Here is a 116,756-nt window from a genome sequence, read left to right on the forward strand (position 1 = left end):
TAAAAAGTGATCCTCTTGCCGTTTGGAGTTTGGAGTTTGGGGACAAACTGGTCTGGACATTTCATTGAGAAGGGGGTAAGAAGAGAAAAAAAGAAGGAAAAAAAAAGAAACTTCATGGGTGGGGCTTGGGGAGAGGAAAGAGAGGGAATGGAGAGGGAAACAGAGTGATGTGTGTGCTGCGGATTCAAAGCTGGGTGGGTCTAGACGCTGTTTTCACATTCCCAAATCAGTCCCGGGCCCGCGCGTCAGAGCTCCTTCAGGTAACTCTCAACCCAGCGCCGCTTACGCTTTGTGAACTTGTGTTTTATGGGCGCGCGCGCCGTTAAAAACGCTCTCGCGCATCATTTGTGAAAGTTTGTTGTTGTTTTTGTTGTTGTGTCGAGGGCAGAGAAGTTGAAGTACACATTTTACAACCAGCGCTTTGAAGAATGGTACGGATATGACCGAGCGCAGAAAAAAACCCTGAAAGAAAAGTAGTTTTTTAAAGAATAGGCAGCGCTAAAGTGTGCGCGCCCACGCGCGCGTTGAGCAGACAACCGTGTGTATGTGTGCGCAGATACGTTAGAGGTGTGTTTATTATTGATTTATGTCGTCGTTGTTCTCGCGCTCTTTTCAAAGTTGTTCACCATAGTACAGGCCCTGTGTGTGTGTGTGTGTGCGCGCGCGCGTGTGACGGAGCGCAGCCCGTTTGAGGAATGCCCAAAAACAAATGCGCCTTTCTTGTCGACGGAAACAGACTCAAAGCCGTTAAAGTCGTCCAGCAAACAGATGCAGTGTTTCTGGGGCCTGCACATGTGCGGCAATGCATGTGTTCACGTGTAATAGCGGAGGAAATACGCGTTTAAAAAACAAAAAGTAAACATTTAAAATGTGAAACCGGTTGTGTGTGCGCGCGCGTGTGTGTGTGTGATAGCAGATGTGCGTGATTAAAAAATGTGTCCGTCCGTCCCAGACTTCTGGGACGAGTTTGGGCTCGCATGCAACGACTCTGTCCTCTGTCTGGAATTTTTTTGTTCTTTCTGTAGTGTCTCGTATTAATTTGGGACAGCTGTGAGAGTGGACGCGCCCTCGCGCCTCGACGCCTCCGTTGCTAAACTGGAAAATGCAAATCAATAACGGTGTGCACCCTCCTCCACCCCCTCCATTGTTATCAGTTTTCAGAAGGCAACGATGTTGATGCTGGCTGGAATCGTTGTTGTGCACATCACCACCATCATCCTGCTCCTGGTGGCCGCCATTGATAATGTAGGTGGATTAGTGTTTCCTCATTAACATTTAAAGGTCCCATATTGTTAAAAAAAATATGGGACTTTTTGAGATTTATTGAGATATTTTTGTCTTTTTAAAATGATAAAGCAGGTTTAAGTTCTTTATTATTACTTATAAAGTATTGAATCGCTCATTCCAGTGATAAATACTCTCGTATTCAGACACTGTGCCTTTAAAACAAACCGGTTGTGATGTCACAACTAGACACAACTAGAGACCAACTGTAGAGAAAAGAGCGAGGAAAATATAGTTTTTTGTGAAAATTAAAGCATGTAAATATGTTCTGGTAGAAACCCCAAATCCAAGTATGAAACTGAACATGTCCCCTTTAAAACAATTAAAAAAACCCTCACAGTGTAGTTTAAACATTTGATGAGTAAAACTATACGAAATATCTCTTCACATTCTGGATAACTGTGTTTGTTCTCATCTTCCCGTTTGTCTTCAGGCCTGGTGGATTACCAACACCATGTCAACCGACTTGTGGGGCCGGTGGGAGTTGACCGGCTCAGCCTGGCATTACACCAACCTGAAAGACTACCCTGAGGGTAAAGTTAACACCACTGCGATGAGATGTAGAAACAGGAGGGATGCTGATTAGGGGATGGTCGCACAATATGCTCAGAGGTTATCAATAATTATTGCATGAATGTTAATTAAAATGCATAACATTTGACCAGTGCTATTGCTTTGTTTCTTTTGATGTGGATCGTTCGCCGACTGCGTGTCTGTCTTGTCTCCCTGCCGCTGCAGAATACCTCCAGACGGTGCAGGCCACCTCCGTGCTGGCCTGCATCTTCTCCATTCTGGCCTTGCTGGTGTTCGTGGCTCAGCTGTTCACCCTGCCCAAGGGCCAGAGGTTCACCTTCACCGGCATCCTGCAGCTAATCGCCTGTAAGTAACGCAGAGTCAAGCGTCTTGACCTGCAGCTGCAAGCAGTATCGATTTGTTTTTCTTGCTTCCTGCAGCGGAGATTTGTACCTCTCCACGGAGGATGTGGGCTAAACGCTCGACTTGAGAGTGGTTCCAGACATCCGTGTGACTGTAAATTATTTCATTTGATAGGACGGCTTTAAAATGCTTTAACTTTACCTCAGAGGAAGAGCGGAGGTAAATGTCTCATTAAGTTGAGATGTTTTGTTTTGTTTTATTGATGCAGTTTTGTGTTCCACGTAAAAGTCCTGCATTCAGAATGTCACATACGAGTCCGCAGTAAAACTATCGGCACGTTTGGATTACTCTTCTTCAAACTTCCTCCTCTCTGTCCTAAACGAGGAGGCTTTTTCAGAACAGTCCAATGAGGCCCAAACCAATATGAGGCGAGGGCCACAACTAACAATTGCATTATAGAAATATCTGATGCATTTAATGCTCCTCGTTAAAGAAAAGACACCAGCAAGTATTCAGATTTCAGGGAATGGGAGAGGGACGTCTCTTGGCATCATCTTTCAGGTGATTTACCAATTAGTCAACAACGCGTTTGATCTCTGTTGCTCTTTAAACGGTGAACCAGGGCAGTGTGCGAGTTATCAACGCCTTGAATCTGTCTTCAAGTCACCGTATCCAAAACCTAATGAAGTTGAGTCACATTCATTAGGTGTAGTATATTATTATTATTATGGATTACATGTTGTGACAGATTTTGTGACCTGTGGACCACAATAATCTGTCACAACCCAAGTGAGTAAGATGGTTAATTATGAATCATCTTTGGCGCTGCTACTAGAAAAGTTATCAAAATAATAGGATTTTTTACTTTTTTCAAACATGACTAGATATAATTGGGGAAATTATTATTATCATTAATGAAATTGGGGCTTCAGTAGAACCGTCTACTACACCGTCCGTGTTCACGAGCCTCGTCTCATAATATATGCATAAAAAATAATGACTTCTTAAGTGCTGGGTGACAATATTCTCCTCTCTCTCCGGCAGGCCTGTGCATAATGATCGCAGCCTCGGTCTACACGGCCGAGCTCCACGCCAACGACACGGCGGGAGGGTACGGACACTGCTACGTGCTGGCCTGGATCTCCTTCGTGCTCACCTTCATCTTAGCCATCACCTACCTCATCCTGCGGAAGAAGAGCGAGTGAGACGACACCGGCAACAAGGTCAGGCCTGGGATCTCCATCCCAATTTGAAGTTCGAGGAATTTAAAAAGAATTTATAAATTGGTGGGGGAGAAAGAAAAGAAGAAAAAAAAATGATGATCTACATCTGCAGCTAGGAAAAAGGGGGAGAGATAATGTTCGATTGCTTACAAGAGCCATTTGTTTATATTTTGAATATTATAAATTGAAATGGAGCTCATGCCCAGTTACGTGAAGGGCTGAACTTGACAATTTTACGTCGTAGATTTCTATTCGATTAAAAGGGAGCGGAGGGCAGTGTGGGCTTGATGGTTGAAGAGGAGGGTGCAACCTCTTAAAAAGTGCTTATTTCATAGCAGTGTAACCATAAATCAATGAATAAATCAATGGTCTTTTGAAATGCAGTTACAGATACAATTGGAGAATAGTCCATAACTATTAGTACTGTATTGGACTAGTTTCACATTTTGAGAAATATATAGGATTTCTTGCAGAGAGGGCTGATGCCAGTCTTGTATCTGTGCATTTTAGTTTAAAGCTGCTGGCGGCAGAGGGAGAGCTTAGCAAAAGACTGTTTGAAGATTTCTGTTTCGGGGTCATGAGCCACGCGTCGACTTAAACCAGACCAGAGGAAAAGTGAGCTCCAGAAGTGCTGGATCGTGGACTTACTTTTTGACAGCCACGCTAGCCGCTTGCCAGTCATTGTGCTAAGCTAAGCTAACCCACTGCTGCGGATAGCTTCACGTTTACCAAACAGAAAGGAGAGCGGTATCATTCCTCTCATCTAACTCTGCAAGAAAGACAAGAGAAGTTCTACCACCAAAATATCCAACTGCTCCTTTAAAATAAAAAACCGTGTGGGAGGAGAAAAGCCCTTTCGAGGTTAAGTAGTTGAAAACACTCTGAGATGAAAGTGTAATATCGTGGGGAGGCTGACAGTTACTGCTGCAGCTTCCCAGAGTGTAAAAAAAATAAATACTGTATCTGTGAACGTACCAGGAAAGACCAGCCTCACTATACAGCATAAAGTAGTTTTAATCATGTATCCTCATTTTACAACTGAAGTATAGTGTTTCCTTTTTTTAATCTATGTACATTGTAACCATTATATTTTTGTAACATTTTGTATTTTCTTTTTGTTTCATTTGTGTGTCTGTAGTTGGCTGCTATTGTAAGAAAAGTACATGCAAAGTGTACAGGTGAACATTCAGTGAACCAGCATGGAGGTCAATGTTTAATTTTACTATAATTCTGAACTATGCAATAGAAGGTTTTGTTTGTAATTACATTGGAATTCAAGCCATATCATTTATTAATAAAACAAATTATACCAAAGGCTTTCGTGTTTCATCTATTAAACTGCTGTAAATGCAACAAAAGTCACTGTTGCATAATAAATATGTATTCATTGGTCCAGTTCTGTGGCCTTCACTCAAGATTTCATTCAAATTCATTTGAATTACAATTTTAAAAAAAACTACAACAACAAAAAACGACAATGAGGCTTTGAAAACAAGACGTCCTCGGGCCTTACAACAGACCCAGTCAGAAACAGGAATGTTCCATTATATAAAGTGTCGCTCCCAGAGGAAGTGAGTAAAACCTTCAGTGACTAAATGCCTTGTCCAGACGGCGTGATGCGCTCCTGCACCACCAGGTGGAGAAGATGATTCTGCTCTGCAGTCAGAAACGGCCTGAATGGAGAGGAGAAACCACACATAATTAATGTGGAAAATGAAGATTAAGACTTGGTAAATACAAAATATGAAAAAACGCAGTGCGATCCCCCGCATCACTCGATGGGAATTCACATTTTTTAGTGCTCACCAAAGCTCGGTCTGAAGAGACTTGAGGGACTCCGTGTCTTTCTCCTGACACGCCATCTGCAAAACAGATTCACTGTTAAACGCCGCACCAAAGGGAAACCAGAACTGCAGAGTCGGGCGACCTTGACGAGTTCTCAGCATCTTGTCGATGAGTATGCTCATTTATAACTTCCAATAATGCGGATAGAGCCTGTTCGTCCAGAGCAAGTTGCTTTAATCTTTTCTATTCAAGTCACGAATGAACATCAATCAAGAACTTTTGAATACTGACGGCCTCGTATTGAAGAACTACACACACACACACACACACACACACACACAACTGCAAATGGAACAAAAAAAAAAAAAAGAATAATTCCATTGGCGAGGGAAGACAGGACTCCATTCTTTTTCCTGTATGAAGGACCAGGAAATCCTGTGAACTGTATGTACAAGTATGTGGACGATGAAACTCACCACTACAGACTGCAGGAGCAGGAAAACATTCTCAGGCAGGAAGGTCACTGAAGGAGAGGACAAGACCCACGATTACACCACTTGAAAAATATGTCACTCATGGGATGCACGGTGTGCATTCAGTGGAAAGACAAACGTGTATCATTTTACAAGTTCTTGCTGAAATTATAGATCAATATTTTAGGTGCTTTTTTTTTTATTACCTTGGCTGTGAGGGTCAAAAGACTCCCATGCGTATCTCTCCAGGGTCTGGGCATGTTCTGGTAACAACTTCTGAGGAGGGGGCTGTGAGGGCAAACAGTTGGACCATTAAAGTGTAAGTCACGTACAGGTGTGGGATGCGTTGGCATAGCGATACGGGATCAATACTTAACGCAATATTTTCTGTTGCGTCGCTCGTTGATGTGGCCGTTTGACACTGAATGTTGGCAAGTGTTTGTGTTGCTGTGTACCAGTGGAGAAACAGTGTTTTATCACAAACTACCTATTAAATATAGCTTTCCCCAAGTGACGCGAAAATAACTGGTTTATACGTAAAAAAAAAACTAAAAAAAAACATATTGTCCCTTATTGAGGCCATGTTTTCCACTTCACTGTGATGAGCATGTTTTTGTGTGCACTTTCTTGTTTTTCTATATTAAAATCAACACGCTTACCTCAAGCAACATCAGCAGTAGAACTCTGGATATTTCACATTTTGCGACAATGTCCAAAAATGCCCCTTTTTCAGAAAAAGAGAAATAAAGACAGTTCAATATTTATTGTTGTTTTCCCCGTCAGTGTGATCAAATAAAATGCAACAACAATATCAAGCAGAAAGTGAAACATTGATCCTGTTTTTCTTTTTTCTTGAGTTTGTTTAAACCTCCAATTTTTGATCTCAGCATTTTGGCATATTGTGCTCAACCCAACTATTTTAAAAGAGGCGGAGCTTGTAGAAGAAAGCAAAGCCTCACCAACAGGGGTGTTGATGCCTGGGAGCTGCAGGCCTCTCTCCTGGCACGTCAGCTGCATCTCTGTGAACACCGACAGAGCGCCGTCATAGTCACCTGCAGAAAAGAAAACAACAGCGACAAGCGACGCGCAAGTGTAAACACTAGATAGTCAAGTCACGTGTGCACAGAAGACCCACATCAGCGACGCACGAGACACAAACAGACGGACTGAACTCACGGGTGAAAATTTTACACGTGGCCATTTCTCCCATTGACAGCAGCGCTTCAACGGGCGTCTGCGTTTGCAGCTCGGCAGCCCTCTGGAAGTGAACGATGGCCTCTCCTGGTCGGTTCATCTCCTGTTGAAACCAGAAGAGGAGTTGAGGTTAAGTTGTCGTTTGAAGAAACTGTTTATCAAAGATCAAGTTAATTTATCTTTCAGGACAGTCAGGAGCCGAGTTCTACCTTGAGAGCGTTGCCAAGTTCGAGACACAGGCTGGCCGCCATCACGGGCTGGTTCATCTCAATGTGCACCTGTAAGCCATTTGCACATCAGCATTATCTTACTGCTTCTTTAAAACTGGGGGAACGATACATGAACGTACTCCCAAACCCCCTTAATCTCATGTATAAGACCCAAACTACTACTTTATTTTTTCCAGATATTTTCAGAGAACAACTGTCGCTTCAAGCCCCTTGAAACAAAACGAGGAATCGTCACGCACCTTGACGGCAAAACTGTAGCAGTTGAGAGCCGCTTGAAGATGCTCGTCAAAGCCCGGGGCTTCCAGCGCCCGGTTCTCCTTCTCAGACAAGAGAAAGAGGCGGGCGGCATCGGTTAACGCCAGAGCCTCTCCAGGCGCGTTGAAGAGAGTCTGCTCACAACTGCAGACAAGATGTTTGGTGATGAGACACACACACACACACACACACACACACACACACACACACACACACACACACACACACACACACACAATTAGAAAAAGCAGCCGAAGACATAGTAGCAAGCATGGAGAGCCGACAAATTACTAAATGTACGGTAGTAAACATTTTACGGTTCCGTTCAAGGCTTTGAGTGTGATCGACGTGTCACATATAACATTGAAGGTAGGACTTTAAAAAGGCATCCGATGTATGGCTGAAACTACGTGCACACCTGTATATTACGACCATATGGGGGTCTTGAACACCTCATCTCAAGTTGCCACAACAGCTTCCGAACTTGTGGGAAAGCCTTCTGCAGAATTGGTGAGCTTGGCCTCGAGGGATTTCACTACATTTAGCGAGGTTGGATCGTGGGTGATAATGTCTGCCGTTGACGTCGGATGGCTTTGAGGTCGGTGCTCCGTGCGAGACAGACTCTTCCACACCAAACTGGCAGAAACAATAACTAATGGAGCTCGATTTGTGCATGAGGGGCAAACACAGAAAAGGGCATTTCCAAAAAGTGTTTAACCACAAGGTTGGAAGCAGCCTACTTTCCCTGTATGTTTTTAAACATAAATATTTCCCTGTATTGCGGCAAAATGCAAGTACACCAACGCATGTGGACAAAGGTGATTGCATGCTTTTGGCCATAGAGAGTCTCCTGTGTTGTGTTGGACTCTGAGATCAATCCTGGTCAATCTGGCGCATCAGGTACGAGGACACACAGGTGTCCACTCACCGAGCCATGGCCAGGTTACAGAAGGCGGCATATTGCAGGCAGTCCTGCTGCTTCAGCTCCTTAGCTAACTGACCTGGAACACAAAAGGGACAACAGGAAAACACACGTGAGGCAAACTGTGAAGAAACTGTCTGTTTCTCACTGACATGAAGGATAGCGAGGAGAGAGGCTGCGTTTGGTCTCATGTGGTGCGTACAGAACATGTATTCTCATCGGCCCAATCCCAGCCTCCACACTCACGGACACGCAAAGGCCTGTGAGGTTTAGTTCAGTCCCACTGTCAAAGCATCAAGTTGTTTGAGGACTCTCTCGCAGACATTTTGAGCCCTTCCCGTAAATTTTCTGCAGCTTTTGCCAAAGGGAATTACCCACAATTCATAGCAATGTGACTTTAGAGACGTAAAAAAAGGTAAACAAAGAGGACGGAACATGGTTGTAAATTACATGTCCTCAGAAACATTAAGGATTAAAGATGGAACATAAAAAAAACACATGAAATCGGAGGAATGGAGGAAGAGAAGTGAAGTGCTGTCCCATTCGTATTTACACCTTTCAAGACTTTACAGCTTCTCACACTCAACCATTTGGCAGGTGACGTCAGGAGGTCCCTGAGGATGCAGGGTTTAAGGCCTTAGGGACACTGGGACTGAAGTGTAGAGGCAGCGTTAGAGACACTTACCAAACTGCTCACTCGCCTCCGCTACATTGGGCTTCCGGAGAAAACGTCTGCACAAGGAAACACAAGCCGTTAACATTTCTGTAAGATCACAATTAGACATGTATTAACCCAGCTGGGGTAAAGACGTTGTCAGGTAACTGTGCATGCGCTAAACAGGAGAATGAAAGGGAGATTAGCTCACTAAAGCTAGCCAAACCGTTAACGATAGCTCAGCTGTCGAGTAACGCAAATACTCACCAGTTACTACTTTTAATGAACCTGAAGTAAAGAATTAAAACATATGAACAGTATATTTTACAACAAACTAAATCACAGGCATTCACAGGTAACGGTAAACGGCGTCATGTGACGCCAGCAGCAATGACCGAGACAAGCTAGCATTGAGCTTAACCTAGCTTATAGCTGGATACGTTTCATTATTGTCGGGACACGTCCCGCTAGCACTCATATTCAGTCCGCTTTCTCTTTAAAGTAATGTAACTCAACTCCTTACTTTTTCAGTTTATTTGACACGGCACGATATCTCGCCAGAAAATCCCCCTCTGCAGCCATGATCAACGCAGAAAAGCACAACAAACCAAACCCGGAAGTCCAACTGAGCAGCGCGTTGGTATTGGCTCGTAGAATCGACGCCTCGCAACTTCATTGGTCAGGAGGGCGCTTACCGCAGAAGGAAATGCCCAAATAAGGAGACCAACCAAAACAACGAATTCAGGGTTCTATGCTCTGATCTCAGGCGTTCTATGTCTGACCTCAGGATTATATCCTCTGACCTCACGGTTCTCTGACCTCAGGGTTCTATCCTCTGACCTCACGGTTCTCTGATCTCAAGGTTCTATGCTCTGATCTCAGGGTTCTATGCTCTGACCTCACGGTTCTCTGATGCCAGGGTTCTCTGCTCTGACTCTGAGACTGGTGGCAGATTTATTTATTTAAATTTCTGCAGTAAAACTCAGTGATATGTTGCTTATACTGCTTCACCTCTTACTATAGTTCAAAGAGTGTACCTTTTCATTTTATTGTTTGTTTTCCTCCACTACATTTATTTGACAGCTTGTTATTAATAACAATGTAGCAGTTATACAATACATTTTTACAGTAAATACTTTACTTCTAAATAAAATAGTTATCATTAGTCTAGCTCCACCGCAAACAAACATTAACAATGTTAATATATCCGTATTATTAAAATAATAAAATGATACAATACAGATTTTGCCTGCATAATGGGTACTTTAGCTTTTGTTCTTTGAGTATTATTTGCTGATAATACCTTTGCATTTTTACTTGACTAATTTACATGTAACAGTGTATTTTTACATTGTGTTTTTGTTACTTTCACGTTTAAATAATCTAAATACTGTCTGGTAACAGGTGACAAAGACTCAGAAAAGCTCCTCTCAGACACTAATATAAATATCACAATCTTTCAGGAACAAGTTTATCTCTGATTCAAAAATTCTCATAGACACTCTCAAATACGCCTTCATGCTGGTCTGGTGGGGTCTGCGCCACCTGTGGAGGAAGCAGACGACCGGTCACTGCACATTGCATTGCTTTCTGCTGATAACGGAGAAACATGACCAAGCACCTGAAGGCCACACCGACCGTTTCTCTGGGTTCCTTTTTCTTGGGTTCCTTTTTCTTGGGTTTAACTTGGCATCGGTCTGGCTGTCTGTTGGCAGCTGAGTGGTCCAGCACATCATAAATGGACTTGGGCCGAGTCTCCAGACTCTGAGAGAATTTCACATATCGGTTAGACGTATTAAAATGAACATGTGTGAAAGCTGGTGGAAAAAAGGACGTAGTGCCGTTGAACTCCAGTGAAATCCGTGTTTGTATTTTACACTGATGAGTAGAAAGGTGCTCACGGCATAGAAAGACGTAGTAGTCTGAAACGTAGTAGTCGGAGACGTTATCACATCCGCGCCGTTGTCCTCCGTCTCTCCTTCTTTCCTTTCTTCTCTTTTCTGCTTTCGTTTTCTGCCATAGTCGACACATTTAGTGTGGCAGCCTTTCTAAACAACGACAATTGAAGGCATCAAAAGAATAATTAATAACAAAAACTAGACTATATTTTATGCGGGTTTTACGCAGGACTATGTTTTTAATTATTTATGAATGAATGAATTTATCCTTTGAGGTTAAGAGGTGACTTGGTTGCCGGTACACCACCGTTTCAATGAGGTTTGCTTTGGGTTTGTGGTGGTGAATCACAGAAGAGGCCTCACGACGACCACCACATAGTGCATTTTGTGTCGATTGACTAAATATAAATTGAGCATTAAAACCGCTCAACTCATCTGTCATAACGAAGCAACATTCTGACGTTGCAACATGCTGTTTCTTAACGCCTGTGGTCCTGAGCAGGACACATCTTACCCCATGTCCTCTGAAGACATACACTGAGCTGACCACACTGAACACCAGCAGCAGGCCAGTGAGGCTGGCGACGACGGTGATTTCTGTGAAATACGAGTGCATGTTGGGGTCCTTGTAGCCGCCACCTGGAAAGACACCAACAATGCAATGTCAGTCAGTGCAGCAATGTTTCCTGACTGTATATATATTTGCATATTTTGATATAAACTGAATACACCGTCGGCATCAGTATTAGTTCACTAGTGGCTTTTGTCGTAGGGGGTTCCCAATCAGGGAGTCGGGCCCAAGATAAATCTGAAGGGTCACAAAACTGTTTAAGGGACAATAAAGACCAAAACATTTTTTGTATTAGATTTCTTTCCTTGGTGGGATCTTACTATTCTTCAAATTTAACCATCAGTTGGTTGAACAATTCAAAACTCATGTCCACTCAAAAGTTAAAGACTCATTGGAAACAAACATGTAAATTCCAACAATTTATTTTATTATTTGGAGTCTCGAGTTCGGCATTTTGGTCGTCGACATTTTGTTTATTTGCAACCAGAAGCAACACGACAGGGAGGAGCTAAGTACAAGCTAACGCTGAATCAGACATTTTCCGGCGACCAAAAGGTTGTTAATTGGCACCTGCATGAATACATCTGCTGAAGACTGAACTTCCTGTCCCACCACTACCTCACTTTGTCTTTGCTGGTTTCCCAACAAATCACCACACATTCTGCATCGAAACTCAAACGACTGTTCACTTCGGTCTCCCTTTCATACTCACGTCTCACTCGAAGATACCAGTACACTGTGGCTGTTTTATATCGGCAACTGTATTCTCCTGAAGTGGTCATTTTTTTCAGCTCCACACTAAGATGGACCGTTTTCGGCAGGTCGTCGCTCTTCGGGACGGGACAGCTGTAGATGGGTTGGTGGAGCGGGTCGGAGCACATCAGGTTGTCGCTGCTCTGATTGGCTGGCATCTTCAGCTCACAGTCCAGGTTGAGATCCTCGCCTGCCAAGGCCACAAAGACGGTGCTTTCCAGACTGAGTTCTGTGAGGGGACATTGAGGGTCCCATTAGAGCTGAAATGATGACTCCATTACTCGAGAAGTCGACCAGTTGTTAAGCAAAAACATTAGAGCTTCTTAAATCTTCAAATCTGCTGTTTTTCTCCCTTTCATATCAGCTTACTTTGCACAAAAGAAGCAAGTTGAACTTGATCTTTAAAAAACCCAGTTGTCGTTGATATGATGCTAAAGAAACACGTATCTAACCTTCTTTGACCGCAAACAATTGAAGAGTTACATTAATTGTCCACAACGTTGTTTTTACCACGTTTCAACCTTTACTCCATAAAATAAAGTTGAGACGGCTTACTTGCTGAGTCCATTCCTGAGCACACAGCGAGGAAGAAAAAGACAAATATCCAGGTGGACGTGAAGGAAAGAGGCCGAACTTGTTGAGCCCCCATGTTGTGATCCTGGGGTTCTTGCGGGGACGTTGAAGTTGAATCTATTCAGTGTTTCAGTTTGTCTTGGTACATACATTGCAACGCTGGGCTTCCTGTTTCTGGCAGAACCACTTCCTCAAAATGTTCTATTTGTTCAACTGAGAACACGAAGGAAAAGAACATTCTCAAGTGACATTTACCATTAAAGCCAGAAAGCGCCACCAGGAGACATCCACATAGAAATACAAATGTACAAACGTTGGCCCCTAACTTGCTTCGTATTGTGTTCAGAGGGATTTATCTTCCTGGCTGCATGGTCTCTGTTACGTCAGCCTCTGGTGCAATGTTGGCTTTCCTCCACAGCGGGACAGTGTTGGAGAAATAAAAGTGTGAGCCATGAACGCACGCAGCCTCGCCATGTGGTTTGTTAAAGACAGTGGAAGCAACCGACTCAGGCAGCGAGAGAGAAAGTATGGTGTGTGTGTGTGTGTGTGTGTGTGTGTGTGTGTGAGAGAGAGAGAGGCTGGAATCCAGCTGAAAGGTGGCAAACTGCCTGTTGTTAATGTGAACCAGCTGTGGCTGATGGTTGTGACTTCTTCACAGCAGTAACACAGCCTGCAGATGTTGAGGTGCAGCGGTTATTATTATCATTTTAACCCTCGTTTGTTGGTCTGTTTTTCTTTCCCCCTCCTTCACGCTTCCTCTCTCCTTTCCTCTCGTCTTTCTTCTCTCCTCTATCCTTTCCTCCCTCCTTTCCTCTCTCCTTTCCTCTCTCCACTTGCCTGTCTCCTGTTACCTGTCTCCTCTCTCCTTTCCTCTCTCCTCTCTCCTGTGTCCTCTCTCCTCACTCCTCTCTCCTCTCGCTTCTCTCCTTTCTTCTCACTCCTGTCTCCTGTCTCCTCTCTTCTCACTCCTGTCTCCTCTTTCCTGCCTCCTCTCTCCTTTCCTCTCTCCTCTCTCCTCTCTCCTTTACTCTCTCCTCTCTCCTCTCTCTTCTCTCCTCTCTTCTCACTCCTCTCTCCTGTCTCCTCTCTCCTGTCTCCTTCTCTCTCCGCTCCACACTTCCCTCTTTCACCATTTTCTCTCTTGGCTGCATTAGAGGCCAACTCTGACCTCAGCCAGAGCATGAAAACAGACGCAGAGAGCTGGAATAACATCTGGATGGCAGTCAATGAAGTATAATTCATTCCATTTCGTATCCCGTCTCCTTATCTCCCGTCTATCCTGTGGACTAAACTGGACAAATCCTTTACTTTATAATAAAGCACTGATCCAATAGCACCTCGGGCTGAAAGAAGCACAACATAGAGGCACGATTGGATGTTCAAATCAATCTTTTAGATTTAATCTGGGATAGAACAAACGTTTTGTGCTTGAAAAAACAATGGATTAAATGTTTAATATCTCCTGTTGTTTTAAGTGTCCAGCTGTGGAAAATAATGATGAGAAACCTTTCTCTACTTACATTTTTCTCGCAACTTTATACTTCACATTTGAGAAGGAAATGTTGTGCCTTTTACTCCACTACATTTCTTTTACAGCTATGGAAAATGAATATTTCATATACATGCATTGATATAGATGAAACTACCTCAAAGCAAATAAACTATTTAAAAGTAGCGTCACCTGGATCAATGTCTCGATTAATCAAATCGAATTTAGCTAATTTCCGATGTTATAAGAAGAGATAAACGTTCATCAAAATAGTTGATAAATGTCCGTCGCTCAACTGCATTTAAGTTCTTGTTATGCATCGATAAAAAATGATCCAACAACGTAATAATACAATGCGACACTGCTAATTACTTTTACTTCTGACTCTGTTTTATTAACATTTTCAATTCAGGACTTATACTTGAGTATTTTATTATATATATATATATATATATATATATATATATATATATATATATATATATATATATATATATATATATATATATATATATATATATATATATATATATATATATATATATATATATAACGCGTTACAGTAAGTAGTCAGAGTGTAAACTGTATATTCCATAATAGTTTCCATAATAGTTTCTGAAACAGTATTTATTGCAAGTGGAACTGGAGCTGACTACTTTTTGTTCAAGCTATAAAGATTTATCATATGCTAGTAATATTCTCGGCTGCTCATCATCACTTGTCCTTTAAATGTGAATCATTATCTTTATGCATTCTTCAACGTCTTTCTTTTTTTCCTTTTTTTTCAGGGCAGTCGGTGGGATGCATAGAAAGATGAAAAGGGTCTATAACTCAAGTTTGGAGTTCTTGGAGAGTGCGATTAGAGCCGCAGGACACCTACACCTGTCTGTTCCACACAGAAGAGGAAGCTAAATTATGAGACTGATCTGAGAGAAGATCCAGTGCCACACATCTGGCAGCAGGTGGGTGTCAGAGAGAGAGAGAGAGAGAGAGAGAGAGAGAGAGGGGGGGGGGGGGGGGGCGTGTAAAGATATAGCTCTCCACTAATAAGGAGATGTTAAACTCAACATGGTTCTGCCACAATCTCCTCCTAATTATATTACAGCTGTGAGGCGAGAGAGAGAGATAGATAGAGACATAGAGAGAGAGGGGAAGAAATAAGGAGAAAAGACCGGGGCAGTGGAGAGGAGCATCTGGCGTTCAATAAGATCGGAGAGGGACTTCCTGCTGAGAGTTATCATCATTTCAAAGTGGTGAGTTTTGGCTCATTTGCTCTTTTATTCCAGCGTCTTACTGTGAACTTGTAGTCTGCAAAGTTAAGACATGCAGTTATTACAACACAGACCACAATGGTTGTTGCTGCTGCTGCTGTTGTTGTCCAGATGTGAAACGAGCTGCATCAGGGTACAGTCGGGCTAATTCAGTGCGCCTTTTGATCGGCCACCAAATTCATATCCTCTGATATCATTTTAAAATTCCCCAACAGTGAGTCAGCGGCTTATTATTGACTTTGTCATATGGACGTAATTCAGTTCAGTTCTTTCTTTCTTTTTTTCTACGCCTCTGGCTCGTTGTCTTTCTCCCTCTCTCTTGTTTTTCCACACATACATGGAGTCATGGGATTAAAGTAGATTGGACTGTGGTCATTCTCTTTTGATCACAGACACACAGGGAGGACTGTCGCCGGACAAAACAATATTTCAGTTAAAGTAAGTGATTTTTTAAGGATTTAAAAAAAAAGATAATTTGTAATTAGGGGATATCTTGTATTTGTGGTTGGTTTTAAAGTTCAAAGGATTAAAGGCACCTCTCTACCTGTGCAGGTGGTCGAGCAAGAGTTCAAACCCTTATTATAATAATATTAAAGAAGCACTGTGGGCCGATTTACAGTATCAAAAGTAACATAATCCATTGTTATTGTATTTATTATATTACTGTTTTGGTATTATGTGCATAGATAGATAGATAGATAGATAGATAGATAGATAGATAGATACTTTATTAATCCCTAAGGGGAAATTTGTTGTCGTAGTAGCGCCTTTACAATTTACAGCTTACAGATACAAACAAACAAATAAACACACAAAATAAAATATATGAAGGTGTAAACAGTATTTTAATTCTGTAGCTGGAAAGAGTGGAGAACATCTGTATTCAGTTATTTGCATTGTATGTCATAACCTAAACACATTTTGTTGGTAAAATCCCAATCTACAAAGTATTTTTGTCAGTTGTCAGATAAATGTAGTAAAAAGTAAAATAGCAGAAGATGTAAAAGTAGAAATATATATAAATCATACTTAAGTAAATGTAATAACTTACAGATGTGTGGGCACATCTGCTGACGACTGCTCACGAGGCATGTGTGTTAAAACAAGGAGACATCCGCTCGCCATGGCCCCGCCTTCTCTGTTGATGCTGCTGATGCTGGTTGCCGTGGCAACTGGGGCCTGTTCAGCCGCCAAGGAGAATGAACTGGATTACGGGTACTGGAACTACAGAGAGGGAGGTAAGTCACGAGCCTCCCTTTGATCTCTTGACGCTCTGCAAATCATTTTGTGGCAAAACGTTTGAAGTTGTGAATTATTAAGAGAATTAGTTGGTGAACTGAATGAAAAGCTGCTGAGGTGAGGTACATGTTTGGATCCTACAGTTATTATGACACATGTGCCTGTAATATTCATGATTCATTCAGGGTGTTTTCCTATAAATTGTTTTGGTTTCAGCGGATAGCGTGAATGTGGCCTCAGTGCGCAGCGTGACCAGAGTTTTAGAAGCCTGGGGAAAACGTATCTTCCGTGAGATCAAGACTCTGCTGCACTCGGAGCCCAGCGCACTGCTGCCGGACTACTCCCGGTAACTTCCACACCTCCCTGATCATACGATTGGTTCAAGAGTTTACTGTCTACAACTTGACAGGGGCAGAGGGAAGATCTCCGTCAGGTGTGTCTGCAAAGACCACTGCATTGTGTGATTGAATGAACACTTCCCACCATTGGCTTACATCCCCCTCTCTCGACACCAGGGGGATGTAAGCCGTCGTAAAAAACACACTTCATTCAAACTCAAAAACAAGTGGTGACGTATGCAGGCGGATGGAAGTCGTTGTATAAGATACGTCATGCAATCTTGCCAACAAAGAAATTAAACTCCCAAAGCTATTTGTCCGCATAACAGCGGCTGAGTGGCAGTGAGGTACTCAGCAGTGCATTAGATGTGCGAGGCACTCAGGAGTATATTAGATGTGCAAAGTACTCAGCAGTACGTTAGATGTGCAAGGTATTCCGCAGCCAGTTAGATGTGTGAGGTACTCAGCAGTATGTTAGATGGTTGAGGTACTCAGGAGTATGTTAGATGGTCGAGGTACTCAGCAGTATATTAGATGTGCGAGGTACTCAGCAGCCAGTTAGATGTGCGAGGTACTCAGCAGACAGGTAGATGTGTGAGGTACTCAGGAGTATGTTAGATGGTTGAGGTACTCAGGAGTATGCTAGATGGTCGAGGTACTCAGCAGTATACTAGATGTGCGAGGTACTCAGCAGACAGTTAGATGTGCGAGGTAGTCAGCAGTCGATTAGATGTGCAAGGTACTCAGCAGCCTGTTAGATTTGCGAGGTACTCAGCAGTATATTAGATGTGCGAGGTACTCAGCAGTATATTAGATGTGTGAGGTACTCAGCAGCCAGTTAGATGTGTGAGGTACTCAGCAGTCGATTAGATGTGCAAGGTACTCAGCAGCCCGTTAGATGTGCCAGGTACTCAGCAGTACGTTAGATGTGCAAGGTACTCAGTAGCCCGTTAGATGTGCGAGGTACTCAGCAGCCAGTTAGATGTGCGATGTACTCAGCAGTACGTTAGATGTGCGAGGTACTCAGCAGCCGATTAGATGTGCGAGGTACTCAGCAGCTCGTTAGATGTGCGAGGTACTCAGCAGCCCGTTAGATGTGCGAGGTACTCAGCAGTACATTAGATGTGCGAGGTACTCAGGAGTACGTTAGATGTTTGAGGTACTCAGCAGAATATTAGATGTGCGAGGTACTCAGCAGCCCGTTAGATGTGCGAGGTACTCCGTTAGATGTATATTATATACATTATATAATATTAAACTATATTAAATCATATCGTATATATTATAAAAGACTATATTATATTACATTGTGTGAATTCGTCCTGCAGGTTGCGCCCCCTGTCCGAGTCCGTCAGCGACCTGTTCAGAGAAGTCTCCCTGCTGCGCAAGCGCATCACCGAGCTCTCTCATCGCCTAGCAACCCTGGAACCGTTCCTCCGTCACCACGGCTACCGGGAGGTGGGAGGCGGCGGGGCTCTGGTGCCTCAGAGCCCGGGAGGAGAGGCGGCGTCGGCCCGGTACACCCAGAGGGGCCCGGGGAGGACGAGCCGGGTGGTGAGGAGGAGACGGGTGAGAGTCCTGAAGAACGGGGGAGGGACGCCGGTTCAGAGAGACAGAGAGAGACGCACATGATGGAGGCGAGGAGAAAGTTGACTTAGATAGATGGAGCTTCTATAAATATGATGCTATGTAAGAAATACTTTTTTTGAACTGTATAGATTTTCATTTTTGTAAAAACTAAGATATTCCAGAGATGCTGCTTGTCCTGTGAGACAATGTGGTTTGTTTTAGTCAATAACTCATATATTTAATGAACTCTTTTTATTGTCCAACTCTAAATGTCAGATTGTAGTTTAAAGTCAGGACACTATGGGAACACAAACCTCCTACATATTATATATATTATTAATATTTAAAAATATACATTGTTAATATTATTATCATTATCTCATGGCCCCCTCAGCAGATTGAGTGGCTCGCCACTCATGGAGAAACTGTTGTTGTTATCACATGATCTACATTTTTTGCTTTCCATTTATTGACACATAAACAAAACGTGTTCATCAATAATTGAATAAACATTGTGCTGTTGGACAGCCAATCACGTGGCTCTACCCGGCTTCCTTGTCGTTATTGACGTTATTGACATGGAGTTGTTGATGAAAAGAGGCTTCATGGATTTAAATGGGCACGTAAACAGAGAACATGTGTGCAATGAAGCAGGAAAATAATTGTCTGATTAAAAAAAGAAAAAAAAGACGTATATTGTTATATTTCACAATTTCATTGTTATGATTAATATGTTCCCTGTTCCCACTCTCATCCTTTCCCCCATGAGGTTCGGTTTACACAGCAACAAAATCCAATATTAAAACAATTAACAATTTTATTTCATGAAGGTTTTCATCGATTGGGTTAAATTTACCCTTAACTTTACTGACTTAAAATGTTGTTTTTTACAGAAAAAGAGAGCGCCTATGAACCTCTACTGAGTTGTATTGTGGGAAATGTAGGACCCGGTGTGTTTGAAGCTTGAACTACAAACTATAAGTCAAGACATCTCGGCCTCTACTGCCTCGATCCTGTAAACAAAAAATCAGAACTCAAACTTAATGGAAGTGCAATACTGAATTGATAGATTATCTCTTTAAAAATACAACGATATAAAAACATCTCTTGAGGAAAACGACGACTACAAAAACCACTTCACGCATCCTATACTCAAACAACCCTCAGGCACTACGCGTGCATTGGGTTTTCCAGCAGCGTCATGATTGAAACGTGCACCGTGTCCTAAAACCACACACGGTAGCCGGAGCATGGCGCGCCGTGGCCACAAGGTGGCAGTGCTCTCCTGCTGCCGGAGCAGACGTGACTACAACTGCTTCCTGGGGCTTGATCTCCTTTATTTGTTTGTGCTCAGCTTAAAGTCAGGAGCAGTCCTCCTGGCAGGAGGGGGGCTATTATCTGCTAACATAATTATACTGTTTGTTTGTGTATGGTGATCTCATGTGTGTGTGTGTGTGTGTGTGTGTGTGTGTGTGTGTGTGTGTGTGTGTGTGTGTGTGTGTGTGTGTGTGTGTGTGTATTGTGTGCACTGGCATCAAACTTTATGCCTTCATTAAAACTTTGCCAAGTGTTTCTACAGCAACCGGTTTCCTCTCCTCTTCCCCTACGACTCCCCTTGTCATCATCCGCGCGCCACACACACCGCAACGTGCTTCTCACTTCTCAACCTGCATCTGCACACACTCCTCACTCCTCACACTCCTCTCATTCCTCACTCCTCACACTCCTCACACTCCTCACTTGTCAGGAGCCCCCCCATTTCTGCACGGGTTTCATCCCTCCCTTTCTTTTCTCCTCTCCAAACAGTAATCTGTACATCAACCACCCCTCCTCCTCTTCCTCCTCCTCCTCCTCCTCCTCCTCCTCCTCCTCCTCCTCCTCCTCCTCTCGCTGCTATGTGTGGGCGTCGGGCTCAGGCTGTACTTTCCATTTTGGTATTGTATTGTCAATGCATTGTTGCATCCAATCCAGTTAAGATGCTGTGGGAATACTGTATAAATCTCTCTCTCTCTCTCTCTCTCTCTCTCTCTCTCTCTCTCTCTCTCTCTCTCTCTCTCTTCGCCCCACTCCTCATCCCCCTCCCCATCTCTAAAAAAAAAGAGCCAGTTGCTAGGTAACAGTTAATTGTCAAGAAGTAGTTACATGTGTTGCGATGCATCCTGAGCTTGTTGGGTTGGTGCAAGGAGCGAAAGAAGTGAATAGAGATTTTTTTTTTGAGAAGCAGGAGATGAAAACTGATTAAAGGATTATTTTACACACACACACACACACACACACACACACACACACACACACACACACACACCCGTCGGCATACAGGACGTCAGATGTTAAAAATTCTCCCACCAAATCCGTACCCGCGAGGCATCGGTATACATTTTCAAATCTGCAGGTTTCTTTAAATAACTCCTGTTGCTGGACAAGGCTTTCAGAGTAAAAGAGAGTCTGAGGAGTGAGGGGGAGTCTGTATCTTTTATTTTTTAGGGGGGTGGAGGGCTTTGATCTCTGCTGCTCGTTCAGTTTGCATCATTTCTTCCCTCCCTCAGTATCTCTCTCTCTCTCTTCTTCTGCCTCTCGCTCCACCTTTTTTTATTCTCAAGATATCTATATTTGTTGTCTCTATGGTCCGCAAGAACACTTATCCAACACGGGTGAATCCATCTGGATGCACGACGAGAGTCTCGTCTGTGAGGAGCGTCGATGGAGGAGACGACACTCGGCTGCAGCCATTATCTCAGTGCATTACGAGGCACAAAACCCCGGTCTGTCACGACGTCCACGCGGACACACAGCCGGGACACCGGGACAGACAACCTGTTGCTGAGGACACGATAAAAGGATACAAAAAAATACAAAATGAATAAAAGAACAAGACCAGTGTGCTTGAGATTTCTCATTTTTTATTAATACTCAACACTTTTATTCCAAAGAGACAGAAGAATAATATTTCTCAGCACTTATTTTCACATCGACTGTGTTTAATCTCATTTTCAATATTACTAAATATTCAATCAATTTTTCGAAATACTCTCTTCAAACAAGTAACTTCTCTCCATACAAAAAAATTGCGAGGGTGAACTAGATTTTTTTGTCGTATGTACATTTTTCACAATCTGTACAGCTCAGGGTGGAGTTGTTCGAGTCTTCTGTGGCAAAACAAAAAAACAACAACACAAAAACAGAAGTTTAGTCGAAGAGGAGCAAAAAGAGACTTCCCGTGTACAAAATAAATAAATGCAACAGATGATCTATTGTGCTTTCTGTGTACCAATTAATGGCGGTGCTTTGAGAAAACCACCTTTTTCGCTGGTCTTGGACCAAATCAAAAACACAAGAAGGAACCATGACTCATTGAATGTGCACACTATGTGTGTAATAATACACGATTGCACATATCCTGGCCTGAAGTCGTTACAAAAGCAATTTCGCAAGGGGCAACCTACGAATCAAAGATTTATCCCAAATAGATCTATTCTCTGCTGTTTTTGTACAGGTTTTTTTTCCGGTGTATTTTATCAAAAGTCCATGAGCGTGAGGTAAAGTATTTACATACAGTTTTATAGTACATGTAAAACAAAACAGTTATCTCTCTCTCTCTCTCACACACACACACACACACACACACACACACACACACACACACACACACACACACACACACACACACACTCTCTGTCTCTCTCCCACATGAGCACACACAGAGGTAATCAAGCGTATGTATTCAGGCACATACAATAACAGAAATAAGGAAACGAGATATTCAAAAGAGAAACAAGAGGAAAAGTAGTTGAAATGGAAAAAAAAGGCTTCTTCAGTGACGATGAATGTATTAATCAAGACCTCAACCTTGTTTAAAAGTATTAACACAAACTATCAAGACATTTTTTGTAGAAGATTAATATTTAAAAGAAAAAAGTTTTCTATCCTAGTGAAATTTTCAATCAATTTAGCCATATTCATGAAAGTATAACTACAATTTTGTCGGTTAAGATTGTTTTTTTTTCCTGCACAAACAAGCACACGCACACACACACACACACACACACACACACACACACACACACACACACACACACACACACACACACTCACACGCACCCACAGTACTACATGGATCATCAGTACCAGTGAAATTGATAAAAATTCCAAATATTGTTCCAAAAAACGCCCATTGTTTTTCTGGGCTAAACGTTAATATTAAAAAAGAGAAAGAAAGAAAAGTCTATACATGCAGGTCCTTACAAACACTAGAGACCCCCTAGTATCATACATACTGACTTGTCAAGCAAGAGGAGGGAAGTCCTCCAAAGTTTTGACTGGGATGTCCAACAAACTAAATATATATTCCACCCATTCAGTCAGATTGTGCTTATGTATTCAAATTTGGTTTGGACTAAAGGTCCGGTGACAATAACCACCTGGAAATGGAGAATAGATATTCGTGTCCAATACGTTTTTAACGGGGCTGTGAATGCAGCTAAACAGAACTTCCTTGTGTGTTGTCTCTTGAGAGCAGAGATGACCTGCGGGTCTGATGCTGCAACGAAGGCGATGCTGTCCGCTAAATGAACCACCTGCTTCCAGGACGCTGTTTACTTGCTCCTGCCCTCCTCTTCCTTCTTTTTCTCCTCAAACGTCTGCAGCTGACAATCCACACAGGACCTCCGGACGACTTGAGGGCAAATGCCTTCCTTCATCCAAATCTCAGCATGTGAAACAGATTATGTGCCGGTGGGGGTAGAAATCAAGGTAACAGTACAGAGTGAAATTATTCTTTATGTTCCGTTGGGAGAGAAATAATGATGGGCTGGGTTCTCTTGTTCCTGGTGGATAGTATAGTAGTCTGACATTTTGGTAAAAAAAAAAAGAAGCTTTATTTCCTTGTTGAGACTGGTGAGAGGATTGATACCACTCTTATATCTTAAATGGACCAGGGGCCAGTTAGCTTAGTTTAGCACAAAGACCAGCACTCTACGGCTCACGGATTAAGTTATTATTTTGAATCTGTAAAAAGAAGTGACAGGTTGTGTGGACTATTTTGTAGCTGAACATTGTGGCAACTACAAGAAAGGGCAGCAGCTAACTCTTCTACGTGTCATTTTTACCCTTTGGTTTTTGCATTAGCCGAACAAAGAATATATAACGTGTTCATTTGTGCGCTTCAGAGATGCTGCAAGGGCGATGTTGTTAGCGTCTGGACAGAGCCAGTCTAGCTGCTTCCCCGATTTCAGTGAAGCTAAGCTAAGCTAAAGTAGACTAAGCTAACTTTGCAGCTTCATATTTCCCGCTGAGACGTGGGAGTGGTCTCGATCTTCTCATCTAATAATTCGACAAAGAAGCAAAAATATTTCCCCCCAAAATGTCAAACTATGTCTTTAAATCGCCGTGGAACACTATCCAGTAGCACACACTGTTAGTACTATTTACCCCATTTTTAAACTAGAAACAATGAAATGACTACGCTATAAAGATGCAACTTTATCTAAATGAAGAGATACTTCGGGACTACGTACTTGAGCTCGCTGGGGTCCTTTAAACCAGCAGAGTGAATATGTTCAACACTTAGTTCTCCTCCCCGCATCAGTCAAATGTGACCAATCCAAACGCAGCCGGCCGGGCTGATAGCCGTACTCATGAAATAATTAACGTCAGCGCCGCTCATCCTGGCAACAGAGGCCTCAGACTGTCACGGCCAATTGAGCCGGACCCAGTGAAACGCGATGAGGGCAACGAGCGGACATTAAATGTGATTTACATGTATTTAATGGGTAGTTGGCTCCCGGGTCATCTGTCATGAACAGCGGCGTTTGAGGAGGCGAAGGGAGGGCGAAGCCTGTTGAGCTTCTTTGCAAATCATTTGAGTTGAGGTTAAGACAAATTGGGGAGTTAAAAGTGGAAGGAGCTCCTATATCTTATGTCTGACTCGTATGTCTTTACATGGCTCTGCTGAGCTGACTTTTTGGGGTTGTGGGGGCGGACAGGAATGTGTGTTAATCATGGCACTGCGGTTTTAACCCTTGTAAACATGATATTGGTTACTTTTATTGTCGGGGATCTACGTAGGAATTTCAGTTTCCTTTACGGCAGCTTTGTATTACAACATCTGTCAAATGCCAAAAAGTCTGTCACGCTCGTGAAACCTCTGCCCTCGTCTGTGTTTTCACACTCTGATCAATTGGAGTAATTGTTTGCAGGTGGATCTGTCTGCCAACAGAGCAGACAGCGTGTGTAGAAAATTGGTATCAATCCTTTAAGGCACATCCAGCTCAAAATGTGAGACCCATTTGGTACTGCCGAGCAGAAAGAAAACGGAGAGGAAACGGCAAATCAGTATGATGATGTTGCTTCTGTAGCAGAAAAAAAGAGACCTTCTTTGCAAATGTATAAGTACATAGAATGTACTCAGCAAGTCATGCCTTTCACATACACTTCACAGCACTCAAGAGTAAGAAATGTAAAAAAAAAAAAAAATCAAACATGAAGAATTAATAGCAAAGAAGAGTCCAAAGTACAGGAACCCCCCAAAAGTAGATCGGACGACTGGTCTCCTGTAATATTGGTAAGCTAAGAAATCATTAACATCATACAAATATGCAACATGAACTAGTTAAATCAATAAAATTGAAAGAAAGAAAAAAAGAAAAAACAATCCAAAACTGATCATCGTTAAACACTGGAATAATATTCAATAATATTATTAACATTATCAATACAATTATTATTAGTTTACCCTGTTACTTCAACAGAAGCGTTGATTTCTCATTCATGATTGTATTTCCGTTGTTGAACAAAATGTTTGTTTTGGTGTTAAGGAACTGCAGGAGGGAGGGAAAGACGATGAGCGTATGCAGAGAGCAGAGACTGGAGATTTGATTTCACTTTTTCCCTCCCCTCCTTCCTTCCCTCCCTCCCATCCTTCCTTCCTTCCTTCCTTCCTTCCTTCCTATCTTTCTCTGAGCGTCGGAGCAGCACCAGAATCCTCTCTTCTCATTAAGAACTTGTCTCCCGCCAGACTTCACAGCTTAGCCTGCAGTGGCCTCTGTGCATCGTCCAAATTCGTCGAGAACGACACACACGCACGCGCACACACACACATACACACACACACGTACACACACACATATCGTGTCTCCTCGTTCTCGTCGCACCGAGAGGTCATCAGCATCTCTCGCCCCTTTTCTTCGCCCACTTCATCTTCTCCCTTTGCGCTCTCTTCCTCCGTCTTCGCCCTCAGACGTCCGACTCAATGCTGGAGAGCTTTTCGTAAACGTGTCCGTTGCTGGCACCGTTGTAGGTTCTCTGCCCCGGCCCCAGGCCTAACGTGTCCCTGCCCACCGGCAGTAGCTTGCTGGCCCCGTGGTGGTTCCCCATGGGCCCCCCCACCCCGCCCAGACACAGCTCTTTGGGGAACCTGGGGGCCACATTGGACATCACCCCAGCTGTGGCGGACACGGGCAAATAGGAAGTCGTTCCCATGGAGCCGCGGAAGTCCCCTCCTCCTCGGCTGTTGTTGAGAAGTTGCTGCTGCTGCTGCGTCTGTGGCTTTTTGACGTAGTACGGTTTGGCGCCGTGTAATAGACACTGGTCGTCGCCGAAGGTTGGGATGAAGGGGTTCTGGTTCACCTTATCTGGGTAGAGAGATTTAGACAAGGAGTAAGTCCCGGCCCCTCTGCTGCTGCCACCACCACCACCACCACCACAGCCCCCACCTCCCATCATAGCTCTATCTCTGTCCCTCACGTCTCTCTCCCCTACGGACCGCTGATGCAACCCACCTTCGCTTCCGCGGAACAAACTGAAGGAGGAGCCTCCTTTCGCCCTGTCCCCGCCCACTCCCCCGAACATGGAAGACTCTCTTTCCCCTGCGTACCTCTCAAACATGTGAGCGTAAGGGCTGGGGCCCTCCATGAAGCGGTCTTTGTCTTTCAAGCTCACGCTGCGCGGCTGGGGAAACTTCCCGCCGCCGCCGCCACCCCCTCCCACGCGGCCCGCCCCCTCCCTCTGCAGGTCCACAAAGGTGTCATACGAGTGCTGCCTCCGTAACACCCTCCCGCCCGCCCCTGTCTTCCTGCGCTGCGCCTGTGCCTGAGTTTGTGCTTGGATGGGTCCTACGCTACTCTTCACTCCGCCGAACACCATGTTGATGTCCTCGCTGATGTTGTAAAGGTTGCTCGGTGGGATCTTACACGAGTCGCTGCGCTTGCAGCTAGCGGAGCTGGGGCGACTGCTGCTGCCGCCAACTCCGCTAGCCGGGCAAGCGCCGCCTCCGCCGTGGTGACACACGTTGTGGCAGTTACGACACTCCCAGTCGCCCCCGGCTATGCCCCCACCTCCCAGCCCAGAAACCCCCTTCTCCCAGCAGGTGTGGGCCTGCTGCCCCGCCGACACCGAGCCGAGCCCACCTTTACACTCCGGCTTCTTGCTTTTACCTTTGAGGAAGTCTTCCACAGGTACTAAGGTTTTACAGATACCACCACCACTACCACCGCCCACACCGCTTCCTCCACTTCCTCCCTCTTGCTCCCACTTGGCCTTGCCCTCCTTGGAGCGGAACTGGTCCGCATAGAAATCCCTCAGGTTCTCTTTGTCTTTGCGGAACAAGTAAGGTGAAGAATTACCCCCTCCGCCTCCCCTCTTCCGCTCCAGGGGAGGTGAGACCGTGCGGTGTGCCAGGGGCCCGTGGGGGAAGTGGTGGTGGACGGTGTGGTGGTGGGCTCTCCTCCGGAGGCCGCTCAGCTCTATCTCGTCCTGCTCCCGTCTGCACTTGGCCGAAGCTGGCCTCTTTTTGAGGCTGTCCCTGTACTGCTTACGCCGCTTGTTGTTGCCCTCCAGGTTTCCGTAGGTGACAGTGTGCGTGGAGATATCCGAGACGTCTGAGCGAATGTTCCCATCATCCCCGCCTGAGCCTCCCCCGCGCCCACCACAGTACCTGTCATGACCCCCGATGAGCCCCGTGCTGGATGCACCTCCTTTGAAAGAAAACCTGCCGTACACATTGTTTCCCTTGAACCCACCCTGGCTGGAATCCGCAGGGGTGTGGCCAGCGATCAGGTCAAACTTATTGGTATTCCTGTGAGTCATGGAGGGGCGGGGCTGGGTGGTGAAGATGGGCGCTACCCCTCCCCCTAAACTGTCGCAATCGAACATGCCCCCCTCCAACGAGCTAGTGCTGCCTAAGCTACGCGGCCTGTTAGGCGCGGGGCCGGACATACCCAGAGCCGAGGCCGGGTGGTGGTGCAGGTAATGGTCCTGGTACAGGTTGCTGTCCTTCAGGGGCAAGTTGCCAAAAGTCCTCTCCACCTCGCTGATGTAGTCACTGAACATGTTGTCCTCTGGCAGGTAGGGCGGCGCCGACTTGCAGTCGGCGGGGTGGCCCACCAGGCTGCGCCGGTGCTCCTGGATATCGTAGATGGTCGAGTCCCGGCCGCTGTGGCTGTACTCCAGGGCGGCGTGCGGCGAGCCGTTAATGCCCGGGACGGCGGTCATGTCCTTGGCAGTGCGGAGCAAGCGCAGGATGTTGGAGTGGGTGTTGTTCATGTTCTTCTTCATGGTGGCCGAGGGCGAGTCTATGTTGGACTTGTTTTCCTCAATCTGTACCCCGTGGATGCAGCTGTAGATACCCTGGAGTGTGAAGATGAGAAGAAAAACAGGGGGAGGTGGAGAGAGGAAGAGAGGGTGAGACAGGCCATGGGAGGAGGAAAGAACAAGAGTGAGAGTGGTAAGGTACGAAGCCCAAGGGAGAAGCAAAGAGCAGTAAAGTGTGTGGCGGTAAGGAATCGAGAACCAAAGGGGGTTTTAAGGTTAGAGAGAGGAAGTCAAACAGCAGACACATAAACAGAGAGAGAGAGAGAGAGCGAGAGAGCGAGAGAGAGGGGTCAATGCATCGCCATGTCCTCTCTGACCACCCTCTTGTTTACACACTATTAAACAGTAATAGGCGCTGAGTTCATAAGTGACTTTTCCCGGGGGAGCGGTGCTGACGTTCACAGCGGCTGATCAGCGCTCCACCTCCGATCGACGAGCGCTGAGGGAGCCGATCAAAGCCCTGATTGATAACACAAGGGGTGCTGTAAGCTCATGGTTCTGACCACCGATCGATAAATTCAATCAATGCCATTTTAATTCAGCCGCCACTGGTGCCACTGGCTTTCTCCTCATTTCCCTTTCATAAAAAATGAAAATGAATCACCTTGCAAAAGTAAATCCGAGTTTCTCACGATATCATGAGGCGCATCGCATTGTCAATCGTCTTCTTAAAAAAAAAAAGAAGCCATAATCCATCAGCGTGCGCGTCTGTTTCAGGTTTGTCGGTCGGAGCAGGATTTTTGAGAGAGGGGAAAGCCTTTCGCGAGTGAAGTCAAACAAGCGTGTTAAAATGGGGGCCGAGGGGATCTGTGGTCGAGGCGACAGCCAAATCCGAAAGGTCGAGGACACACTACCCACCAGCGCGGCACGCGGGCCAACTTTCCTCAAAGGCGTCAGCTTGTCAGAAACAGTTTCTGTCTGTCTCTTAGTCACTTTCCCCGCCGCCGAGCCACATTCATGAATCTGAATCGTCGTGCCTGCTCTTCTTTGATGCCTCCTTCCCTCTTTGTGTCTGTTTTATCTCCGTTTCCGGGTGCTCCGGTGAGCGGCAGCCAATCCAATGGGATTGTCTGCCTTTATCTCTCTACATCTATAGCTACTACAGCTGCCGTGAAAAGGTAATAGAACAGAGGTTCCTTGCACGCCACTGTGTCTATTATTTTCTCCACTGCCTTTGTCCTGCTACCCATTTTATTCTTTATCATGACTCCGGCTAACTGATCTCTTTTTCTTCCTCTGTATTTTATTAGCCCTTTGTGCTCTCGTCACTTGTCGGTCCTTACACTTTCTATATACTGTATTAGAAAACAGATTTGTTCAATGCCGCTCTATCTTTAATATTCTTTCGTCCTCGCACCGCAACTCAAAGGCTAAACCAGGCGTGGAAATGTATGAAAGATACCAGGCTGCAGAAGCACCTCTTGAAACAGTGTATGCACTCTAAATGGATGTTGTAATGCGAGAAGTAAAATCAGCCTCAAGCATGTCGGCGCTTAGGGTGAACCGTAAAGCTACCATGCACAAAACAGTGCTTATAGTTTGGCATAAAAAAAACAGCAGTTTCAGGAAGCGACAAAGACAGAAGGAGATTCCTGCCAATTCAACAAAAAGGGAAAAAAAAAGAAAAAGGAAACGGTGTGTTCCTGAAGTGCTCAAGGCCAGATCTATTCACGAGGAGTGCTTTCAGGTTAGTCTGAGTAGGTGTTAACCAAACGACATTACAATTAGAAAACACTACACACATAAACACTGGTGTCCTTTTCTCAGGCAAATAACTGAGACAATTTACATGCAACACCCCCCCCCCCCCCCCCCCCTCCTCCCTCTTTAAAAGGCAACACTATGCAAATTAAATACACCTCAGGTGATTATTTATATGGACCCCAAACAGCCTGCTTCAATAACTCTGAGACACCTTATTAGCTGACGCATCTGAGCGGAGTCGCAACCGCGTTTGATAACCCGATAAACGGTGGACTTTTCTCAAAGACTGCAGGCTTTTGTTAACCCTGTCGGGGCTCGAGGCTTCAGCGGCGCACGCATGCTGATGCTGGCTGGTCTCGCTGTGGTCTTTATGACAAGGCGGGTTGTGTGGCAATCCAGGCGACACGTTGTTTGTCAGCACAGTAAACTACTCACATGCTAAGTGTTCACTCTTGACCTCTATGACCTGAGGAGTTGCCCGTACGCTTGAACCGGATGTCTTGGCAATCAGGCCACTTCATGCAGCGATTGGCCCGGTTTGAGGATGGGGGAAAGTTACGAGAACAAGGTTAGGCTCTCTTTTTTTCTTCTTCATTTTGGGCCTGATTATTTTTTCCTGTGTAAAAAAATGACATCTTTGATGAGATTGAAAATGTGCGCTTATCACACCTCAGCACCGCAGCCTTTTCTTCCCGCGTGGCCGCTCCAAAAGCGATAAACATTTTGCCTTCAGACGTTTGCCTTCATGAACTTTTTAGTTTTCAGCATTAACTTTGAGTAAACGTTTGACTTTAACATACATTTGTCATGGGTGCGCTGTAAGCGTAGATTATTCGAGTTACTTTTCTGTAAAGAGCGCTCAAAATGAACTACACCAGAATTCTGATCAAATAAGTTCATTTTTTCAAGACAAACCTGTTATTTAAATAAATAAATATCCGACACAAATCTTAAATATTCAGATGAAAAATGATTTTTTCATTTTAAGAAAAGGGCTGGTTATTTGAATGAAAGTGAACTGCTACTGATATTACATTACTGTGATGTTGTGCTCCCTTTGACTCGCAGTGTTTTATTAAAATGTAAAATGTCAAAGCGAAGATATCCTTTCCCCGTACAGCTCCCGGATGCTGTTGACTTGTGTCTCTGTTGTTTAACAACTGCCCGGGCTAAAAAAAAGTCACAGGTTAAGTCAGCTGAGTCATCGCATCCCGCTGACTGACTCGATACACCTCAACCGAAAGCCAGCGGTTTGAAAACAACCCCTCTCTTGATCTTTCTGTCGAGGCGGGCGGGGGGTGACAAAGGTCAGACCTAAAATAAAACACGAGCACACTCACCCTGCTAATGGAGAAGGTGGCCCCGGGCTGCCCGGAGCACACGCCCATGAAGCAGAAGCGCAGCTGCCAGTAGAACCAATGTTCACAGATGAAGGTGAGCAGCGACAGGATCATGGCGGCGCCGAGCATGTAGAAGACCCCCGCCATGTTGTCCACGTCCAGCTGGCTGCTCATCACCTCGTTCTTCTCGTTGTGGCAGATGCCCGTCAGCCACAGAGCCTCGAACTCCTCCATATCACCTGGAGGAAGGAGAGACGCGCGCACACACACACACACACACACACACACACAGGTTACTGTATCGAGGTCGTCAGTGACGTTCACGCTTGAGTGAGTTCGCCCATAGGTGTCTGAACATTTAAGTGTGAGTACAAAAAGAGAGGGCACATTTTGGATGGGGAGTTGATGCCAAAAACAGCTCAGGTCTCATGTACGTGCAACAAATGTCAAGTTGCATTATTGTGACTGAACGTCCCCGCGAGGATCTACCTCATTAAGGACTGCTTATGCAAGGCTTTCCCTTCCTTGTTGTGGGGAAGAAGAAAAAAAAGAAAAAGAAACACAACCGCCTGCCGGGACTCGACGGTCCTCGGGGAGGAAGTGTGTGTGTGGTCATGTGACGGGCGCTTCCGCCCTAAAATGTCTCCCCCCTCAGTTCCCCGTCCCTGGGGGGACCGCTGAGGGGAGGACACGTCCAGAGAGATTTGTTTGATCTGCACCAATGGACTGCTGTTGTGTGTCTGTAGGAGATCAAGCGGGTGTGTGTAGGCTCCCGCTGCTGGATGTGTGTTTGTCTCGTCACTATTAGTTTTCAGCGAGACTTTTCTCACCAGACTAACAGGCCATGTGGGAGATTAGTTATCGTGCCGATGAGCGCCGAACAGAAAATATGAAATCTGGAACGAATGGGAAAAAGTACATAGTTTTATGGTTTTTGTTCATGAAATAAATGAATGAATATTTACACTCTTTCACTTTCTTTCTCTGAGTTAGAAGAGAAGATCGATACCTCCTCTCGTGTCTGTGTGGTAACTACAGCGCTGGAGCCAGGAGGCTATTAGCTTAGCTTAGCATACATAAAGTACTCGCGTTGTTTGCCAAGACTTACTTTAAGCAAATAACTCAACGCCACACAGTTTCATTTTATTACATTTCTGTTTGTGTACGGAATAAAGAAACAGGAATGCAACTTGTTAATACATTAGCGTTCGAGGTGCTGGTACTGGTCCCCCATTGGCTTCCAGTCCGCTAAGCTAATTGCCTCTAGCGTCCAGCTCCGTGTGTAATGCGTGACAGTGGTAGAAATCTTCTCATCCGGCCCCCGCAGAGAAAGCGAGTAAGCCGATTTACTCAAATGTCTCTTTAGATGTCTAACGAGAAAATGTGTCAGCGATAACTGCATTTCAAAAGGGCAAAAATGAAAATAGCATTTTCTTTGATCCTGTTTTTAAATTAACTCCCAGTGATGACCAGATATCCCCCTCAACTTCAGATCAGGTGGGGCAAAGAATTGGTTTCCATTTAGAACCAGTGTTCAGTTCTTGACAGCAGCGGATTCTTCATGTCAGAGGATGAACGTCCTCCTGATGCACACTCTGCACTGTGTGAACCAGAATGTAATCACTACAGGAACTGATGAAGAACCGGATCAATGAGCAGAATCTATCAAGTAATTTAAATCCATATTTTCAAAATGATTCCCTGCTTTCTGTTCCTCCCTTCAGTCGTATCCATCATCTTTCCTCCTCCTCCTCCTCCTCCTCCTCCTCCTCCTCTTACTCCTCCTCCTCCTCCTCCTCCCATGAAGAGGCCCTCGGTTTCCTGTTAGTAGGCCGTCGCTGATCCTCTCCCTCTGCACACAAGACTCGCATCATGTTCATACCTGGACATAACAGGACGTGACAGATAGGAGCAAACATCCAGGATCTGATCTCTTAACCTGGAGCATGTGCAGACTGGCATCTGAGCGACTGTCACACATCAGTGTGTGTCAAGGTCTGGGTCCATTTGGCTCCTAAAGATCTGATCCGAGGCGAATGTTCCCCCTGCACTGACCCCGTCATCCATCAGCGTGTGTGTCAACGTGCTGTACAGTATCTGATCTGGCATGTGGTGGAGCACACACTGTCTCTGGAGGTGGAGCGCTCCTGTAGGTGTACTCTCCGATGATTCACATCAGGAACAATCTCTTCTTTTACATGGAGCTCATTACTATTTATGTATTATTTCTTTCAGCATGTTATCCTGTCCGTTGTGATTTTATTGTTGTATTGTTATACTTACTATACAGCTATGCATCTTCTAAAACTGAAACAGCATATGTCTGAGGTGGTGTGTGTGTACGTTCACCTAGTGTTAATTCTTCCAGTGCTTTATTTGTGGCCTATTGTATCGCTCATCATTTATTTTAGGATGTCTACGGTTTGGATCAACACCAGCCAGCGGGACAGGGTGTGAGTGTGTGTTCAGGTTTTAGTCAGGATGCTTCCACATATTATGAAGCCGGATAAAGAGATATATTCTGGATCTCTATAGTGAATAAAAACTACAAGAGAGTATCAGGTTAAGGGGTCCTCCCTCAAAACTATGTAATTTTGGAGAATTATTATTACTATAGATAACGGCCAAAAAGCTGAGAGACAAAACTTGCGATAGTTAAATAATTATTGAATCATTTTAGTCACAAGTCACGTTCTACGTAAGTGAAGTGCTGAGTACCGGCCCACCGCGAGCACGGCTGGTGATGCATTTTAGTAAATACAAGGTCAATACTATCTCTCTCTCTCGTCAACAACAAATGTCAGCTTTCCAGCATCCACACATCTATTTCTTATCTCTTCCTAGGACCTGTGAAGGGCCTCTGTGGCAAAAGGGTGAGCAGAGCGGCAGAGTCGAGGTTTTCACACCAAATTCCTGCAGCTTTTCTTCTTCTGACTATTTTCTCATTTAATCCATTCATTGTCGGCTCTATCTATTGGGAGAAAATAAAAAAAGGCCCAAAAGCCAACGACTGTTATTAACCTTTTGCTCTGGTAAGTCTATGGCCTCAGTCCTCTGATGTACATGTTTTATTATATTTCTGTGTTATGTTAAGCCTACATTTAAATAGCTTTGAGCAATTCCAACATTCTGAATTGGTTTTTCGAACACATCTTGTGATGTTGTTCAACAGATGGGAGTTTGCTTAGTGGTCTTCTTAGTGGGTCATTTTAGTCACAGAACAGGTGTCCTCTTATATAAATGAATGAATAACCTTTACATCAAAAATACAGAAGAAAGAAAAATTAAGTGGAACTTGTGATGATAATTATTTTGCAAAAACGTGTTTCATCAAACATGTTTGATAGCCAAATAAAATACATTGTGGTGAGAATAATATGTGGACCAGGCTCATCACGTTCACTTTATAGTGATGATGCCGGTCAGACAGGCGGGGCACGTCTGCACCTGAGGGTCTGTCTCAATATCCGTCCCTACAGATGGGAAATGTCCCTCCAGTGCGTCCAGCATCGCCTCCCCTGACCTGCGGGCCATTTGGGACCAGAACCAGTTCAAACAGAAGGGCCGAATGGGCATCCGAGCCCAACATACACAAACCACCTCCACTGGCTCAATGCTCTCATCATGGCGGGGCGGCAGCTTGATACAGAGGTCCTCGCGGATCACGGCGCTCGTCATTCCCTCCCCGGCACGCTGCCGACTTCTTTCGGTCACTACCCAAAACACAAAACAACAGCTGGGGCTCAAAAAACAAAAAGCCTACACACAGAGAGCGTTGCTCACACGATGGCTGCTTCCTCACTGACGTACAGAGGTGGGATACGGACTGATGGTTCAAATCCGTGAATTAATCAGCCGGTGTAGCGGTGCTTCACGAGTCAATTTTACAAAGACACGTGTGCTTGCTATGAACACTCGGGGTCACATCACGTAGCGGCCACTGGAGGAGCTAAAGGGCTTACATTATTTACGCACTTTTTCAAAATCGTACGCTGAGTTTTGCAGCCTTTACGTCTGATCCTTGTAAAGTAGCTCACAAGCTGTCGGAGAGAACATCTCAGAAAGCTTTACACCAGTCTAAATCAGAGAGGGCTTTTACTTTTAATATGTCAAGCTGGTAGACATCGTTCATACCAGAAAGCTGGCGGCAAATCAAAATATTTAAGGTTTCTCTAGTTGGATGAATAAGTCCATGCAACACTGATAAGAAATAAGACAATTACAAAGTTAAAAACATTTATCCTCTTACCCGTAGTGATGCTACTACCAGCCTAGATTGTTTCGGTGTGAGTTGCCAAATGTTGAAGATGTCTGCCTACTCTCAAATATAATGGGACTACATGGCACTCGGCTTGTGGTGCTCAAAGTGCCAACAAAAAACAACTAAACTTCCCAGAAATCCTCACCTGGCTACTCAAGATATTCCACAGACCTTGTTCACAACAAGGTTTCGTGGAGGAACTAACAAGATCGCGACACAGGACAAGGAAGAGGACACATTTGGAGGTGAACTGTCCCTTTAAGGTCAACATTTCTTGTGCCTGACAAAACATCCTTTGCAGTACACGTTGCCAAAACCTCCTGAATTACCAAACAAACAAACAAACTCCTTCCACACTCGAGCGCTCCCTCTCCAGCCTCTCAGGCCTGCCGCTGCCTCCCAGTTGGTCGAGGACTGAACCGTGCCAGTCTTGTCTCAGGAGGCCTCATCGAATGCCGGGATCCACCAGCAGGCTCTTGGCTTGTTCCCACCACAAACACGGACCACCTTCGGAGTCGCATGCAGCCTCCTCGCAGCTGCTTTTCGACTTTAAGCCACTGATGAGAGCACAACTCCATTTTGAGTCTCTCAACCTGAATAATCGCTGTGTTTCGTTTTCTTGAAATCCGTAGAGGTGAGGACATTACACTACAAATAGGACAGCATGTAAACCACTATCTCCAAAATGGCATGCGTATGAGCGATTGTGTGTGTGTGTTTTCTACACCTGATTGTCTGTTGTTGCATTACCCAAAGCAACAGATGAAAAGCCAAATAGAAATGCCACCATTATACCTTTGTTGTGATGATATTTACAAGGCTTCTTCATTCAAATGATACAACTTTTTGTATTTATTCCAAGTCCCTTACCATCTCCAAACAGCATGAGGATGGCCAGATCTATGGCTCGCTTCCAGCCGGAGTGCTTCTGGATGGCGATGCCGTAGCCGGTGGAGGCGAACACCTTGCCGCTCCCGATGGTGACCAGCTTACAGCCCTCGTCCCGGCCGGCCATGTAGTTCAGCACCGCCGCGTCGTAGATGAAGGCGTCCAGCTTTCTGCCGAGCGCCACGGAGAGGAAAGTGCGTTAGAAGAACACTTTGGCATCGTACGGGTGGCTTTTGTTGTTTCCTTCAAATTTCTGGAGAGTTTCCTGAAGAGCTTTGTGATTTGGCACTAATTACAGAGTAGCTTTAGACTCATGTCCGTCAGTTAGCTCCTTGCTGTGAGTCTTAAAACAGTTGTTGATTTCAGGAGTCATTTCCATGTACTGTTGGAACCGCTCCATGTCAAGTAAGTATTCATTGTGAACTGTATTCTCCATGAAAGTTGATTTGCATGTGCACATTTCTGTGTGTGTGGAGGACCTGCTGTGCTCTGAGTAAAACACTCTAGGAAGCACTGGATTAGCATTTAATTGGAATTAATTAATCGAAACTGTGAACTCTCTCTCTCTCTTTTTAGCAATAATTAACGATAAATTGCAGAGTTATTTCAAGGAAATGTACAAGGAAATTATTAGAAATGTATGACTTCATAAAATAAATAGTTACCATGCTGAACATTGCGTTGAGGAAAAGGCAGTGTGAATTCAAACTCTCATAATAAGTCAATATAGCGAACCAGTTAGGAGGGATTCTGGATACAATCACTGATTATTTCTTCTTCTATTCTGTCATATATTTCTGGGTTTTAGGTAGAACACTGAGTCTGAAACAAAGAACAAACTAACAAACTAATTAAAAGCTTCCGAAACAACAGGTAAGTTTAACCAAGATCAAGAATTAATTTCTGTTAAGATGAGTAACTACATGTTTTCATGCACTGGTCAATTGTGAGATTTGTATTTTAGATTTCAGACTAGTGGACAGAAAACATCCAAAATACATGTATTACTTTGTCTTAACATAAGTAACATCAACTGGGGAAGTGTCATGGTGATGTAAATTGTGTTTACCCCATTCACGTGCAGTGTCTTCAAAATGTATGTCCTTTTACAGTACATGTCTTTAAATAGCATTTTCTCAGACTGAGCTCCCCGGTTTCATTCCTCTCTCATGAAGGTTTTCACTGAGAGGTTTCTTCATATATCATTCACAGCCGGATTTATACAACCTTGCATTACTACAAACCTATTTTTTTATGGCTGTTGGCAGTATTTTCTGATTCATGGAGTGATACAAAGAGATCAAAGAGATCTGATATTCCCCCTTGTAAAAACCTTTGACTCTAAAATGAAACATGAATTCTGAACCTGGCTTCATCCAATGTTCAGCTCTCTGTTGGGGAAATGTCTGCAAATGAGGACATATTTCATAAGATAATGCCTCATTTCTATATTCAAACATATGATTTCAGAAATGTAATGTAATAACTCAATGTCAGTAATCAACTGGCGACATTGCATCATACATACATATCTGTATTTGTATTTCTTTTTTACCCTAATCACCTGACGAGTCTCTCTCTAAGCTCAAGTATGACTATTGTCGAGGCCTAATCACTAAATAGACCATGTAACAATTACTGTTCCATACTTTACTGTACAATTACAATTACTGTATCTACTCTACTCAGACCCATGCAGATGGACCCTGACTGACGCCTCAGGTAAATTAGCATGATAGCCTCCAGCTTGGCGACTAAACTCCCATCAAACGGATCCTCGTGCCCTGAAGGCCTCTGTGGTCGCTCAGCCCAGACTCTCACCACCGGTACATCACGACTTTGCATTGTTAATCCTTAAGCAGCGGTTGATGATCCCATCGGAGGACAGGGAGAGAGAAAGAGTGAAAAGGAAAAGGAGAGAGAGAGAGAGATAGATGGAGGGTGAATATAAGCGAGCTTTCGCTGCAACCACGGGCTACGCTGCTATTCTGGGTGCCGGTGGCAGATACACAGCTCCACCGGCTGCCCACGGACATCACCCAGAATGCTCCTTCCTTCAGTCTCCCTCTCCTTCCTTCATCATCTTTCCTCTGTGTTGCATCAGCACAGGACCTCACAGCTCCATCGCGCTCGTCTCTGTTTCTCCCTGCTGGGATCCTTTCAACTCCCTCCCTCCGCTCATCCCCCCATCATCTGTCTCTTTATCCCCCCTCCTCCTCACCCGCTCTTCAGACTGTACAGCGCCTCGTCTACGTTCTTCTGGTGGAAGCTGGTCATGTAAGTGTGCATGTCCCGGTAGTTGTTGCGGATGTTGCGCTCCGTGCTCCCGTTGGGCACCGTGCCAAACCGGAAAGGAGGAGAGAATTCGTTGGGATTCTGGAACTGTTTCGTGAAAACAGAAACGGGAAACATATTAATGAAAGTTGAGCTCCGGTACACAGACAAACATGTACTGTACACCGTATCAAGCTCAAAGTAAAGAGCCTCCATTCGGACGGTCAATTTCTGGATCAATCATTTGGTCGAAAAACTGACAAATGCCCATTATGATTTATGATTATGATTTCTAAAGCCCTGCTGACGATCCTGTCTAAACCGTCCAAAACCCCAAAACAAATTCCGTTTCTGATACGTGAGCCAAAGAAAAGACAGAAAGAGAAGAAAAGCAGAAGTTCCTCTCAATAAGCAACTCACATTTTGACATTTCTGCTTGAAAGTGTTTTTAAACTCATGAAACCTTTATCAAAAATGTCACTGATTAGTTTTTTCTGTTCTTCAACGTATTGATTGGTCAACAAATTGTTTCAGCCATAAGTCATTTGATAAATACAATTTTAAGTGTGAGTGTATTTGTGGAGCCCAATTCACAGAAACGCAGTTCAATAATCTCAGTCAATCAACAGCAAAGGGATAATCGTTGAAGTCGATTAATGAAACATGTTCTCCTTCCAGATTCTAAAATCGGAGTATTTGCTGCTTTTCTTTGTTTCATATCTTTGTAAAATGAAGGTTAAGCAAAACAGGCGAAAAACATTCACCCTGCTCTAGAAACGTGTGATAGGTATTTCTTTTCTTTTTTTACCAAACCAGTGATTCCCCTTGAGAGGTACTTCTACCAGGAGGATTCCTGAACTGATTGTGGAAAAGCTCCTTTGATGGGAATCTCCTCCCATCAGCCTCAAAACCACTTACAGCGCCACACAGTCATACTAAATACTGAGGATTCAATTGTATGATCAAAATAAATAAAATAAAGACTCATAATCTGTATAATCTGCATTTTTGCACTCCCCTGTTTATTGTTTGTTTAGTTACACCTCACACACTTCATATACACACACATACTTTGCATTTTTGCACTTCTATTGTTTAAGTTTAATTTAATTCTCTGTTTATTATTATTGTATATATCTTTCATCCCTGTTGTTTTTATATTTTATTTTTTGTCTGTAAATTGCTGCTAGTTCGACACCAAATTTAAAGTATATATTCATTCATAATAAAAGGTCAACTCAAACACATGATAAAAAAGGAAAACCATCCTTAGCGGCAGCCCCAAACCGTGAACCCGTAACAGACTCCTCACACACTCGCTCGCTCACACACACACACACACACACACACACACACACACACACACACCATGCCTCACGCTCCCCCGCCGCGCGGCCCCACACGTTGCCTCGAGCTCGCACCTTTTTATCCGACAGGCCCGACACCTGGTCCACGTACTCCTCCTGGATCATGAAGGCCGCCAGGTTGGCGGTGTAGGAGGCCAGGAAGATGACAGCGAAGAAGGCCCACACCGACACCATGATCTTACTGGTGGTCCCTTTGGGGTTCTGCACAGGGACGGAGTTGTTGAAAACCAGACCCCACAGCAGCCAGACGGCCTTGCCGATGGTGAAGGAGGGGCCCCCGGGTTCTGGGAGAGGAGAGGAAGAGGAGAGGAAGAGGAGAGGAAGAGGAGAGGCAGAAAGAAAGATGACAGAGCGAAGAGGACTCAGTTTGACAGATCCCAGCCGCTACTTCACTTTATCTGCGTTCGCTCGCGACCGCCGTCGCGGGACGCACTTGATGGATGGCGGCTACAAAGACGGGATTTATTCCCAAATCCTTTTACGTTGCCAGCGGTCGCGGGATCAACTTCCAGCCGCTGCCGTGACAGCCCACTGACACAGATACCTCTGATCCAGCGTGACAAGGTAGCGGGGTGGAAGCACTGCACCTACCGGACGCTCACAGACAGGCAGGCCGAGAGAGGAAGAGGCTACAATTATGCTACAGCTGGGTTATGCTAACCTAGCGATTAAGCCCCACACACACTGTACACTGTTGCCAGAAGACACTGACGCGACTCCAAACCACACACCATTACTCTTCTCCCCTCTGATACAAAATAATGATGAATAAATAGAAAAGGCTGTGAGCAGCCGTATAACACATCTCTGATGTTATCCTGAGTGGCTGTCGTCGTGGCGGCCTAATGCAATGCTGAGTCAAACAGAGCTGCTGTATAAAACCTGGAGAGGAGAAGAAGAAAAAAATAGATTGAATCTGAACCATCGATTTCGAGGGGCAAATTGATTTGAACGGCCCGCTGGAACGGAATTTGATTCAAGAGCGCCGTGTTGTCCCATGCTGTCAGACGCCATTGAACCTGACACGTATTGTCAATGTATGGTAATGCTCTACTTCAGTGTCCTCGCCGGGTTTACAGCCCGAGATGTGTGTAACAACGGCGTGTCGTGTTGAGAACAGCACGACGCGAGAAGAGGAAAAAGAAAGAAAGAGAGACGTAATGCAGGAACAGAGGAGTCTTTGTTCACACGTGTGAAAGAATACTTCAGATCACCTCGTGTCAATGAGCCTTTCATGGAGAGCTCAAGTGACGGAGATAAGTACCGACATCGAGCAAAGGAAGCTCATTCAGACGGGAGGGTAAGGCATTTGGCGCGAGCAGCTTTGTTTGAATGCTGCGTTCAAGGAAACGAGGAAACATGACGACTGGTGAGTCTTCATCTCGGCTGAAAATGATCCTCATCGTCACTTTTTCATTTGGAGCGTGTGTTGACTGAGTCTGATTTAATGTGTGTGTGTGTGTCTGAGCATGTATGTGTGTATGTGTGTGTGTGTGTGTATGTGTGCATGTGCGTCTGAGCATGTCTGTGTGTGTGTGTGTTTGTGTTTGTGCATGTGTGTGTGCGCAGTCCTCTCACCTCGTCCATCTGCCAGGCAGCGGTTGTAACCCACGGGGCTGAAGTACTCAAACACAAACACAGACACGGCCGACACCAACAGCAACATCACAAACATCATCACCCAGACATCAGCGCTGAAGGGCTCTGAAACACAGAGAGGGACAAGAGGGACAAGAGGGACAAGAGGGAGGGTTGTGGAAAGACAGAGAGAGGAAGTTGATTCAACCAAATTAAAGAAAATCTAAATTATTTAAAAAAAGTCCCCCCTGGTATCAACATGATTGCTCGTATTCATGAGTGATGGATTCTGCCTGCGTTTGCGTGATCCGTCTCAAAGCTCGCTTCAAGCAGCTGAGAGGAAGCTCTGTGTGAAGGAACGGATGTGTTCCCATTGAAGTGGGCCGCTCGGCCATTTCCACTCGCACACCAGTCGATACAAGCTCACCACCAGGTCCATTTAGAAGCGGCTCTGGAGCTTTCGGTTGTCGCGCGCAATCTTCATCAGCGGATGGAGTTGTAAATGTTCCACTTAGTAAAACGTTTTTAGCAAGGTACCCAACCCTTCTGTGTGGTGGAAACGTGACATCACCTCACGACATGTTGGACCTGACCTCCTTATGAAGCGTGTTTGGCTGCTATGTACATTTCTTTAAACGAGAATTCGGGGACCTGTAGTATTGAAACCACACTTGTGTCGTCATATCAACCAGGAATGACATCTTAAGGAGGACAACGCTACGGACGCTACGGACGCTAAGGACGCTACGGACGCTACGGACTCATTTAATGCAAGGAGACTTGCGTCCTTTAACGGGTTCAAGAACGATGGGAGTTTTGAACATTGATTTTGCCGTGACGACTTGTGTGTGCGATGTACGGTTGAAAGCTCCAGAACCGCCACTAAATGGACCTCTGTGGTTCGATTTCAATTCAAGATTAGATCAACCATCGTGCTTTCAATTACGTGCGTTCAAGCCTTTAGCGATGTTCGCCGAAAAATACACATTTATTCTGCTGCTTTTTATGTCGCCATGTCCCCAAACGTGTTGTGTTTTGTGCTGGAACCAAGCGATCAACACAACTAAACAGCTTGTACTATGTGCATTCATTATTTTATCTTTGAGAGTGTGTGTGTCTCCTCACCGAGGAAGGCGGAGGGGGACACGGTGCCGTTGCTACGGGAGACCATGACACTGATGCCCGTCTCGATGAAGGGCACGGAGAAGTCGATGACCTCGGACCGCTCCTCGTTGATGGTGAGCGACCCCACCGCCATGTGGGCGTTCTTCAGCACCACCTGAGGGTCAACCACAGACAGACAGGAGGTCAGTGTCGATATATTCTCAGGGATTGCGGTGAAAACAGAGAGGTGGAAGATGCATTCTGGGTAAGTCAGTAAGTCAGTGCTGCAGTTGGTACACACAAGGCGCCGCCTTTGCCAAGTAGTGTGTAAGAGAAGGGGATCATGGCAACACTGGGTCAGTAATCGACTCCCCACCGACCCCAGCGTGAGTTCAGGTACAGGTACGTTTCAGGAGCCGCGGGCCGTGAATAAAAAAGGAGCACAAAAGACTGTTAAAAAGCGATGTGTATGCTAAAGTGAGCAGGAATCCTACACTTTGTCACATTTCTTCATAGGCCTGCTTTATTTTCTCTCTCTTCTCTCGTTCTGTTTCTGCGTCTGTTGTCCTATTGTCCTCTGCCACATCAAGTCATTAGCTGCTTATAGGCCTTTCAGGACGTGGACTAACTGCATTTGTGCGTCTGTGTCTTCGTGCTGATGCATGTCCCAGGAATATTAAAACAAGATCGACAGTTGGTGGACGTCGGACGGTGCCATCTTTACATTACCCTGCACATCTTAACTCAACCGCGCTCTGAAGATAGTAATACAGTGGCTGGTTCTATGCCATAATCAATTAGGGTGCACGTCACATTGATTTGTAAAGGTTAGCGCTGAATGTCTAATGTGTGCAGAAGAGAAGTGGGTCTTTCCCTGGGGCATCTCTCTCTCCTTCTCTCTCTCTTTTTCTTTCTCCTTCTCTGATTAGGAGCCTCACTGTCCTCCTCCAGAGGTTTTTTGCGGAGCTGATCACAGCTCCCCCTCAGGCCGGGTTCTGCAGCTCGATGGCTGACAAAGACGGCGAGAAAGAGACGCTCAGACAATATAATTAGCCCCATCATAAAAAATAAATTCCCACAGGCTCCAAAACACTCTCACCAGTTAAAGCAGTGTTAACATCAGTCTTAACTTACTTACTTGCGATATTAACTAGTTTTTTTACATTTTGCAAAGCAATTTAGTCTGTGATTGTAGTCATTTTTTATAAAGAAAAGTGAATTACAAACTGCTATAAGAGCAGCTTAGTGATGAGAGAGGGAAAAAACAACAAACATACTCACACATGTTGAATAAATAAACACAAGGCATAATGAATAAATTAAAACGGAATTAAATTGAAGACATATTAATCCGTAGCTGTTGTTTCACATTCTTTTGTTCAAAATGACCTCCATCTCCATTAAGAGAAGCTCGGTGACAGAATTATCGTCTGAAATAGCAAATAGTTAAATCTGACCCCTGCCACTTGAAGCCGATTATTTTTGTCAATCTTTCCACACATTCTCCACTACATTGCAAATAGTGTTGCATGTCTTCATTGAGGCATGCTGGAGAAAATAGTGAAATATAAAACAGTATCTGTGCACGCCCACCCAGTTAAACAGAATCAGTTACCCATCAAGGACACGTGGAACAAACAGGGCCTTTTGGTTTCTGTGTGAAATACAGAGTCGGGTCCTCACCTCACCAACCATGCCGTTCCACGTCCCGTTAATCTTCTTGCCATGTTTGCCGTTGGTGACCAGGTAGAGGTCGTAGGTGAACTTGACCGCCTTGGCGACCTTCTTCAGGATGTCAATGCAGAACCCTTTGCAGCAGCGCTTGATGTAAATCCCTGAATCGCCCGTCTGATTGCTGGGAGGCGGGAACAGGAGAACATGTTTATTTGGGTTCAGTAGCAGATTCAGAAGAGAGAAGACAGTGCTGAGAGAGCATGCAGGTTTTCATTCCACACAAAAACTCCAGCAGGTTGTTTCATTGATTAGCACACATTAAAAAAGGCCAATGAAACCAATATGAATATTGACCGACAGAACATTAAATAGCAACTTTTATTTGTTTATCTATCGATCCTTTTAGTCCTTTTTATCTCCGCCAGAAGATCATGAGATTGGTAATGCGCATGCATGAGTGAGGTGTGTGCATCTCTGTGTCTGTCCACAGATAATCTCTCCCACCGCGCATTATATTTTGGTTGCTTATGGCTGGATGCTAAAGGCCCTCTCGTGGTTGCAGTGACACACTTTCTCAAAACACAAAATTTGATTCACTATATTTACTCATACGAGGACTTTGCTCGCTGGTAAATGCTCATTTCAGTCGATCTCTCTGCAACAAAATACATAGATGTCTTTATAGAAACTTTGGCCATGTCTTACACATTGTTTGTCCTGGTATTTCTGCTTGTATACATTCCAAAGACAAATCTCCACAGCTCTGTGCATCTGGCGCATTTGGCTGCGGAGTAATCCTGCATATGCTCTACGGCACATCGCTATATCTATCAAGGAAATGCTGTACGAGAGGTGTCTTTGAAGGAAGAGACAGACAGACGGACAGAGAGGAGAAAACAGGAGAAAGGACATGGTCGAAGATCAGTCAATAAAAAAAGCACTGAGCTGGAAGATGTAAGACGCCCTCAGGAGATTTCAGGTAAGCCAGTGAGAGAAAACGAGGCCATTGAAGACATTAACTATCACACACCAAGGTGAAGTGGACAGTGAGAGGGTGAAGCGGCAGGAGAGTCACAGGAACCAAGACAATGATCTAGTTAGTAGCAGTAGTGAAGTAAGCAGTTCATCAACAACATAGACATTGAGAGATTTTGCGAGGATGAAAGTGATGTAAAGAAAAAAAAAAGGAGAATCAATACAGCATGCCGAAGTGACAGAAAAATAATAAACGTAAATAAATCCTGACTGTGAGCATCCGTCTCTGCACATACATCCACCTTTTATTATAACAAAGATTAATTTCTTTATTTCCTTTGTTTACTTTCACATTTTGAATAATATTCAGGGTTCATACATTTTTCAGGGACTTTTCCAGGCCTGGAAATAACCATTTTAAAATTCCATGACTTTTCCAGGTTTTCCATGACCGTAAGAACCCTGAATATTCTGCTAGACTACCAATGCAGCTTTCTGGGTTTTACGGTTTTATTGTACTTGGTGATTTGTTTGATTTTGAATACATGCAGAAGGTTACACATAAGAGAAATGTTGTAAATAAGTTATTTTGCAGCCATATTGATAGCTATAAATCTATATGGCTCACACTAAGTGAGAAATATAGAAGAGAAACTGCTCTATTTTTAGGATGTGACGCTACAATGGATTCCCACCGTTAAACAAATCAGATTTTTAATTTTCATGAGAAAGAAAAGAAACTACACCTAATAAATGTTTTCATCCCATGTCTAAAGGATCACCTGAGTTTGAGCTGCTTGCGGCACGGCACCGTGTTCCTCATGCAGGTGCCACTGAGCGGGTCCACGTCCTCCACGATGACAAACGGCGCCTCCTCCAGAGTCACGATGGACAGGTGGTCCTCCCGCTCCTCCGCCTCAAAGCGAGGCCACACATGGTATCTCATCGTCAGAGAACCTCTCTCCCACTTGCCAACCTGCAGAAGTGAGTGGGAGAGAGCGCTGAGTGACATGCGGGCCACTGTCACAGGTACAGGAGTGAGATACAGCACAGGCCACTGTATAACAGGTACAGGAGTGATATGCAGGCCACTGTATAACAGGTACTTCAAGTGGCAGAGCCACACTCCAAATGAAGACGAGACAGACGCATCACAGAAGATGAAAAAACACTGAACGGGAAAATGAAGGCAGAGGAAAGATTTGAGGAAGAACAGGATTTAGAGACAGGTTGATGCTAGAAGAGAAGAAGAGTACAGAGAAGATCTGAATGAAATAGGAGAGAGAAGGGAAGAAGAAAAGAGGGCAGAAGTGGAGAGGAAAGGACGATAACTCACCCTGTCCCACTGTCTGTCCTTGTCTAGGAGAATGATGACCAGTTTGGGGAACATCTGGTGACCCTCTTCGCTGAACGACAGGTTACGGCCTTCAAATGTCACATTCATGAGGTACCTGAGAATGACAATTCAAGTATGGGGTCAGAAATACCAATATCAATATCAATACCAACAAACAGGATTGTGATGAAATAGATGATCAAGATGGACTAAACGTTTTCTTGAAAACAGTCTTTATATTTTTTTTTCAGTCTGTAAACACAACATTGACATATTACGAGCAAAGTTGTCGCGGCTATGCATTAGCAAACAGCTGCTTATTTACACATCCAGCAGAAACACTTTTTACACTCACACAGTCATCTTTCTGGCCACCTGGTGAGCGTAAGTCCAATATTTACTCTCCTGTTAGCTCTGTTTCGCTCCTCACCAACTCCTGAGGGAAGTACGGGGCTCTTTAGCCGCTGAATGCTCCACTGCGGTTTGTTCACCAGCTAGTCGCTAACGGCGGCCTGTCTGCCGTTAGCGCCTCAGTGCAGAGGTTTCTGGAGCGTTTTTCTGCCGCTACAACACTAAATCAAACGCATCTGCCCTTATAGCATAAGATGGCGGTTACTCCTCTCATCATAAGCATGTTTAAAGCAGCGGGAGGGCTGGTGGGAGAGAGAGAGGGAGAGAGAGCACGTGAAAACCAAGCACCTTCTTTTAGAAATATCCGTAAATGTCTTGAACATTAAAATACTGGGCGGGTGTTTATAGTGACTCATTTTGGCGGTCAAATATTCAGCAGTGAAATACTAGTAATGCTCTTTTGTTAAATGTGTTATGAGATGACTGCGCATAATATCTGACACCCACTGGTTTTACAGTATTATTTTCTACACATTTGCATTGTTGATGTTGAATTACTCTTTTTATTTTTGATGTATTTTATAATATGCCTGTGTATGAAGATACTGATTTTGCAGGTTTGAGGTCTTACGGTTCAGGACCCGCCTGTTGTTGCCATGTAGTTAGAATAAGGACAAAGCCTTTGCTGTTTAAACACCCACACTGTGGAATGATCTGCCAGAGGAATGATCTGCCAGGGGAACTCAGCGCTATCTTATTTGCACAAAAAAACACTTTGAATTGAAGTGTAAATTTATTTTTGTTGTATTATTTTTATTACTACTTCTTCTAATACAACTACTACCACATAGCAGTAACCTGTATATTTCATGCACTCTCTGTATCTTGATTTTGTCAAAGTTATATAATACACACCCTATGTGCAGCTTATCACAACATAAAGAAGCCGTGAGAGCGACAAAGACACCAGGAGAGAAAGGTGAGAGAGAAAGTGAGGAATGTGGCGTATTAACCGCCTGTATGAATACACATCAGCATATATGTGTGTCAACAAGTGTACAGCAGTGGCAGATAAGCTGGAATCATCTCTCTCTCTCTCTCTCTCTCTCTCTCTCTCTCTCTCTCTCTCTCTCTGCCGCCTCCTTCCCTCACTCGTCCTGATCTGTGGGCTGCCATCACCATGGAGACGCTCTGCCTCTGAAACAATCCACTGGAGAAATAAAAATCTTGTCTGAATGCAAGGACCGTGTGTGTGTGTGTGTGTGTGTGTGCAGACTTTTAAAGGAGGTGCCGTGCACATTTTACCCACCATCATCTCCAACCAATAGTGTGAGAAAAAAGACAATAAATCTGTTCACCAGTGAATAAAAAAACACAGACAACAGATGAGCAGCGGGGCCTGAAACTTACCCAAGATTGTAATCGCAAATACCTCCTACAAGAACATTCAGTACCTCTATCTGTAACGTCTCTGACTGTATTTATATCCCACCTCTCACACACACACACACACACACACACACACACACACACACACACACACACACACACACACACACACACAGACCTAAGTAGGCTACATGCTTTGAGAAAGCCAATACTATGAAAGCCTCCATGAAATGCCTCTTGCTGCATCCTGGCTGTAGTGCTGTAATGCGCCTGTAACATGGGATTAGCCCCTAAACATAATCTCAGTTTGAATAGAACCAAAAAGATCACAAGGCGCCGGTGGAGCCGGAGGAGGTCCGACTTGTTGCCGCCCTGACGACCCATGTGACCAGTATCACCCTCTGTGTGTGTGTGTGTGTGTGTGTGTGTCATCACAACGGGGCGACACGTGTACGTAAAACGCGAGAAAAAACAAAAATAAATGCAACATGGGGACACATGCAGGGAGGCTCTTAACGGCGGTATAATGTAATGCGTTGCCATGGCGCCCACAACCACAGCAATTTTCATGCAATCAGCTGCGTTGCCATGGGAACAGTAATCTCGCACCGAGAGAGGCTTGGTTGAAAGAGAGCGAAAGAGAAAGGGAGTATTTTTTCTGTCTAAACCCAGTGTTTACCCACTTCCCCTCATGCTGTCTTTCACTTTTAGATCCGTCTCTCCGTCTCACCTCTGATGACACATCACAGGATTCATTAACCCGAGCATTAACCCGAGCCTTCACAGAGACGGACGCCCGCTGTGCATTTACAGCAGAGGAGGTCGCTCTGTTTATCGTTTTGTATTCCCGTACTACTGATGTAGCTTTTTATGCACCCTTCTCATGTCAGAATCCCCCCTGACTTTGCTGGAAGAAGAAGAAGAAGAAGAAGAAGAAGAAGAAGAAGAAGAAGAAGAAGAAGAAGAAGAAGAAGAAGAAGAAGAAGAAGAAGAAGAAGAAGAACATGAGGACGAGCTACCGCCATATGCAGCGCTCGTGTGCGCTTTGCTCACCAACTGTTCCCCAACTAATCACTGGCTGTGAGGGGAATTTATGTTTTAGTTACATAGACACTGAATCATCAATGGCATGGACACAATCTCTCTTTCTTTTTTCTTCTCTAAAATCTCTTCAAACGTATTCCGGAGCCATTTGATACGACTTTCTTTTATCTCAAAGTGAAGCCGCACACCGTCACAAATTCTCTGTCGCTGCAATGCAGGGATGCAAAAATGTTTATCCCCGCTGTGCATGCGTGTAAGGGAGTAACACACACACACACACACACACACACACACACACACACACACACACACAGCGTATCACTATTGGATGACTCATAATCTGGGATGACTGCAGAAGACCTTCCTCTGAGAAGTTCGACCTCTCACAGGCTCCTCCCTCTACTGGACTACATGGGTAATACTCTCCTCCAATCACAAGTGGGCATTCAAAGTCGCCGCTTCAAGAACCCGGCCAGTGCCTGTCACGTCCCGGCCTCATCGGCGAAAAAGGATCTTCACAACAGGCGGCTTCGAGTGCCTCAGACCACGTAGAGACCGAAACAGGAAGACGAAACAGAAAGACGTAACATGAAGACGTAACAGAAAGACGTAACATGAAGACGTAACAGGAAGACGTAACAGGAAGACGTAACAGGAAGACGTAACAGGAAGACGTACCATGAAGACGTAACATGAAGACGTACCATGAAGACGTAACAGAAAGACGTAACATGAAGACGTAACATGAAGACGTAACATGAAGACGTAGCATGAAGACGTAACATGAAGACGAAACAGGAAGACGTAACAGGAAGACGTAGCATGAAGACGAAACATGAAGACGAAACAGGAAGACGTAACAGGAAGACGTAACATGAAGACGTAACAGAAAGACGTAACATGAAGACGTAACATGAAGACGTAACATGAAGACGTAACATGAAGACGTAACATGAAGACGTAACAGAAAGACGTAACATGAAGACGTAACATGAAGACGTAACATGAAGACGTAACATGAAGACGTAACAGGAAGACGTAACAGGAAGACGTAACAGGAAGACGTAACAGGAAGACGTAACATGAAGACGTAGCATGAAGACGTAACATGAAGACGAAACAGGAAGACGTAACAGGAAGACGTAGCATGAAGACGAAACATGAAGACGAAACAGGAAGACGTAACAGGAAGACGTAACAGGAAGACGTAACAGGAAGACGTAACAGAAAGACGTAACATGAAGACGTAACATGAAGACGAAACAGGAAGACGTAACATGAAGACGTAACATGAAGACGAAACAGGAAGACGTAACATGAAGACGAAACAGGAAGACGTAACATGAAGACGAAACAGGAAGACGTAACATGAAGACGAAACAGGAAGACGTAACATGAAGACGAAACAGGAAGACGAAACAGGAAGACGTAACATGAAGACGAAACATGAAGACGTAACAGGAAGACGTAACAGGAAGACGTAACAGGAAGACGTAACAGGAAGACGAAACAGGAAGACGAAACATGAAGACGTAACAGGAAGACGTAGCAGGAAGACGTAACAGGAAGACGTAGCAGGAAGACGTAACAGGAAGACGTAACATGAAGACGTAACAGGAAGACGTAACAGGAAGACGAAACAGGAAGACGAAACATGAAGACGTAACATGAAGACGCAACATGAAGACGTAACAGGAAGACGCAACATGAAGACGTAACAGGAAGACGTAACAGGAAGACGTAACAGGAAGACGTAACAGGAAGACGTAACAGGAAGACGTAACAGGAAGACGTAGGAAACCTCTACCGGCGCAGCTGCAGTTATGGGGAAACGCTGGACTAAAAAAAAAAAAAAGGATTCAACTGGCAGCATAGCTAGCTGCTGCTGCTGCTGCTGCTGACAATCTGGGTTCCCATTCTGCACCGTAGCGTCGGCCAAATCAATAGTCTGATCCAGGGAGTTTTAATGGCCCCTGGCCGTGTGATGTCTCCAGCCACCTTTGGCTCTCGCCATGTGTGGCCGGGACTGACAGCACGGACTTCGGTCCGCTGCCTCGCTGAGGACAGTGGAGTGGTGTCTCGGGAGGCCCTCCACGTTCCAGGTCTGGAGAACAAGGGTGCCGCTGCTCGCTATGGGTCTCCTTAGCACAGCAGGACGATAATGAGGAGAGGAAGCTGGATCCTCTGTCTTGTGCTGTTAGGTCTATTCTCTCTTGTTGCAGTGTTTGGTGGATAGAGGGATGTCTTGTGCCACTGTGAAAGTGAAAGCAGCCATTTCTTCCGGCCCCAAGGATTTTGGCGACAGTGTTCTTGCAGGTGGTCAGGAGGCAACGCCCGGTGATGCTTCTCTGCTTCGGCCATTGGTGCTCGAGGCCCTTTTAAATATTTCATAAACGTTAGCGATATTTTGTTTACAATGTGTAGAGGTTTGCCCAACACAAATTAAATTGAATTACCCCTTTTAAAATCGTTTTAATTGCATTTCATTTGATGATCCTGTTTGTTTATGCATCATTGAAACTGAATGTAATAATTAATATATAAATATTGGAGAATTATCTAATATTAATATTTTTATCAAATCTAATTTTGTTCACTAAAAACTGTAAAATGATTGTCATCATGCGTGACTGCAGATATTATCAAACGCATGAGATGAGCCCATCTTAAAACAATCTTAAAAGAAGAATATTGATAATAATTTGGGTAAGAAGCCTGGTTGTACATCATTAAACCTGCAATAACTCATTTTCATAACTTGCATGACCAGCATGATATTCTTTGTGTCTCCAGCATGTGAAATAATTAAACATTTAGTTTTCTAGGTATCTGCTCCTCTCCCTGCCAGTGTGATTAAATATAAAAATGTTATTAAAAAAATATAATTGCCTCGAAGTAGCAACAAACTAAACTCTCTGCAAGATACAATTTCTGGTGTTTACTTGAATTCCCCTAAATTCTTTAGAAATATTCTTTATTGGGACTGAAAATTAATTAATACATGTATACAAAATCGATTTTTATTATTTTAAATATAATTGTTTATTTATTGACTCATTTATTGCTGGTGGCACCGCTCCGATGACGTAAATACAGAGTGATGTGGCTCCACATATAAGAGATGTGAGGCTCTGAGTGTCTCTGAGCTGCAGCCTCTAATACGTGAGTCCACAGGAGCTCGTGGGATCTGGGCCCATGGACCCCTGCAGAGACGAGACATCAGACGCTACCTGTGGAGTCTGGAGGAGGAGCAGCGTATCAGAGAGTCCTCTCTCATTGGACGCGTGAACCAGGGCACAGGTGGGGACACTGAACTGCCATAGTCTGCAAACCTCAAATATGTTTTTCTTTCTCGTCGTTGTCTTTAAGCTCAGAAAAAAACAAAAAACATCAGATTTTTGTTTTCAAAGTAAAGCAAATGTCAAGAATGTGTCCTCTACTGAAATATATTTATAGAGCGAAAACGTTGCGTCAAAGTGGCTTAAAATGCTTAAATTAAAATGAAAGTTATTAGAAATCCCCCACATCCTATAAACTACAACAGAAATATAACTACAGCTATTGTAAAGTAAATGTATGTACTGACAATCAATCATGATAGTACACGTCAGTAACAGTGAAACATGTAATACTTCTCACACACTGGATCTGTAGTAACAGATGGTCGACGGTGTTCACAGATGGGATAAGTGAACGTTCCAATAAGTAAAAGGCCGTATGAAATATTGATTGGTTATATCCATGGCATTTAAACGTATCTCACCGGTATTAGGGAGAGGACACAGTAGACCGAGTGAAACGAGCAAAACTGAACTCATGCTGAGTGTAAGATGTCGTGTCCTGAAACACTCAAATAGGAAATAATGATACTAGTAGCATCGTTGCTCTCTGATTCAACATTTTAGCTCCATCTCATAGAAAGTGCTTTGTCAGTGAGAATGGAGGAGCATCGCAGGGCGGGAAAAGAAAGAGGGACAAAAAGTGAAAAGCAGAGAACACTCGGGAGCAGAAAGTCATGCGTCTTCACAGGTCAGATGAGAGACCGCAGCAGAAAGGAGGCTAACAAAAGGGAAAAGGGACGCGAGAAAGAAAAGCAGAGGGAGCTGAGTGGCAGTGCAGGAGACACGGACGTGTACTTTTCATGACCCGCGTCCATCGGAGAGGGTCTACGAAAGGAGACGGCCATTTGTGCTCCAGACGCACAATGAAGTGGCCCGCTTGCCTTCAAATAAACAGCCAGGACTTGTTTGACTGTCGCTTTCATCGAACCCATTAGAGAACGCGACAATACGGCTCTACTTTAGAGGTGGGCTGAGAGCAACAAGCTCGCTGGGCGTGAGCGTCAAACGGACAAGTGGAAACGCTTCTCCGCTGAGCTCGACTGGACGGCACGCGTACGCAGTCAAAAAAAATACCCTTCCCTTTCCCTGCAGCATCCAAACACACACAAACACAAATAAGTCCCCATGGTGCATCATCCAAAACCCCTTGGAGCACATTTTCTCATTATCCAAGTGTTCCTGTCCTGTTTGTCTGGCAGGAAACAACGGAGCGTGTGTGTGCGTTTCCTTTATTTGCGTTGGAGCGGTGTATGCATGTGTTTATACATGCGTGTTAAGGTCACGTGGCCCCTAAACAAATTTGAGAGCGTGACTCACTGGGGCCTCCCGTCTCCGTCCATCAGCGCTGACAGGATGGCACGCAGCCCACGGAGGCCTGCAGCTATACGGGGCCACATGGAGACATACGCCCTTATTATTGCTTTTGTCTCTCGGGGTGAGGGGATGGAATTATGTGTGTGTGTGTGTGTGTGTGTGTGTGTGTATTAGACTGTTTCGAGCCTCTGGGGTTGCCACCGGAATCTACCAAAGTCTCTAGTCTTGCTCAGTCAAATGGAGAATAATGGAATGGCTGGTTGGAAAACACACACACACACACACACATACACACACACCGCGGTTGCGTCCCAGGTGTGTGCCTGAAGGATGATTGAGAGCTAACCCTGTGTCTGATAGCACCCTTTGGGGACTGAGATATTCATGGCCGCGGTGTTATTGTTATCTCAGTCGTGTTTGGTGGCAGAGCGCTGCACGGCACGCCTAAGTGCCCCCGATATTAAAAACAGAAACACGGGTAATGACGAGACAGAAATGTACAGCAATGCATCAACCTCGGCCTGGGGATTAATGCAGCAGTGGCAGGGGAGGTTGCATAATGTTTCCCTAGTTATTCATTCAGACAAATTCAGACTGACAAAACAAACAAAAACAGAGAACATTCTAAATATTAGGAAACAAAACGAGGGATAAAATGCAGGCGGGCGCATAGTTTTATAAGGCAGAAATACATCTAATAAGAAATGACTTTAGTAATACTAAGCTTATATTAGATTAAGCCCTACAGAGCAGTTAAATGTCATGCTATAACAACACGCATGTGTGTGTGTGTGTGTGTGTGTGTGTGTTGGCGATCACCCCACTTGTTCTATGGCTCTTTTTTTCCTTCATTAATCCGGTTGTCCCCGAGCATTCAATTAACTGTGGAATCTCTGATCAATGTGAACTGCAAGAGCATGCCCTATGAAGTTAAATGGGGATTAATTATTGAATACCAACGCTCCTGCTTGTTCTGTAATGTGCCAAAAAGCACACAAAAAAAACAAGGAGGTTCAGAGGAAGAGGAGACGAAGGATGTTTTGCTTTAAAAGATGGCTGTGGGTTAAGCTAAAGATAACACAAGATGTTGTTACAAGTCGGAGAGCTAATGCCCCGGTTCGCCTTGCGCTTCACGTTTTTATTGGCTAATTAAACAAATTCTGGTTCTCCTCGGGGAATTGTGTCTTCGTTTCTGTGTGTATTTCGAGTCCACAGTGTGCTGCATGTGTGTGTGTGTGTGGTCGCACATTTGCTGTCATATTTTCGACTGCGCTTCGGCAACTTTTTTTTTCCCCTGTTATTTTGACAGCCGGTTCATTTTGGCTCTAACTCAAGTGCATAATAATAATAAAAAGAACATTTCATCTGCTTTGGTTCAGGACATTTTTTTTTGTTGCATCGTGCAAGGCACCCTGCTCCTTTTCTAAATAAAAAGACATTTAAAATCTCAGAAGACTAAGTGACCTTGGCTCAAACTCAAAACAGCATTTCATGCAGAAGAAGAGCATATATTGATTATCCGAAGTTACAGCTCCCAAAGACAAAGGAGCTGTGCTACAAATGTGATGTAGAAGAAGATGTAGAAGAAAACCTGTTCATTCTGAGGAGCATTTGACCCTCTCGCTAAGCCCCGCCCCCCGATGCTACTCCGTCTAGTTTTCGAAGCCCACACTGTCACTAACTGCACTCGCTGAAGAAATCTAATGTTTGCGAGGGTCTACGATGGATAAGTCCAGGATGTCACACCGACTCAGCGGCGAAGACAGAGAGGCGGATCCGAATGCTTCGAAGCTTCGGCCGTTGCCATGGTAATCATCGGGCGAATCAGCAATGCATTATCCCGAAATGTCACGGCCCCTCCTCTGTGACACCTGGCTGTCTGTTGTGTGTGTTTTTGATCAGCACGCCTGCGTGTTTCCCCCCAGGTCGTCACACCATACACAGGCTTCATTTGCTCGCCCGTCTTAGCGAGCTGATAGTTTGTTTGCCTGTCTCCCTTTCTGTGTTACACCTGTTCTCCTTGTCTCAGGATTACCTGCCTGCTCGCCAAGCCCGCCAGCCAGCTCGCTGCATCGGGTCTCTCTCTGCCAAGCCTCAAGCTCCCGCCAGCCAACAACTCCCCATCCCTGCATGCTTCTCTCAATTAAAGACTTGTCTTCACCTCGCCTGCTCGTCTGCCTTTGGGTTCAGCCTTGAAACCAAAATAGCCCATGGAATGAGGAACGCAGCCTCGCGATTATCATTATGCATCCAGGTGAACTATTAAGAGATGTCCTCATGCGGATCGCACTGTTTGTTGTGTACAGAGGGTGTTAGTGGCGCTGTCCAAGGTGCTGAAGCGCAGGGGAAGACACCGATACACAACAAAGCCAGGTATTTTGTTTCAAATGGGTACAGAGGCAACAGTGTGCTCTTTTATTCATTTGTTTATAGGCCAAGATGTGAGCATATTTGTTTTCATATTTGATGTATTTATTCATGAGCTGTAATGTATTTGATGTGTAAGCAGTGTACGATGGCCCGCTTCACATCAAAACACCCAGAAATATCTGGAACAACGGCCCCTTCATTTCATACCGTCATAAACAAAAGCAAGTTCTCCTGATTTTGTCGGCTAACCTGTCAGTTATCTTGTGTAAGCTAATGTTAAAACCAAGTCCAGCTTACTTTTGAATGTTTCCTTTTAAGATGTGCAACGGCCTTAAGTATCACATGACGGCTCCGTACATGGTATCAAACTCTTTATATTCTACTCTAGATTAAATAGTAAATATTCATGCTCCCATTTATTGCACTCTGTTTATTGTTAAATGTTAAATGTTATGCACCTCCCGCCAGGATAAATTCCTTATATGTGAAAACATACATGGCAATAAATGGTTCTGGTTCTGAACCCTACACTACATGTCCCAGGCAGAAATCAACGCTGTCACCGGCTCATAAAAAGCAGCAGCACTGTTCATGTACTGCAGGTCAGAGGCAGCTGTCAATCAAATGAATGAGGTGCTGCTTATTTTTTCTTTCTGTGCGACCGATATGAATATGACCTCGTCTTATAGAGCAGTATTACACATAAAAGTGTAATTAAAAACGCTAGACGTTCAACATAAACGTTTGGGGTGGTTTGAAAAATAAAAAATACTGAGAAAAATACTGAAATACAGAGTTATAGTTCATTTTTTCATAGCTAGTTACATTTGGTAAACTGCAGTTGGGCAAGCGTGATTTTGCTTACACATGTTCAATATTCACTCACTTCAGTATTTCCCTGGAGTGGCCGGTGTTGGAGCCCTTTTTGTCGGGCGTCCCGAGGCAGCTCGACTTCAGCAGTGTGTGCGGCCCCCGGTCCAGCATCATGGTGGAGGTCGCCGTGGCAATGACAGCCACTGCATCACGCACCCTGGCCTCGATGCTGTAGTCCCATTCGTCATACGACACGGAGATAAGCCCTGGGATGGAGCGCGAGAGATGGAGTGAGGTGAGAGGAAGGGATGCGTGGAAAGTGTAGAAGGAAATGTGGAGAGGGATGAAAGGGAGGGCGAGGGAGGCAGAAGAGTGTGAGACAGAGGGAGGAAGAGGCAGCGTGCAATGTAGAACAGCCAGGGGGGGAATACACAAATAAATCCATTTTAGAAGAGGCTGAAAAGTGGCAAAACTCAGAGACCAAATGAAGAGTACAATCATACCTGCAATGTGTTAATTTGGACCAAGCCGAGCCGTTTACCCTGCTATTTTTAAAAAACACAAATGCTCACACATGGTTGAAATCAGGTGGAAGGAAACAGCTGAATGTCAGTGGTGACCGCGGTGATCCCTCTTCCGCTCATTTTGTTATGCTTGGCTTTCCAAGCATGAGGAACTGCTGGCTATCAGATGTCAGCATCCATTTCTCACACCCATGAACAACTGTGGGTCCTTTTTAAGTTTATTTTTTTTCGTGCCGTGGCTGGTTTGGACTTTTTGTTCTCACGTTTGAAACCTGCATCTTAAATCTGTCGGGTAAAAAATATAACAAACCAGCATTTTCATGCCGCCTCTGTGTTGCTGCCGGTTACACACACAACAAATGATAAAAAAAGGCGCCTTTCCTACGGAGATATTTCTTCAAAAACGACATCACTGGGAATTCCCTTAACTTAATGGGATGATGGCCGCTAAGACAAAGTCTAGTTTGTCAGTCGACATTCTTCTCATATCTATGCGAAAGTAAGTCGACGTAAAATAAACCGACGCGACCCAAATGAACTCCCAAAGATGATCGACTCCCTTACCTGAGGTGAACATGAATCAGTATGCGCCCCACCGCTGACTGGCTCAGCGTAGAGCAAACAGACAAGAGGGGGACATTTGCATATATGCAAACAAGCCCATCTGCCACTTGTGCCCGCATTTCAATACAAAGCTTTTTGAAAACTGATCACACAATAATGTGAGAGAGATATCAGCGTTTTTGCTCGACCCTGGTATGTGCAAACGGACGTCTGCCCAGCAGTTAAGACAAAGTCCGTCTCCGTTTCCCGCCCCCCGGTGTTCGGGTGTACCTGTGGGGAAGACGGCGGGGACGAGGTCGGCGTCTCCGGCCACCAGCGACGGCACGATCCAGGTGAAGCCGTAGCCCGTGAGGCCCACGGAGTGGGCCACCTCGAAGATGGTGCTGGCCTCCTCCTTGGTGCAGTAGAGCAGGATGACCGGACTCTGCAGTTTCTTCAGCTGGTTCTGGATCTTGGAGTCTCCGTCGTCCACGGACATGTCCAGCAGGAAGACCTCTTCCAGCTCCCAGCCCACGAAGCTGTTGTCGATGGTACTTCGGACCTAGATGGGAGTTTTTTTCATTCTTTTTATTTATTTTAAAGTGTAGGCTGCGCACATAACAGAGGAGTTGTGATGCTGGAACCAAATGGACTGAGATGTCTCCTCCTCCATCATCCAGATTGTGAAACTGTTCTGTCTTGACGCGTCTCTCGGGAGTGGGAGACAGCAGTCGATTAATACAATAGAATAATAATAATGTAGCACCAGCGAGATTATGTAATCTCATTTCCTAAATCTTAAGGCTTTATCCCCACAGAGGAAACTCTCATTGAGCTGGAGTCTATCTTATTTGTCTAGGGGAACGGGGTTAATAGATAATGTTCAGCAGAAGTGATTTTTAGGATTGTGGATCCTATGTGGCATTTAGAGGACAGATAGATGTTTATTTGAGGGAGAGTAATAGCTGTTCCTTTAGGGAATCAATTCATGTTGAGTAACAGGCAGAACAAAGCGTTCGGTGTGCAGTGGATCCCATTACATCACCCATTTTCTTCCGCATGTTCTTCTGTGTACGTGTGCTTGATCTTTGCTAGAGGGAGGACAGCAGGATAGAAGGAGATTTACAGTGCTGGGAATAACTGGTTCAAGCTTTTCTCGTTGGGGCTTTGACTTGTTTGCTTTCAAAAATACAAAACAGATAAACAGGGACAGCAAACGACACCAGTTGATATGAGACTGTATACATTATGCATTCAACATAACGCTAATGGCTAAATATCCTCGTTCGTAACCTCTTGTTTAGGTGATTAATACATGATTTTTTTCTTTTAAACCGGATCGTAACGCTAACTTTGTTCAAAGGAAAGACCCTGCCACTGCTGCAATATCACAAAGAAATATGATTAGCTGACTTTCAAGAACTTTTCATTCTTCTCAGATGTGTGTCTGATGTTCAAAGTTATTCAGGATCTCATAGCGGCCCCTTGAACGCGTCTGTTCTCAGCCCTGGAGATAAGGAGGCTGAGGGCTCACTGAGTGGCTGCATTTAAAAAGACATGCTGGCCAATCTGCCTTTTTTTCCATTAAAGCAATCAGAAAATGGAACTCGCGCCCCACTTACATCAAACTCTGCCCAACCTTATCATTTTGAAAAGCTTGAAATTACGGGCTCAGAACCAGACCGTCGTGTCCTCAGAAATCGTTGCATCAATAGTTGTATTTCATCAATTGTACAGAATGCTAGCAAAATAAACACAAACAGATAGGACACACATCTTTTCAAATGTCAGCAGAACAATATGAAAAGTACGATATTTGTCTGGCCTCTTGTAATGGGTTCCCAAAAGACAAAAGTAATAACACCTAATGTGCCTGGGAGCGAAAGTGAATCTTTCATTTGAATCTGCAGTCGGACAAAGTGTTGGGCTATTAGCTGTTAAAGTCTCCTGCTGCGTCTGGAAGCAATACATTTGGCATGTGGTGTGTGAAGCTACACACCTACCGCCAGGTGCACTGAGTGTGTGCCGTGCGCTACATGCATGTCTGCAATGTGTTGCGTTACCTTGTTGACAAAGTCCTGGTAGCCAGGGTAGTACGTGGTGACTATGGAGAAGATGTACCAGTCATACTCCTCCATGATGTTCAACATGACGGAGGCCTGCTGCTCGATGGACGGACCGAACTGGAAAAACATGGAGTGGTCGTCCTGGAAACCAGAGGCAAGGAGCCAATCAGCAAACAAGGTCATGAGTCATGCAGAGCACGAGAGCGAGCTGGAAGGTAGGGCACGGATGATAGTGGAGCGTGTCCAGCTACCGCCAGCCTCAGGGACAAATGGAGCCGTGCTTTATTCAGCAGCTGCACTGGAGAACATGCAGCAATAATAGAACAGCGTTTTCATTCCTTTTATCTATTGTATTCATGAAGTTTTAATCAGAGACTTTCACTTCAAAAGACACGAGGCAGGCGATTGGAGGAGCCGCCTGTCAATCAAACGTCAATCAAACATTGAGAAAAGTCTTCAGTGTCGCTCTTTGCTCCTTTTTGAACGAAGAAAGGTTCCCATAGTTATACATGTTTGTATTAGTTTTTATACTGTAAACAATATCTTAAGAAGTATGTAACATATACATAGAAAACACATGGCTGTATTGTCTAGGGTCCGATGTGAAGGAACTGCTCTTTCCACTTCAATATCAAGTCCGTTCAGTTTCTGTGGTCCAATGTCACGAGAGTTGAGTCCTTTTTTTCCCCAGTTGTGATCTATTATAGCAGAAACACTGACATTAATTAACACACATTTGTATTAGATTTCTTCCGTATTTGTTTTTAATCAGGCGATATTGTTTCAGTTTAGTTTAGGCTTTCTTAATGGATGTAGTTTTTATTTAGTTTCACTTTACTCGCAATTATTTCTTCACAGCTTATTTTTGTGTTTCAGTTTATCATAATAACCCTGCAGTGAAGAAACACTGGACACTCTGACAGGATGGGTTTCCAGCTGCCGTGCGAGTTAAAGACATACACCTGATAGCACCTTTAAAGCCTTTTTTAAACAAAGTACAATGTGTCTGCCGAGCGACTTCTGACTGCAGCTCTAGACGCTCAGGTCAGAGAGCAGGCACTGACTTTGGGTTGTGAAATCACACATTGTCGGGGTTTGAGTTCTGTTTATGTTCAGGTCAAACAAACAAGAATCAACATGTTAATGTAGATGTATGCGTCATTACTTTTGAACTTTTAAACTTTAGTTCCCCCTGCCTCCAGTCTTAATGCTAAGCTAGGCTATCAGCGCCATCATCTCTTTACTCTCTCCACCTTCCTGTGCACTCGATACACACATGTGCCAACGACAGCGTGTCCATCCCGGCGTGTAATCGCTCATACGTGCTCCTTCGAGTTTGGTGCGCTAACTCCACGGCATCCGAGCTCGTCTTTTTTTTCTAACCCTCAGGGACAGAAAAGATGTGTGACTACCTATCCCCACTGTAATGAGGTAAAAACAACGCGGTGTCGAGCGACGGTGGAGGGATGGAGAAAGGTATATGTGTGTGCTGTGACGTTTTAGCTACGCTGACAGTAAACACACTCAGCTCTTTCCGCGGAGGTAATAATGGTGTTCTCACGCGTGACCGACAGCTAATGCAGCGCTCACCTCTAACCTCACACTTCCATCAATTGTCAAGACGAGCGCTGTATACGTGTAATTTACCCAGACGCTATTATTCTGTCTGTGGATTTTTCTACAACCGTGTCCGCTATCAGGATGAGGCTGCTGGTATTTTATTTATTATTGCCAACAAATTCCCCCGAAAGGCTAAAACCAACGAACAAGTGTCGTGCAGCCGGATGTGCGCCCAGAGGTTTTGGGAGATTACTGACCCGCTCATCAGAAGTAGATCAGACATCTATGACCTGTTTTTAAAGATGCGAGTCTCACTTTGAACATGGGGTTTTTGGTCTTTTCGTGGGATTTGTTGAAAGTATGAAAATGATAAACAAAAACACCAGCCGTATCCTTTAAAGGGACAGTTCACCCTTTATTGTAGTTTTGGTTTATTTTGAGATATTCCAGAGTTTGTGCCTCCACTCCTCAACAGCTACGGACTATTGCTTCTGCAAAAACGTCAAAGCCACAATCGAGGCCACTGAGGTAATTTCCTGCTTGTCTTATTTATTCATTTGTTTGACTTTGGAGAGAGGGGGAGGGGAGGTAGGGGTTACATTTTACAATTAAAAACAAACACATTAAATAAGATGTTCCCAGACTACTTTATGCCTTTAGCATTTCTCCACCAGTATGTAATTCCTGGCGATGAAGATGACAGACTTTAATACCACATGTAGACTTTTATGTATAATTGAACAGGTAATTAAATAAATAAATTATGAAAAATCCAAGTAATTTCTATGAAGTTGAGACTCCCTCTGTGGTTTCGGATCATTATTATCTGAGGGAGACCTCAGTATTTATGAAATGCTGGCTGCTTCCGTAGAAAAGTATAGTTCCTGAAAACTGCTCTATTGCGTGAATGATCGGGTAACCGGGACATTTCCCAATGCTTTCAACCAATATTTGAAAACTTGGACAAATCAAACCAAAACAATCTGCACGGCCAGAAACCCCGAGAAGCAACAGGGTCCTTTATTTAGTATGTAGGTGAACTGCCTCTCCAGCTCGACTTCAGATACCAACTTTCTTTTCCACCATTTGCTGTTCAGATTGTTTCTTCTCCTTCTTACTCACCCAGCGTCCCCTTTCTCCTTCAACCTCCTAAACTCCCCCTTTGTCTTGTTATCGCTCTCTCCCGCTTCTCGCGGTCTAATCGTGGGCTCAGAGAGGTGTAATCAGTCGCGAGACCAAACCTGCCATTCAGAGGGATCGTGAGGGCACTTCTTACTTCATTCTCCGCTTCTTAGATTACAGCTAATCATCATCTCATTCTACTTACTCTTTCCTAATCACCGCTCTTTCACGTCTGTCCTTTATCAACGCCGCATTAGTGTCCGGGTTTTCTTCTCCCTCTCTTTCTCTCGACCCCATCCCTATCTTTTTCCTCTCTGCCCCTGTTGTTTTATTATTTATTTCTTTACATAATGTCCTGCAGCTCCATTAGTTCATATCACAGAGGTGTGAAGTGTCCTGCGGGGCGAAGTCTGTGCGTGTGTCATTACCGGAGCCGCCCGCTTGCTTTCTTGCCTGTCGTTTCACATCATCCTTCTCCTCGACCGTGAGCCCGAGAAAAAGGTTTGTCATCTCATTTTCGAGCTTTTTTTGTGTGTGTGTGTCTCCTCTCCCTCCATTGTCTGTGAGGTGGGGTGCATTTGGTAATCTGTGGTCAGGTTTGGTTCACGAGGGGCCGCAGGATGGACGGGTATGAACGAGCCTCTCCAGTTGGTATAGAGAGGACTTTTTAAGAATAAAGTGCAACAAATGTTGGAGTCTGACGTGTTGAAGATGCATTACATAACTCAATCTTTTGGCGTAAATAATTTAGGATAACGTCTGACACCTCTTCCATCGATCTTTGATAGCAGACAACACCCCGCTTTCCTGAGCTCCTGTTGCTGCCCTCGTCAAGCTTCACTGTCTAGCACGTGTGAACAATTTGCCTCCAATTTCACACTCGAAGTAAATAATACGCAATTTTTTCCAACACTCCCTGACATGAGACGGTGGTGGACCAAAGCAGCTTGTCATGACCGGCCGCGACAGCATCTGGATGGTATTGTTTGTTCCCTTGTGAGTCTGTGCCGTCATGGCAGAGCATACTGGAGACACCAGGAACTGCCAGAGCAGCTGAGAGTAGCTCTGCCTCGAGAGTTCATTGATGCGTTTCATTTGAAGTTGGGAGTTAGAATTTTAGAATTTTTTCCCAGTCGGAAATTCTACACCAGAAATCGGAAAAACCCAACCAACCCCGACCTCGGCTGCTACGCGCTTGTACGAACAAAATAACTAGTATTGCTAAATTTGGTTAACCTGGTTTTCCAACTTGTTGAACGCAAGAAGCCGTCACAAAGGTAAACAGGTGTGTATGAGATCAAAATGTGTGTCGAAGTTTGACGATGGATGCGGTCGCTCCGAGGAAGGGAGGAAATACACACACACATTGGAGCAGATGTGCAAAGTGTGTGTGTGTGTGTGTGTGTTTAGGAACTGCCTCTGACTTTTGTGACGCTGTGGTGTTGACAAGATCTGTCCACGGCCAGACAGAAATATAAACGCCTGACAATGTGCTCGTAGTTCCCGCTTCAGGACACATTCTCACACACAGACTCACGAGGTGAAAACAGAGCCAGCGTCGCTGTCACCGCTGCTAAATATCATTACAAATCCCCAAAATACACAAGTTAACTGTAAAGGATCATAAACTGGTTAACGATCCATATGCAGCATGTAACCAGCTGGTCAGATCACACCGGTACGCTGTTCTGCGGCTTCGCTTACAGACACATCATTCAAGTTTTTTCACTGTAACAAAGAATAAATCTTTAAAATGAGGTAAAAGCAACATTATCAGAAATAATGTTGGCTGCAGGCGCTAGAGTGTGAACTTCCTCAAATCCAATACAAATCCTACTGAATATAAAAAGTGACCAGAAACAAGAAAAACATTTGTTTTTGTTGTTTTTTCCAGCAAAGCCTCAGAAGTCTGGATTAAATGTGGCATTTTTTTTTTAACCTTGTGTTAAAGATGTGTTTATGTTTGCTATCTGCATCATCAATAAAGCTCGTATCCCCTTTAGGTTGCTATCTCCTCTGTGATTGCTCGGTCGTGTTCATTACTGTGAGACGACGTGAAGGTGAATTTCACAAAGACTTTTATATCGTGAGCATTTAGACGAAAGAACTCGTGTAAATTCATGACACTGCTGTACTCTCAAATCTCCTTTTCTTTTCAGCGGCAGGTCACGACCGATGAATGTGTTGTCAGTTTCGTCTTTGTTTCTTCCATCACTGATCACCTCCCCCCTCCTTGTGTCTAGTATCTGAGTCACATCAAACACCACTTTCTCTTTGAGCCTCAGCAGAGGAATCTCAAAATAGTCTCGGCATAGTGACACTGGATCTGCAACAGTTCCCCCACAGATCGACGGGTCTCTCTCTCTCCCTCTCTCTCTCTCTCTCAGTGTCATTTTAAATGAAACGTGTCCTCCGGCGACGCGTCATGATGACGAGAAGAGATGCTGATTTGGAGTTGCAACCCAGCGGGGAGAGTTTTAATGACCACGAGGCCACATTTAACAAGTCCAATGTATTACAACGTTCAGCATATTCTCATGGTGTGAATTCAGCCCTCCTAGATCACTTTCCACCAATCAAACCAGTCGGTTGAAACCCAAACAAAGCCCATCCAGGAGAACTGGGCCACTCATTGGATTTACTTCGGTTGGGTCGATATAACCTTTTGGTAGAACACACGATTCATGTACGGGAAGTGGGTACACTCGAAGCTTCATGACGCATTCGCTCTTCTTTCTATGAATTGCCAATTTCTAGGAACTATCAGTTTATGAAACCAAATGTGTTCATCAAAACAAGTTACATGAACTGTTCTTATGAATCCAAATGCAAGGTGTTCAAACGACGTTACACAATGATTTTCTTCAACAATCAAAACTCGTTAAGATTGGGGTGCGTTTGATTTTCGCTCAGATCTCCACGGACACTTTGGATGCGTGGCGTCGGGGCGCCGTTCCGTAGAGGAGCCTCGAGCAGGAAGGGCTAGAAGGATTTGGAAACTCATCTCCATGTCATGCCAATGAAAGCCTGTCTCCAATTAGATTTGCAGAGGGAGAGCGACATATCGGCCCACTGCTCAACAAGGCCTGGTGGGAGAGGATTGGAGAGAGAGAGAGACAGAGAGAGAGAGAGAGAGAGAGAGAGAGAAAGGGGCTGTTAAGGCAGAGAGAGATAGCGAGAAGTCTCGCTTGAGAAAACAGGCCGAAACCCTCAGAAACTCAGAGAGACAGGGGCTCACAAAGACACACACACCAAAGTGGCGAGTGTACACATCGTTCCCTCCAACGCTCCGCTTTTTCCACTTCATCACACTCGTCTCTCTCCACCTTTCATCTTCTTCTCTCCGTCTATCTCCTCCCTCCCCGCTCGCAGCCTGAGCGCCGCCAACTGCCGTCAATCCTCCTCGGTTTGAGCCCAACGTGCTTCATCATCATGTTTTTTAATCAAACACACACACACGCACACGCACACACTCAATGCGTTAATTAATCTCACATTGGGCTGTTTAATTATCAATGACCCCGCTTTCGAGCGCCTCTCTCCCGGCTCCACTCGGCGCACTTCGCTTTTAAACATCCCATAATGTTCTGATTGAATTACTCTTGCTATTTTCGTCGAGGAAATGATTTCAGGAGCGCCTGAAACATGATTCACTCCCACCGCGACCAGCGGGGCGACCTCGTGGATACAAGGTGAGAACATACAACACGCCGAGCAGCAACAGAGAACATGCTTTAAATCCCATCATTGTTGATTGTTTTTAAAGAGCTTTACTCCAGATAAAATATGGCTAATATGGCACTCCCTTTTTTATTTATTTTGTGATGTGTGTGTAAACATAACAGAATAATTTACCCCAGCGATAAACCCATTTAGTCAGTTGGCCTCTTGTAACATAATTGTGGTTCTTTGTCTAAAGTGCAGCTTGAATCATGTTGATATATTAGGGTCAGGATACAGAAGCAGCAGTTAGATGTGACAGAGGAAGGAGGCCTCTGAGGATAATGGTGGAGCGATGTTGTGAAGCAGAAATGTCTTTGTTGCATTTGACTTGGTGCTTTGTGGTCTTGCACACTGTGGTGTGGGAACCTTGACAGAAGTACCAGAAGCCGCACACCGCCGTGCGAGAACACGAGGAACCGCCTCAGGACTCAACCTGCACCTCTCTGCTGGATTACCAGCCACAACACAGAGGCTTCTAGGATTGGTTCAGTCACACGCACACGCACATACACACACACACACACACACACACACACACACACACACACACACTACACAACATCAAAAGGCAAACGCTTGTACAGAGATGTCAACAGGAATGTATTCACACACATTTTATAATTCGCAAATTTACAAATATAATGAAACACAGTCCGAACTGTAGAACACAGTCACACACACACACACACACACACACACACACACACACACACACACACACACACACACACACACACACACACACACACACACTGCCATATCCAAAAAGCTACTTTACCGATTACTGTGGTTAAATCTTAAGTGGATGAAATACGATTTTTCTTGATGTAAACCTTTATTTAGACTGATGTGTTGGAGAGTGTATCAAGACCTAAACATAGTTATACGTTGATTCTCTCCAGAGAGACTTTCCCACCTGGGGCTTGTAACAAAGCGATGCAACATATCCAGAGTATCTCTTCGCTTTCACGATCACGCTAAGCGGCCCCGCCAAAGTGGTTATAAACTCGTTATGAATTCATTAACGGCACACACACATAATCATAGTTTACTGCAGTTATAGATCTATATAATAAGCCTTTCAATGCATGCATTCACGCTGTCTGCGCCAAGTTTGACTCTAGCTTCTCATGGGCCTTTTTGTAATTAATCCCTGGTGAGTAAAGAGTAAATAGTGCTTCAGTCTCTGTCAGTAAACTGGTGTTAGGTCCACACCCAAACAAAATCGGGCGGCAACCGCCTGTTCTGCCGAGTGATGCCATTAGAGATAATGTCATAACACTTGCATTATCTCTAATGGCCAGCAGGGGGCGACTTCTCTGGTTGCAAAAATAAATCAGGTTGTATAGAAGTCTATAGAAAACGACTCTACTTCTCTCTTGATTTATTCCCTCAGTAAACATTGTAAACATGAGTTTATGTCTCAATCTCTAGTTTCAAGTCTTCTTCAATACATCATGATGTTCATTTACTAAATTATGTCAAATAGACCATGAAGCAGGGGGCGCTTTAGGGCGGGACTACTGTGATTGACAGGTCGCTGCCGCTGCCAGAGCCGTAGACGGCGACTCAAAGCCCCTCCTCCTCTCTCCAAATATGGAAAACATCAACATGGCGACGGCCGTAATCCAAGATGGCATCCGAACTCGAGGCTTGAAAACGTCCGTCCACAAACAAATGGGTGATGTCACGATGACTACCTTCACTTCTTATACACAGTCTATGAGCATGGCATGTCAATTTCTATTTATAATAGGCAGAGAACATGACATTTCCAGAGCAGTGATTTGAATCTCCTCTACCACTAATGGGAGGCTGAACTTGGCTCCTTAACTCCACTGGCAATAACAACAACGCTCTCTTTTACTCCGCGATGTACTGAAGTTCTTTTCTTGTTTAATTGAGTAATTATCACGTTTTGACCACCATTTAGCAACAAAGCCGTCACAGTATCCATTACCCATGACCTATATGACAGCCAGCAGCTGAGCCGCATGTTCACATGCTGTCTAGATGAGTCAACCTCCTCCTGATTTATCCAGTTGATATGCCACTTAGTAACAATGACATCATCGGCTTATCTCATACCAAGTAGGGAGAAATGGGCTCAATCACTGGCTGAGGAAATAAACAAGACACAGTGCCACATGGCTTATACTTGGCCAAGCTAGCGGCGTTCGCCCGCTGCTGACAGACTCAGAGGGAGGCGGCTTTCAGTCATCTTTAACTTTAAATTGAATTGTCACTTAAAAAGCCAATTATTCATTTATTGCGTTAATTACGATTAACCCATAAGAACCCAGACCCATTTCTCCTTCAAGGAAAATTAAGGGGGACATAATAATAATACAGACTAAATAGACCACATAGAACACATTTCTGACATTGTTTCAAAATAATGTCACATTTTTTAAATGTTACATATATGTCACATTGGGCGTTAATGTTAAAAACATGGAATTAATAACTACATAATTATAACATGATTTTGATTTTATTTTTATATGCTTTGGATTGAACAATGTCAAATATGTTCGCTAAATATTATTGAATCAGCCAAATTAACTGAGCAGATTTTTCGTATTGTGCATATATGTCACACTGGGTTCTTCGTGACATTTTTAAGTTAACGTCCTGATGTGACATGTGTGTCACAACGATTTTTATCTGATTTGTTTGATATCAGTTTCTTCAAGAAATGTGCTCACAGCAGGTTCAATACATTAAAGGACATGTTAATTAAGCATTAGAATTCTTAAAATGGGTAAATATTACCTTTAACAATGAAAAACAAGCTTTTTAAATTGAGCATTTTCTTCAGATCTGTCACAACCTGGATCAGCCATTTTGGAAAGGTTGTTATGGGAACACAAAATCACAAGACCCTTTCACGTGACCCACCAAGATGTTCAGTAGGTGTCACTTAGGGACTTCATGAGTTCAAATCAAGGATGAAGCTGTATATGGAACTTTCCAGAACACTTAAGGACGTGTGGCACCTGTGTCACCGTGGTCTTTACTCCCCATGACGAAGTGGGACTATGCCTGGATGTGCCGGTGCAATGAAATGGCCGTCTGTGCTGCATCTTGGGATCGGTACCAAGCCTGAGCATCACAAGGATAGCGTTGAGTCGTAGTAACGATTTACTCCGACGATTTTTAGGACTTGTATCTGGAGGCAAGACTTGACCAATCAGATTCAACTATAATTCTTACCCCTGGATATGAGCATTGATCAAGAACCGAGCCGATAAGGAGTTTCAATAAGAGCAGTAGTATCGATAAGACCCTTTTGATACCCATGTCTAGCTCTACCTTTGTTTAGTCAGATTAATGAAGTGGAACACAACTGACAGAGGTCACGTGACAAACAGCTGTCAGCTCTAACATCCAGCATAATGACGTACAATGAATATGAAACATTTAAGAGAGTCAACACCTCGCAGCATTAACTCATCATGTTATCATCCATGTTGAGCTGCTGCTGCTCACGATCAGTTCATCTGTTGATCTTTTTCCCAGTCAATCACTTTTTCAATGTGTCCTTTTGTCGGCCCAACAGTCCGAAACCCCCCGAAATGTTCAATCTGGTTAAAGCGCTATAGACATATTTCAATATGAACTTTTGCTGTTAGCCAGATGTGGTAACGTCAGCATCCATTAAAACACCAGAGAGCTTCTGAAACCCTCTTAAAGACTCCATCGTGTCTTCAATTTTGCACCACGACTGAAACGTAACCATCAACTGAATGTCTAATCAGGACAAATGAATCTCCTTGTCTCACACACACACACACACACACACACACACACACACACACACACACACACACACACACACACACACACACACACACACACATAAAGGCTCCCCTGAAAGCAGAAGAATCGAGTGTTTGCCTCAAGCTTTCTACACCGCTCCATCGCTATCGCCGCTGTGTGCACCACGAGCAGGATACAATTAATTGCCTGATTCAATCTCCCGCTGTTACATCTGACGCTCCGGCAGCACTCACATCATGTCAGTCAAGCCCAGAGCCTTGTCCTGACACCGAGTGGCAGAGATGAAGACGGAGAACAGCGGAGGAAACCGAGCTCGCAAGAGCGACCGCCATGTAGCAGACGTGGAACTGCTCAGCAGAAAAGAGCAGAAGAGAAGAGGGGAACACAAACCTATTAAAACAATCAATTGGAGGAAACACTTGGAAACTGCAAGCCCAGTAAGACAGTGGGATGGGGGGAGGTAGAGAGGGAGTCCATTTAACGCCACCTTTGGCCCGGCATGTTAATGGAAAGCTCCTTCGCGAGGAGTTGATTAAGCTCGTTAGCGCAGGAGAAAGCGCAGGTAATTAATCACGTTAAGACACGCGGGAGCTTTGCATGCTGATTGGGCCAGAACCACCAATCCAACGGAGCCAGAGGACCGATTAGACCTGACCCCGGCTAACACACGAGCTGGCTAACCAACTGCTGGGCTGGCATCTGTCTGTGTGGGAAGTGGGGTGTATAACAAACCTGGATATAAACAATTAGAAGAAGAAAAACTGTGTTTAATAAATCCTTAAATTAAACAGAGCGGAATTTTCTGTTGATTTCACTTGGTTCAAATACTATAATGTATCTGTTTTTCCGCCTCATTAGGCTTTACCTAAGAGAGCAGAAGCAGCAGAGGTCCCCGGCACCTGAATCCTACATTTCCCACAATGCAACAAACAGCATTGTTTTGACCCTCCGTGTCTGCTTATATCTTTCAAGCTCCACGGCAGACTTAATTACTAAATTCCGTCTCCAAGCCCGAGGCGGGAAAACCCCCGATGATGCCGTTCACTCAGGGAGCTCCTCTTGTGATTATGGGATGGCCAACAGGGACATGCAGTGTGATCGAGGCATTCTTCATGTTAGAAGTTGTGTTTGGTCAAGATGGCTGCAATAAAAAAAGGTTTACCGCCAGAAAAGTGTCATATTCTTTCACCGCACACACAATCTCACATTGAAGGTGAGGTCATGCGACGTGTTTGCTTCTCTCCAAGTGGTCTGATGTGTTCAAATCAAACACATCTGAACTGATACTACAGAAATAACACTTACTCCCACAAGGAGTTAGCTAGCCTGCACGAAGCACACACACACACACACACACACACACACACACACACACACACACACACACACACACAAACACACACACACACACAAACTCCTTCTCCCGTTACTGTAGGTGTGTACAATACCTGGATCTGTTGAGCTCTGTGAGTGCAGGCGAGAGTCCTTTATTCATAACTTCTCTCAAATAGCATCTTTTGTCTCGTTCAAACAGAAAATCTTCATCTTCATCTTCATCGCAATCATCGATGAGCCTCATCGAACATTTTTTGTTGTCGTTTTGATTTGCAAAGCACCAGCGTCCCGAAATATCATCTTAACTAAATCCTAAAAACACTTTTACCTTGTTAGAGTCGTCTATCGTGCCTATTTGCAAGAAAAAAGAAGAAAAAAAATCAAATTATCAGGAAAAAAATGATTGTATTTTTAATCAATAAAAGAATCTTTGCAATACTAGTTTTAATTATGCATTATAAGAGGTTCAAAGCTAGTGTTAGGAAGTCATAACTCCCTCTTTAATATCTATTTTACAGTTATTATATCCACTATCTGCGATGCAACTGACTGAACATGAATGTTTGCCGTCGGTTTAACGTTTGCAAAATGCAACACTTGTGAGAAGGTACTCATGACAGAGTGGATCGACAACATGTGCTTTTTAAAAATATCTATCGATTGAAATAAGAACCTGGGGTATTTGCTCATTTCAGAAGGATGAGAGCCGCCGCCAGTGTTGTGACCGTCAGATTCAGTGACCTGTAGCGGTGCAACACTGATTCAGCCATCAGGTAACCTTATGTGCATCACATCACGCATGCAGACAAATCAGCGACCTATTTGGGTGATATTTGCTGAATGAAAAAGTAGAACTCATATAAGCATTGAAGCATCTACCGCCTTCTGCAGCTGTAGCACAGTGAGCAGAACGTACTGTACTCATTTCATCTCTGATTTCCCCCAAACAGTGTTAAACTATAGGTAAATAGGAAACTGAGACTTCCTGAAGATGGTTCACATCTAAAAGCCTACCACGAAAGGCCTCTCATTTGGGAATTTATAGTAAATGCAATATGCATTCAATTGTGCTGTGGGATCATTGGGGAAAAAAGAGTATAATGTATGAGTTTGGGCAGTAGAAGGGCATTAAGGACAAGCGCTAGCAACTGTGTACTGCAGTGCATGACCACATGTTCCTCGGCTGATCTGCAGGTGTTTTTTCTTCTTCTTCCCATAGAGCTTTATGTCATCCTTTAACCGTGTCAAAACGCACGTTTGCCCTCTCTCCTCTCTCCTCGTTCTCCCTCTGGCGCCTCCCTCGCCTCCTTCCCTTCGCCCTGCCTTTTCAATTCCCCTTCTCTCGCTAACGAGTGCACGAGGTGAGAGTGCAGGCGGGAGTCAAGCGCGGCGCGGATTGAGAGACATGCGGTTCAGAAACCTTGTCATGGTGCGCTTTCTTTCTCCTGCACGCCTCCTTTTTCTGTTTCTCCTCCCGCCCTCCACTTCCCTTGCAGCATTACTCTCATTCGCCCTGTTTTAGACATCCAGAAGGGGAGGAGGGGGACGACTTTCTCCACGTTTTCATTTTGTACACCCGGCCCAATAACTCCCATTCTCTATCAGTTTGCACTTTTTCTACCCTCTTTCTCTGAAACTCTCCATCTCTGTATGCATGTCTCTCTCTCTCTCTCTCTCTCTCTCTCTCTCTCTCTCTCTGTCTCTCTCTCTCTCTCTCTCTCTCTCTCTCTCTCTCTCTCTCTCTCTCCCCTTTATCGCGCTGGCTGTTAAATCAGATAGGCCGGATAAGTGTGGCAGCATGGTTACACAGATACCAGAGGCATCAGAGAGAGCAAAAATCAATCACTTCTCCCCTTCCCTTTCATCAGCTATCTCTCTCTCTCTCTCTCTCTCTCTCTCTCTCTGTCTTTGTAGCCCTCCCTTTCCTCCTTCAGTCTTCCCGCTCTTCTCTTCGCAGCATCCTCCTCGTCATCATTATCTTTTGGATGTCATTCGACGTTTCCTTCCTAATTCAATATGTTGCTTTTGATTAAAAACCAAGAAGCCCCCCCCCCCCCCCCCTCATTCCTCCCCACCTTCTAAAAAGGATGCCCTCCCTCCTCTTCTTTATGCTTCTTCTTTTCCTAGAGAGCACAGATGCCGACCCGTCTCTCCTCCGTTTCCTCCATTTGTGGCACGGGGTGTTTTTGACTGACAGCAGCTGGCCTGTCAAAGTCAGGGGAAGTCAGGAAGAAGAGGACCGGGAAGTGATGGAGAGACACGCGGAGAGGGGAGGCGTGAGGGATGGAGAAAGACATTTCTAATTCAAAGAGACATGCAGTGTTTCCGTGGCAACTCGGTTTCCATAGAAACCGTCCTGCTAAAGATGCCATTAGTATGAAAAAAATACCTACTTACACTCGACTGCACTGTATGCACACAGATATGGAGGCATTCTCACGCGTCGATGCTGCGTTTGTGAGGACGCACGTGAGCGTCCTCCGGCTCTGAGACGCCGACACACCTTGAGGTCAATTATAACAGCTCAATTACAGGCCACTTATGTTGGAAGCTCAATTATAGGTTTGGCCCCTTTGGGTGCAGGAAGCGACAAATAGACTCGCTAATATTATTAACCGAGTTTTGTTTTGACTTCTCTCCTCAAATGACTTCCTTCAGATTAGGCCGCAGGGCCCGAATTCTCCATATATTGTCTCATTGACCGTGACAGTCTGCAGGCTGGCACCACCCACTCATCTACACACACACACACACACACACACACACACACACACACACACACACACACACACACACACACAAACTATATATAACTAACACAAGCTAACCCGGGCTGACAGAAGTGGACTGTATATTAAGTCTTGCTCGCTGTGTGTGTGCTGGGGGAGGGGCCATGCTTATAATGAACTGCATGTGCGAGTCATGAGCGGTTGGCCCTCTACCGTCTCTCTGTGCTGCGGTACATGACTGATGATTCAACATAATGAGGTCTCGTCACAACAACAGAGACAGATCTATGTCGCCGCTTCATCAGAACAAAACGTCCACCCCCCCGGGAACAATAACATGCTTTGTCCATCGTTGTCTTGATTAATCGTCTCCAAAATGACAGAAAGTAGTGAAAAGCTCCTTTTACGGTTTCTTGCAGTCCAAGCATTTGACCAACTGTTGCAGCTATAAGGATAGTTCAACCCAAACAGTTTCCTTTTACCTGTAGTGCTATTTATCAATATAAATCTGTGGATTATCGGGTCATGATTTCTGGAAAGATATATTTCTGTTGAGTACCATATAGTCCCAATATAACAGAGAGAGGGCACACATATACGGGCAATATCTCCAAAACTAGGCAACTCACACCAAAACTATCTAGAATGATAGCACTGAACTGTCCCTTTAAGAGCAGGTGTTTATGTAAGTCAACTTTCAGCAGTGTGTGCCTCTGTGGCGGTGAAACACTTTCCCGAACTAACTGATGATGACGCTTGTGATCTGGAACAAGACGATGTCACATTGACTTATTTGTGGTGGAGCAACGTCTGCAAGATCTGCGTTCATTTCATGTGAAATAAAAATATTTCTGGCTGCCATTCTTAAAATACTCAGCTTCCACGTACTTCTGAAAAGTGATAAATCAGCCGACTTGAGTCAAGACAGGAAATAAGACAAAACAAGAGTCTTATCTGTATGACACTGTAGCAGGTCACCCCTCTGTATCAGTGAACAACACATTTAGATGTGTAGTCTCCCTGTGATGTGTATCACCAACTGTGCTGTTCAAATATGCAGCAGCCATGAGCTGCCTCGCTTTGAATTTGCCAACCAACTACACAGATCTACCTTCTGTTTTCTGGTACTCCGTGGAAAGGCCTGGCTTTGCAGAGGCAAACACAATTTCCAGGTATTGTGTCCAGTCAGTCATTGCTGGAGGATGAATCCTAGTCCTATTATTGCCCCCTGTTTACAAACATTTGCAAACATTTTCTCTCAGCATGTCAAAAATGAAAAAAATGAAAATGTCAAATCTCTTTTTATTTTTATTTTTTCACTTGTACACAAGCAGTGGCTTTGAAGGGGTTGAGAATGTGAGCTTTGAGCCGGTGCTTGCCGGAGAGCGTTGGCTTACTTTGATGCAGAACAGAAGAGGAGGAAAATAAGGGAAAGAGAGGGAGATTAGAGAGAGAAAAGCCGAGAGAGAGAGAGAGAGATGTGGCATCGAGATAGAGAAGCCGAGAGAGGGAGAGATGGGGAAGAATCCGCAGGAAAAGTGAAAGTAGAGAAAGACGGTTCAAAATAAAATACAGGAAGCCCGGAAAAGCTGAACATCACGAGTCTGGCACTCCCCACCACCGTGTGTTGAATACACAGGACTGTGTGTGATAACACTGCAGGGGCCAACAGCTGCAGTGTCACATCACCTCATGGCCGAGCCCTGTTATTATCAGCTAACACACACTCGTACGCGACAAGCTAACATTCACAGCTACAGCTCTGTCCAGCGGTGCCGTGTGACCAGATATCCATTAGTGTGACTACATATCCATTAGTGTGACTACATATCCATTAGTGTGACCATATATCCATTAGTGTGACCATATATCCATTAGTTATTGGACATGCATCGTGTCCAAACAGGCTCTCACAGTATGTAAGGCGCACCTCTGCAGTAGCTGACGCTCACTGTATTTCAGGCTTTCCTCGCACTCGCATTTCAAATCCCTTGTACTAAATATAGAAAGTAGCCCCCGGAGTTGAGAACCACTGATATTTAAGTACATGAGGTTTTATGTGGTTGAGTCATTTCATAACTCCATCATTGTCATTGTTTAGCTGTCTCAGCGGAAGTTTGGAGACTCAGTTCTCCCCGCAGAGTGACAGCTTGAAGGCTCCGCGGCCGGCAACCGCGTGACAACGCTGTCCGGCCGACTGACGGAGGTTACTACCTCAAACACACGGCAGTGCACACACTGCAAGTTTCCCACCAGAGAGGTAGTACGCAAAGCCAAGTGTGCACTCGAGGTGGACGACCCCAGCCATTTAAAAAAAAAAATCTGAATGGTTTTGCATACCCATACTAAATACAGAATATCTCCTCAACTACAAGGGCTATTTGAATAATTTTTAAAGGTATAATATAAAGAACACACTTGTGAGACTAGTTAAGAGGTTCATATATACCGTAAAAGTCGGGTTACAAGCCGCTACTACCTTCGGTCAGTGTCCCCTTTAGCTCCCCGCTATAGCCAGCTAGCGCTCCTGCTAGCGCTCCACTAGTTCCCCGCTAACTTCCGCTAGCTCTCCGCTAACTTCCGCTAGCTCTCCGTTAGCTCCCCGACAACCACCAAAGGTAGCGGGACCAGCCCCGGTTCGACACCCGACTTGGGCAGAGGGAACGCTGGCAGCAGCAGCAGCCCTGCTCCTAGCTTGCTACAGCGGGGACACTGACCGGAGGTAGGAGCAGCTTGTAACCCGACTGTGCTGTCTGATATCGTATACATAAATACGCGCATGACGAGATGCTGTGTGTGTGTGTGTGTGTGTGTGTGTGTGTGTGTGTGTGTGTGTGTGTGTGTGTGTGTGTGTGTGTGTGTGTGTGTGTGTGTAGAACAAGGGTTCTAGTTGCTTTGTGAAATGGTCAAATAATTTGAGACATCACAATGCATTTGCACAATATCTCCATGGGCCCAAAGTTATTTGACGAGACCGCTAAGGATATTTGCAAATCGTCAGCATAACTATGATAAGCAAGGTTGTTGTTCCACAGGTTGCTACCGAGTGGGAGCATGAACAGATTAAAGAGAAGTGGGCTGAAAGTTGACCCTTGAGGGACACCACAGGTCAAGGGCTTTCTTCTGGACATAGTTTTACGGTCCGTGTTGAAGTTTATTGTTATAGACAATATCAAAGGCTAAAATGTTTGTCTTGCCTAAATCCTTATTAATATGAATACAATTTAAAACCTTTATATGAACCGTCTCTGTGCTGTGGTCGGCACGGGACTCTTTGAAGTTATAGTTGGTAAATTGTGAGTGTGGCTCAAGTTTGTGCTAACTTCAAGTCTGATTTTATTTTTAAAAAGACCGTAACTTCAGCGGAGAGAAGTCCAGGAGCTATTTGAGGTGTGGGATTTGTCTTTGCATTAGCAAATAAGGTGCATGCATTGCTTTTATTTTAGTTTATGATGGTGGGAAAAAAGAATTGACTTGCTTTGCAAATTGTATGTATGCAAGAGAGGCGCATTGCTTTGTAGATAGCATAATGTGTTTGAAGTTTAGCTTCATGTTTCATTAGCCTTAGATTTGGTTCATGTCTCCGGGGTGCTTTCTGTTTATGAGTGACTATCTTGCATTTTACCCGTGCAATTTTCATTACAATATACAATGTTTTGGAATTTAAGTTACTCAGCAGAAAATCCACAGAGTCTGATGTTTCATCTGAAGTTGTAGATTGGCTTGTGTAAAAGGAGCAGTAAGGCCATTAAATAACCTCGTTTTACAAACCTTGGCTCGAGTTTGAGGATTGGATTTAACAGACAAATAAAAATATATACAGAAATGATTAAGTAGGCCTTAGCCAGTGTTGAAATCCGGAGACCTTTAGGGATGATCAAGTCCAGAGTTTGTCCTTGAGAGTGGTTGGCTCCTTCACATGCTAAAACAGGTCAAAAGTGCCAAATATTTCATTAAGTTCATTCACATAACTATCCTTTGGGTTGTCACCGTGGATGTTAAAGTCACAAGCTATTACTAAAAAAAACCTCCGTAATCGTCATCGGTCTGCTAGTCTCAACTCAAGAAACTGTAGTGCTCCGAGCCTTGGAGGTCTATCAATAATTACACGTGGAATGTGAGTCTTTAAATAGGGTTGGTGGGAGTGATGGGGTGGGATGGGGTGAAACTTGTTGGGGACTTTGGGCTTCGCCTCTGGAGAAGAGAAATGCAGCACGGTGAGGATAGTGAGGTAAGTGGAGCCTACGACTACTTTGCAGTAGAAGACTGTGGCCAGTACACGGTGTACCTGTCGTCAATTTAGTATGGCAAGCTAAGAGCTAGCGGGAGTTAGCGGATAAGCTGAAGGCAGCTACATAGAGTAATGGGCTCCAGAATTGCTGCACTGATTGGATGATTGTTGCTCTTTGGGAGCTTACAGGTATGAGCAAGGGTCCAATTTACTGGGTCCACGTGGGTGCAAGGATCAGGCACCGGTGATCTGCTGCCGTTCAATGTCATTCCATTAGCGACCAATTTGAGCGACCATTCGAAAAACATTTTTACTTTGTTGAAAGCATGTAAAACCACTAGGAAGTGCGGTGTAAGAAAGTGTTTTAAGACTGAATAAAAATGACAATTTATGAGAGAGCTTCTGGCGGACAAACACGATTCCGATGCATGCACATCTGCCCTCAGAGAAGAGAGGAGAGTGAGAGCCAGCGAGGGTGCCACTCATTGGGTGCCACTCTCGCTGAAGATAAAGACCACTGAGCCGGATGTGTCAGCCCCTGCTACTGGAGAGACTCACCAGCTGTCACCAACAGATATTGCTTCCCGCTCTTCATCGCTAACAGGCACATGCACGCAATTAATGTTATGTGTCAAAAAAAAATTTTTTTAAAAGACTTTGGGCTAATTCATCAACTTGTTCATAAGAACAAAACTTTACTTCTGCACCAACACGTCTTTCCCCTTCTTCCTCCATCGCTCCTCTCTCTCTCCTTCTTTGTCTCAGTGAAAACAAATGGAGGCTCACTGATGAATAAATGACTGCCCTCCTCAGCTCCGTGCAATTAGAGCGAACGTAACCTTTCTGCCTGTTTGGGATTAAATACCCACAAGTCAGCCGTCTCTCTCCGTATTTAAGAGCCCTTCCTCAGTCTGACGCAAAACCATGAAAACCACCACATTATGTGACACTTTTCTTGTTCTGCTCCGGCTCTTATCTCTTTTTAACTCTCGCTGACTGTGTTTTCTCTCTCTCTGTATTCCCTATACATAAAAAAAAACACTACATGATGAAGCTCAAAGTCATGCAAGATGGCACCAGAGTTCCCTCTAATATGTACAGCTTCAGAAAACAAAAAGCTGAATGTAATACAGTGAGAGTGCACTGTGCACAGTGCTTCAAGTTTGAACCCCTAATGACACTGAAGGGTGAAAATCGTAGAAGGGTCCTCTTGAACTTTTTGAGGCAGCAGCACTGACTTGAGGAGGGGGCTTTGGAAGCTGTGACAAATGAATTGTGCATGAATGCGGTGCGATACTATGTATTATTTATGGCCTTTAGTATACTGCTGCTTGGTAACAATACACAATTCTGACTTGCTTTACTGTACAGCCGCTTTCACATTGAGCACCTCGGCTTCACCGGGTAAATGCGCTATGATATCACCAGTGAGACATCTGTCGGCTTTAATGTGTTCAATCTCACTGGCAAACACTTGATGTTCTGATTTGAAACCAACACAGACAGCTGCTGTGATTGGCACATAAGCAGAACAACACAGAACACAACGATTCCATCACTCAATCTGATCAATGCTTGTTTTTCAAAGATCGTGGGAACAAGTTCTTTGTCAGTTAGCGATCACAACAAATCCTCTCAACTGAACATCAAAAATACGTTGTTTGTCAGATTGCCATCCGAGACAACACACATGCGCGTTCTCTTATCTGACGTCCCTATCGGCATCATTTGAACGTGCCTTTTTTAAATTACCATTGAAAAAATGATTTATATGACCGCTCTCTGATTCGCCGACAATAGAGATGCTATAATCACACAGATTATATAATCCTATATATAATAATAATCCTTATATCAGCCTTTTTACCATGACAATGTGTCAAATGACGAAGGCTAAAAAAACTGATTTTGTCATGAATACTTTCACACAGAACAGAGGTATTATTTGCCGAAAAACAGACTGTACTATGTTTTTTTTCCTGGATGGAGGTACATTTTTCAGAGCTTAAAGGCATCAACTAATTACTTTGTGTGCAACTGAAATATTTAAACGTGCACTGTAGCGTGCAACGTGATGGCTCCATAGTCTGAACAAAGACAGTAAACTTTATTACTCCTGTCAATCTTGACTATGCAGCTACCAAGGAGCCCACACTGCCACTAACTCCACACACGTTTTAGGAAAAAACTCAAAAGCAACTTCAGAGAGAAGTTGACAGAAGGGTCTACAATATGTATCCAATTAATTCAAGATTCAAGATGATTCAAGATTCAAGGTGTTTTTTACTGTCATCTGCACAGATAACAGAGTTATTCTATACACTGAAATGCTTATTTTGCTGGGTCCTCCTAACACACATAATTAGAATAAACTTAAGGTAAAAAAAATCAATAAAAATGAGGCACAAAATATAAAAGATATTTTTCACTGCTAAGATATAATTTAGCAGTGAAAACAGTTATAAAGTTATGATGAAGTTGAAAGCCTACAGATCACAGTTTACAAGTGAACCAGCACATCAAGATGGCGATAAAGACATAACAACAATGAAAGTAAGGAACAAGACGTTCCTGTAGGTCTTTATTTACTGTAACAACCATTACAAAGCAAAAGGAGCACGTGGTTACATTCAGTATACCTTCAGTAGCTAGCGTAGCATAGATGTGCTAGCATAGCATAGATGTGCTAACGCTGGTTGACGTATTGCTAACGTACTCTGCTAATGTTCGCTCCACAGGTTTTTAGGTAGAAACGTAACATCTTAGAAAGGTGAATCTCCTTCCAACCTCTCTGGGTAACAAGTGTCACCATTACACAACGTTGAACCACGGCGAGCTCCAAAGCCACAGAACCAGCCTGAAGATGAAGTGAATCTGAAACGGTTGCATGAGCGTCTACGCAGCAGAGGAGCAGAGCGGTCAGAGCTGACCTGAGCTGCGCTGTGATCGGCATTCTGTGTCACAAAAGTTTAATCTCATTTCATTTGAAATTTATGCCAACTTTATCTTACATAATACGATTAGCTGGGTAATTAGGCCCCATAAGCTGCAATGTTAAAGGGCCAGATAGTTACTGCTGGCAGGGAGAAGGCCAGTGAGGCTCGCAAAGCCTTCTGACAACCTGTTGTAACCCAGTGCAATGCAGAGAAGCCTCCTGTGATCTCCCAAATTACTCATCCTGTCCACGCACACCACAGCCGCTGATAAAACGAGCTCATTATATGAAGAGAAAGACGAGGGAGAGGAGGAGAAAACAGAGAGGACGAGGGGTGGATTTGAAAAAAATATAAAATTGCAGCACATTTGAAGGGCACAATTAAAATCTAGAAAGTTATCAGGAAAAGTTGGAGTGCGGAAAAAGCTCTTTGTGCGAGTCTGGACCAAATTCATGGGACAGCGAGGGTGGGACCGTTTCAGAGTTCAATGCAATGAAGAAGCGAGAAGGAGGGCTGAGGTGGGGAACGGAGGGGGGATGATGAGGACGGGAAAGACATCATTTCAGTGTGTGTGAGAAAAAGGGTGTAGAACAGTGAGATGTGCAGATCTGTCTCATCCAGGATGCAGCACTGACATGAAACACCACCGCTCCACCAACTTTCGCCTGCTGTAGAGCGCTCTCTGTTGCTGCTGCTGTATACATACTGTAAGATTGAAGAACTGTATAGGAAAGACGATTTCAACACTATTTTCTCAAATAGGCTCTGTTTTTTGGAGCCGTGTTTTTGTACTGTACACTAGCATATGGTTTGCTTTGGGCAACTAAAAGACTCCGATCAAGGGGACAGAAATATCTGGGTTTTTGGTTAAATACTGAACAACTAAACACATCCTGTTCTGTGCCTCAAGTTACTTCATAGGGAAGTCGATTGGTCCACCACTTTGGTCGACGCTGAAATATCTGAACTGTTGGACGGATTACCATGAAATGTTGTGCAGACAGTCATGATCGCCAGAAGACAAGTCCTACCGACGTTGGTGATCCATCCATGCATTATCAGCCACTTATCCGGGGTCGGGTCCAATGGCAGCCGGCCCAGCAGGCCGACCCAGGCTTCCTTCTCACCCGCAACACTTTCCAGCTGGGGGATCCCGAGGCGTTCCAAGGCCAGCCGGGAGATATAATCCCTCGAGCGTGTCCTGGGTCTTCCTCAGGGTCTCCTACCAGTTGGACATTCCCGGAAAACCTCTAAAGGAGGCGTCCTGGAGGCATCCTCATTAGCTGCCCGAACCACGTCAGCTGACTCCTTTCGACACGAAGGAGCAGCGCCTCAACTCCGAGCTCCTTACCCTCTCTCTAAGGCTGATCCCGACGGAGGAAACTCCGGCGCTTGTATCCGAGACTTCCTTCTTTCGGTCACGACCAAGAGCTCGTTACCACAGATGAGGGTTGGGACGTAGACCGACCAGTAAATGGAGAGCTGAGCTGGAAGAGCTCCCTCTTCACCAAGACGTTGGTGGACCCCTAAATGTAATCCCTGGGACCTCATGGCTCAACACATCGTCGTCACAGCCTCCACTCACTGACAAAAGAGCAGCTCAAAGCTTTGTCGTTTCGTGACATCACAGATTAGCGAGAGCTCTTTTGGGTCAAGGACGACAGGAATGACACACAATGGACGGAAGTATATTTCACTGCCGATTTTCTTGCTACTCTGGGCTCCATCTGTTGGACTTTTAAAAGGGGTTAGATGTTCGGCAAAGCCAGGAAAAGAGACAGAGGAGGTGAGAGAGCGGCAAAGTGTGCTTTCAGCTCTAATAGGATGGGATTAGTTGTACAGGGAGAGGATGACCTGACGTGTCATTACTGGAGCATGTCTGTTGCTTCAGTCCCGTCAAAATCATCCGTCATTGTATTCACTGTTCATGTCAACAAAGTCTCAACACTAAATAAATAATCACAAACAAAAAGTAGTCTAACAACTGCTGTTGTTTAAATTAGGGGAAGGACCGGCAGCTCAAACTGACAGCTTGTCCTCGCTCCATAAACAAGCTATAGTGCTGTTGTTCGAGTGGATCAGCATCAGTGGGGGAAAGTTACATTTGACATATGAGCAGGAAATGAAGCCGGATCTCCCGTCAATGATCTGATCAGAGCTCTGCAAATTGGCATTTCACATTCAACACATTTTATTGTTTTTTAAACAGGTCAAGAACAATAATAGGACTGGAGCATGGTAGTGACAGAATAATAGCAGTATAATAGCAGCAATATTTTGTCCAATATTTTTGTTAAAATGAAGCAGACACTCAATGAATTGCCATTGTTAGTTTGGCTGGTGAGTGAAGCAAATCAGCCAACCACTGGCAGGAGGACAGCGCTAATGCTGTACCCTCTATTGCAGTTTATTACTGGAGATCGCATCTTAATTCTTCTGTTTTTTGGGCCTAATTGCGAGAGGCGGCATCACAGAGACGGTTCATTATCCCCTCATGTACAACCAGCGAGCATAATGGGATACATGGTGCATGCAGGATCCAAGTCTTAAAACCTCAAATTGGGAAAGAGAACAATAGGATGAGAAAACAAAAGCGCTCAAACAATCATGTCAGCTGCTGCAGATCACTGTACATGTTTATGTTTACATACACTTCATATACACTACACTACACATACTTTGCGTTTTTGCACTTCCTCTATTGTTTAAATTAAATTTCCTAAATTAATACTCTGCTGTTTGTATATATCTTTCATCCTTGTTGTTTTTAGTTTTGTGTCTGTAAGCTACAAACTAATTTCCCCTTGGGGATGAATAAAGTATATATCCATCCAGATTAGCAAAGGAGCTGCGTACCGCGATACAGCCACTAGCTCGTCTGGCTGATGTAAAATAATGTCACCGAAATGCTTTACTTCCACGGTCGCGTCTGTCTTGCAGAGAAGGCCTCACACCCTATTTAGAGAGAGAGAGGGTGTATAATTGTAGTAATCACTCAAGGGGTGGTGAATCAGTTTTCACTAGCAAATGTCTGAAAAGAAGAAGAAAAAATAGCCTCTTTCCAAAGCAATGCAATGGCAGTTTGTTTATTCTCATGCACAGTATGTTGGACTCTCTATGGCACAGCGACCCATTCAGACATGAGTTTCACTACCAACCACCTGGCAGACAGTTTTTCACCCCCGAGAGATTCATTTTAAACGAGCAACTTTAAGCCCGCTGCATGGTTATTAGACTTGTAAGCATTGCTGAATGGAAAGACACAACAACAAAAAAAAGGAAAAATCTACTTTGAGGAGGCCGGACGGTTTATTAGAAATGGATTCAGGAGGCTGCGCACTTGTTTGCAGTGAAAACAACAGCTTTAATCTCCACAGAAACAGGCAAAGAGGCCATTATCATGGAACACCAGCATGCAGTACGCGTCCACACACGTGCACAAAAAAGCACAAACACGCACACAGCTTAAGTGCCAACAATAGATCTGGAAGACCTCATTAGACGCCAGAGCTGTTGGCCAGGGCCGACTCCGTCGTCCTATTATGCCAAAACCAGCACATGGCACGGCGTGGATTAATGGCTAAATGGAAGCGTGCACATTGTTTGGTTCATAATGGGCCGACCTGCATCTGTCCCGGGTTCATTAGAATACTGGAAAGGAAAGCCGCCGTCTGGAGGGTTATTTGGTCTCACCAGCTCCGCCCGAGACTGTAAAGAGTGTCGATTAACGCGATTTAAAGATCAAATGGCGTAAAAAGGGGGAAACCTGTGTGTTCAGTGTTCTTAATGGAAATCAAGTCACTCCGTGACAAGATATGGAGAAATGAAGTGGTTCGCCCCGCATAGCAGGACTTCAGCACACAGCGCAATAGATTAGACATAATTGTGGACTGATAAGGGGTGGACTTGGCAACCTGAAGGGAATTGGGTTATTGATGCTGGAAAATCCCTCACTCGCTCTAATGCGCTCACGACATGCCATGACTCCATGTCTTCATGTTCAACCTCGTCCCCACGGCGCTCTGCCGCTCTATCAGTCCGTCACTCTACGGTTTTTTTCAGACTCCCTTATTCATTCAATTCAAAAATAGAATACAATTTCATTATCCACCACGATTGTCTTTTCGCCCACAGACCATAGAATCGGCGCAGAAAGGCACAGATCAGATGAAAGCACAGACTGTAAATTCAAAAGAGGAATTTGACAATTATTTCCTTGATCAGTCAATTCATAGTTTGGTAAGAAAGAAGTGAAGATTAGAAGAAGCCCAAGATGAAGTCTTAAAAATGCTTGTTTTGTTCGACTAAGTGTCCAAAATCCAAAGTTATTTCATGTAAAAAAAAAAAAAAAAGAGCAAATAGCATTTAAAGGGCTTGGATTTGGGGCGTTTTAACTCATAAATTAAGCGACAACTAATCAATCAAATTGTTTCAGCTCTGGTCTTGTATGTTCCCCTTCAATAGGTGTGAATATGGATATCAGGTGAAGGGTTTTGATGTTCTTCTTGGTTGGCGTGACTAAAAATCTATAAATAAAACATTAAAGAACAAAACAGGGACAACTCCACCACACTGGAATACAATGTCCCTCTCCATCCCTCCCTCTCAGCCTCAGCACCCTGTTTTTGATCCTCTTCTTCTGTGTTTCCACCTTTTTGCGCTTTAATCTATTCATTCATCTATTGAACCCCTCTCCCTCACCCCGTCCCTCTATGACCAGGGCGTTAGACCCTTTTCCTCACGCAGCACTGCTTTTGTCAGACGACCAAATAATCATCTCTTTACTCTCTCCCTCTGTAACCTTTTTATATAAAGTATGTAGAGATAAAAATATAAGCGAGTGGTTGCCATGCAGACCGTGTCCACACAGATATTTCCTCAAGAACTGTGTTAACCATCAAATGAAGTCTAACGCCGCCTCCCCCTCCACACACACACACACACACACACACGGCTCTTGTTGCTTGTGTGCTGCAGTCAGGGTGGGCGATCATCTCTCGCTTTTAAATCGCCCGATCCTGGGGACTTGAGATCGGCGCTCGCCAGGGAGTGACGGCGAGGCTCAGAGTCTGACGGGGTTTGGAAATGACAGACTCTTTAATGAGGCTTCCTGTCATTCCTAAACGACTGAGAACCTTTCATTCAAAAGTTAACATAATTATCCTATCTTTAATATGATAATACAAATCATTTCTATAACTAAGGCTGTACAGAACAGTTCCCCTCCCCCTCTCTCTCAAACAGAGCGGGCGATGCACACGCTCAGTCCTCGGTCCAAAAGTCGACATTTATTGAAAAATCCCGGCTGTAATCATTTCCAAAAACAATGTGTTTTCATCTGATGAAATATTCTAATTTAATCCATATTTATTGGCATTCATCCTGTTACAAACAACATTTCCACTGCGGTCCAAAAACTCTCCGCACACACAAAGAGGATTGTGTCGCGCAGCAATCTAACAACACCGTGAATTAAGTAACGTAGAAAAAAGGGAAAGGACATCCTAAAATACGGCGACAGCTTCATTTGAAAACCTCAAACATAGCTTGAGAAAGAAAGGAGAAGAAAGACGATACAGCCCCATTCACACCGTTATCTAGCACTGTGTTTTTCAACTTTTTTTGAGCCACAGCACATTTCCTACAATAAAAAAAATTCTCGCAGCACACCAACAACCAACAAAGTTACAAAATGTCACATTGTAGCATAACACAGCGTATAAGGTAGGTGATTATTGCGCTACCCACTGGCATGGAAGAGTATTTAATTGCTAGGCCAGCCACTATATTGCAGGCTCAGACGCTCAACAATGGAACATTATTTGCGGAAACAAAGTTTTGTTGAGCTCAAAGAGAACGGAGATGTGTGGCGTCAGATCCGTGGAAAAGTGATGGACGCCGGGTTTGTGTTTAAGGATTTCAAATTGACTCGTCACATGTTTTGGTTAACGGGGGATTCAGAGGGCGGACATGCCGCACCACCAGAAACATCTCTGAAGGACCTGAAGGACGCAGATTATAGAGATTACGTTTTGCAACATCTTCTGTTCTGATAGTAAAATGGTTTCAAATTGCCTCGATCCTGATCACCGAGGTCGGCACTGCTTCTGGCCCCACTGCTCTCATGCACACTTTCCCTCTTGTCGCTCTCTGTCTCTCTGTCAGCTGTAAAATGTGGTAATTATATGTTGAGCAAAATCCTCTTCCTCCTTCACACCCACACAAGTTGTGTTATATTTCATAACCGCCCCTCCCCCTCTCCTTTATTCTCTCTTTTTCTTATCTCCACGGTAAAATCACTCCATTGTTCTTTTACAATCACGTCCTCAGTCGTTAGATGCACACACACTGTACCGGAGTCAATACGGGTGTTTCTGACCACTGGAGGCATGGCCTTGCTGTGGGCAGCATTACTGTAATTCTCCTTGAATTGGAGCTTTTATTAGATTATCTCTCTCTTCAAGTTGAGAGATAGCCTTGATATAAATGTTCAATGGAGCAACAAGTGAAGCTGGTTATCAGATTTACTGATTATAACAGTCTGTTTTCAGGAAAGTTGCTTGGGATCCACCATAATTGCTGCCATTTATCAAACATAACCCGTTTTTGTTAATTAGGGAATTCAGTGAGCTGATGATGACATGGGTAAATATGTTTGTTGTGGTACGTGTCTTCACACAAATGGCATTACTGTGAAAGCTTTGGCTGCAGTAATTTCAAGAAATCACTTTGTCTGATTATCATGCAGATTTATGCAGTAAGGTTTTCAACAATCTAATCATACCAGATTCTCCACGGGAGGAAATGAAGACATGAGAATGAAGTTTCTACCATGTATTGATTAGTCTGTGCTGGACGCCTTCGAACAACGATGAGCTCCTCATGACAACTCAAAGTCCTCTGCATGGTCGCTTCAAACGCCTCCGCTGTTTTAATTATACAAAGCAAGGAGTTTGTACTTCATTTGTAAATCATTTTGGATTTTAAGTAAGTGTAAGTGTTGCACTTTCCTTTTCAGGATAATGTCACAATAATTACAACTGCCATTGAAGTTACAAACAAGCAGTGAAGACTGAGACGATCACGCTTTTCGGCATCCGATTGACTTTTTACCCATTTTTTAATGAGTGTAATTTGATCTCAATGTGTTTTAGTTTGGAGATCAAGATGTTGGAGTAATGTTTCCGCTGTTGAATACTTGATTGTCTTCATGTGCTGTAACTCTGTTACGTTGTTCATTCTGGTCACATGACATCTACTGCTTCTGTCCATCCGGGGAGAGGGATCCTCCTCTGTTGCTCTCCTGAAGGTTTCTTCCCTTTTTTCCCCTGTGAAATGTTTTTTACTATCCGATGTGAGGTCCTGGGATATTATGTGTACAGATTGTAAAGCCCTCTGACGCAAATTTGTATTTGTGATTTTGGGCTATATAAAATAAACTGAATTGAATTGTCTTCACTCACGCCGACGACATGTTGCATTTGTGCTGACGAAGAGACTGTCATGCAGCGTAGGGCGGAGGCACGCCGGCTGCTTTTGATCGGTGGCGGATCAATCGGTACATCTTGTACAAAACAAACTACATTTTTCCAAAATGTCAACCACATGGAGGTTTAACAAAGTCCATACGCGTATAAAGACCATGAGTTGGGGCGGAAAGCTCTGGAAAAAGCTAATAAGATAATAATACGATTTAATTTGCCAAACTACTATTTGAAATGTCAAACTCAAATATCTTGGACCTATTTAACCAATATCAATCAAACAACACTTATTATTTAGTGCATTACCGACGCCGTATGGATTCTGACGTTCTTCTGTGGGACTTAAATGACGCTAAGCCTATGAACACAACATTATTTAAGGATGCATTTCAACGCTATTGTTCCATTTCTGGATTATAGATGTTCCTCGTGCGGCTCGGTTTGTGGCAAATCTCTTGTTCCCCCCGATCCCACAGAAATGTGTTTTTTGACTCTTTTGTCTCACGCTGGGAGTCCTTTCAGAGATGAGTCGACTCGCTGTCAGGAGCTTCAATGTGACGTCAGGCGCACAGAGGAGGTCAATTAACAGATAATCAATCAGCGGAGAGGCTGGGACTCAACGAGCGGCAGCACTGAGCGGTGGGAGGCTGGTGCATCTTAAAAAAGAATGTTTTTCTCTCGTTTTCCTTTTTTATCGACAATGAACCAAAAAAGCTCAAACGAAAGAAACTAAATAACACGCTTGTGATGACTCTTATGGTTGAGTCACCAAAAGAAAAAAGAAAAAGTACATTATCTTGGAAATAAATGATGCAGCTATTTGTTTTCTGTCAGTGAATCGTAGCCCTTTAAGCCCTAACCCTAAACCCTAACCCCAAACCCTATTTATTGTTTGAGTTGTGTTTAGAGGTTGTACATGGGGATTATGTAGTATTGGAGCCCTGATTTCTATGTTTAATTTGATACCTAACACGTTTTTTGGGGGATTTATACTATGTTTTTTTCTTGATTTGTAGCTTGTGACCTGATATAAAAGGCCCCCATGTTTAGGGCTTACAGGTTAAATAACACTGTTGCATTAATTTGAAGGTTGCTGTTGCCCTATTGATGCTATTTTGGAACAATCACATTGAAAACACATTGCTGGATGAAGAAGCAACAACTCATCTGTTCCCACTTCACCGCCAACAATCGGCCCTGATTATGGTGCAGTGTGGTGAAGTCGTGGATGAACAATTCACAGTTTTGGTTTTGGTTTTCTTTCCCTACCTTGGCGGCCATGACCATGGAGGAGCCTCCCCTGATGCCCAGGATGGGAATGTGAGTCTGGGCCGATATGAAGTCCAGGATCTGAGCGATGGCCTCCTGGTCCGTGTCGTCTCCGAACACGACGCCCTGCAGAGAGTTCCTCGTCATTTGCGCGCAGATCCGATTGATGATGCTCTTCGGGTCGGTCTCGTTCATGGTGACCACTTCGACTTTGGGAGGGTAAGGGATGTGGAGGAAGTCCTCTTTCTCGAGTCCAGCCCCCAGGGCCACGTCACTAGAGTTGCCCACCAGGATGACAGCTATACTGAGGGAGTTGATCAGTTTGGGGTTGATCGGGGAAAGAGCCGGTACGGCGGGCGAGTATTGAGGAGGGATGACGACGCCCCGCTGGGTGCCGCCTCCCCGCTGGCCGCCTTGTCCCCCTGGGGCGCCTCCAGGGCCCGAACCCGGACCTCCGGCCCTGCGAGACTCGCAGATGGGCAGGAGGAGTAAGGGGAGGAGGAGCAGAGAGAAGGAGAAGGAGAGGAAGGGCAGGGTCAGCCGAGGCCGAGAATAAGGACAAGGAGAGGACTGGTCCGCGGGAGGAGGAGGAGGATGGGGGGAGGAGGAGGAAGGGGAGACGGAGCGCTTGTCCTGAAGACGGGAGGGAGAAAGGTGGAGGCTGACAAGCATTGTGGAGGAGTGTGAATGCCGTCCCTGGAGGGAGAGAGGGAAAGAGAGACAGAGATTATAAACGAGGATAAAGTGTAAAAATAAGAGTCCAACCTTTAAACTTGCCGGGTTGATCTATATCTGCCAACATTAGCATATCAGAGATATATCCATGTAACATTGTATTATATGTCCGCTGATAAATAAATAACTGTGGATTCACAGTTTATCCACTTGGGTTGGTGAAGCGTGAACATTTGGTTGGATATCAAAAAACTATTATTATTAAATCGCTTATTAATCATTTTCAAAATAATTTTGTTTTGTATGTGAGTTAAGAATGCAGCACACGTGGAAGATATGGCAGCGAAATATAATTCAAATCAACCTGGCAGGATGGGGAGAGCGGCGGCCATTTTTTTTGTGCACCGTTGCCATTGCAACCAGAGCCCAGAGGAAACGCACCTGGCTTTAAAGCAATTACAACTTCCTGTCCGTCACATGATGCCGTGGAGCCCAAAAGGACTTAAATTAGGAAAAAGACGTAAATCTGTAGATCAGTGGATAGTTTTTCGAGGTAAATCTACTCCCCAGTACGAACACTCAAATAGCCCTTTTTTAAATCAGTAGGTCCTAAAAGTTGTAAAATTCACTAGTCGCCGAATCCAAATGTATCCAAACTCCGAGAGCCAAATGAAGTCTGTGTCGCCAAGATGGCGACCGCTAGAGCCGAAACCTTCACAACAGCTCTTCAGAGGAGTGTGAGTGACAGAACCTACATCCAGAGGCCGAGGCTGGCCTTGAGGCAGGGCTTAAAGGAAACGTCGGTGCGCCTCCTCTCAGGGCCCAAAGGTCCATCCCTGGGGCGAGCGGGCGAGCTTTGAGCAGTTGCAAGCGCAGATGATGGAGCCGGCGCTCGTCTTGGCCCCGCGCTCACGGGGCGGTTTGTGCAGGCGGAGCAGGAAAGCTCCCTTGCACTCGTTTCACATGCGTTGATGTCAATTTGAGTGCTGCTAATGAATATGTGCAAACATGAGCCAACAGGGCATTTGAGAAAAACACTACTTTTATTTTGACAAAAAACTAATTCAGAACGCCAGCTTAGACAGCTTCTTAATTAGATTTTTTTCTTAAATTATTCCAAATGAAGGCTATTGTGGGCTCATTTACAACACACGACCAGTAGTGTTGTCCATATGGATGACACTGATAAAGAGAATTGCTCCAGTATTGGTCACGATGTTAAAAACAATACCGATGCCCAACCCCTTAATTGCCAAACTCAGTGACCACATGGCCGGGTATCAAACCCCCCACCAAGAGGCCGGTACGCTCTCCTGGAGCATCAAGTGACAACGCCACCTCCATTATGACTTCCTGCAGGGGGCCTGTGGCACACATCAAAGACAGAGCGGGAAGGAGAGTGAGTGTGTGTGTGTGTGTGTGTGTGTGTGTGTGTGTGTGTGTGTGTGTTTTAAGAGTCAGGACAGCACCAGGTGCTTTTTGACAGATTGACAACCTCACAGCTTCATGGACTAGCCGCCAGGCTAAGTGACCATTAGACTCTCTCTCTCTCTCTCTCTCTCTCTCTCTCTCTCTCTCTCCTTTTTGCCCCCTCTCTCCCCTCCTCCTTTCATTGCTTCTTCTCCTTTTTAACCTCCCCAAACTTGTTTTCTTTCACTTGCTCCCTCCAACGCTCTGAGATCCCTTCGCTGCTCTTTGAAGTTAACGTCAGACCTATTATTTGCTGTTATTGCTATTATCTACTGCGCCTCTATTAGCAGACGGACAAGAGCAGGGGAGTGGAGTTCAGAGGAGACGTGAACAAATAGAAAAAGGGGGGAGAAAAGAGAGTGAAACATGTAAGCAGAGGGAGGTGACAGGCAGGGGAAACACAATTAGTCATAGCCTGATGTGAAAATAGCTGTGCATGCTTGGGACGAATTTTGGCTTTTTCTGCATGAAGCCGTGGAATCTTAATTTAGTGTACGTTCGTTCTCATTTCATAAACTGAGCACGGAGGAGCACTTTGGGAGAGGGGGTGAGCGAAGGGCAGAGAGAAAAGCTTGCTCCTCTTCCCCGCTCGCACAACAACACCTTCGCTAATCTTTTATTTATCGAGCAGCGAGGAGCCGATCCAGCAGTCAGCGCCGAGAGGGAGGAAACACAGGAGGGAGAAGTTGTGAGGCCTGAAAACCCAACAGCGACAGAGAGAGAGGAGCAATGTGTGAGGAGGGGCGAGCGGAGGGCGAAGAAGGCCGAACAGGGAGGCTGATCCACACACACACACACACACACACACACACACACACACACACACACACACACACACACACACACACACACACACACATAAATAAAAAAAACTGTTTGAAAGGTCTAATTACCAGAGGTTTGTCAGGCTCAATTGCAGGTGCACATACTAATTGTAAACTAGTTGAATGTTCTATGGGGGCGCCATAGAGAGAGAGAGAGAGAGAGAGAGAGAGAGAGAGAGAGAGGAGGAGGAAACGAGTGGGAGGAAGGCAGCAGAGAGACGAGGAGAGAGAAGTGGGGCGAGGGAGAGAATAAATAGAGACATACACAAAAGAGATGGAGGTGGAGGAAAGGAACAGCAATAAGAAACCCAGAGGAGGGAGGGAGGTGTGGAAGAGCAGCTGAAGAGAGAAAGATGAAAAGAGGACATGATTAGCAGAGGACGCTAAAAGAAGAGTCATGGGGGGTTAAGGAAATCTAAAGGAGAGAGCAGGAAAACTGAGCAATGAAGGAGGAGAAGAAGAAGAAGAAGATCTCAATACACTGTGTTGAGGAAAAAGAAGAAGAGGATATTCTGCTAAAGAGCTGCTGAATCTACTGAGAGGAGATAGAGGAGGGGGGATTATTAGAGAACAATCTTTTTAAAATAATGCAAGAAGTGTGACAGTGAACGAGGAGGGAGGGAGAGGAGCGATGTGTTTCTGTACAACGGCAGCGCTCGGTTTCCATAGTAACAATTCAAATATGCCTCCACGTAACACCCTGATGGACAGGAAGAGACACACAGCTCGCAGTAATGCACTGCTCATAATAATACACAATATTTTACTTTCATCCGAGCGTTTTCGACTCGAACAAACACCCGTAAACACGAAATGAAAAGCACGGACGTGTGCACGCACACACACACACACACACACACACACACACACACACACACACACACACACACACACACACACACACTGTTTAGTTAATGCACTCCTGCAGATAGAGATGATCCGCCTTTCAGACCTGACATGACGAATGAATCCCCGAGACGGGCTACAGGCAAATAAACAGAAGTACCAGGATGGAGAGTATTCACACTCACACACGCACACACACACACACACACACACACACACACAATTAATAACGTTTAAATGGAGGGTGTCAAGTGTGGATCATATACTCGCTGCATAATAGAACAAAAGTAAAGCGCGCCACCTAATCAGGAGCTGACTCATGCAACATGCGCTCTCGTGTGTCCATTACAGCACTTACAACAAGCGTGTGCGCCGCCGGAGAGAACACGGATAAGTGGTCCCCCGATCGGCCTCTAAACACACCCACGTGTGTGCATTGCTTGTTGTCCCAGTAATTTACCGCGGAGGCCCCTGCGACCCCGCGGGGACATGACACACGTGTGAGCACCAAGCCGGCGGCGCAGATGGTTTTCATTGTAAGGTCAAGCTCTGTTTGGGTCAGACACCTGAGGCCTCCTCATGCGTGTGTGTGTGTGTGTGTATATATAAATATGGCTCCATGTTTTTCCTATACACATGTAATCAGGTTCCTGTGCATACAGCTTGAGCCCGATCACGTCACTCATATCGCACTTAACATTTACAAAGGCCATTGATCACAGAAGGCCGCCGGTAGAATAGAGCTGCTGGAGACGCGCTCACACCGGAGGACTTACAATCGGCCCATTAAAACGTCCCACACCGATTAATCGAGCCACGAACGATCCGATCGAGGACCACAGCGTTCAGGTGCAATATTCCCACATAACTCTCCCATTAGCCTATTTATTACTGTTATTTAATACTTTTTGAAAACTGTATCTAATACCTTTCTCGTACATATACCACCGTATGTATAGTGTTTTCATATTTTTTCTCTTTCTTATTATAGTGTTTTTTATTTAAAAAACTGTTGACTCAGAGAGCCCTGCACAAAAAAAAAAAATCCAAACCAAGGGACTGTTGGTTTATGCATAAATGGCGAAATAAAAACCTTGAACCTTGATACTGCGAGAGACATTACAGCTGGTTCTGCCACCCTATTTAAAACACACGGAGGCCGTCATCATCAGACGCCACGACATCCTCGCAGTCTCAACGTGGTGGGCTGCACTGTACAGCGTTTTGAGAGGCACTGTGGTTAACTAAAGCTGACATGCATATGTATTAAGGAGCCATTTACATTCAGTGGGTGGGCAGTTACAGGTGAGAGCGGCACTTTTGTCATCTCCACCAAAGCAAGCTACACATCAGACGTCAGGCTGGTAAATAAACACACGGGCTACTAAACAGTGTGCTTTAATAAACTGTGAGCACCGCTATAGTATAATAGAAGTGTGCAATGAGGCTTGACAACCGTAGAAAAAAAAAAAGAAAGTATAGATCCTCTGAGAGTTGAGTTTTCATTTCATTTAAAGGTCCAGATAGAGACGTCCTGGAGAGACGTCACGGCAGGTGACGATGTTTGACATTGTTCCTTGAAAAGAGTAAACATGTGACGAAATAAGGGCATTGTCTGGCGTTAGCATTGGAGTTAGAATAATCTGAGTGTAAAGAGGGATAAAGAAGAGGGTAAAGAGTCCAAAAACCAGGAAATGAGTCAGCGTTTTTACACTAAAGGTTCCCTTTAAGTCAATGGATATTTTTTTTAAAGCTCATGGTTAACACAAGCATCACAGATTTGAACCTTCTGTTCTGTGATTATAAAAAAACTCCCTGAGTATAAATATCCCTCTCTTGAATTTTTAAGGTTTTAAAAAAAAAAAGGCTAACAAGTGGCTAGTCAGCCTTTATGCGGCCTTGTGTACTCGTGCTCATGCAAAACGTGTGGTAGTTTGTTTACGGCTTTTTGCTCCTGCTGATTGCATTCAAGCTTCAAAAATCATAAAAGTAGTGTTCATTTTTCTCAGATTATGTTGCTGAACGGAACTTGTAAGTATCATAAACGTGTGTTTGCCACAGAGCTTATTTATCTGCAGTAATCCAAACTTCTGGGGTCGGCCTCCTCAAATACGTGGCTCATGCACCCACTCTGTGACATGTGTGGGCTTTACATTCAACATCTGTCCAGCTGAAGGGCCTTTTGTATTCACCTGGCCTCAACTAACACAGCAGCAAGTCAACTGTCTCACAGCCCAGAGAGGCCTTCAACACAGGAAGTAGCTGTTGGTAAAAGGTGATGCACGTGACCTCAGCACACAATAAAAAGGACAAAAGGTACAAATCAAGAAAAAAACATGGTATAAAAAAATTAAATAAAGAAAGAAGGTGAAGGTCAAATTAAAATCAGGGCTAACCCCCATGTACAACCTCTAAACACAAACAATAATCAGGGTTAGGGCTTAAAGGGCTACCATTTTGTTGACTGTCCCAAAGGACAGCAATCCTCTGGGTTCGTATAAAACACCCTGTTTTATTTATCTTTTACACAAATGTGTAACAGACGAAGAGAGTTAAGCCCTCGCTGCTTTTTGTTCACTCTAATTCAACGGAGGATGGAAAAACTGCCGAAGAGAGTTCAACGGCCAACCGTCCTCATTCTGAAATCCCCTGCACATAAAAAGGCCGGTGATGATTTAGATGAGTGATATTCCGCCTGCCAGAGCCGTGTGACATGGTGCTCAGGTAATCAGACATCATGCCGCTGTAATGACTCCCCTGCAGCGGCGGTGGAAGTCAACACAAGTTCTATTTACATCCTCTGTAATTATTCAATTCGCTCTCAAGTTCGACTGCCGCCGTGAGTTTCTCTCCGCTCTGCTGTCATCGTCAGAAGTTGAATAAAAATGTCCCTAGTGAGTGGTCTTATTCTATGTTCTAATATTCACATTCTTCTTAATATCCACAAATCCAGTGAAGAGACGGAACCGAGCGAAGCGTTACAAAAAAAAACAGCTCTGAAATATGATCCAGACGGACAGATTTGAGTAACACTTCCTTGACTTTCAAGGCTAATCAGGGCCGAAACACTACACAGTGATTCATGACAATCCTCGAGAGAATTTTCACAACTCAAGAAGATGATTATAGCTGCAATTGTTTCATCTTCCATGGGACGATGTTGCGTCGGGCAAAGCGTGAGCTAAACGTCACACAGCCCATTCCAAATGAGGGGGTAAATCTTTAAAAAAAAAGAAGCAAATGAATATATAGTTTAATTAGTTAAAATAGAAATACATTTAAAAAATGCAAAAAGGGTCAATTCTCCAAAACATATGGGCTCTTAAGTTTTTAGCAAACATTACTCAACCAGTAGGATCTAGAGCATTTGTCGGGGACTATTTTCAGCGGTGGATTAACACACATTTGGTGGCCTTGTGAGTGTTAACGGCAGAAGGACGGTTATTTTGAGATGGACTGTAAATAAACTCCTATTCCCACCGTGGCCATTGAACGCGTCACCAACTGCAACAGTATTTTTTTTAACTGCAAAGGAAGTCGATGTGGCACAGAGGAATAAACTTGATCAGACTTTTACTTTTTATTTGGGTCTTGTGGTCACGCTTAAATATTTTGAATTTAGTCACAAGGTGGAATGAGAGAGGCTGAGGAAAAATATCCAACAGTGTGTGAATGGTGGTCGTATAATTGGGGTCTTTGAGCATTCTTCTAATACAGTGTTCTTTATTGAATAATCCATCACCTCGCTGCCATCTTGAAGGGCCAGCATGGCAGGGGAAAAATCACTAGTTTATTGAAGAGGGTCTTGGGTGTATTAAGTGCACTTTAGTGTGGTCAAGAATCCTCTCTGCTAATTGCACTTATAATGAGACGCTCTATGGATCTCTGCTGTCTGGCTGAGGCTCTCTCAATAACATTACATGGCCTCTTCATCAGAGGCAAATAAACTGACACACACGCACGCACGACACCACCAGTGCGATACGTGGAACACGCAAAGACACACAACTGAACGCGCTCAAAGGCGCGGGGCTGAAGGAAAAGGCAGGATTGAGGCCATCAGCCGTCCGTCCTCAGGGTCTTCATTACCTCATTGAAGCCATTTATTCTCTCCTGCTCTGGACTTAATTTAGCAGCCAAGTGACGTGTGTGTGTGTGTGTGTGTGTGTATGCTTTATAGACCGATGTCTCTTGTACAATATGTCACGAGGGCTCCAGTCTGTTTGTTTTTTCTTTCCTAAAGGGACACACAATAAGTCACTCCGATGCAATATGTTCCCTCCGTTGTGTCTGAAGCCTGAGCGTCCTACGGAGAGAGGGTCACGCGGCGCCCTTCTATCAGCACTCAGCCCAGAACCTATTTTCCTCGCTGGCCTTTCTGAAAAGCTGAAACACGATACTGGAGTTTTCTATCCTCACCCTCAGCCGATCTGGTGTCTCCTGCTCTACAGGTGGCAGAGTCTGAGCAGCGGCCGCTCTCTTGAGGCTTTAACGGCAGCGCGGCGCCTGAGACTCCTGGGAGTCGCTGTGTTGAAAGACCTGCTAATTGCTTTGTTTTGTAATTCCTCCTCATCACCTGAGACCCCACCTGGTCTGTTTGTATTTGTGCATCAATGTCTGGCACTGAGACACAACATGGCTTCATAGCTGCAGATGTGTATTCCAGTCGTTTTAGCTGCATGATTCTTCTTGGAGGACCTGGTTTGCACCCTCCTCTCCGCTGGGTGAGCCGAGGATACAAGGCCCCATTATAACGTGCGTGGCTGTTTAAAAGGTGCGACGAGTAATGTTACCAGCCGAGCATTAATTATTAATAACTACCACACCTCTCTATTTATATTCCACTTTATCAACCCATTGTGTGCACGGCTTGATGTCTTTGAACGGACACAGGAAATGTGTTCAGTCCCGCTATTGAGAACCTTGAGCGACGGTTTTCACTTTACTTTACATGTGAACCAATTGGCTTTTACATAAGTAATGCATCCCTTGTTTAAATCACATAAAAAGGCTCATTTAACATCCACGTCTATAAAACAAACGCAGTAAAATCCACTAAATTGAGCATTCATTTAGTTCATCATCTGGACCGGGCCAGCGCCTCAACACAGCACCTGGTTCTGCTTCTCTACTCTTTGCAGAGTCTCTCACATTATCAGATGATGACATCCTTGAGCATCTCATTCATTATCTTCACAAAACTCACACAATTTTATGAGCAGTGAAACAGGCTCGTTTACATCTGAGTGGATCTGATAGACTTCGTCTAAAAGTGCTTCTAAAACCTGAAGATGTGTTGCTGATACCCGCAGAAGATCAACGCACCACGTCCTCCACAACAGTCTCAAGATGCAACAAACAAGGAGCTCACTGCAAATACAGCTCGCTATATAGCGAGCTTAGTGGACCGAGCACGATGCACCATCACCAGACGAGGAGAGAAGAGAGCGGTCACAAAGTACTTTGTGTTTGTTAATGTGAAAGAACATCTATCGCCCACATATTGGCACCCATTTAATGTATCTCCTTCTGTTCTTACCTTTCACAATAAAAGCCTTAGACATGCACACCGCGTGAATACCAGAAGGAACTGAAGGTCACTCAGATCACGAGGCCAAGAGGCCACGCGATAAATAAAGATTACAATATGCATTCATCACAAAAATGCATGTCTGTATGTATTATGCATGGTCCACCAGCCCACGCTGATCTGGCATGTTTTCATTGTGCGACGGAAATTACATAATTCACGGCACAGAGAAAAACAACCCAAGTGGTGTCCAGAGTGTTTTTCTGTGTTTTTTACTTCATATTGCCAATGAGCTCACTGCATAGTCTACTACATAGAACTCCTACGGGATGAGTGAATGAGTGAATGAGTGAACACAGCCATTGTTACTGTAAAGGTATCATTCATGGCTGAGCTGTCGCTTTTGGGTTGATTTTACAGGTGTGCCTAATAAAGTGGCCAGTGTTTTCAGTCTGGCATATACCTTTATTATTGTAAAATCTATAGTGCAAGGAATCTTTCTACTGCACAACAAATATCTTGTACTAGTGTACATGTTGTAATGTTTCAGGGAGTGTAAATGATATTACATCCTTTATGAAGACATTCTTCACATAACATCAAGTAAACTGACGACTAAATCCAAACCAAACAAAGGCTCCAACAAATAATTGTTTTCATTATCGATTGATCTGAATAATCGTTTTCTACATTTTGGACATTACCGTCTAAAAGTCAGAAAACATATTCAAACATTTTGCTTTTGTCTAACGGCCAAAAAACTCGATATATAATGGAAAGATATTCCATTTAACAAGGATGCCAAGACGGAGAAGCAGGAACTGCATTGATGGACACTTGAGAAACGACTTAAACGATGAACTCTCCCATCAGCTCGGCTCTTCATCCAACCAAGAAGATGGAACATTTATTTCAAGATCCAAACACACGGAAATCTCAGTAATATAAGCCGGCACACTGCCCTCCACTTAGGCCTAAATGTGACAGCGGAGCCCCAGACGGATGGCTACACGTCCTCTTTCTCCTCCCTTAACCATTTACCCCCCTGAGCTTTCAGCCTCCGTCTCACTGATCACCTGGAGCTCGGCTTCGTTAGAAAGAGAGGAACTAAAAAAGAAAATCGGTGATGAGCCGCAGCTCTTCCCCGCTGAGCTCACGTTGTTCCTTCTTGTCAGAGTTTATACGTTGATTAACCCGCTCCCACCCACTGGGGTCAGACGGAGAACGATTCGCTGACGCCCGGAACGGATTAGCAGCAAAAAGTTTGAGAAATAGCAACAAGACATGAGTCCGAATTTAACTTGAGAGCTTTTCTAGTGGTTCCCTCACAAAAGATGGAAATGAAAACAGTGATGTACTCTCATTTCCAACAGGAATCATTATCGTTGGATCGCTGTTTACACAGATGAATTACTTTCCTAACAACATCTCTCCTCCTCGTGAAAGCAAACTGCCTCTGTTGATAAGCAGCACACCTATTTCTTCTTCTGAAAAGGTGTTCTCCTTCTTCCCCCATCGCTCTTTGAAGACATTATCTTCGTCTTATCATCTCCTCCAAGCAAAGATTTCTTGTGAGCCCTGATGTGAGAACAGTGTCATCAAATATCTCCATCGGCTCCTCTAATCTCCACACCTCGACCCTTTTCTCAGCCAGTAGATCTTTGTCTCCCTCCGTCTCTCTATTGGCCTCTTCCCTCCGTCTGAAGTACTATATAAACATGTATTTTCTCTCTGTCAGTGGAAGAGCTTTTGGCGTGCCTTGAAACCGTGTGACACCGTCTGATCAGATCAGCCCAGACGTTCTGAGCTGTGATCAGCGAACGTGAGCGGGCCGAGCGACAGATCCCCCGTGGCTCCGTTAGCGCGCCGTTCGCCGCGTGTAGCCGCGGCTCCCGTTTGTGTTCAGCCGAAGCACAAACACGACACCGGCAGCAGACCGGCTGAAGGCTTCAGCAACAGAACGGCACACCGAGCAGCGGAGCAACGTGGGTAGAGACGGCATCGCAGCGCTGGGCCCCCTTTTCTCTATTCTTAGCTCTTCCTCCTTCTCTCGCAGCCACACATGACTAGGTATCGAAGAGGAGAGGGAGAAGAGACAGCTGGACTTTCTGTCTCCAGCTAAAAAAACTATGGAATGGCAGCTATTCTGGGTATTAAACTATACGGTCAGTGTGGACTTACAGATGAAATCAACATCTGTAATCATCTGTCAGAATTAAAAAACCAAGGCGTAAAGTGCAAGTGCAACAGGTCGTGTCTTGTAGAGCCAATGAACCGTCCATGGGACGCTTTGCGTGGCCATGTTGCCCTCAATGAACTATCGGCCATCGCTTTGCACACATGTCATTGTTTTGCACGCATGTCAAGCGAGCTGATTGGTTGATCCATCTCCAGAGAGCCGATGATCTCAACCTTATAATTTAAGATCCACATCCGATTGATACAAATCGATCACCTTAAACTGGGCTGTAAATCTGATCCTGTCCGCTGTGATTCAAATGATGCTTTGTTCAAATGGTTCAAAGGTTTTTTTGTATCTAACAAGCTTTGCAATTTACCAAATTCATTTAACCGAATCTAATCCGGGCCACTAGATGGCGCTCTGCGAACCGCCAGTGGGAGGTCGAGAATAGCTAGTGATTCGTTTCCTCCAAAAATCTGAAAATGCATGGATGATAGAGGTTAATCTGAGTCATTGTGTAACTACTTGCACCTCTCTCCCTCTCCTCCTCTCCACCTCCTCCTCTCCCTCTTTCTCTCTCTCTCGCTCTGAGTAAACAATAAACAACACCAGGCTGCTCAGCACCTGTAATCCTTCAACGACTCAATCAACATTTGTTAAACCATTTGCATGAGGCTTTGCATCCAAAACTGAGTCCGCCGGCTGTCTGTGAGTCCCCGGCGTCGGCATCTCGACGTCCGTCCATATATATAAATATATCTACACATATACTACTCTGTTCGCGGTTCACTGACGAGAGAGCCCACGCTCAGGATCCAGTAATCCCCCTCCCCTCCTCTACCGTCTCTCCTGAACAACATGCAGCATCACGACGCTGCCGCTCCCAGGGCCTCGATGCTTACGCACTCGGAGCTACATCTGTCTACAAAGCTGCCTCCTTCATCCACTGTCAGTGAAGCTCCCTCCGGATTTACCGCCTGCGCCTGGATCTTTCGCCTGTCTGTGTCTCTTTTTTTCCTCTGTCTGCCACGCCTTAACCCTTTGCTTGCTCTGTCATACTCTTTCTCTCTATTTCTTCTTCTTTTTTTTAGGGATGGGAAATCTGCCCTTGAAACACAGTTCATGAGCAGCCATATTTCGAGCCTACTGTGTGAGCCAATACCCAACTGTGGAGACGGAGGGAGAAGTTTCCGACTGAAACCCGAGAGCTAAAACCAAAGATCCTGGATCCTGGACCTGCTCTATTGGCCCCAGCAGGACACTGGCGGACGGGACGGGGGATTTTGAGGCATTTTTCTGTCACACAATGAAAAATAGGACCGTTAACTGGTCTCTTTTGAGCTGATGTTACTTTATATCTCCTCTCTTGTACTCTTTGGCAAGTCTTTCCATTATCTTTGGCTGCCCATGCAAGTCCTAAATGTGCCTTTTTTTATCAGTCAAACTCCTGAGCGGCGGCTGAATGGAGCACAAGCTCAGCAATAATAAAAAAATGGGCCGCAGCTCTTCGCCATTTCTCCTGCTTTACACGGTTACTATTGTCTGGGCCGTCTCCCGCCACCGCTACGTTTTGACGGGTTTTTGAAGCCAGTGCCTTGTTATCGTTATCTCTACGCGGGCCTACCTCTCACAGCGCAGCGGGAAAGAATGTGAGCACAGAAAAAAGACAATTTCTCCTTTATTCTTTTGCAGAAAGAATGTTCTCCATCCTTCTCTCCTGTCCTCTGCTCGGCTTGAACTTCATTCAAGAACTTCCACAAGCTTCGACACACATTTAAACATGAAGATTTGTGCACTTTACTGTGGCTGTTTATTGCCAAACTATATGTAATAACTAAAAATCATTCCCATGCAGATCCTGGTTTAGAGCCAATTTCTAGAAAATACGATTATTTAAGTAGTGTGCAGGATCACTGTGACCAAAACTGTAGAGCCCAGTGAACTCCCACTGAACTCCCACTGAACTCCCAGTGATGGAAAAGCCTGCTTTCTTGAAACAACTGGCAAAACTAGCTGTTTATCATCGGCAGAAGCTATAAAAACCCTGCCATTATCGTCCGATTTCCATCTCTCCGCCGGTCCTTGAACACTTCAAGCAACCTTTACTAAGCTTAAAATTGTGATATTTAATCTCGCCCCAAATAAACCATTTGAAAGTACCCAGAGCCTCTAAAAAACACTAAATTCTGCAGCACTGCAGCGAGCACAGCGCATTGAGGAGAGGCTGGAAGAAGAGGTCGTAAAGATGTGAAAGGCACAAGTTACACTTGTGGACACTTACCCAAAATGTTGAATGTATAAATTCCATTGTTTGCCAATTTTTGGAAAATAAAATATCAAAGAAATTCAACTTTTTCCTGGTTTATGGCCCCGTAACTGTGTTATACTGCACAGAAGACCTTTCTAGTCCTCTCTGGTTGTGCTGTTTCCATCCAGGTGCAGGACTTCTGCATTGCCGTGAAAATCAATGCAAGGTTAATGTCTGTATCGTCCTTCACATGACGTACAAAGCCCAGTCAGTGCCTCAACGTTACCAAAACAAGCCATACAGCTGTTTTATCTCAAGAGGCGCCAGGTGTGTCCTCACAAATGACTAAATAAACATACGATCTGATGACCAACGTGGAGCATCTGGCGATGCGTTTCAATCAATTATTTCCACCTGCTCTGATGTTTATTTTGACCTGTAATTATCTCGAGTGAGGACAATTTCTGCAGTTTAATTATGGTCAAATTAACGGAGACAGGAAACGGACTCACAACTGTTGGATACTCTAACTAATTTAGATTCTAGGACACAGGTCGGACTAGAGCTGAAACGCTGTGTCGATTTAACAATTAAAAAACAATGTTTACTATATTTTTCAGTTTTAATAATCAATTATGAAGCAGAAATTCCAACTATTCACCAACAAGTAATTTAAAGACGTTTTATCAACTAAATTGGGTGATTAGTTCAAAAAAAACTTTTAAACTTTTAAAATGGGACATTTTATGTAAAAGCTCTGCTGTAATTGACCTTGGCGAATAAAGCAGTGAGTGGATTTTTTTTTTTTTGTGAGGGGGATGGGGGGGTCAGGAAATGCTCACAGACAAACAAACACAATCCAGAGTCACTGCCTACCTTGAACATTGCCAGCCCGGATCTCCTCTCTGCTCTTCAGAACTGGCATGATGGAGTGATCTGGGATTCGACTCCTCCTCTCATAGCCTCGGATGAAGGGATGGTAGACAGATGAAGTCACGCTGACTAAAGGTGGGGGGTCTCGCAGGGCGAGGGGCGAGAGGCGGGCGCTCTCAGCCGGAGCTTTATCAGGGTGAAGGTGACTTGAGAGAGCAAGAGGGCACGTAATCGCTCGGAAACAATGATTTTTAAGTACAAAGAGGCTCCAAAAAAAAAGGAGGAATCTGCCGTTGAAATGTGCTTTTGACTCAGAAGACTTCAAAAGTTGACCATCAACTCAAAATGTCAGTGTGCGTGTGAACTCAGGGAAAGACAGACTACCAGATGGCGAGCGACAAAGGGACGCCCCTTCATTCGTCTCTTTTCCTGCCGCTTCTCTTTCCCCTTCCTCCACTGCCGGCGCTGCAGACGCCAAGGTCTCCTCCCAGAAGTCTGCGAGCGTGTGAACACAGTTGCCGTGGAGATGAGGAGATGAGCAGCAGTGGGTGTGCACGTACTCCCCCTCCTCTTCTTCTTCTTCTTCTTCTTCTTCTTCTTCTTCTTCTTCTTCTTCTTCTTCTTCTTCTTCTTCTTCTTCTTCTTCTTCTTCTTCTTCTTCTTCTTCTTCTTCTTCTTCTTCTTCTTCTTCTTCCCTCCCTTCCTTCCTTCTTCTTCTTCTTCTGGCTGTGCTTGCCTTCGCTTGGCTTCAGCCGGTCATGATGATGTGCTCCCCGGCCCGCTCTGCGCTCTCCTCTCTCTCAGTCTGGAGGAGAAGAAGAGAAGGAGAGAAGGACAGTCAGACGGAGAGAAGGACAGCGGATGGGTGTGATGTTGGTGGAGGCTGAGTGCCACCGGGTGCACAAGTCAATGGCCTCAGAGGTCAAGGGTTAACTCAGTCAAGCTGCTGCGTTGAACATGGTCGTCTGGTGATATGACTGCTAGTTTATCTGCAGGAGAAGATCACAGCGCTTCAGCTTCATCCGCGCTGTGATCCTGCGTTTCGTGAACTAAGAGTTTATTATCTCTGGTTTTATTGGGGCACTTGTTGTAATTCACCTGCTTTACGGCTTATCGGCTGTTTATTTGATCCCTGCATCAACGTGATAGAGCACCTCGATATGTCAGGTATTTTGATATTTTGATATCGTTCCAGACTTTTTACTGAATCACAATAAATATATATTTATATGTATCCATAGTCCCTACTCCTCTAATCTTATCTGTAATTATTTCAGATTGTATTTATTCATTTACATTCACAGGTTTTCAGAATCCGGCTTGAACTGGTTCTATTATGTGTTACTGGGACATCTTTTACCCCAATTTTCTTCTTTTACATGAATCATCTCACAAGGTTTGACGTGTGAGTTGTTCACACTTGTGTACTTTACTCAATATGTGTGACGTTACTGATAGCGGGCTGATATAGAAACGTGGCATTTGTGTTTTTTACAGTTTAACAAAAAGGAAGTAGACTTAGATAAGTCATAACTTTAGTCTGGCGCTGTAATCTAATGGAGAAGAAATGTTGAGCCAATTATTCAATTGGCAAAAAAATGTAATACTACTTTGACAATTCTGTATTTAATTACATGATTAGTATTTTTTCAGTAGAACGTGAATATTTGCTGATCTTCTTCGTCTTTTACAATTTGTCAGTTCACTTTCCGACATTTTAAGACTTTGGACTTTGTGATATTTTTCTCAACCAAACGATATTAATAAATGAAGGAAACGATCCTCAGATGAATCAATACTGGAAATAGTTGCTGGTTTCAGACGCAGCTACGTATGCTCTGCCTCAAATCTCGCCCTTTTAGTCTCTAACAGATCCTGGGAGTTGATCTTTTAACGTGTACATGCTCACAGGGATGTGTGTGTGTGTGTGTGTGTGTGTGTGTGTGTGTGTGTGTGTGTGTGTGTGTGTGTGTGTGTGTTATCTGTGGAAGTCGGATATAGGTACACACTATTTAGCCTAAGGAAAACTGTCAGAGGATATCTGCATGTGTAGAATTGTAATCCCGTCTGGCAGTGCAATGAATTATTCATTCAACAAATTGTATTTACTAAAATCCATCTTTTTCTCTGACTCCTTCAAAGTCTAATTATCTCAGACTCTCACAGTCATATTAGAATGACACTGATAGCTTGACTCATGCGGAATAATAGAGTATTTCCATAAATAAACCTTTGCAGAAAACGTCTGAATGCGGCTTGTTTGTTTGTAGTTCCCTCACTAGTTTGATGAATCAACAGCTTTTCAAAATGTTGAACACTATTTGGTGCCAGTTATTCCAGAGAGATTTGTTTTTACTAAAGCAAAGGTTTTACTGTGTGTGTGCGTGTGTGTGTGTGTGTGTGTGTGTGTGTGTGTGTGTGTGTGTGTGTGTGTGTGTGTGTGTGTGTGTGTGTGTTACTTCCTTACTTGATCAAAATGCCAAAACGTGTATCAAATTAAACCTCTTCCTGTTTTCCGCTTCCTTTGCTTCAAGGACGTTGTGAGATGTGAACAACCAGCGTGTGAGTTCTTGATTTTGTGAATATCTGAAGACCTGCACAATCTTAATGACTCCTCTTTTCAGCATAAATCCTTCATTAGCCTGAAACCCAAGAGGTGAGCGTGCCCTTTTAAGACTTTATATTTTAACTGCGACTGTGTACTCACAGTCTGAAGCAACACTCCAGTGCTTCTTTCTTTTTTTAAAGATGTCCTAAATCATTTAGTCTGTTTGGACTTAGATATCAACTTGAAACTTTGGGGGCAGAGCCGCTCTTTCCCTCTGTTAATGGAGACTATTGAGGGAGGTACCAGCCATAGGACCCTTGTTATGTTTTGTTTGCCTGTTTTTGAGTTTTTAGTGACAGCTAAATGGCGCCAATGAGTATTTTGTGTTCGTAGCCCTTTAAGCCCTCATCCTCTGTATTGTTTGAGTTGTGTTTAGAGGTTGCACATGAGAATTATATATTATTGTAGCCCTGATTTTTATGTTTAATTTGCTAACTAACATGTTTTTATGTTTTTTGGGGGATTTATACCATGTTTTCTTCTTGATTTGTGCCTTGTGACCTGATATAAAAGGGTCCCCATTTTGGGGTTCAAAGTTTAAAGTCAGCTCCTGACTGACACGTGCAAACAATTAAAAGTTTTTTTGCCGTTCGGTCCAATGATCTTTCGTATTTACGCCCCTATGCATTCGCTATTTTAGCTGACTAGCGTGTTTACGGACACAGTAAGGTTCTTCTGGTTGTAGAAAGAAACGAACGCAGCGATGGATCACCTGTCCAGCGCCTCGCCCTCTATATGTGTGCTGTGTGCTCATTAAGGTCATGCCGAAGAGTCGGATCCAGTAAAGCTGGTGGATGAGTCACATGAGATCTGTGATTCATTCCTAGGGATCTAGGCATTTTAGGAGATCGTTTGCAGATCCATCGAGCAGGAGAAGAAACGTAATGGAGGAGGAGGAAGAGGGGGAGGAGGAGGAGGAGGAGGAAGAAGAAGAGGAAGAGGAAGAGGAGGAGGAGGGCATCCACAAAGCACTGGTTGACAAAGCTCAACTAACTAAAATGCACAATAAGGAGAGGAAGAGGGCGAAGAGGAATGCATGTGAAACGCATGCACCCGCACACAGCACTGGACCGACTGAGTGAGTCACCTGACGTGAGCTGACGAGGAGGATTTAACCAAAAGTAACTGAGGCTCCTTAAAGGGCTTAAACCGCGATTAAGAAATCGCCCTTGAGTGAGAACTCTCTGTTGCTCAAAAGCGCTATCGAGAGATGCGATAATGCGTGAAATCGTTAGATAGAACAGTATATATATGGAGAAAATAGAAAATGGATAAAGATCAAAGGCATGGTCTGATAAACAACCAATTAGTCACAGCAGGGTGAAGAAAGGTTTAGCGGCACAAGCAAACGTGGTGGAAGATATAAAAAAAAAACACCCTTCGCAGAGAAGCTGCTGATTAAAGTTCATGCACAATACATTGCCATCAGTATCATGCAGACATTCAAATGCACACACACACCTACACACACACATGCCCGCCAGATTAGCTGTACTATTACACACACACACACACACACACACGTTCAGTGCACACACACACCCGCTGTCCATGCATTTGCATACACTCAGTTGCGGAGAAGAAGTGGGTGCTGTATTAATTCACTACTCACCTAATTAACTCTTTTCTGTAACACATAATTTATAGACTGTAGTGGAGATGTTTTACAGAGGAGCAGAGTTGAGACAGAAAAGCAAAGACAGAGCAAAACGAGCGGTCCTTCATGTTCCTTCATGTCGACATCCCACTCTCAGAACAATCAAAGAAAGAGGTGTTTATTAAGCCCCCTCGTCAGTCCATAAGAGCGAAGGAGGAAGGAGACTAAAGTGGCAGGTGTGGGCCTACGCTACTGGGCGTAATTTTTCACCTTAGTGCACAGGTAGACGTCCAAGGATAAACAGGCTATAGGCGTACAGTCTAGAGAGGGTGACGCTTTAAAACAGCGCTCCCAAAAAGGTGTGGCAGTGAGAGGGAGAGACGAGGCATCGGACACAACGTAAAGAAAGCAGGGGGGAATGTGACAGAGGAGAGGAGGGAGGGCTGGATGAGATGATTAAGTTCTATCTATTTTTATCTGTCTATCAGTCTGTCTCTATATCTCACAACCTGCACACCGGCGATTACAACTCGAAATCCACCGAAAGGCGCGTTTGCCCACTTTAATCCACTGTTCAACGTCCAGCTAATGCCAATCGGTCTCTCTTGTCCGACAGGGGATGAGAATGGAGACGAGTGGAAAGGGGGGAGAGCTTCAGGGATGGAAAAAATGGAGCGTTCTGTTCTGGGTGAAAAGCAATCGATGCGAAGGGATCGGAAAACTGAAAATGTGCAACAACAAGAATACGCGCAAACATATTTTGATGATAGGATCGAGTGTTTTTTAAGGCTTTAGCATTGTGTGTGTGTGTTGGGAGGGTTATATGAGAACTGATAGCTGTTGATGGACTGGAAAAAATGAAGAAAAAAACACAAACATGAAGAGTGTGTCATTTAGTTCAGACTAAATTCCCCCCATCTTTGCCAAATTGTAGTGCCAAGAAATTAATCTCATCCTCCCTCGGGACTGAACTTGTTTTTTTCTTCCCTTGTTAATTCACACCAACAGGTAGCAAAACAAATTGTTATGTTTATCAAATGGGAAAAATGACACATGAAAAGAAAGATTTCTCACAGACAACGATTAAAAATGGGCGCACTTTGCCACGATGGGAAGAACAGATGAGGAGGAGGGTGTGAAAGCGGTGCGAGACCAGACCGACGTCGACCCACTGAGCACTGTTGTTTTAGGCATAGTTTAGTGTGCGAGCACATGTGTGTGTTAATGTGTGTTTTATGTATACGTAAAGCACACACAAATACACACAGACAGACAGATGGACAGACACTAAACGATAGTTAACCTACCTAGAGTAACATTTAAGAATCCCGCACGGGTGTGATGCAAAGAAAATGGGTGTGGAGGGACCAAAAGAGAAGGAAAAGGGAAAAAAAGAGTCATTCATGAGGAGTTTTTTTTTTTTTGGTTGCCTTTGAAAAAAAGAAAAAAAGAAAAAAATCATCCAAGTTCATAAAACATCAGACTTCAGAGACAGAGAGAGGCGTAGGATGGGGAATGATGAACTGATGGCGGCAGCTAGAAATGAAATGGCAATGAGGGACTGACAGGTAGGAGATGGTTTGGTGGAAAGGGGGGGAAGAGTGAAGAGAAGGAAAGGAAGGACAGAAATTCAAACAAAACTCCTCCCTCCTTCCTCTTTCCTCTCACTCATAGATAGAGGAAATTGTACACCAGGTAGATGGAGAAATAGATGAGGAGGCAAGTGACGGAGAGAGAGACTATATGAAAAGATGAAGCACCTCCCAGCACCGCGATGAGGAATAAGAAAAATATAAAACGAAAGAAAAAATTGAATACTCCAAAGCCTTCCGTTTTTGCCCTGTTTAGAGAGGTGAGGGGAGAGGGGGATTGTCAGTTATGCATCCCCCCTCTCTCTGCAACTGGTCAGTCAGTCTTCTTTTATCTTCTGTCCTCCTCAAAGCAAGGTGCCACCTTCCCCCTTCAGATGAGCTGTAACCCTTTGCCAAGACAGCTGTTGGACATGGCACTCAAAGGCTGGCTGCACGGCGGGGTGCTGCTACCCAGAGATACAGAGAGCGGAGCCGAACGCACACCTCTGGCTGGCAAAGAGCGCAGAGCACAACTCACATTGCACTCGCTCGCTCTCCTCTCCCTCTAGAAGAGGGGGAGGAGAGAGAGAGAGAGAGAGAGAGAGAGAGAGAGAGAGAGAGAGAGAGAGAGAGATGTGGAGGTGGGTCCCTCTGTAGGATTGTGAATTAGAGAGATGCTACAGTAAATGAAGGCTGTTGCAACAATTGTCAAGAATTGTCAAGAATGACAAAGAACGCAATGGCTCCCTCTGTTGTCCCTCTGTGCTCGGAGATGAAAATAAAATCGTTGAAAATTAGGTTTTTTTTTATTGGAAATGATCAGTTTGAGAATAACAATATTTTTTCCCTGAAAGGAAATTTTAAAAGTGTCATGCCACTTGCAATGCCTCCTGATATGTTGGTGAGAATTAGTTTATTCAAGCTTATATTAACCCAATAGTGGCTAAACTATAACAGCTAGAACACTTCAAGTTAAGATATACTGTATGTGTATATACATATATATATATATATATATATATATATATATATATCTATATATATATATATATATATATATAGATATATATATATATATATATATATATATATATATATAGATATATATATATACATATATATGTATATATATATATATGTATATATATATATATATACATATATATATGTATATATATACATACAGTATATAGATGAACAATTACTCAGACACCTCCATCTGCACTATCTGCACTTTTTGACAACTGTTGTCTTTAATGTCTTTTTTGTCTTTTTATATTTATCTTGTTTATTGTATAGTGTGTATGAAGAACAAAGTGAAACCACACACAAAGGAGGAGAAAATCAAATTATTAAAAGTGCTGGAATCATAAGTCCTCAAGAATAGGTATCCCAGCAACATTTGAGTAACCGTAACATTTATTTTATACAGTATTCTCTCGTTATCTCTATTATGGGTTTCCACTTCCACCAAAAATAGTTGCCTGTCAAATTCTGTGGTTTTCGAACAAACTATGGAAAAAACTAAATAACATTTACACTTATTGCAATCAATTTCTACAAAAGTAACTAAGTACATTTGCTCACATACAGTAAAATGTTGAGGTACTGTTAAGACATTAGATACGAAACATACAACAATAAATATGATACACCAAACGTGACGCGAATGTTACTCGCGCCTGAAAGGGGGCGTGGCTTATCTCAGTGGCTTATCTCCATAAAAACAGTTACCGTTTCCGCCATCCACCATGGAAATAACCACTAGTTCTGCTTTGACTGTGTAAATTCCACATACGTCGGAACATCAAACCATGGTGTCTGGGTTCATAATATTATCCGTAGTCCCACAACAGCGTCTCAATGACGGCCGCTACCAGCACAACTTCAGGCGGAGCAGCAGCAGTTTGATTCAGCAACGACAAGACGGCACTGATGATGGGCGGAGCTTCTCAATGCTGATTGGCTTACGGCATGCGAATTATTGCGAAATATTTCAACGTGCGCGAATGAGACGAATTATTCGCGGCGCGTCAAATTCGCAATGCGTTTGGTGTGAACGCAGCATTAACATTAGTCTTATCCCTCCATGTCCACCAGAGAGCACTGATATGTTGATTTAAGTTGAATTTTCTTTGCAGCTCAGCCATGAACAGGACATGGTGGTTAAAGGCGTATGCTGCGTTTCGCAACGCTTTTTCTCCTGACTTTACTCGCTCGACTTTATGTGGTAAATTTGTTCGCTTTTTCGCGGCGGAAAGGGGGCGCGGCTTTACTACGTGAAAACAGTTACCATTTCCGCCATCCACCATTGAAAGAACCACTAGTTCTGCTTTATACTTGTTGTGGAAGTCCCACAAACATCGGAACATAAAAGGCCATCGTGTCTGGGTTCATAATATTATCCGTAGGCACCAGTGGCGTGCCGTGGATTTGGTACCTACGCCTGCTGTTTAGTTTAATAGCTGATCGCGGCATGATATAAACTATTCTTGAATACGCCTAGTTCAATAATCACAGCATAAGTAAGAGTGGTGCAATTCTCAATGTGTGTTTCTCAACGACAAGTGAATGGTGGTGAAAATGCTTCGCTTGGAGAGAAACAGAATAAACCAAATAGTCAGTGACCTCAACTCTTTGAACTTAATTGAACAAAACTTTTTTAATCAGCAAAGTGATTCCTAATTTTCATCTAACATACTATTGTACCCATCAGCCCCCTATTGTTTTTTCTCCTGATTCAGAACATGAACGTTGATTGAATTAGCTGCTCAATGTGACGTTGTAATTTAACTCTCCGCTGCTCATTATCAATTGTCTGATATCAGACATGATTGTCATCTCAAACTTAAGGCAACATTAGCAGTACATAACCCCCATAAGAAACATGATCATAGGCCTCAGGGCCAAAGTCCACCAAGCACTTCCCTTTGCTCAGCAGTGCAAAAGCCCAACGGGCTCTACTGATGAGATGTATAGCCGCTTGTCAGCTTTCCACTGTTGCTTGTCGAGGTGGTGCCCAGCACACAATGTGGGCTTCGTAGATAATTGGCATACTTTCTGGGGGAACCCCTGTCTGATTAAGGGAGACGGCATTCATCCCACTTTGGTTGGAGCGGATCTTCTTTCTGCAAATATGACCAAGTTTATTAGCGGACTTGACAGCCCAGGAAGCAGAAGCAGAGTTGTAATCTTACACCCTTCTCTGCACTTCCTTTAGAGCAGTTACCCACCTTTAACTCTATAGAGACTGTGGCTGTTCCAGGGACACTTAAATTAATTAAATCAAAAGTAACCAGAAGAGGTGTTATAGAAAATAACCTCATAAAGGTTAACACCACTATTGCAACAGTGCAACACGATAGGAGGATTAAATGTGGACTCCTAAATATTATATATTTGTCTTCTAAAGCTGTATTAGTAAATTAATGATATCAGACAATGATATTGATGTGTTCTGTCTTTCTGAAACCTGGCTGAGACATGAGGAATATGTCAGCCTAAATGAATCTACTCCTCCAAGTCATATTAATATGCCTATTCCTCGAGGCACCGGCCGAGGAGGTGGAGTAGCTGCCATCTTTGACTTGGGTCTGTTAATGGGTCTTAAACCTGAATTGAACTGCAACTCATTTGAAAGCCTTGTTCTTAGTCTTTCGCATCCAACCTGGAAAACAGTACAGCCGATTCTGTTTGTTGTGGTGTACCGGGAACCAGATCCGTATTCAGAATTTACATCATAATTTTCTGAGTTTTTAAGTTTGGTCCTTAAGACTGATAAGGTTATCATTGTAGCTGATTTTAATATTCATGTGGATGTCAGCAATGATAGCCTTAGTGTTGCATTTATCTCATTGTTGGATTCGATTGGCTTCTGTCAGAGAGTACAGGAACCGACTCATTGCTTTATCCACACCCTCGACCTTATTCTTACATATGGCATTGACGTGGAGCATTTAATAGTGTTTCCTCAGAACCCTCTTTTTTCAGACCATTGCCTTATAACTTTTGAGTTTATACTACTAGTGTACGGCGTTGGGTAAAAGTTTTTACACCAAATGTCTCACTGACGGAGCTGTTGCTAGATTTAAGGAAGCGATTCCTTCTGTATTTGATTCATTACCATCTCAATATAACAGAGGACTCCTGTGCTAACTTTAGTCCGTCCCAGATTGATCAGTTTGTCGATGGTGCTACTGGCTCATTGAGAGTGACACTGGACTTGATAGCCCCTGTAAAAAAGAGGATCATTAGACAAAGGAGGCTCGCTCCATGGTATAACCCTCATACCCGCATTTTGAAGCAAGCATCACGGAAGCTTGAGGGCATATGGCAGTCTGGAGGAGTCCCGGTTGGTTTGGCGGGATAGTCAGAGAACATATAAGAAGGCCCTCCGTAATGCCAGAGGAGCCTATTACTCATCATTAATAGAGAAAAACAAGAGCAACCCTAGGTTTCTCTTTAGCACTGTGGCCTGAGAGTCATAGCTCGGTGGATCCGTGTATTCATATAGACCTCAGTAGTAATGACTTCATGAACTTCTTCAATGGTAAGATTCTGGCTATTAGAGACAGGATCTGTGATCTCCTGCCCTCGGCTACTGCCGGTCCATCCTCAGGTGGGATGGCCATGGAGGAGGCTGTGAGCCCTGTTGTGTGTCTGGATGGATTTTCTACCATAAACCTTGACCAACTGTCTTCAATGGTTTCTACTTCTAAGTCTTCTACCTGTCTCCTGGACCCTGTTCCGACGAAGCTGTTTAAGGAAGTTTTACCTTTAGTTAGTGCCTCTCTACTAGATATTATCAATGGGTCTTTACTAATGGGTCATGTACCACAGTCTTTTAAAGTGGCTGTAATTAAACCTCTTCTTAAGAAGCTCACTCTGGATCCAGAGGTGTTGGCTAACTACAGACCTATCTCTAACATTCCCTTCCTCTCTAAGATACTGAAGAAGGTAGTCGCAAACCAGTTGTGTGACTTTTTACATAACAATAGTTTATTTGAGGAGTTTCAGTCAGGATTTAGAAAGCATCATAGCACAGAGACAGCACTAGTGACAATTACTAATACCTTCTAGTTGCATCAGATAGGGGACTTGTCTCTGTACTTGTCTTATTAGACCTTAGTGCAGCGTTCGACACCATTGACCATGACATCTTATTACAGAGACTAGACCAGTCGATTGGTATTAAAGGTACAGCACTAAGCTGGTTTAAGTCGTATTTATCAGATCGATCTCATTTTGTATTTGTAAACGATGAAGCCTCGATGACCACCCCCGTTCGTCATGGAGTTCCACAGGGTTCTGTGCTTGGACCAATTTTATTCACCTTATATATGCTTTCTTTAGGCAATATTATCAGAAAACACTCCATAAACTTTCACTGCTATGCCGATGATACTCACCTATATCTGTCGATCAAGCCAGATGAAATCCACCAGGTCACTAAACTTCAAGCGTGTCTTAAAGACATAAAAACCCGGGTCACCTGCAACTTCTGCTGAACTCGGACAAGACTGAAGTTATTTTACTCGGCCCAGAACATCTCAGAAAAATCAATTATCTGATGATATGGTTTCTCTGGATGGCGTCGCTCTGGCATCCACCACCACCGTAAGGAATCTCTGAGTTATTTTTGATCAGGACCTGTCCTTTGGATCCCACGTGAAACAGATCTCAATCACTGCCTTTTTTCACCTGCGGAACATTTAAAAAATC

The 116,756-nt window shown here is 44.2% G+C and overlaps 5 protein-coding genes across 8 annotated transcripts; 2 read left to right on the plus strand and 3 right to left on the minus strand.

Moving 5' to 3' along the window:
* Window positions 1–239: 239 nt before the first annotated feature.
* Window positions 240–4,701, plus strand: LOC306738441 (epithelial membrane protein 1). Its single transcript, XM_079220291.1, has 5 exons — window positions 240–260; window positions 1,155–1,245; window positions 1,718–1,817; window positions 2,023–2,163; window positions 3,205–4,701. Exons 2-5 carry the CDS (start codon window positions 1,171–1,173, stop codon window positions 3,363–3,365), a joined length of 477 nt encoding a protein of 158 aa, XP_079076417.1. The 5' UTR covers window positions 240–260; window positions 1,155–1,170; the 3' UTR covers window positions 3,366–4,701.
* Window positions 4,702–4,838: 137 nt separating this feature from the next.
* f8a (coagulation factor VIII associated) lies at window positions 4,839–9,479 on the minus strand (the record flags this gene model as incomplete). Its single annotated transcript, XM_079220290.1, has 12 exons — window positions 4,839–5,056; window positions 5,190–5,245; window positions 5,645–5,691; window positions 5,848–5,929; window positions 6,301–6,365; window positions 6,601–6,693; window positions 6,818–6,938; window positions 7,045–7,113; window positions 7,305–7,464; window positions 8,249–8,321; window positions 8,928–8,974; window positions 9,421–9,479. 12 exons carry the CDS (start codon window positions 9,477–9,479, stop codon window positions 4,975–4,977), a joined length of 954 nt encoding a protein of 317 aa, XP_079076416.1. The 3' UTR covers window positions 4,839–4,974.
* A 485-nt stretch (window positions 9,480–9,964) lies between these two features.
* Window positions 9,965–11,417, minus strand: nfam1 (NFAT activating protein with ITAM motif 1). Of its 2 annotated transcripts, XM_079219771.1 has the most exons (4): window positions 11,310–11,417; window positions 10,799–10,945; window positions 10,536–10,661; window positions 9,965–10,442 (listed from the first exon to the last, which is right to left on the minus strand). In XM_079219771.1, the coding sequence occupies exons 1-4, from the start codon at window positions 11,409–11,411 to the stop codon at window positions 10,380–10,382; spliced, it is 438 nt and encodes a 145-aa protein (XP_079075897.1). In that variant the 5' UTR covers window positions 11,412–11,417; the 3' UTR covers window positions 9,965–10,379. The 2 variants fall into 2 exon arrangements, with proteins under 2 accessions (XP_079075897.1, XP_079075896.1); XM_079219770.1 differs by having other exon boundaries at window positions 9,965–10,661.
* Window positions 11,418–15,351: 3,934 nt separating this feature from the next.
* Window positions 15,352–19,143, plus strand: LOC306737571 (uncharacterized protein). 3 transcript variants are annotated; one of them, XM_079219311.1, is made up of 4 exons: window positions 15,352–15,434; window positions 16,506–16,690; window positions 16,908–17,037; window positions 18,358–19,143. In XM_079219311.1, exons 2-4 carry the CDS (start codon window positions 16,543–16,545, stop codon window positions 18,659–18,661), a joined length of 582 nt encoding a protein of 193 aa, XP_079075437.1. In that variant the 5' UTR covers window positions 15,352–15,434; window positions 16,506–16,542; the 3' UTR covers window positions 18,662–19,143. The 3 variants fall into 3 exon arrangements, with proteins under 3 accessions (XP_079075437.1, XP_079075436.1, XP_079075438.1); XM_079219310.1 differs by lacking the exon at window positions 15,352–15,434 and adding an exon at window positions 15,798–15,890; XM_079219312.1 differs by lacking the exon at window positions 15,352–15,434 and adding an exon at window positions 15,850–15,890 and having other exon boundaries at window positions 16,560–16,690.
* A 6,685-nt stretch (window positions 19,144–25,828) lies between these two features.
* On the minus strand, window positions 25,829–91,301 carry grin2bb (glutamate receptor, ionotropic, N-methyl D-aspartate 2B-b; the record flags this gene model as incomplete). The annotated part of the gene is made up of 14 exons (XM_079220169.1): window positions 90,612–91,301; window positions 60,437–60,580; window positions 58,665–58,935; window positions 57,380–57,572; window positions 46,685–46,799; window positions 46,131–46,324; window positions 44,383–44,554; window positions 42,721–42,874; window positions 41,596–41,721; window positions 40,072–40,301; window positions 38,598–38,758; window positions 36,359–36,546; window positions 31,228–31,466; window positions 25,829–28,219 (listed from the first exon to the last, which is right to left on the minus strand). Exons 1-14 carry the CDS (start codon window positions 91,281–91,283, stop codon window positions 25,829–25,831), a joined length of 5,250 nt encoding a protein of 1,749 aa, XP_079076295.1. The 5' UTR covers window positions 91,284–91,301.
* Window positions 91,302–116,756: the final 25,455 nt, after the last annotated feature.

This window comes from Taurulus bubalis (genome assembly GCF_910589615.1).
Source record: "Taurulus bubalis genome assembly, chromosome: 6".
Taxonomy (NCBI): Eukaryota; Metazoa; Chordata; class Actinopteri; order Perciformes; family Cottidae; genus Taurulus; species Taurulus bubalis.

Coding starts and splice junctions, on each gene's coding strand:
- LOC306738441 (XM_079220291.1), top strand. CDS start 1,171: ATGTTGATGCTGGCTGGAATCGTTGTTGTGCACATCACCACCATCATC. Junction 1,246..1,717: donor TGGTGGCCGCCATTGATAAT/GTAGGTGGATTA, acceptor GTTTGTCTTCAG/GCCTGGTGGATTACCAACAC. Junction 2,164..3,204: donor CATCCTGCAGCTAATCGCCT/GTAAGTAACGCA, acceptor TCTCTCCGGCAG/GCCTGTGCATAATGATCGCA.
- nfam1 (XM_079219770.1), bottom strand. CDS start 11,411: ATGCACTCGTATTTCACAGAAATCACCGTCGTCGCCAGCCTCACTGGC. Junction 10,946..11,309: donor ATGTCTTCAGAGGACATGGG/GTAAGATGTGTC, acceptor GTCGTTGTTTAG/AAAGGCTGCCACACTAAATG. Junction 10,662..10,798: donor CTACTACGTCTTTCTATGCC/GTGAGCACCTTT, acceptor AAATTCTCTCAG/AGTCTGGAGACTCGGCCCAA.
- LOC306737571 (XM_079219311.1), top strand. CDS start 16,543: ATGTGTGTTAAAACAAGGAGACATCCGCTCGCCATGGCCCCGCCTTCT. Junction 16,691..16,907: donor CTGGAACTACAGAGAGGGAG/GTAAGTCACGAG, acceptor TTTTGGTTTCAG/CGGATAGCGTGAATGTGGCC. Junction 17,038..18,357: donor CTGCTGCCGGACTACTCCCG/GTAACTTCCACA, acceptor TTCGTCCTGCAG/GTTGCGCCCCCTGTCCGAGT.